We start from the raw sequence: 121,896 nt of genomic DNA, 5'->3' as shown, positions 1-121,896 counted from the left end.
GAAGTAATTGGTCTCCTCTGCGCCTCAGTCACAAAGACCCGTGTCCCTTGGTGCTGTCTTAAAGGATCCCTGCAGGTCACTCAACCAGCACAAAAAAGGCATCCCTTTCCTGCTGCCTCTGCCCACCCAAGTGCATGCCGTTAAATCACAGGCCCTACAGCAGGTCGAGATCATGCTCCACAGCTAAGCAGTAAGTAACTAAAGCTTCAAGTGTCCTGCTAACAGAGCGTCACCCAAGCATAATCCGGGCCCTGACTCAAATTGACAAGGACAGGTTGGCCTCTGAAATAATCTCTTTAAATAGCAGCAGCCATCTCTCTCGGAGGCAATTCCCTCCCCCAGCCAGCGCTGGAGTGCTGCTTTCAGCACGTCGCCCACTATTTCCCACCCAGGCATTGCAGGGCTGTCATTTCTCACAGGCAAGTGTGTCCCCTGCCCGCAGCCTCCCAGCTTTGCTTTGCACCAGGAATTACAATGAATTTTGCAGCACAGTTTCTCTACTCCAGGGTGTTAAAAAACAGAAGTCCCAGGGAACACTCCAGAGAAGATGAAGACTACGATCCTTTCTGGCAAAGGTTGGAGAATATTGCTGTCTGACTTAGAGCTAGAGTGCTCCTTTCTCCCCTGCAGGGGTCATGGTCAGCCCTCGGGGTCGGCCCAGGGCCAGGCCTACGGACATGACAACCCCTGGACCCCTCCTGCCTCCTTACAGTGTCGTAGTTGGAGTTTTGCTTCACCTCGTTGTTTATTTAGTCGCTGTGCTGTATAGGTAATGCTTTCTTTTTCCTTTCCTTACTTTCTGAAAAAAAAAAAAAAAATTGTTTGTAATTTTTCAACATCCCCCAGGGTTCTGTGGTTATGAGTTACATCTTGGAGTCGTCCACTAGAAGCAATGGAGATTTGAATACTTTAAGCCTCTGGAGGTCAGCTTTTTTATTTCTTCATGAGTATGGTATTAGAAATAACCCTAAGCATGCCAGTGGACTGCTGAAAATTTATCTTGGGATAGCCTGTATCAAATCCTGTTATTACAGGTGTTCTGTGGTTGTCTTTGTTATGGTGCTTACGGTTGTCTTGAATTCCTGTTTTAAGACTTGGATGGTGCAGGCAGAATTTAGGAGACATCTAGTACCTTGGCGTAGCACCAGCTGGGGGGTGTGCACCCATACAGATGGTTGTGTTTGCACAACCTCACTCTTAACCTTCTCCATAGTTGTTTTCTCCTCCAATTTTATTATCTGGACACTGCCAGCAAGAGCTGGAGTTGCCCGATGTAGTATAAACAAAGGGCAATTCTCGTTTCCTGCATCCTGCCAATAGTCACAAATGTTGGTAATATTTAAGACATAAATAGTTTCAGTGGGCTCAATGCTGTTAGTAAACCCTCATGGAACACCAAAGGGGAAGACAAGATCCCGGTTCTGCATTGAGAAATGGCTTGCCCAAAGTCAAACGTGATGTGACGTGTTCTGCAGTGAACTGACAATCTTAAACCATTCCTTTCATCACAGGAGCGCTCTTTCCTCTAGCTTGGGTTATGCTATTCATTCTTTATTACAAGTGAATTATGGACATATCTTAATCACCAGAGCATTTCTAAATGCAGAATACATTTGAATTAAAGAGGAAGAAAGTTTAGGTACTTGAAGAGTTTTAACCACCAAACTGTGTGCTGTGTTTGATAGTGATCATTTGACATTCCCAGCTGTGAATGTCCTGTAAGAAGTGCTTAGAGAGGTGGGTCTGTTTGAGGAACACTTGGAAGCTGTTGAAACAGTGGTAATGAAGAGGGGTGACCTTCCGAGTTCTTCTTGCTTTCAGATTACTTTTTCTCATGTTATCTATTTAGCAGTGGACACCTAGTTGTTATTCCCAGCAGTAAGCAGTGACATTTCAGTAGTGTGTCTGGAACGCTGGCAACGGATTATGACCACAGATGAAGTCAGATATAGTACTAGGCTCAGGCTCTGGTAAATCTGACTTACCAGAAGTAAGGAGATATTTTATCAGAAGTGGTAACGCAGCTTGGTTGTTCCCTGCATAAGCCTGAGCTTTCTTTGCACTTGCTGCTGGCGTAACATCACAGGGTTTTGTATGTGGTAAGTAGAGTTAAAAATGCCTGCTCGGTCTCTGGGATGGGTTGTTATGTACCTGTCTGTGCTGGATGGTCACAGTGCACACAGCCCCTATTATGTGTGCCATACAGGCTAGTAACTAAGCCCTGATCTCTTTGTCTTTAAGACACTCTGATAAGTAGCCCTGCTACGAACTTCCTGCGGGAGTCTTAGGCAAGTCACTCGATCTGTCTGTGCCCCAGTTTCTATCAATGAAGTGGAGCTAATATCTACTGAACGTGTCTTTCTGTTTAGGGGAAGATGTTGGCGATTCCAATGTGATTTAGGAACCATCACTTTACGTAGGGTTTGAGTATCTAAATGTCAGAGATGCATTTTAAATTTCCATCCTGTAACTGCCACTAATTGGAGTGATACAGTCTCAAACGGGTGTTTCTAAGTGCTAGTGTTATACTAAATAACGATAATTCAAGAAAGTAATGTTTGAGTGCCGTATTGTTTTTGATATGTTTTAACTGTACTGCCAAAGAGAGATCGAGTGTGTTCTTTCCCCATGCCTGGGGGAGTTTACTTGTCACCCTGTAGTCCTGTGGAGGACACTCAGACGCTACACAGTGCAGTAACCTGGAATTACTAGCAGTGAAGAGGACATCGGTTACGATGCTTCTTGCCATCTGTGTCTCAGCAAGCCTCAATTTTTCTATCATTTCTCTTTCATACAGACCCGCTTGCAGAGGCTGCTGAGGTGCTTTTAAGAATTGCTGCTAATGCAGCATTTGGATGTGCTTGGAGAGAGGGGCAAAAAAATGTAGAAGAGGAGTTGGGATGGAACAGGAATGTTTAGAAGCTATGGGAAAGGGGATTGCAAGAAACGGGAAAGGTACCAGAGGGGTGTGGAGGGCTCGGGCATCTGGAAGGATCAGAGGAGATGGCACTGGGGACATGGAATAAGAAGGATTAATGGAGCTGGGGAGGTTCTGGGTAAAAGAGGGATTTGGATGAGGGAAAGGGCCCTCTCTGTCATATCCTGGGATTACCTCTTTCTCACTCCTGTGAAGGAGATCCCAACCCTACTCACATCTCGGTCATAAGCCAAGCAGACCTGCAGTAGGCTGCACCCCCAGTCTCACCCCCCAGTACATGACCCATCTCTGCTCAACACTTCGAGGAATGAGGTCTTAAAAGTGTCACTTTTTGCTGTAATACCTGTTCTGAACTTGCAGGCATAAGATCTGAGACCATTTATCCAGAAAGCAGATGACAAGTATGTCTAAAACTGTATCTTACTCATGTCTGTTGCTTGGTGTGCTCCGGGAAGGTGTTCAGGGAGCCTGAGGATATAAGCAGCATATAAGTATGAGCTTAAGAAACGCATACCCGAAAACATTAAAAAAAATAAAAATAAAAAAATCCATATAGAGAGAACATGTGCGTATGTGTGTGCATGCGCTGATGAGCTAGTGAGAGGCTAGCCCCAGTGCATGGGGATGGTTTGAAGTGGTATAATGGTATTTGCACTGGTCAGTCCAAGTCAGGCAGTGGAGGGTGAAATTCTTGTCGTAGCATAGACCTAGAAGGATGCTAAAGTACTCTACAGAACTTGTACCATTCTGTCAGTCCCTCTTCGTAGTGAGTATGTATCACTGTGAACGCAGAGGATAAAAACCTGCTGTAGGAATGACAAAGAAATGCTGAGTTTTCGGTCTTATGCTAAAATTTCTTTGTTTCCTTTTGTGGCACTTGAATTTCTGCCTGCGAAGCAGCACAGTAACACGGCAATGTATGTCCATAATTCCGACTTCATTTCTGCCTCAAGATGCGTTGTTGTGACTCCTTTTGTAAGAGGTGTAAAAGCTGCCAAATGGGCCAAATGCTGGCATTGGGTACGTCTGCAAATCCAAATGGCAAAACTGGGTCAGGCCAAAGAGCAGTCTGCCCCTGTGTCTTCTCTGTAGTGGTGGCCAGTAACAGGAGCTTGGAGAAAAATAAAAGCCACCTAAGATGCTTTCTCTCATATGCTTTTGTGGAGCCTGCCAAGTAAGTGCTGAGGGGCTCCCTGAATCACAGATTGCTTCTTGAATGATGTGTTTATTGGTTGCTACTAAACCTTCTTCCACATAGTTGCACAATATTTTTTAGGAATCCATTTATACCATTGTCCTTCATAGCATCCTGTGGCAATGAGTTCTGCGAGCTAATTGTTTTCTGTAAGAAGGGAACTTTTAAGTTTTCTGTCTCATACTTTCATATGATCTCCCCCTAACGTTTATACTGGGAGAAACAGGGACTAATCCTTCCCAGTTTGCTATTTCCTGGACATCCGTGACTTTATGGATTTTTTTGTTCCTTCAGTTTTAGAAGCTAAAGAGATCCAGTAGATCAGTTCAATCTGTTTAGTCCATTTCGTGGATACTGAGGAGGGCAATCTGCCTGTGCTTCATCTGACAGGGACATGTAATTATCCTATCGTTGCAGGATAACTGTGCGGGCATTTCTTTCTCCTTGTAGTGAAGGCAACAGTTGTGGTCTGTAGGTGTAGTGTGTGCTACTACAGTATTTTATCTTCCCAAAATTATTTTTCTTGTTTTTATTAATTTCTTAGTTTATTAATATTACTATTTTTCCAAACTCATTTTCCCCAGTGCTATTTAACTTGGTGAAAATTATCAGTATAAACAAATCGGAAACAGAAAAATTATTCATTACAAGTTGTTTTTTATCATTCCAGAAGTACATTTCAGCACACGCTGTCTTTGCATTGGCTTTGAGACTTTAAACTACGTAAAGTCTTAACAAATGATATTTTTTCCAGTTCCTTAATTATTTGTGGAATGTCTGCATACAGATCTTCTCTTTTATTTTTTGCAGTTATGCTGAGCAGCTGTTCTTGAAAAAGTAGGTTTATAAACTGTATTTTCATGTTTGCTTTTACTAATCACTTTAAAGGTAAAATGTTGTGATTTATAACCATGTAACAAAGCTCGCCTGCTGGATATGTGTTTTATTGCTGTAAACCAACAGACTTTTTAATGAAAACTTTCCTAGACAAAATCCAAAAAAGGAAAAGCGATCTGTTTGAAAGGAGCAATGTTTTATAATGCTGGGGTTTGTATTTATATTGGCTCAGATTTTCATCTGGTGGGCATGATCGCTAGAACAGGGGCCATGCTTTGGCACTGTGCATGAGAAGTCACGGGCCGTCTTTTTGTGAGCACTTGCATGCGTTGCTGCCTGCTTTGACTGTTCCTGAAAACAAAATTCATACTGAGGGGATCTACGCCAAGCATACGAACTGTGTTTGAGGAGAGAAATGCATCTGACCCAACCGGGTTATTAGTTGCCTCTTTGTGGTGGATTGTCGAACCTAAACCCACTGTTTACCTTGGGAGTCTGAGAGCTCTCAGTGGGTGTGTGGCACACCCAGGCAGGTTCAATAGGGAAAAATGTCATTCACTAATGTAAATGAAAAATATGTACATGGAAGGAGAATTTTCTTCTTCATGACCATTTTCTCCAATGGTCATGAGGTGTTGTCTCCATCATGGTCCTGCGCAGATATTCACTGTTCATGAGAGCGGTGCTGCGGATCAAGGGCTGAGAATCTCCTTTGTTCTGACAAAAACATTAAATCCAAGAGTGAGGCCAAAAATCAATATCCCATTTTGGTCTTTCTATTTGCAGATAAAAATATTTGATGGCACTAGTGTGGTGAGGCATTACCCTGTAGCTTGTACTTTCTAGCAGAATCCTAGTTCATCAATGGACTTCTTGTGGTCATCTTTGGCTGGTTTTTATTCTGGACTTTTTGTAGTTGATTGCAACAGATGCAGGGAAAAAGTGTGAATTTATCTCCTATCTCAAATGCCAGTCAGTAAAAAAAAAATCGACCTAGAAAAATCACACATTTTTGATCTACCTATATATTTTACCCCACATATACCCTTTTAACCAATTGCCAGTGTAAGAAATATCATTCATTGCTAATGCTTGCTAAACATTTTAGATAACGTGTTTAGAGATAAGATGTAGATGTTCTTTTCTTTTTGGAGTGGTTATGGGCTATTATGATATGAAAAATGGGAGTTTTTTTGGGGGGGAGGTAGGGAATGAACTCTTCACAGTGATGGGGCGTCTTAGATGATGATAACTGTTGTTGATGCCAGGGGCTGTGCTGTAACAAATGCATGGGGAGACAGTCTGATCTGATTCTCATCTTTGCGTTAAGCTAACTAATATGCGTGGGAACTAACAGTGGAAGCTTAACATTTTTATGAAGTGTTCCAACCCTCTACCCCCAAAGGAGCAGAAATGCAGAAAAGTATGGAATATAGCTACTTGATAAGCTATTTAATTTGAAGGCGGCAGAATGCCTGCTGTTTGTGTGTATTAGCTTTAAGATACAGTATTAGGAAAATATTTTAAATCACAAGTTTCAACATAAATATGTTGAAATATGTTATTTCTTTATCTTAGAAAATTAGTATTCATCTCATTAATTTCGGAGAGACAAGACCTTGCTACAAAAATTGTCCTCTTTTGTCTCCTGTGAAGACATAAAAAATGATTGATGCTGCTCCTATATTACTTGATTGAAATAACAAAACCTTTTATGTTGCCCATATTGTTATGTGAAGTCCTCGGTGGAACAATTGGAAGTGTAATAGGAAGCAGAGCTACTGGCACAGATTATTGGGACTACAAAGCAAATGGATGACAGTGCCAAAAGTGAGGCAATTGCTCAAAAAGCAGCTCTTTCTAAATATTTAATTCTTTTTGGAAATGATTACAATGCATATTCCAGTGCTGATCACTGCTGTAAAATTAGGGCAACATTTGCTTTAGCCAGCCCTGCTGATGAATAACTGCGTAACTTAAATCCAAATTATTTAGATTGTGAAAATGGTAAATATTTTTTCTGTCGGAGATGACGCTGAAATCTGACATAATTTAATCTATATATTTTTTAGAAAACCCTTTCTTCCAAGTAGATTAATATTGAGTCCTTCATGTAGAGGGGCTTATACCATCTGCGCAGTCGTAGCCACAGACCAGGGGTGGTGCTAGCTCTTTTCCAAATGACTGGTCTTCTGCTTAATGCTCCTTTTTGCCCACATTACTCTCCAAATTCCAAGAATTCCTAGAAGTTTTGCTTTTATTTGTTAGTAGGGCTGCACAAACCAACACTACACTATATTATCCCTTGTGAACTCTGGAACACTCTGGACCGTAGAATAAGGCAAATTTTTGCAGCAGTGTTGTCTCTCCAAAGTTCCTTGGGGAAGGAGGTTTGTGTGACATCACGGTGTCATCTTATCTGCAAGTGTTTTTATCTCTGAAGTGTTAACCTGCAGATCAGGAGACCTAGTTCTTTAGCTCTGTAGTAGGATATAATTGTTATCCCTTATCAAAATAATTTTCTTCCCGTCATGAGGTGGTTGACAACCATCAAGAGTATGCTCTGCAAGTATGCAAGAGCAGAGAAGCAGACCTCTTGTGTACAACGCAATGACATTTGTTACTGCTATTAATAGTATTAGGGAATGCTCTGCAGCAGCCATTTGCCTTTTTTGAAAAACACGGAGTTGCATACAGAAAACAGAATTCCAGTTATTCCAAAATTTCTGTAAGCACAGAGCTGGGATCATCGCTGATTGAGACTGAGTACTGAGGAAGGTTTGGCTGCCCAGACAACGTGGATTATATCTTCCCTATTTTCTTGGGTATGACAGTTTCCCAGTTTGTCCACGTGCCAGGTTATCTGTGGCTTTTCTAAAAATTTGCTGGTTACAGTAGCTTTCATTCCACCAACAAGATAAGGAAATATGACAGTAATAATTCAGTCTGCCTACTTGAGCCTTGCAAAGAGCAACCGAGATGTGCATCCTTCTTAAATGCTAAATGGCAAGCCTTTAATTATCCGAGCTATCCTAACAAGCTTCTTTTATCTGTTTTTAGGGACGACAATAAAATAAAGAAACAAGATGCCCCAGCACTTTGTGATCTTCACTGTTGTAAGGATGGGCCGATAAGAAATGGCCTCATTGGGCAGAAGTCACCCTCTATCAACCCTGAGAGACTGAAAGATTTTGGTGAGGAGGATTACCTGAACGGGGATGTGAAGACCTGGGAAATGAAGATAGTGAGCCGTAATGAGGAGTTACTTAGGGATGCCCTGTCCCGCATCCCTCAGTCAAGCAGTAGGACGAGCCTGTCAAGCTGTAACAAGCTGATTCGATTTGAAGATATCAGTGCAGCAGCTTTCAAAATCCAGTGCGGTGTTCAGAAAACCCCCTGCATGGTAGGCTGTTTATATGACTTTGCATTCTCTCGGTGTTTCTTTTATTTTCTTTATAAAAGTTGATCAGAAATGAATGAAGAGTATGCGTGAGTTGCAGCAGATAGATCTGTGTCAGATGACTCATGTTCATATTGGTTGCTGTTAACTGTCAATGAGCATTTTCTTCTTACCTGTTTAACCTAAATCCTCAAAGATTGCGTGACTTGTAAACAAAGGATAAACCACATTAGGTATAGACTTAATGCACTGTGGTATTACGCTCACGGTGAAAAACTCTTGCTACAATGAACTTAAGGTGGAGACAGCGGACTGTCAGTGTTTGGGCAAGCAGTCTTGTGGGAGGGTCTGGTTTGGAACCAGCCCTCGTATTTGGAGAGTTTGAAGGTACAGATTTTCATTCCTGGCCTGGCCAACCTGGCAAAGCCGGTTATGTTCTGTAACCGGGTCATTCTGCCATGTGCATCTTTGTCAACAAAATGAGGATATTAAGATATACACGTACAAACATACGCACCCATCGATCAGTCTGGGTATGAAAAAGACTGAGACAGTCCCATAAATATATATGCATTTGCTAAAGCGTAAGAGCAGTACAGTGTCAAGCTATTTAATTCATAGTGTACTTCTACTGTTGGGAGCTCTTCATGGAAGGCTACTGTAGGCACTCTGTGGCTAATCTCCGCTTTTCCCTCCAGTGGGTGAAAAAGACAGTCTTTGCCAAATGGCAATTCATAGGAGCAGCCCCAAATCACTCTCCTGATGAATCCCTCCCTGCTGCTGAGCCGGGGCACCCCGGCAGCCTTGCTGGCTGTGGGTTGTCTTTGTGGCCTGCACAGGGAAAGGACCTTGGTGTCAGAGCAACTGCTTGGCATTAACAGTCCCTGGAGCATAGCGGTTGGCTCTGCAAGGCACAGCAGTTCTCCTGGCTCCCAGATGGTGCCTGCTGATCCACAGACATCATAATTACTTCTGGTGGGGACTTTTTTTTTTAGCTTAGAGTTCACAAAATAAGGATAGTTGGGTGGTTTGTTGGTTGTTTTTTTTTTTGTAGCATACTACTGAAGAAGTATGTCTCGTGACAAAGGGCATGATACAAAACCATTTGGGGCTGTAAAGTGGCACAAAAAACTTGCAGAGTGGTGTTGGCTGGAGTGCACTGAGTCAAACTGGATGCATTTTGCATTCATATATTGCCTGTTCGGAGTGAGTCGGGAGCAAATCATCCCAACAGCTGTACCTGGATTTCCTTTCGGAGTGGAAAAGTCGGCTTGCTCGGGAAGGCAGCAGGGGAGTGAGCAAACACACACATGGTCGGGGTGCCAGGGCAACCGAGGGAGCGTACCAAACTCTGCACATTGCATCATTTGTCACCAAAACTCTCAGACTGTCATGCCTGAGAGCTCAGTCAGTGCTCTAGACAGAAGTGTCAATCTTCTTCTTTTGCGGAGAGACTGTCCCAGGAAGAGAAGATTGGCATTTGTATTGTGGCTAGTGAGCACTGGACTTCTCTGTAATTGACAAATCTGGTCATATTTGTTAGACGGGTTTAATCTTACTGTACAAAGGTAGGTCCATGGGCAGGGAGAGGGAGAGTGTCAGGGCTTAATTTGGAAAGCAGAACTAGCCGTACCCTTTGACTGCCTGGATCATCCCTTCCCTGCAGCTCATGGTATTGTGCACTTCTGCCAAACTAGTGAAGTCTATCTCACATCCCCTGAGCCGTGTCCTTGCTCTCAACACATCCTAATGCAGGAAAAGGCAAGACTGCACCATTGAGCCCATCTTCTGCTCCTGCAGGCATCCCTGTAACACGAAGCTTTTCATAAACCGATCGTGGTCCCGCTCACAAGTAGTTCAGCTCTCTTTGGCCGGTTCCCACCGTTTATTCTCAGGCAGTTTTGCCCCTCAACTTAAATAGTTCTTTTCTCTTGGGTGTCCCTGGCAGATTTATGCAATGTGGTTGTATCCCCTTTCTGCATTTACTGTGCAAAGCTAAACAGGCTAACTTTCTTTAGTCTGTTTTTTATAAACTATGCTTTTGTGATGATCAGAATAGTGGAAAACCTATATCCCCACTTATTTTAGTGTGAAAATAGCCCATGACCACTCCTATTCAAAGCAATGTTCCCGCAGAAGTCATTGGTATATGCTTCATGCACAGATTTAAAAGGGAAGTATTGAAAGCACCGCATGGTGTCAAGAAAAACACAGATAACCTTTATTTTAACTCATTGCTGAGAGGTAAGAGCCCCTTTCAGGGACATTTGTTTGGATTTAAAAAACAAGCATGACTATAACCCATTCAGTAAATTGAGTAGAGAAATGCTTTCCAGGGTGATTCCTAATCTGCAAGTAAAATCATGGATGGAGCATCCTGGATCCTTATGCAGGAGTTTGCCTGGAGCTGAGATACGGCATCATGAATGATTGTAACAGACTTTATAGAGGTAATGAGTATAGGAAAACAAGGAATTAGCATTGAATTGGACATTTGGTTTGGTTACTGATGGAGGAACTTTAAGGATTGTTTTGGGTTAGCTTTGTGGGTGCCAAATGGAGGCTGTGCTGTGTGTTGTACGTTAGACACGGTGTCTGTAGTCCTTAGATAAGATCATGGTGACAAAAGGGAAAACTTACAGGCTGGTTCAATGAGTCTTATGAGGTTACCCACCAGGTCAGCACAGCCAAAAATAGCACTGACACCTACTTTGTTAGAAGTAGTTGCTATATTTAGGCTACGCCGAAAAAGGCCTCAGTTAAAGGAAGCAGAAAAGGATAACCTAAAGAGTTAAAATATTGAGTATCAAAATAAAAGAAAAATAACAATAATCTGAAGTACACCACCTTTGTGGTAAAGAGTGACTTAATCACACATATTTTTTAAATGTAGGAGACTTAACAACTTTATAAAGTCACAGGATTCATCTCCTTAAATCCTTTTTCTCATTGTTCACTCTAGAATCCAAGATTCTCTGCAAAACCAAAAATTATAAAATTAGTATGGTATGTGAAGAACCAGTAAAGTAGTATTTCTTATCTAGTGTTCTTTTTCTGTTTTGCATAGGCATTCTCCACAGATTAGGCTGTTTAGGATAGAAACTATTATCCTATTAGTGTACTAAGCACTTTCCATTCTTTCAATTCCGCAGCCAGATTTGCAAACCAGCAGCAAGCGGTAGCTCCTATTGCAGGATTTCCAGACGCAAAATAGACAATCTGGCCCCACCTATGGGTGAGGAACTTAATATATGCTTGTAAATCCACTGAAAAGCCTTAAAATATTCATCTGAAATATTTAGTTTAAGTGTATACCTTAAAGAAAGTATCTGTTTCAGATTTATTTACTTTATATAAATTCACTTTGAAAGTCCCACAGTCTGAAAAATATGTCGGTACATATTACTATGTACACTATACATGATATGCATGACGTTGCCAGATACTTTTTGAGATAAATATTTGAAATATATTGTCACGCTGTCTTTTAATCTATTTCTCTTTGTGATTTGTAATAAATGAGAGCTTGATCCCCTAAATCCGCTGGTCCTCATTTGCTTTGGCAGGCAATGGAGGAAATAGAGCCAATTACGAAATAGAGACACAGTAAGATGAGGGAACTGGAACCCAAACACTTATTGCAGCTCTGTTTCATAAGTTATCTTGTTTAAAACTCTTGTTTTAGATAATAAAGTAATAGGGAATTAAAATGATGATGCATGCTGTATCTTACTATAAAAAAATGATTAAGGTTTGCCATTAAAAAAAAAATAATAAAAAAGTCATTCACTTGGATCCTGCGTCACATGCACCGTGCTTGCTAATTCCTCTCATCTCAGGGATCCTTTCTGTTCCAAACACTGAGCATTTTCAAACAGCTGCTGCTTACACGTGCACTCCTGGGAAATACCTTTTTTATTGTTATTTCCGTCATTCTTCAAATAAGAAATGTCTTTACTAATGTCGTACTGGCCTTAGGATGCAAAATGAGCAATACTCAGTGGCGATTCAGTGGCAGAAACCATAGCAGAGTCATAACGGGACTCGAGGAGCAATTTTCTAACTGCTTTTGTATCTATTAGGAGATGACATTATTTTTGGGGTATTCAGTACCCAGTTCTGGTAAGTGCTGAAATATCAGACTGTAGGACGGTTTTTCAAATAATTGAAAATACTTATTTCAATATCTGTATTTGAACAGTAAGAGCAAAATGAGTGCTCTTTTCAGAATTCCTAATGGCATGGAATACATATTTCACTGCTCCGTGTTTGAAAATTACTTCCATAAACCAGAGTAACCTGGTAGGTAACAACACACTGTCACATATTTCTAAAGAAACAGATTATGGCATTTACTTTTTGGAGCTCATACATGGTAGATGAATGTATGCCTCACCAGGGAGCTGAACGGGTGTGGAAGATTTTTCTTAATTTTTAGATACGTCCCCATAATAATATTTCTATACTCCAGTATTCTAGGCTATCCAAGCAGTATGGAATGGACATCTACCTAAAGAAAGAGTTCCTCCAGTACACAGGATCTGTGAAGGAACGAGGTGTACTTTACCTTCTGACATCATTACCTCAGGTATAACAAAATTTCAAAGTTCAAAAAGAAATAGATTAGTTCTGCTTCACGGAAATGGAGCAGAATTAAAGATAATTTTACCCGTAATGTCCATGGAATCGCAGTGTTTCTTGTCTTTTCATCCATTGTGCTGAACAACGTATATAAACAAAGTATATGAATGTGAAATACTTTACCACTTTATTTACACTTGGCCTATCTGCTGGTGAAATCCTTAAAAATATTTGAAAGAAAAGCTTGCAAAATGTAAGCATCAGCATTTTCCTGTGACATTTAGATGAAAGTGTTTTTATGTGCACTACGGTTCTGGCATGTTGAAACCACCAAATTTGAAGTGATGATGAAATTGAGTTACAATGGGTGATGAGAAGGACCTAGATCACCAGCTGATTTTGTAATGAATTTCAGAATCATTACATAAATAGCTTGTTTATCATTTATCGTAGGAGGTTACTGAGTCTCTGCAGCAATAGTAATTATCATCGGCATGATACAGCAGGCCAGAAACAGTGGTTATTCTTGCACTTTTGTAATAATATGAATAAATCTTTCTATTAAAGGGAAACCTGAAATGAAATAATTTCACATAGGCAGGGGAGAGGGACCAGATATTGGGTCTGAGGGGCCAGATGTCGGGTCTCCTGGGATCGGCTGGAATTTTGCATCTAATTCCAATGGAACAAGAATTGAAACCAGAGGAGTGCAAGAACAGGGATTGGTCTTGTGCTGTCTTAGCTCTGCATCTAAGTCCTGAGATCACACCAAACATGCATATATTGTATCCTAATATGATCAGCTAGCAGAGGAAAAGAAGGAATTCAGACCATTAGAATGATGTAGGATCACATGGGACATCTTTGTGATACTATATAACATGCAATAAGCAACCCTATTTTTCAGGATCAGCAAAGAAAAGGGGTGATCGTGGCTTCGGACAGTAACTTTTCCATGGCTGTTGCTTACCACGCCTCAGAGCTCCGTATTCCAGTGTTTGTCATCATGTCAACCAGCACATCCCCGGCCAGAGTGAAAATGTGCCGTGAGTATGGTGCCATGGTTATATCCTATGGCACTACAGCTAAGGATTCGCAGACGCATGCAAGAAGGCTGGCGCAGGAGAATGGATACCTCTACCTCGAAGAGTAAGTGGGAAGTGAGGCTGATTAGAAAGATTAAATTAGGTACCTGTGCAGCTCTGCAAAAACAATTAGTTTCATTAAAATTTGATCACAGGTCGTCAGAATGTTCCCATTACCTGGGGTGTGGACAGTTACATATTCCCGGGCACAAATCATGAATCTTTCTGTGAGAGCTGAGGATGGAAACCAAAATGAAACACGCTTCCTCCAGATGAGGCAAACTTCCTGATTAGGAATTATATGGGCTAGTATGATAAAGGGATATATGTTAACTGTCTATGAACCTTGTCACAAAGCCTTAACGCTAGCATTCATTTTTGGTCTCTCCGTTTGGAGTAAGGTGGGTAAAAGCTAATCTTTAATGCAAAGGCTTCAGTGGCATAGTGTCAAGCAAGAGGAGGTTAATGCTGTAAAATTTTCGCATGTCTGATGTGACTGACAAAATTGTGATTGTGCCTTGAAAAAAGACTATTGAGAGGCTACTTCACATATATATTTAAAGTAGCTAAGAATGAGTATAAATTTGTTTGAACTATTTGAGGTCATTGAACAAGCCTGATCTAATAAAAACATGATTAGAATAAGGTAAGACAGGCAAAAATATTGAGAAATGATCCTTTTTTCCTTTTTTCCTTTTCTCTCTTCAATCTCTTCTTATGCTTTTCCCTTCCTTTTTTTTTTTCCTTACCTTTTTTTGAGGAAGATTACCAAAAGTGCAGAGGTGTGAATCATTAGCATGAGGTAGCCAGCAGTGTCTCTGATACCCTGAGCTGGAATGTTATTCTCCCTCCCCATCACTCCTCTGTGCAGGCCTTATCCACCACTTGGTTGTTGAATGGTGCCCACTGCAGTGAGTGCCTGTTCCCCTTTGGCTCCTAGGCTCTACTGCATTAAACATAGTAATAATGAGTAACGTTGCTTGGAAAGAGGATCCCAGGATGAGCAGAATGGAGAAAGCCCTCACTTCTTTCCCAGTTGGTTGGTTGGGAAGGCAATATTAAAAACTGTACTCTTAGCTCTGCTGACAGCAAGTGACCTATAGGGCTGGTTGCCGTGCCTTGTCTGTCACCACAGGCACAACCTTTTCCCAGACTGAGACTTTCAAAGAAACCCAACAGAATGAGGTGCCTGAGATCTCACTGAATTTTAAACCCATTTAGGCTCTCTTTGAAAACCACAGCTTTCCATAACCTTGTGATTTCCAAATTTCTGTCAGCCATTTTTGAATCGATGTGTTAACTCCCAGCTGGCTTGCATCAGCTATCACCTTTGCACGTAAGAACTAAGTCATTTTACTGTAATTTCATGTTTAATCTTCCCCTCCTCCCCAGATAATTATTTATGTTACTTAAGGTAGGTATTCTCCAAGTTCATGAAGCTTCAGGGACAACGCATGGAAGGACTTCAGCACCTAGCATTGAGGAACTTTAAATGTACACCTTACCATTAATAACATCAAAGCACTCTAATTTATTTCAGGTTTCAGATTACAAGAAACAGAGTTATTCAATCTGTTGCTAGGTTTAATTAAAAACTCACAGATGTAGTTTTTCACACTTTGGAGTAAAAAAAAAAAATAGAAAAAAACCCACTGCAATTGTGGGCCTTTTCATAATGGGATGATTGAAACCTATTTTGTTGGGAGAGCTTTCCCAGAGAGATGTATGCATATATGGATAGCCAGTCGTCTTCAGTGTGTGTCTGACACAGGTTCATCATCTCTTGCCAAAACTGTCTGTAAAACACCAGCTGATCTCCTGCCCTTTAGAATGTAACTTCTGAAATGTCATTTTATTTCAGTTTAATTCTAGCTCGCATAAAACCTCTGTCAATTTGGTCTCTGGATCTCCTTAACCAACATTTCATTCTTTCCTTCCTGAAGTAGACATTACGTGACTGTCTTTGGTTTTACCTGCACGGGTTATGTCCTGCAGTTGGGTGTGTCAATGTCAGTTCTTCCCATTTCTTGTGTGCAATTAAAATACCATGTTATGAAAATGATCACGCAAGGGTTCCATTAGAGGAAGAAAACTCTTTAACCAACTGCAACTTCCTGTGAAATTCCAGGAAGGAAATGTGATTTTTCAAGATGGAATTCAGTCATGAAGTCTATGTGATTGCTGCTTAGGTAACATGGGATTTTTTTAATAACTATAGATGTCCAGGACCTCATTATAAATGCAATGTGAAGGTTGCCAGTAAGTAACACAATACCTCTGGGATTATGTGAGAAAGATTGATTTGTGAATCAGAGAGGTAAGAGTGCCACAGATTGAATTACATGCCTGCCTGCCTTCCTTGAGAGCCCATTTTTTTCTTGTGTAACTCCGTATTGAAATACTGATCAGACCTGAACTTCGTCCATTTGTGGTATGGTTGGTCTGCTACTCTAGGAAGGACAGCTGATAGCTTTCGAGCCTTTTATTTGGAGAACAGGGGAACGAGCCTGCTAGCTGCTGTGCCAAAATGTCATTGGGGAGCTGAAGCCTGACAGCCCATCTTTGGTTGCTGATGTATCGCACGTTTCAGAATGGACGAATTTCTAGCTCTGGCTCAAAGATGCTTATTTAAATCCACAGTTTTTAGATTTAGCTGCCCTTTTCCTTGATTTTCCTCCAATGGCATATGATAATGAGAGATGTATTTGCTTTCAGAAAGCAAAAATAATCAGTCACAGTGCAAATAAAATAACCCATTTTATTATAAAAAGCTGAAGGCTAATCAGTGAACTAATGTTCTAACTAGACGTTAGCAAGGAAGACATGATTATCTGAAACATTTATGCAAACTGCTAATAAATCTCTATGCCCAGAGCAGTCTCCTTGGATAGAATTTTCAGTTGTTAGAGAAGTTCTACTCGCAAATTGGATATCCCAGGTCTTCATTCATTCTTGCAGGTCCCTGTGATTGCCCGGGTAACCATGGCAGGGATAACTCTGCAAATTCAGTTCTGAAACTTGTTTGCAGATAAGGCTCCAGAAAATTGTTCAGGGGACCGGTGATATGTTTTGTCACATATAAGAAGGAGGAGAGAGCTCCTTCAGTATCTTGATAAAGACAATAAATTCAAGGGTTCAGTTATCCACCCCACTATGATTTCTTGCCTTCATCTTTAGCTGAGCTACAGGAGTGAAAGTTCGTTACTCCCATATTTTCTCGTGTAGCTATATAGATGCTCGCCCTGAGGAATTTGCTGTGTTTTGCTGTATATGTGAGGTAACCTCTCAAGAAGGCCTTGGCCTCCACCTTGCAGGAGTTCTGTGCTGCTGTGCTGAGCCTCTCTGTGCGTGTCTAACAGTAATAAAAGCATAGCTTCCTCGTACCCAAACATCCTGGCTCAAGTAAATCAAGTGAAGTCATTGGATCTATAATTCTGTCTGCTTAGCCATTTGCCAGAAAAAGCAGAACAAACAGGCATAGAGAGTTATCATATTTTTTGTTCATATATCATTCTACATTTACATCTTTCTATTTAAAATACAAAACAGCTTTTAGAAATAGATCCAAGTTGATCATGTAACTGTACAGTGGACTTTTCTTCAGTCTTTTGACTCTGTTTGTCCCTATTCTTCTCGTTATATTACCTTTGCCTGAAAGTGTTTTACCAGCGAGTATTTTGGCACAACTGAATGTTTCTCTTACCCTTCCAGAGTACTGTGAAGGTATCAGGGTATCAGATATTGGCCCTGCGTTGTGGAAAGACTTAACTCTGTAGCAATCTGTTTGGTATTTTTGAGGTTGAACTCAGTGCTTAAATGTCATGAAAATCCACATTTGTCACAAACACTAAATTCCACTGTTAAATAAAGAGAAGGAGAACTCCTTTCGAGACTGCTTTTAGTTTGGACTGCAACATTTAAAATTTATGAAGGAAGCGATGGCAATGGAAACATGACTTCTGTCTTGCCAGCTCCATAAACACCTGATACTGGTAACAACAGAGATACGTGCTCTTCAGCACGAAGGCTACTTGAGGGGTTTGTTAATGGCACAAGTTTTCTAAAGTAGGTAACAGCACACGATGGTCTGTCTGATGGCAGCGTCTCCTGTTGTATCACCTCCTCCCCTCATTGTGCTGGTGCTTTACTCTCACATATATCCTTTTTCTGCTGAACAATGTCTTTAAAGTGGTAGATTGAACTATTATTGTGTTGACAATGCTGAGCCCTGCTGAGCTGTGCCCTTCCTTCCCGCAGGGAGGACAGTGCTGTCTACCTGTCAGGGCTGGGAACCGTGGGGCTGGAGGTCTACGAGCAGGTGCCAAAGCTGGACGCAGTGATTTTCCCTGCAGGAGGCCACTGTGGCTTGCTGGCAGGGTCGGCTGCTGCACTAAAACACCTCAACCCGCATATTTCTGTAATTGTAAGTTTCCTTTCACCTATAAAGTGTTGTGTTTTGGCAGCTTTCACCACAGGTGTTTTCAAAAGGCAGTGGTATCTAGTGATACACCGGCAGAGACTGCATATGCTGGGGACAGGGACTGTCTGATCCTGTGGGCTTTACCTAGGAGAAGAGCCTCTGAGAGACTGGGAAGCCTCCTCTCCCTTGGCTGCTTGGCTGAATTTAAGAAAAAAACATGGGAAGACCTTCCAAAGTAAATGAAATCCAGTTCTGTGTTTTGAAATAATTTCTTACAGGAAAAGTTTGACCCTAGATAAGAGACAGGATAAGTTTAGTGATAGCACAGTTATTATGCCGTTTGAAATTATCTGTTAATTAGAAGAGGAAACTTTGGGTAGCTTTTTTGGTGTCCACTTTGGTGGTGACTTCTGTTATAACTGGATCAATAAACAAGTGACAACATTTGTCTTCCCCAGGGGGTTGAATCTGAGAATTTCCCTGTATTGCAACAGTCCTTAAAGGCTGGCCACCCAACTGAAGACCAGGCTTGCAGCAATCATCACTTTTATGGAGGTAAGAAAATGCACTATTCTTTTGGAGGTAAAATAAAGGTTGCAATTGATTTCTCCAACCCTATGATTTTCTCGCTAATTCAGGTCAGACATATTTTAAAGGAAATCTCTGAAGAGTCAGAATTCAATTCAAGCTGTAGGAGCAACTTCTGCCACATTTCCCCCCCCCACACCTCCCAGGGTGCAATTCTATTTCCAGTGCACTTGAAATGTTCAGGTCAATACTTAGAAATATGAGAGCATTTATCTGACAATTGTGCTCACATAAAGCAGTGTCTTAACCAGTGAAGTCAATGGTAAAACTCTCATGTAAAATATTAATTTGTGAAAAGGCAGGAAAATGCAGTGCTTAAATATTTAGACTCACAAAACTGTTTTCGGAACAGCAGCGTTTACAAATGATACAGTTGTTTCCACAGCTCAGCTGTTAAGCAATTTAAGAATATCTTGTTTACCTGATGTTCAAATCTCTGGAAGCTTTGGATTAAATGGGAGGTTTACAAACAAACAACTCTCTTTCTCTGGACTCCTTTGCTAACTGTCCTGCTGTAACTGACAAATCCAGTGCCATGCTTGGTTCTTCTCTCATTCAAGCTTCATTGAAGAGCGAAAAATGCTGGGCTGCAGTGTCACTCTTCCAGTGCAAATAAGCCAGTGAAGAATCATAACTTTCTTAAAGGGATCCAAAATGTCAAAATCTTCCTGGTCTTTTGTTACCAAATGCATTTTTGTCATATAAAAAAAATCAAACAACTTAAGATCATATAACAGCACTCATGTTGCACTCATTAAGGGCACAAAACAGTCAAGACTCAAAAATATTGAACTTGTCTAAAGCAGACAGCTTCATATTTTTGTCTTTTGAAATCTGCAGATGTGAGCGGACTTTGCTTTGGCAGCAATTCTTTGCAACTGACTGGGAAACTTGTGGATAAAGTTGTTGCTGTGAGGTAGGTGAAAAAAAAGAGTGAAATGGATAATACTGGGTGAACATTGTTCTATGTGAAAAATGTGCTGTACCACCAGGGTATGGAGGCTCTTCATATACAGTGGAGAGCAGGTCGGCAGGAGTTGCCATCATGCACACCCTGTGAGAGCATGGTGGTGGTGGGCTGCCTTTCCTTCCAAGAGGGGCACTGGAGACACTGAACCCAATCCCACATATCATAGAATTGTCGAGTATCCCAAGTTGGAAAACTCCCATGAAGGATCATGGAGTCCAACTCCATGCTCCTCACAAGAGTACCTAAAACTAAATCATATGACTAAGAGCGTCGTCCAGACCAACCCCTTTGGCCAAAACTTCCCCTGCTGCTAGTACCTGGACATGCTCTGGATGTAAAACTTGTCCTTGTTGAGTTCTACAATACCTGAAGGCAGCCTTTGACAAAACTCTTCTAAACCTTCGCAGAAAGCCTAAGTTGGTAGAACATGCCATCCTGTCTTTCAGTGAATAACAAGACTAAGATGTGCATTCACCCCCAGCAGCACAGCTTTCTATAACACCACCTTGGGGTCGTATGTACCTGGGAGGATGGAAGGAATTCAGTTATACACAAATGCATTGTCTTCTGATTTTGGTAGCTTGTTTTGTTTTGTTTTGACACAACTCTTTTGCCTTCAGGGAGGAGGACATCCTCATTTCAATGCTGAGATTGCTGGAGTATGAGCGAGCCACGGTTGATGCAGAAGGGGCCATTGGACTTGCAGCATTAGTTGCAGGGAAGCTGCCTGAATTGAAGGGTAAAAGGTACGTCAGCTATTGCAAACGGGGAACTCTGGCAAAAACATGGGGTTGGGTGCCTTGGTCCCAGGAAATGGGGAGAAGCTACTTGTTTTATGACTGACGATGCAGTTCCTGCCCCTGAACTGGCAACAGGCTTATCTGTGGCATCTACTTCAGGCTGAAGAGACTGCTCACAAGTCAAAAGATCTTGTTGAACAAGACAAAATGTCAGCCAGGAAACGTGACAAATCTTGTTGTTTCCCTATATTTTCAAATGGTTGGCAGAAAGGCAGTTACACACAACTCCGGGAGGCATGGTCACATGTGCCGGGCGAGCATCCTGCTTGCGTCAGCCTGTTGCCTTCTCTCATCCCACTTGTGGAAATCAGCCCTGTCTGTGGTGGGATGGGAGCTAGGCTGTCTTCTGCAGTCACTCAGTGACACCTGCCTCCCAGCACCGAGAACTCCTCCTCAGAAACTCAGTGGGATTACCCTTGTGCTTACTGTTAAAGGTGTGGGTAAGTGCCTTCTTGCATCTGGGCTTGAGCACACGGTACTTAAGTGGATTGAGCCTTGGCTCAGGACATAGTCCAGAATGTATTTAAACACACACACACTCAAGACAAAATAAATTTTCCAATGCACAGCATTGTAGGATAAAATACCGCTGAGGCAATTCTTCAGAAGAGGCTGACAGAGTACATACAGAGCAGCAACAAATTTCAGTTCAGGACAGATAAAAAGGAAAACACAAAGGTTTGGGTTTAAAGAGGTCAGGTTTGACTCTGCAGAGAGAGATTATCACGGGCTAACCATGTGGCTCTTCACTTGCTCTTCAGACATTTCTGCACTCATGTTGCAATGTTGAGATGGATTTAATTAATGGTTACAGAAAGCCTTGAACTTATGTGTTATCTAACCATTAAGAGGCGACACTCAGAAATTCCAGGGAAAAATGATGACACACTTTTAAAATTTGAAACAGATCTAGAATTCTCCAGATAGTTATCCCTAACAAAATTAAAATCTCCAGGAAATGCAAAATGAAAACAAAGTTTCAGACCAACAAATGCAACCAGCTTCTAGGCTCCCACTGCCTGCCCACAATTGATGCTGAGAGCCAGGAGCCCCTCTGACACTTAACACATATTTCTTCGAGGGCAGTCCTCGCAGATGTGAAGCTGATATTGAATACAGTGTCTGTGATTTATGGTTCCTTTGCAGAGAAAAGTGCTAATCAAAAATCCTGTTTTTCTCTCTCAGAGTGGCAATTGTTATATGCAGTGGAAACTTGGAGTTACATTTGCTGCAACAGTGCATAGCTCGGGCCCTGACCCTCGATAACAGAGTGTGCAGATTTTCCCTTGTGCTTTCTGACTGCCCAGGAGACATTTCAAAGCTCCTGGAGATTTTGGCTCGGGAAGAAGCAAGGTAAGTCAGGCTAATAGTAGGGAAATATAGTCACAGAATAGCACAAAGATTATCAAAGATTTGAACATGTTTCAAAACGTTCTCTGAAGGCAAGTCTGTAACTAACTAATTAATCAAACGAGTTTTTATTGTTATATTTCATAAAAAAAATTTATTTCCTTCATTTTTATTCCAAAGTGAAAGCACCTTTGCAGCACAGAATAAGTGTCTAATACAGAAAGCAGCAAAGGTAGCTACTGTCTGAACACTTACAGTAACTGCTTTACAATGACAATGGATTCTTACGATCTCTAATTTATCCCTTATTTGATCTAGAGTTTTGGATATCAGACAGGAACGCACGTTTGTGACATCTGAGCTCTTCACTGTTGAGGTAAGATGAGATGCAATTTCACTAGTAGTACTGGCCTCCCTTAATTTATTCTGTTTTCCTATACCTCTATATGACTATGTTGAAGAAGTCCAATAGAGTGTGCATGGTGAATCGGGGAGCTGTGTGATAGATAATTTCTTCTGTGTTCTACAGCAGCTTGCCTCACCAAATGCTTGTCAGGCATGTAAATAATACAGGACCTGTTTTACCTGCTGTTGCGACAGTGTGGGTGAAATACGCCAGCTGTTACTATTGCAAACCTTCCTTACGTGTGTGGTGGTGTGCCGGAGGTGGTGAGCAAGCTGCAGCATCCGTCCAGAACTTGAAGAGCCAGCTGTGTAGGCTGGCTGTAATTATCCGAGATCAATTTGCCTTAGAGCAATGTGGAGAACACCCTTACTCTCAAGGAATCCTCATTTTTAACCAGGGACTCAGTTTTGCACCTTATCCACAGAGAGCACAGAGCAAAATCGTTATTCCTTTGTTGAGCATTTGATACAGTGACAGTGAGGAGGCGTTATCAGTTAAAGGCATCTCAAAAGGATCATTTGTCTCATGGCATATCTCTCATTTCAACTGGTTTGGCAAAGGTGTGGTTCCACTGATTTCATGCTACTGCTGTCTGAGTCCAACCTGGCTTTGTGAAATCACAGGTGGAAGTCAAATTAGGGATCTTTGCAGAACAGGCTCATAACTGGAATTCAGTAATGCTATTGAGTAAGCAAGTTATTCCATTTTGGCATTTAAATCTAATTTCCCACCTGCATATAAAAACCTGTTCAGTATTTTCCCTTGTGGATATAAAGAATAGGTTAGATTAAAGATGGCTTTAGCAAAGGACGACAATGAAGTTCACAAATGTCTTTCAGAACACGATATTATCAGTTTTCACAAGTGTCTAGGGTTAAAACTATATTGTTCCTCAGTGTACCGTAACAATAAGCTGATAACTTGAATATAACGTGCCACTACACGGGGTAGAAAAGTATCTCTGATTCAGTGACTAATTTAACTCTGAAAAAAATTTTTACTGAAGGCTAGATTTAACAATCACTGTAACTCTTCTAAAGTTTTCAATGTGATTTTTATGAAGTAAGGCTTGTAATGTTTATTAATGCTACTAAGTAAATTAAACAAAATCCACTCTCTTAGTTTTTGGTTGAGAGTTGGTTGAGAGAACAATTTTCCACTGCTCTTGCAACCTCTTCCAACGGGGCAATTTTATCGGAATCTGTAGTAAATACAGTCCCTGAATGAAGTGCCATGTGCTATTGTCTGTACTTTAAACACACTGTATTTTCACTGACTGTCCACTTGAAGAATCCGACACTGTTGTACCACAAGAGGATTGAAGGGAGGAATTTGCACCCATGAATAATTTAATTGGATGTTGGATTTGCATGATGGCTTTTAATCAGCCTGGGAGAGGCTATCGGATAATTAGATGTGAAGTACAAAGTAGCGATCCAGATTTATAGACCTCTGTGACTTTGGAGGCAGCTCTATCTGGTAACACCTAGTGAATCGTGAAGCTTTTCTTTGAAAACTAAAACAAGGGTACCCAAAAAGGGTAGAACATTGAATTTATCTTTAAGCGTCAAAATGAATTTGCTCGAGACGGATATAGAGAAATGTACATAACTTCATCGTAAAGCTAATACACGTGGGGGAGGTTTTGCTTTTTGCTTTGTTGCTGATAAGGGCCAAAGCCCTGTGTCAGCAAAGAATTTTAAGCATTTGCTACTACAGCAGACCTGCGAAGAACTTTGCATCATTTTCATCAGTGTAAATCACAGCACATTAAATTAAGCATGCACTTTAAATCTGGATCAAGAACCAAAATTATCGTGTGTTGAACGGGTGGTAATAATCATAGAACAGTTTGCATCGGAAGGGACCTTAGAAGGTCATCTAGTCCAACCCCCTGCAATGAGCAGGGACATCTTCAACTAGATCATGACCTTGAATGTTTCCAGGGATGGGGCATCTACCATGTCTCTGGACAACCTGTGCCAGTGTTTCTCCACCCCCATCGTAAAAAAATTCTTCCTTCTATCTAGTCTAAAGCTTCCCTCTTTTAGTTTAAAGCCATTACCCCTTGTCCTATCGCAATAGGCCCTGCTGAAACGTCTGTCCCCATCTTTCCTGTAGGCCCCCTTTAAGTACTGCAAGGCCACATCAAAGTCTCCCCAGAGCCTTCTCTTCTCCAGGCTGAACAACACCAACTCTCCCAATAATAAGAAAGGCATTACAGCTATATCCACTCCACTCTAATACATACTTTCGACTGTGGATATAGATGATGTTTGACAGAACAGAGCAGTAAGTAAGTGTAGCGACTTATTTGAAGCATTAAATCAGTCCTGTCAAGATTGTCATCTCGGTATTTACTCATCCTTTTAGATTTACCCCTTCATTTCCAAAGGAGAGAAACTTGGCTTCTAGTCACTGCTTATCAGGAAGATAGAGATATATTTCTTTCCCCCTCTGGTGAAATGCCTTGCTGGGTTAGTGTTTATTCATCTGGTGCACACTTGGAACACTCTGTGGGAAGATCCTTGCTGATAGTCTGATTGCATGGAGTAGTACAGACTTTCTAAAAGGAAGATTTATGTCCAAATTACACTTCTGGAAAAATAACTTTTGGAACATTTTACTGGCAAAAATAAGAGATCTTTTTAAATTAAAAAAAAAATAAAAAAAGGATTATGGCTACATTAGATTCAGATGATTCTTCATGAATTGCCTTGAGCAGTGGGATCAGCTGGTCACGTTAAACCTCCAGTTTAGATTTTCTTTCCTTGTGGCTCATACTGGATTTCTGTTTTGCAGAGGACTACACCCTAATTCACTCTTATCTGAGCAGTTCAGAAATGGCTTCCAAAGTCCCACTATTGAAACAGATAACTCTTAGCAAATCATACAAATAACCATTCTAGTAGGCTTCACATTTTACAGCTATTGAAGCAGGTTAGATGACCATGAAAATCTAGACAGAAATAAAGATCAGAGCTAAGGAAAAAATCATTTGGTATCACCAGCTAACTGGATACTGAGATCTAAAGGATTAGCCAGTTTGTGGGAGGAAGCTGCAATTTGCTTCTGTGAACTTGCCCTATCCTTTATCAGACTCTATGTGGGACAATTTATCACTTAAATTGCTTCCATCTGTAAATGTCTTTATAACTATTTAAATCCCTTTAATTTCATAATATTATTGACTCAGAGAGAAGTCAATGAGCAAAATCAATAAGCAACTTAATAAGGTAGAACTATCTTTGCTATGAAGCCATGCAAGACTCTGCTGTAGAACAGCAACTTGCCTGCCTACTGGGTGTCTTGTGTTTGGACTCAAGCAACTCAGCTGAAAAAAAATGTCTTTGAACTCATCAGGTTTCTAGAAAAGTCTTCTCCTCACCGCTGAAACTCCAGCATAATCAGACTGGAACAGGGTCCTGGAACAGATCAGCGAGGGCCTGCAAGGTCTTGAGGTTCTCCAGCAGCTTTGCAGAGAAGCAGCTGCGGTGGCAGTTTTCCCGCTGACCTTGGTCTTGTTTGATGTTATGGGGTCGTCTGGTCTGTTCACTTCCAGCCTCTCGGGAGCTTAACTCTGCTGTGGTTTTACATAGCTTGAAAGACACCAATTGTGACAAGAACTTCGCATTACTTCCCCCTCTGACTGTGCAACAAAAATACTAATTCATAAATCAACTGTTGCTTTTTCTTTACGATAAGATTACACACTGTCCCAGCAGTGCTGGGTATCCTGGCTCACTCTGTGTGGTGTATACCTGCTTTTTCCATACAGTTTATTCACCTCAGGCCAGAACTCATTAATTTATTTTAGTCTGCTCTGGTCAATTTGAGTACATTCTTTTGGGTCGACTTGTATTTTGTAAAAGGCCAGAGGAGAATATTTTGGATTAGAGTCCCCAGTTGCCAACATATTCCATATTATTGTCCTGTGAAGGGAATATAGGGGAGCACGCAGCTGCCTGGTTACGAGAAGGATGGTATCATTCCTAAAGCACTTCCTGCATGATGTGGGCAGGGCACTGTTTCCATGCTTCTGTTCCCCAGCTGCAAAATGGAGATGTTTGGAGTGGGAAGTTCAACAATACATTTCTTCTGAGGCTCTCCAAAATAATTTGGTTGTTTTCTTTAATGCCATTCGTCCCACAGCAGACTCAGCTGGTACAGAACAGCCTGCCCCAGTTGTAGAAATAAGAACCTGACTGCGGGGAGGCTAAGAGTAGACCTGTTGGATTATTATCTGACTTAGGTAATGCAGCGGTAACTTGTTCGTGCTTGTGTTCACCGACCTGAATGCAAGAGTATGCCAAAAGATAAGGGCTCAGGTTGCACAACCAAGTGCCATCTGTGGCAGCTGTTGCGCTCTTTCTCAAGTATTGCATTGCGCTGACCTTGGGGACTATCTGGCACCTGATCCCCAAACCATAAACTGAAGTGCTGTGACCAAATAATCTGTAATGTGCAGTAAACTACACTGTGTGTTTACTGCATAATTCAGAAAATTGCCCAGTTGTTGATTATTTTTTTTCTAATAGAAATGGAAAGTTTTGCTTTAGTCGTAGGACTGAAACCAGTGTATTTAAATAAAGCTTTCGTTTCTAACTCCAGTGATCTTCATGCAAGCAAACCTGTACTGTTGCTGAGCATGGTATATTGTGAATATTAAGTTCTGAGAATCCTCCAAGACCAACAGCTGAGAAGGCGAATATGGTTTCTAGGATTAAAGAAGTGGGATACAAAGGTTCAATGGACTTGTCAGAGACAAAGGGAATTGCACTACCTGGTTATGATCTATCTTTACATGGAGCCTGGAAAAGCACAAAAGACTGAAATCTTTTGGTTGAGCAATGCTACTGCCATTTCCTCAGCTCTCTAGCCCTGGCTCAGCGTGCCCACCCAGTATCTTCACTGGCACACACAGCATACAGACATGAGGCATCAGGGAGCTGAGAGTCACAGCAAACTAACTTTTAATATACAGGGGAAATACGATCTAAAAGGCTAAGTGCCCACATGTGACACTTGCAGTTAAAGGGGAGCAGAGGTGCCCACCCCATTGCCCAAATTATTCAGCCCAGAACTTTGCAAATTTCCTCCTTTTGTGAAGTTATGAACTTTCCTTTCTTTGAAATGGAATTAATTCCTATGAATATTTTAATTTATGCATCTGGATTTTGGTGTTGCATAGGGTAATAACTTGTGATCGATTTTTTTCCTTTATCTCTCTTTCCAGTTTTTGTCCTTCTCCCTCAATTATTTCTAGTTATTAAATAAAACCCACAAGACATCAATAGTCAGTGAAGACTGCTCTGTCTTCCATTACTTACAGGAATGCTATTAAAAAAACCCAACAGGCTAACTAAACCCTAGGCAGAACTCTAAATGCAGTAAAAGATTCATCTGGCTGGTTATTTTAACAGTCTTACAGGACCAGATAATTATTTTATAATTATAATTTTTTAATCCAGCAAGGATATAATATGCAGGAGACAAATGCATTAAGATGTGCTTGGGTTTTGCTGTTGTTGGTTTTTTGTGGGTTTTTTTGATACATGGAAAAGGAAGGTCTGCTCTGCAAACATGGTCCTGCAGTCAGTGAGAGCTCTGCTGAATCAAAAAGCCTATGTCTAATACCAAGGTCTTATGGGTTTGGAATAAATTTAAAGTTTTTTGTAGTTGTTGTGGGTTATCTTCTCCAGAGTGTAAGAAACATCAGGCAATAGGTTTTGTCATTTGTTCTTAAATAAGACCAGTTTGGAGTCCTAACTCTTAGTTCATCAGTAGGTATGCCACCTCCTGTAGGTTAGTAGTACCTAGGAGACCCTTCATCCTAGATAAATACAATCCTCACGCACCTCCCCATGAATAGGAGGATTGCCCCATTGGAGACTCATGTAAATCAGACTTCCCAGGTGAACCAAAGGGAGAGAGCAGTTCTGTGACGGTAAAACTGCAGTGTAAATTGGCTTAAGCTGAGCAAGAAAGCAAATTCTTGCCTTCCTCGCTGTTTAGACCTGTAGCTGCTCTGAAATGTGGAGTGAGAGACTCCCTGTTCGCTCCTGCTGTCAGCAAATATTCTCTTCCTCTATTTGACAAGTGTAAAAAAAAAAAAAAAAAAATCAGGTAAATTTCTGGAATTATTTGTTATTTCTGCTGTTGTTATTACTTTTACAATACAGTGCAGCATACTAATGGATATATCATGTGTTGAATGCTGTGCGTGCGCAGAACAAAAAGACAGTATTTATCTGAACTGTTTACAAGCTCTCTGGCTCCAATCTATCCAAGTCTATCTGGCTTCAATCATTCGCAGAAAGAAAAGGGCAGAGGGGAGGACAGTCAGCTCAGTAAATCAAAATGCTTTCCCATGCGTGCTCCCAGGGCAGAGCAACGACGTGCTGCCAAACATCCAAAGCTGAACCTGGCAAGTCCGGGCTGGTTCCAAGCGCAGCAATTGATTTGCTTAGGACAAAGCAGGCGGGATTGCAGTGGATGGGGAAAAAGGTGGTTTTTATTAATTACAGACTCCGTGGGAGATGAGTGCGTGCTCTTGAAGATATGACTGCAAAGCTTTAGGGATTTTATATGAGCCAGGGAACGGATAATGGCTGCCTGGTACTTTGGTGCCTAGATATCCTTTAGATACTTTTCCTAATCTTTGTGTTCTCTCCTCTTCCCTCATTATTAATGGTTTTCGGTGACTGTCCTTCTCTTGAAGCTAAATCCCACTTTTTCAGAGGAGAAAAAAATTAGCATCTAATTTGTGTTACAAAGAACCAAATGAGAACAGAACTATGCTCCAGATTAAGAGGTGAAGAACTAGGAAAACAGATCAGAAACGTGGCTTATTTCATGATGGATATCTAAGAAGCTATAGCCAGTTTTATAATGAAGTGAGCTCATGGCTGTTTACAGAATCACAAAATCACAGAATGTGTTGGGTTGGAAGGGACCTTTAAAGGTCATCTAGTCCAACCCCTCTGCAGTAAGCAGGGACATCTTTAACTGGATCAGAATAACCTGGATTTAGTGTTTTATCTTCTCATCCAACAGTTTTGCTAAAGGTTTATTGTTACTTTAAGCTCATTCCAGGAAACTATGAATTCACGTAGTTTGTATTTAGAAATGTCCTCATAAACATATTTGCATAGAGACAATTTTATTTTTTGCCTTGTTGCTTTCTGTAAAGGCTGCGGCTCTGGTAGGAACATTTTACCGAGGCATCTGTCTCTAGTAGTCCACCTTAAGGTTACCATGACCAGTTTTTTCTCTGTTCTCTGTAGATTTGCCTATTACAATAAACTGTCTGTTGTTGCGTCGTGACTCATCTTGGATCCTTTCCTCGCTAGATTTCCGTGTTTCAGTGAGGTCTTTTTTCCACGTGGCACTTTCAACATTAGAGATAATTCCAGCAGGGTCAGTGGCGTCAGAACTTAGTGGTCTAAAATTGTAAAGTATAATTTTCCTTCTGCACCTTCACATTGCTGCCTTACCTTCAGTAGCACCCAGATTTTCAAATGATGCAGTAGAGATACAAGTATGTAGAAGAGAAGGATTAAAGAAGAATTGAAAAAATGACATTGAAGTTATTGTCTTCAGTGACTGCGTATGAAGGCAAGCAAAGAATAAAAAGAAAATTATCAAGATTAGGTTTGCCTGGGTTTACTTTGATTTAGCAACAGAGCAACCCTAACAGATAACTAGAAGTGATGCAATGAGCAAACAAAAGAATCAGAATAAAACAAGGTGTGTGAGTAGAGGAAACCAGCCAAAATACTGCAGAGATTATAAAGGACTGGGGGACAACTCCATGAGAGGGAAGAGGAGGAGAATATAAAAAGCTGTGGGGGGTTGACCCTGGCTGGACCCCAGCTCTGACTCCTCAGCTAGACAGGGGGAGAGAAAATATAATGAAAGGCTCATGGGTTGAGATAAGGACAAGATCACTCAGCAATTACTGTCACAGACAAAACAGACTCGACTTGGGGAAAAAAAATTAATTTCATGTATTACAAGTCAAATCAGAGTAGGACAAAGAGAAATAAAACCAGATCCCACCTTCCCCCCACCCTTCCGTTCTTCCCAGGCTCGGTTTCACTCCCCATTTCTCCACCTGCCCCTACTCCGAGCAGCGCAGGGGGACAGGGAATGGGAGTTGTGGTCAGTTCATGACACGTTGTCTCTGCTGCTCCTTCCTCCTCAGGGGGAGGGCTCCTCACACTCTTTCCTTGCTCCAGTGTGCGGGTCTGTCCCACAGGAGACAGCTCTCCATTAACTTCTCCAACGTGAGTCCTTCCCATGGGCTGCAGTTCTTCACAAACTGCTCTGGTGTGGGTCTCTTCCATGGGGTGCAGTCCTTCAGGAACAGACTGCTCCAGCATGGGTCCCCCACGGGGTCATAAGTCCTGCCAGCAAACCTCCTCCAGTGTGGGCTCCTCTCTCCATGGGTCCAGAGGTCCTGCCAGGAGCCTGCTCCAGCGCAGGGTCTCCATGGGTTCACAACCTCCTTCGGGCATCCATCTGCTCCAGTGTGGGGTCCTCCACAGGCTGCAGGTGGATATCTGCTCCACCATGAACCTCTGTGGGCTGCAGGGGAATCTCTGCTCCGGCGCTTGGAGCACCTCCTCCCCTCCTTCTTCGCTGACCTGGGTGTTGGCAGGGTTGTTGCTTTCACATATTCTTACTCCTCTGTCTGGGTGCAATTGCTGGGTTGCTTCCCCTCCCTCCCCCCCTTCTTAAATATGTTACCCCCAAAGTGCTACCACCATTGCTGATGGTCTAAGCCTTGGCCAGTGGTGGGTCTGTCTTGGAGCTGGCTGGCATTGGCTCTGGCAGACATAGCAGAAGCTTCTAGCAGTTTCTCGCAGAAGCCACCCCTGTAAGCCCCCCTGCTACCAAAACCTTGCCATGAAAACCAATACAAAAGCTTGAAGGATGGAACAAACACTGCCCAGAAACATGGGAAATGGGGTGAGGTGACAGCCACACCACGTACATACCCCAAGAAACGGAAAAGAGAAGCTGCTAATGGATGGATGACTTCAGGGAGGCCAACAACAGACAAGTACTTGCCCAGGAGCCAGCAAAGGATCAGCCTATCTTCTTCAAACTTTGAAGGCAATAAAGTTGGGCTGTTGGAAGGTTTTTAGACCATGCAGAAGGGCTGGAAGAGCCCCAGATGTCTGCAATGTCAGTTTTACCTACATAGAGAGGGGACATGTGGTCCAGAGTTTTCACGTTGAACTGATCATTTTGCTTTTACGAGCGTATTTTAGGATTGAGTTGGAAATGCCTTTGTCTGAGATCGCTGCCATGCCTTCAGGAATGTTCCTAATTCTTTTCCCAGGTCACTTGCACCGTGGAGACCAGAGACAAGATCCATGCAGCCCAGCTGAGGAACGCGCTCTTGGAACGCTACCCCACAGCTGCCTGGACCGAGCGGTGATGGGCACAGCACAAGGGAAAGGGCCGAGGTCCTCTCACAAGTATTTCACAGAGCCCTAATCTTGAGGCATTCAGAACAAATATTGGTTTTCAAAGCTGAACAGTTAGCGAATAGTTTCAAGATATTTATTTCCTGCTCAAAAAGTAGTGAATGTCCTTCGGAATAAAGTTAAACTCCAAACTTTAGCTTAGCTAAGGGAAACTTCTACTCTCTGCTGGTGTTGGAATTCAATAATTCATTGTCAGCTGGCTGTCTGGATTTTGGCTAGTATGTAGGATCCAATGGCATTCAATAAATAAACACAGAGAAGGCATATAGACCTCTCAAAGGTCTTTTGATTTTGATGCCCTAGTTAAAGTAATGCAGCTTCTTCTGCTGGACTTTGCGATACTACTAACAGAGTAATTTTTCATTTCCAAGCCAGAAGCAGTTCTCCATTTGCTGAATCTGCTTCAAGAGATATATAAACGTGTGTGGGTGTGGGTCTGAGCACACTTCTCTTCTGATCTTTGTTATCATGTGTGGGAAAAATTATGCTGATAAAATGCAATTTAAACACAAAAAAAACCCTTGGAAGATAAAAGCCAATATTGTACTTCCCCCCCAACCCACCCCCCCCCAAGGGAAAATGATGCTATTTATAAAGTAAAGTTCCAAAAGATGTTGTGGCAATTAAAAAAAAAAAAAAACAAAAAAAAACCGAACATATTCTGAATATAATTAGACCTCATATGCAGAATACAAATGTAACTCTTCCCTCAGTATAAAAAGTAGCATATAAAATGGCTCGTGTTTCGTTATAAAAAGGGGTCTCTCCACCCGTCCGAATTTTGTAATTAGCGCTCCACTGATCATCTTAGTCTGCCTGAAACAGACTCTATCCATCTCACCTGACAGATTAAGTTCACTGTTAAGAGTGAAATATATTTAAAGACCACACGTTAATAGCCAAAGGCAGTGCTGGGAGAAGAGGAAGCCTAAGTCTTAGGCACGTGGCTAATGCAATTAAGAAAGAACACATTGACCTAAATACCATTTTCATCACTACAGGCAGAGACCAACTGATACAGTAACAGAGTGGGATGGCAAAAAATGTAAGAGAAATTTAGGCCCACTTCTGACTGTGCATACAACAGTTGCCTTTCCACTTGGGCAAAGTTCAATTTAAGGCCAGCTGCAACAGAGCTAATATATGCCATTCCACTTGGCTAAATTTAATCAGGCTTGATCCGAATTTTGGGTGTAGGTATTTTAATGAGAGGTCTTAATCCTGCCTCTAGCATATCAAGTTAATAATCAAGTATGTAAAACAAATATGACATATTCTGCAGTGCCCCAGCAGAGCCCAAATGAAAACACAGCAAGGTCAGAGTGAGCATCTCCAGGGGCTGCGTGGGACCAAATCATTCCAGTTCCCACGTGCAGAGCTGGGTGAGGTGTTGCTAGGTGTCCATGAAAACCAACTTCTACTATAGCTTTTTGGGGAGAAAGATGCTGCAAGCCCATAGTGATGCTCCTTTGTTGTCAAATTGTGATTTATAAATTGAGCTTCCATCTTTAGTCCTCCCCTGCAGTTCGGAATGTGCTTGCTAGTACATTTCCTTTCCTGGTTCTTCAGTGGGAAACTTGTCTCTAAAGCACAACCAAGAAGTCACGTGTGGAAGGACAGATGGCCTGGGGTAGGTGAAAGCTTTCTCTGCCCTCTCTTAACCCTAGTCCGTCAGTAAGCTGGGAAGGGCATCATCCGGAGCGTTAGAGCAAGGTCCCTATGGACTGAAAAGAATTAACCGCATATCAAATCTTACGCAGATCTCATCTATTTTGTATCTACTACTTATGGATATCCAGCTGTATCTATAATTTGTGCCTGCAAGGTGGGACAAAGAGGGCAGCATTCTGGCTATCTCTGCAGTATTTTTTTCTGGGAAAGAGTCTGTTGATTCCTCCTTCTTGTGGCTGATGAAGGAGCAGGAGTAGAGAAGAGACTCTCACAAATAGTGGACAAATAATAGAAGTTCACTGATTTGGTCTATTTTTGGAAGGACTGTGTTGGTTTGCACGTGGAACCAAAAACTATTGATGCCCCAATGGTTAGTTTCTTTCCCTTCTTGCCATCCGGAACGATGGACACAGGCCCTGGTCTCCAGAATGCATCCTGTAAATCACAGCCTGTCAGACACAACTCCTTTCTTCATGGTCAGAAGAGTTGAAGAAATCCGTACAGAAATATGTGATGACAGACTACATATTGTGTACGTGCTACTTCCATTGAAACATGCAAGGGATCACATCATGAAGAGCAGATTTGGGGACATAAAATCACTATAAATAAGGGTCTAATTATCCTCTCATTTCTCTTGGCAAAAGTCTCACGAAATTTTGAGGATGTCTCAGAAGAAAATGGGACTTTATAACCAAAGTTCTCAGTAGTGGCCAACAGCTTCTGCTGTCTGAGTCCTTGGGTTATCACCCTGCATTACCCTGGACTTTATTTTTTTAGAAGCTCAGAGCATTAACAGCTTCTTTTCTAATCAGTGGGAACTGCGTTTAGCAAGTCTTCACAAAACTGGGGCAAGAGAGGTAGCAGACAGGGCAACCAAAATTCAATGCACTCAAAAACACTCTATGATTTTTGAAAATGTGTTTTAAGGAAAAAAAAAAGGAAAGCGATGTCTAGAAGTTACTTAAAATGTCAAACATGATATATGCAGTTTAATTCTATTTTTATTTTGTTAAGTATAAACATAAATTGTAAATCACTCTTCGGTGGTGAACACTTTACATATGAATATAATGATACCAGAGTTGACTTCCATTCTATATGGCTTTTATGCAAGTCCACTGGCTTTAAAGACAGGATGAAATACTTTGAAAGGAAAAGAAAAATCAAAATTAAACATTTAAATGAATGTATGCAATTGTAAAGAATACTGAAAACTCTGTGCTGCTAACCTTTTTGCATTACAAAATATAATAGGACTATGGCATTTCAAAGATCTAATAATGTGTTTTTAAATGTTTCATTTAAAGATGTATTTTTATATAGAGTGTTCTTATGTACCTTGAAAAAAAATAACTTTAATGATCATGTAAAAATTTCACAAACTCTTAAATCAGCAAAATGTAAATCTAAGCATTGTATTTATTCAAAAAATAATTAAAATTATGCTATGCCGCCTCAGCAATGAAAAATTTGTCATTCTCTCACATGGTACTGTTAGCAGCCTTGCATTATAAATTCAGAGTTTGTTTTTTTTTCTTTCTCTGTCGTTGATGTCGACACGAAATCCATGTCATCCGGGCTGCCGGGGAGGTGAGCCCAGCGGGGCAGGACTGCTGCTCTGCCCTGCGGAGTGGGACGGGAGCCTGCCAGACTGCAGACTGCTGGCCAGCGCGGCCGGGTAAGTGTCTCTCCTTTCTGGCTTGGAAAGAGAGTTTCCCGTGCTGGGCCAGGTGGGAATACCACCTTGCCTGTACCTGGCTGCGTTCCTGGGCAGTGTGTAGAGTCTGGGTGCAGAGGTATCCTGGGCTGGGCTTGTGTGGGTCTATTAAGTTTGTGTTATCTGGTGAATCGCATCTCAGAGGTGCACACCAGAAATATTGTGAAATTGGGTAAACCAGTCCTTAAATTTCAGGGTGCAGCAGACTCCACCAGCTAAAATCCATATTCATGTCTCCAGTGGAAGAGGATGCCTTGTCCCACACATTTCCACCAGAGCTAAGCTACTCAGCTTCGGGAGCAGCCCTATGAACCCAAGGTTTGTCAGGGACACGGCACAACTTTTTCCAAGGACTGATGCAAACAAGGCATATCTTTAATTGAAACAAAACCACTTCCCACATTGATGCCTGAATTTCTTCAGCCAGGTCCCGTTAGCTGTGGATTAACATCTAAAGCTCTGCCAGTATGTGTTTACCTAGCATCAGAAGTTCATCTCCCCGTGCAGGTGGCGTGTCCTTACAAGTAGCACCTCACCATTAAGCCTACTTCTTTGGGAAGATTTAGAAACGTGTGTTCCTTCTTCCCAGCCCAAAATGCAGTAAGTGTGTTTGACATGCTGTATCAAAGTTTTGCTAGATCCAGACCTACACGTGTGCTTTAGTGATGGGAAAAGGAACCGGCAAGACTCCGGGGTTGGACAATAATTCCTGTCAGTCATTTATTTGATGGCTTTGGTACTGCTGACACCTTCTTTGCTGTTTGTTTAATTGTGAGTAGTCTGCCATTTGTAGGATGTTGAAGTTTGCAGAGTTTCTGTCTATTACAGACCTTTGCTTCCATGTACTCCCAACTTTTTGCTATATCCCAATGGAGGGGGAATCCCGCTGAATGCCGTGCCCTCCTGAGCTGATGAATTTCCCATTGTTCAAAAGCACGTTATTTATTTATTTTATATAAAGCTGCTGCGCAAATTGGTGGCTGTGCTTGGAAAACACTGTAATAAAACGTGAATGCTTGGAAGTAATACGATAACATTCGTACACAACAACAGCGACCCTGAACCCATATAGCTTATTTCTCTGAAGAAAGGAAGAGTCCTCAGAGACTTCCAAGGAAGAAAGGAAGCGTCCTTAAGGGACAGAGCCAGATCAGCCACACCTGAGTGCATCCACAGAGAGGATATGAGGGGCTCGCCCTGCCCTGAGGGGAAGGTTGGTGAGGGGGCTCAGCTCTGCTGTTGCCTGAAAGATCTAAATGCAGGTACTCTTACTTGTCTTTATTTATTTATTTATGCATCTATGAACTTTTAAATCTTTTGTGCTTCTGAAATTTGTGGAGAAGGGTGTCATTTGCATGTGGTTTTTCTTTTGATAAGGAGTCTGGAGTGTCTTTAGAAGGACACTTTAACTTGTGTGGTTTCTAGACTCGGTAAATTGGTCTCCCTGTCTGTTCCCTCAAGGGGCACCAAAGAGGCTTTTCTTTGAGAGAACGGTCTCGAAGAATGCTGGTACGTGATACGGTGGTGTTCTTCGTACCTCTCTCCCCTTCCCAATCACACACGTGCTGTAGCTCTGCTTGGAGCGGCAGGGCCTGGGTAAGGTCTAGTACGGTACATGGATTGCACTACTTGTGTGTCCTCTGAAGAGTGAAAGTGAAGGAAACATTGAGGGAGTTTTTGTTTCTTGTGCTTTCCACAAACCACGGCAACTTCTTGAGCCGTTCACGCAGGCTTTGCATACAGGCACCAGTCCAAATAAACGTGTTGCTGGCAAGATAAACTGAGTGTATAGGCTGTTGGCCATATGCCAAAAGTTTTAATTAAGTCCTCAAATGAGTCGAGTCATTAAAAAAAACCTCTATAAATGTCTCTTTACTTTGTATTTGGAGATCACCTGCTGGGGGGTAGGGCAATAAAAGTGTACAGGTTTGTAATTAACAAGCAAACAAGTAAAGGATTTTTTCAAACTGCGTAGCCTCGTAAATAGTGAAGTGGGACTGACAGCCTCATTAACCAGGGCTCCTATACAACAGCAATGTAATTACAAAATGTGAATTGTTGTTTTCCTCTCTTTATTCAAACATGAGGTATAAATACAGAAGGAACATATAATTCAGATTCTCTCATTCCTGGAAACATTACTGCATTAGTTACTTTTTTCTTTGCAACAGTTGTTTGCCTGGAAGCCTTCAACTCAGTGAGGTAACACTTGCTTTCCATAACATGGTCCTCTAAAACCTACTCTATTTCTGTAGAAGGTCTGTGATTTCTGCCACCCCACCCCAGAGATCGTGCCAGGGTGCCCACAAGCAGCAGACTGTAGGACTTTGCGGTAAGTTTGACCTCTATAAGCAAGGTCTTCAGACTCTACCCCAACGGCCAATGAGGCCATTCCCCCGGCGTCAGCTGGGCCCTGTTGCCATTCAGGGGAGCAGCTGCCCAGCCCCAGGACAAATTAAACGTTGTTAATGAACCAGCGCTTGGGTATTTATTTCCAAAGCCTGGCCCAGTTGACTCCTGATGCTGCATTTAGAAAGATCTAGGTCAGAATGGAAGAAAGGCAAAGCAAGACAATATCTTGTGATTCTGAGAGGGTTTTTTCATAACTCCCTTGCAAAAATGAGCGACTGCCCTTAAGGCTTTAGAAATAGTCCTTGGAAACAGATGGGAGACGTCTCATTGCTTCTCTTTGCGCTCAGCAAAACTTCTAAGCTAATGCTGCATTTCCTAACACAGCTTCTTGTCAACACAGCTCCACTTGAGCAGTGATTTGCCAAACACCCTGATCTGGAGATGATTCAACTTTAGGTATATTACTCTTATTTCCATATATTATGATTTAAAGGTGAAATAGATCAGCGTAGTTTCCATGTGTTTTCTCCTGCAAAAAATTTACCAAGTAATCACAGCACAAAAGCACTGTTTTAAGCGATGTGATTATTTGCAACTTGTATGAAGTGATTCCTTTTGATCACCAATGCAGGTCAAATACATAATGCCTTATTTTGGTACACGCTGAGAAAAAGCAGGCACCTTTGTTTAAAATTTTTTCAGCCTCTATTTTACATTATTAGCATAAAGCATACCTCGTTTTGCACATAGGCTTTCGTAGCAAGGGTGGGTTTTTTCTTATGGTTTCAATTTGAAATGGATGGTTAAACAGCACTTGTTTCTCTTCAGTACTGTCAGCAGCCTGGTTGGCAGAAATATCAACCTGAAAACCTTTCTCAGCTTTCTTCGTGATTTACCTTCTTACTTAGCGGAGTTTAATAGCAAAAGCCCTTCTCTAGATTTCGTTTGACCTTCCTTTTGGTGGGAAGTAACGTTTTAAACAGTGAAATATTAACATTTGCAAGTGTCCTCTTTCGGCAGGCGGGGCGGGTTGGGTGTTGGTGTGATGGTTGGACACTCAGGAACTTAAGGGTTCAGCTCTGTCGCCTTCCCTTTATGTTGTGGAAGGGGTACTTTGATTGCAGCGGAAAGAATTGCTCTACGTGATTAAGAGTAATCCTTTATTGTCGCTATTAGGATAGCCTGGAGAAATGCTTATGCCTGGTGTAACCAGTGCTTTTTCCAAAGAGCCTGTTACCAGCCATGAATTTATGTCTCTTCATGGGCTTACTGAGCTGCTGCCTTGGATTCAAGCTTAAGGTGTGTTTATCTTGCTGCATGCAATGTTAGGGACGCTATGAACAAATATTCAGAAACATTATCTCAAAATTATTTTGAATCTTGGCATTCTGCGGGTTTGTTTCTTTTCCTCAAGGCTATTTTGTACTAAAAGCTGGTCAGCATTGCTTATCCCACACTTCTTGGATTTTGAGTTTGGGATTGCATGGGCTTCAAAAACATTAAAAGACAGGCAGCAGTGCCTCTTGCAGCTCTGGGACAGCGGCTGAGAGAAAATACTTGTTAAAAAAAATTTAAAAATATGAATATATATATAGGTGGAAAAACCGAACTACTGCCAGTTCTACTTTTTTTTTTTCTATTTATAGCTTCCTTGGGCTGCATTGAGGAAGCTCTTACCATCGCCTCTCTGAAGGGAAGCCCTTCCAATTAAGTTGAGTCTAAGAGCAAGCTGTCAACTTCCCAGAGCTGTGATTTACCTATAGCTACTGCAGAGCCCTTGCTGAAGGGCTGCGACGGTGAGCACCACCTGTGCTTGGTTGCAGGAAAGGAAGGTAGCGTAGTGGTTCTGACCTTTTTCACAGCTTCACTGACGGAAAGCGAATAGTGGGAAATGAGAACCAGAAAAAATGCATATTCAGAGGTCTTTTACCACCTCTCCAAAGTGCTTAACTAGCCTTGGTGTTACTGTCGCACCTTCTCCTCTGTACAGAACATTATCAGGAAAATGTTGAGCCAAAGTTATTCCTTCTATCCCTTCACATTCTTAAGTTAATGCTTACTAAGCATTCCATTAGAATTCATCTTGAAACGCAAGGTATTACACCCATATGTGATTAGTGCCATGGAGAAATTTTTTTTTTTTTTGAGACAAGTCACATCTATACCTTGTCCCATTAGAAATTCTAGATGTCTGTGGGACTTGCTCTGGAACTTATACAGCCAGCTGATCCTATATGTGCCAAGTGTGAATACTGATAGCGGTGTAAAGATGATGTCTGTATATTTTGTACAGACATTTACTTTTAGGATAAATTAAAAAGCAAACCAACTTTTTCACTTTTTTTATATCTTTATTACAGGGTCACAGACTAAGATAAAAGGTTACACAGTAAAACATAGCTCAGGCTCTTGACACTTCTGCTGGATTTCTCACCATTAAATGAGTTTCTGCTTCTCCACAAAATGTTATCAGTTTGTCATTTAAAAAAGAAATAAAAATAAAACCACTGTTTCAAACCCTTCAGTTCTTCATGCTTTCCGTACCAACTGAAAAGCAAAAACTTTATGTACCCAGGCTTGAATAAGACTTCTCCATCAGAAGTGTTACAGTCTGTAGGTACTGCACAAGGTATAAGCTTATTTGTTCCTGCCTCGTGGAGGTCTTCGTTAGAGGAAGAGCAACCTTTTCTTGTCCTTTCTTCCAGAACAGTAGCACCAAAGGCGGCATGGTAAAACCTGCCCCCATGCTATAGCTAGTATTTTAAATAGGTATTACTTTTAAAAGTGCTAAAACAAGAAAGACTAAATTCTTGTTCAAATAATCAAAAGTAAAAGACAATATGATAAAAGGCTCACTACACATAGTATAGGAAGTACCCTGAGGGGTGCTTAAGATGGTCTCTCAAACATAGACTTCAGGACATCTGATGTATGTTTAATCACTACATCTAATTTCATTCACAAATATAAATTTTTCAGCTAGATTTTGGAATGCTAATTGATTTTTTTCCTTTTTCTTGGATTTTCTTGGATTATAAATTACTTTCAGAAAAGCTGCCCTCAAAGCTATAGGATTACTACTTTATGCTGTACTAACTCAAAGATTAAAATCTTCATTCAAAAGATGAGGTCACGCTGCATGAAATTTAAGGCACACGTATTTAACGAAGTTCAAGCGCTTCACGTATCTAAGCTCATCACTGTACCTCAACCTGAACTGAGACTTGGTCTTTTTAATGTGCCTGCAGCAATAAAGTGGTCTGTCCTTTGTGGAAGAAAATAAGCTGACAAAAGAAAGTACAAAGACCAGGCTCTAACAACAACAACAAGCCTGACCTGTAGAGAAAATATAGGTAAACTTAAGTCCTATCACCGAACAGGTGCAAGTTGCCTTGTGGCTGTAAGTAACTCTCCCTGTTGCAGCAGAAAATTCCTCCCCATGTAAAGGTAACCTATCAACCACGACCACCAGCTGTCAGGGACTTTTCAATGACAATCAGACTATACGGTCCGTGCCAAAAACTGGCTTCTGGCATAATAAATGGGATGACACTTTGGCAGTGCCAAGACTGACGAGCTGAATTTCTACTGAACTATCCACAGAGCCCCGTGAGTTATAATTGTCTTGTTTAGTAAAAGGAGAGTTACTTGGGTAGAAGGGCACTGCATCATGTAGCAGGAATGTAATTTAGCTAATTATAGCACCCGGACATGTAAGCGAGGATATTTTCTGAAAAATGAGGGTGAAGAATGTGAGAAGTGGCTTCTTTCACTGTCTTCTAGTACTGCTTCTTGGCTGAAGGTTTGTAAGACACCAGAAGACCAAAGGAAGCATACCCAAATAAAAGTGTCTGAATGAACCAATGAAACTGAACTGCCGGGTCAGTGATTCCTTTAGATCTGTAACATTAAAAAAGCATAAAATGTGTCAAAAATCGTATGGTCTTGCAGACTATACTATGATACTTACAAAGTAAGGTTAGATATTTCTACTCATTCTTAATATATCAGACTTGATTAGAACATTTGATCTCAGCATCATTAATTTCAATCCTCTGAGACTCATTTTCTGTACTAACTAAACATACGTATTCTTGTGACTTTAAGCTCTCTACGGGACAAAGGTTCTTTCAGAGATTTCATGCATGCAATTTCCTCAATAATATATAAATTGCAATCTCAGCCTATGTTATTTGAAATTACTTATCCTAGAAGTTCAGGTACAAAGAACCAAGAAATCAGAGTAGCTTAATACTAATCTTAATATGCAATCCTGTATGTAACTTCTTGTTGACTACAGTCACTGAAGGTAGACTATATGCTAGCAGGGCAATGAGGCCTGATGATTACTGTGCAATGAAGGGGGCAGGAGCACTGCTACCTGAATTTGTATCAGGGGCTGAAGACACCTGACTACAAAGCACAGACCTTCCTGTGTCAGTTAAGTTTTAACATAGCATATGTGATTTTTTCCTGTATATTACAGAAACTATCTTTTTTTTTTCTCCACTTCATTGTTGTTAGGTACTACTTAATTTTCAGAGAAAAGAACAAGTACAAGCATTGTAGCAAACCCAAGTGATTTCACATTTCCAGTTCACAACTATGTCAAGCCTAACTGTGCTCCAACTCATTAGTTTACGAGGGAGCTCCCCCTATTGACCTTTGCTAGAACAGTTCAGCTGTTAATTGTTCTGTATCATCTACACGTACAAAATGATTGTGTAGCAAGTGCTGATTAACACAACATTTCTTAATGTTTATTCTTAAATTGACTGACCAGCTGTGAAAAACTTCTTTTTGTAATCCCAGCTGCAGTGTTTCCAAATGAGTGCAGAAACTGGCAAACTAGAGCTTAAGAAATTTACCTGCTTATATAAAGCAAGCTTCCTTGAGGAGACCATGCGCAGAAATACAGGCCAACAGCCAATGACAGTACTACCACTGATGAACAAATTTGTATCTGCTTCCTCGCTAGTTCTTCCTCATGCCTCCTTTGTGATAGTAAGTAGACATCATTTTCATCACTAAAAAGTATATGGTGTTTGGTGCTCATAGCAAAGTAGCGGTTTACTGAAGTATGCCTGAAGTTATGATGGGCAGGCAATCTATGCTCTCTTTCTTAGGGGTTTTAACACTACTGTGTAAAACGTCATTACTTAACTTCATTATAATACACTCATTTGGTACATTCACTGGTAATCAAGTTCCCCCGTACTTAAAAATCACCTTAAGCCTGTGTACTTCTCTATCTACAGAATCAGATCAGTTTTAACTTCAAAGTTACATAATTTAAAACTGCAGCCTGGTAAGAAATTTGTTACTGAGTCCCATTCTGAAGGCAGAAAACGTTCATCCATATTCTATTATCTTGAGAACGACCTTGAATAGCTTTCCATGGAACAAAATCCCTTTGCCTCCACGGGGTGTTATCTGAGAGGCCTGTGACACGGCTGTGAACTGAACTAAATGAAAGTGGAAAACCATCATTTTTACAATGGCAAACAGACTGGCCATTATCTCTGTAGAGCATGAGAACCAATAGCGACATTATTCTGAATTATTACAAACGAAATTCAAATTAATAGATGGACTATATGTTTGGACAAAATACCTTTCCAAATAATTTGTTATCCTAACATAGAACTAAGCTGGCTTTACTTTTATAGTCTGATTAGTCAAAGTATTTTATCCCACAAACCTGCAGATACAAGTACGTCTTAAATAGCCCCAAATGGAAGTATCCAATTGTGTTCTCACAATATAGATACAATCACTTAAGCAGGTAATTAGCAATCTTAAAGTTGCAATGAGGTAAGATCTGATGAAGTTCTAACACCTGAAGTTATCAGATTACTTCTACACTATCTATTGTTCCCTCTGCTTCCTGAAGTGCAATGTTACCCAGTGAAGAGCGAGTTCAGAGACAGACAGACGGACAAGCTCTGGCAAACCTTGCTGCTCCCAGTTCTGCAAGTTGCCACCCCTTGCTTTTGCCACCCTGTACAACAGTAACCACTAGCAGAATTTGCAGTAACCTCTTGTGGAGGGTAGCAAACTATCACTGCAGCAAGAATTTTATGTGTCCTCTGAACTAATATTGCCACTGAGAACCACCCAAATCAGTCTGTAGCTTATGCCATTTGGATCACAAATCCTTTTCAGATAATCTATGTTGGGGTGAGGGGAGGGAACAACTTACTGGCATAACTTAACACCGTAGAAGGCTTCTACTACGTGAATCAACCAGGATACCCAGAACCTAATAAAAAGAAAACATGTTTTATTTTGTTGAAAATTAGGCAGAAGACACTTGTATCAGAGATGCATTGTGTAGAGAATCTAAAACTAGAAGCACAGAAGTAACATATCACTTTAACATAGGAAGTGAGGCTTGCTTCCTATCTTAGGGGAAAAAAAGGGAGAAGAAAAAAAAACCACACCAAAACCAAACATGCGTAGTCTTAAAAGAAACTAAAGTCCACTGAAAAAGATAGAGGAACTGTAACTCATGCAGTATACCTGGACCTGCCATCTCAAGTACCCACTGCACATTTCCAAAACTTTCAGCACTTAGATTAAGCCAAAAAAGCCAAATGCTTTGTGAAAGCAGTACGAATTAATCCTAGTTAAGTGTCCAGAATCTACCCTTTTACTCACACAAGTATTTTTAGTCGTCCTAATGAGTTACTGAAGTTTTTATAAGTTTAGTTCTACGAAAGCAATTGTGTGTACAGATTCAGAATATATAATATTACTTGATTAGTCAAACTTGGTCTACAAATTTTCAGGTAGAAGGTTTTTTAAAAATAAAAAAAGCTACACAGGGTATTCAGTTAGGATCAATTTCAATTCAATACCTTGCTAAAGCAAAATATGCTCTGAGCAGAGATGAAGGCTTATCTTCTACTTGATGCATTGTAAAATAAATGAGTCTTGCTGTCTCTCTGTCTTTACAGGCAGCCAGCAAGTGAGAGATCTGGTTACAGGGAAGTGTTTTCCAGCTCTTTTGTTAAAATAACAAAAACTATGTTGTGTAACCCAGCAAAACTTAGCACTATGCAGTTTTTTCAGCAGGTTATTTCTCATGTGGACAGGATCAGGGTGAGTTAGTAGCAGGGTAGAAAATGTTCTTTAACTGAAGCTGGAAAAAGAAGATTCCCAAAGAGAATTGTGCTACTTAAGTAGCAATTTGACAAAAGAACCACTTTTTAGGAAGTGTTACAAATCTAAGTTTACATATGGACTGACAAGTGTCTCCAGAAGTAATATCTTAGGTTTTTTTCTTTTCTCACTGTAATAACACAGATGCCAAATTCTAAGTTGAATTTTTAAGCTTTCATACTGGTTATAGCCTGTCTAGTCTTCTGTGTACTTATTACCCCACACCCTTAGTTGTAATGAGCTTGAAAGGAGAGCCCTTTAAATGTAATTAACAACTGGGTTACAGGAAAGCTTGTTAACACAGACTAAGCAGAAGAGTCAGAGAGAGGCAACAGGAGAGATGCAGTATAATTACACAGTCGAATATAACTTACCCATAGCATACCCATTTGTGGTGGTTTTTCACTAAATAATTAAGGAAGGTACCAAATATTCCCAAATAATTATAAGGTATAGTTGAAGGCCAAAGCGTTACCCACTTTAAAAAAAGAATAAATAAAAAAATTAGTTAGCTTAGTTCATGGTAGAGTTATTATTAACATAACCTTTAGATTAGCTTTCTTGTCGCTCCCCACCCCCCCGATGTCTGTCGAGCATGGTTTAGGGCTCATCTATACATAGTATTTAAATTCTTTCATTCAATTAACCTTGTCTAAGACCCATATTTTTCAACAAGACGACCACTAGCCTTCTAAAGCACGCTTACTTGAGAAGATTCAAACCTATGAAACTTCTTTTCCTTGACATACAAGATACCAAGGCGGTAAGTTTAAGGTTGCCACCTGTGTACCAAGAGTGCATCTGCACATTAAGTGGCATTTACGTTGTAAGCTCATTACCTATTACACACAGTAGCAGCAAAAAATACATTGTCTCTGTCCTGAAGAAGTTAATCTGGTGCAACTGACCTGAAGAATGCAAACAATGACTAGACTGAGGAGGAAGAATAACTACTCATCTATAACTAGGGGATCAGTCTTTCTTCCTTTGGTCCTTAAAAAAGAAAATGACAGATTTTGTCCTCTTTTGAACGGGGCACAGAAGATCACTGAGCACAAAGCCCAACACCAAAGACACATGCGGTGTTCAGGTATCCTTCCTGTCACCGAGTTGTCTGCAGTGCTTTTCACTGTCTACCTTTATTTTAAGAAGCTGTGGAGGAGAAGTGGGGAGCCAGTGAGCTGTGCATGCCAGAGTCCATCGGGGATGCAGGGCAAACACTGAGCTGGGACAAAGCTCACACTGGCTTATCTTTCCTCTGGTATCAACGCTGCAGTTTCTAACCGTGTAAACTGGGCTGTGCCGAGCGTGTGGCAAGATGGTGGATTTAACCAGGGAATCTGCTTAAAGCTCATTCCGGTTCTTGAAACAGTCCAAAAGCTGTTTTGTAAGCAGTTTGGCCTGCCTTGACCGCTGCTTTTTCAGTGGTGGTTCTTATGTGTAGCCAATCCGCGCAAATAGAAGAAAAACTACAACACGTGAAAGTCAATGGATGACCTTCATAAACTTGTCCGATATATCAAAACTGTCATTAATCCCCCCACCCCAGTAATCTGACCTATTTTTGCTGAAGTCCATTTTTAGAAATCAAGACTACACAGTGACTGAACTTGTCTGTTTTCACACAACGCTACTAGTTAATACCTGAAGCCATCACCTGTAAATGCACCTTACTTATCGCTATAACCGACAGCTGTCCTAGAGCGAGTTTTACTGATGCACCGCACGCTTCCAATTTTGTGCCTGTTGAGGGATGCGGGGCCACCGCCTTGGTTTCACTTTGCAACCCAATTCAAGTATTTAATTTGTTTTTTTTCCCCCCCCCCCCCTCAGAACTTCCTTCACGGATGCGTTCGGCCCCCTCACGGGCCGGCCTGCCCAAAGCCGCGCCGTCGGTTTCCTCCCCCCCGCGGTGTATTTCGGAACGTGGCCTGTATTTCATCACAGAAGCACGGCAAAACAGTATTTCAGCACAGAAATACAGCAAAACCGTATTTTGCCGGGGCACAGCAAACCCACGGGCGTCCCTATGGGCGCCGGCCCCGAGGGCGGTGGGGGGCCACCGCAGGCCCGCACCTCCCCGGCCGGGCCGCGCTCGCCCCCCTCCCCGCCGCTCCTTACGCCGAGGAGGATCATGCCGAAGGTGATGGCGATCATCCAGATGAGCCGGGAGCGCTGGAAGTGGCAGCTGCCATCGCGAAGCCGCTCCGCGCCCGTCGCCGCCGTCATCCTGCCGCTGCTCTGCGGGCCGGGCTCGGCCGCCGCCGCTAAGGCCGCCGCGGGGGGGGCGGAGCCGGTGACTCGGCGGGGCGGGCGGGCGGGGGGTGCGTGTGGCGCCCTCGAGGGCGGCCGCCGCCTGCAGCGCCCCGTCACTTCCTTCCGGTGGGCCCGCGGGGGGCCGCCGCTCCCCGCCGCGGTATGCGGGCGGGGGGAGGCCCGTGCGGGTCTCCGGTGGCGCCACCCCCGCCTGGTCTGGCCGGGGATGGCGCCGCGGGCGCGCTCTGGTGGCACAAGGGCTCAGCGGCGGCAGCGTGAGGGAAAGCAAGGCGTCGGGGCGACCCCCGAGGGGTGGCAGCGGCTGCCGGGGAGAGGGGCACAGGCCGGCTGCGGAGTGTAGGGCGGCGGCGGCGGCGCTTGCTGCTGGGCGGTGGGTGACATTCTGTTGGAGAGGGCCCAGAGGAGAGACACGGAGGTGGTGAGAGGGCTGGAGCACCTCTGCCTGAGGACAGGCTGGGAGGGCTGGGATTGTTCAGCCTGGAGAAGAGAAGGCTCCGGGGAGACCTTATAGCGGCCTACCAGTACCTAAAGGGGGCCTACGGGAAAGACAGAGGGAATTTTTACAAGGGCACGTAGAGATAGGATGAGGGGTAATGGCTTCAAACTGGAAGAGGGTAGGTTTAGGTTAGGTATCAGGAAGAAAATCTTTACTGTGAGGGTGGTGAGGCACTGTCACAGGTTGCCCAGAGAAGCTGTGGATGCCCCATCCCTGGAAGTGTTCAAGGCCAGGCTGGATGGAGCTTTGAGCAACCTGGTCTATCGGGAGGTGTCCCTGCCCAGGGCAGGGGGGGTCGGAACTAAATGATCTTCTAAGTTCCCTTCTAACCTAAACCATTCCATGATTCCTATCACTGAGCAGTTCAGTCTTTGTGAGGACAGGGAATCCAAAGCGCTGAGGAGCCCTGAGAAGGCTTCCTGGAGGTCTCAGCTGAGCTGGGGAAGCCCAAGCCTACACACATCATGCCCTTAAATCACTCACAACTTCAGGCAAAACTGAGAGGCACTAGAAGGGTCTAAGTTAATTTCTCCTGTGTTGATGAGATTTAACTGGTTATAAAGCATGTTGAGATCTATGCTTTCTTTTAAATAAATTATTTGAACTACTCCTAGTAAAAAATTCCTGTAAGTATGCACATGTGCAGTGCTATAATAGGTATGTGTATATATATATGTGAGAGACTCCTTGAATACTACATAACACCTTCCCTCTTGAAAACTGCCAATTCAAAGTGTATTAAATCCAGTGTTTTGTACTCTATGCCATATTGGGACTTTGGACTCAGTGATGAGGTTGCCCAAAGAAGTCAGCAGGGCCTTGGGGAAGGTGCCCAGAGACAGAAATGTTGAGGGGAGGTGTCTCATGTTTTCCTTAGAGCTTTGCTACCTGTTTGCTTGACAGTGACTTTGACAGGGTGGGGGATAAACAGTGATAAATGTTGCCTGTTCTCTCTCCTTGCCTGAAGGCTAAATACGGCTGCTCTTTTAACTATCTGTTAACGACGTGCCTGTAAAGCTGTTTTCTTCAACAACTAATGCAGCAAGTCCTGACATTTTCCCGGCATGAGCACTGTGTTTCGGAGAAGGTTCGCTATGGAAGGGATTGACTTTACATGTGTTTGGGTTAGTTTTGTTCTGTCCTGAGACTGTTTCCCTGCCCTGTAGTTCATTCCCAGCTATTCCTGCCCAGAGCACTGTGCTTTTTTTGCTGAGGTGTTGTGTGGAGATTACAGGAGAGTTTGGTAAGAAATTCCTGCGGTGGTTAAACCGTTGCTGGGAGGCCGTCTATAAAAACCACTGGGGTTGACTGCATGGAATTCCATCCGCATGATACACTCGCCTGGGTTGCTTTGCTGATGCAGGGGAGAAGTGTGTGTGGCTCCACCTGCAACGTCTCGGTATCTGGCAGAAATTTCTAAAATTCAACCTATTTTTTGTAGCCCATAGTTAATTCTTTGCTCTTTAGAACATTCTACGCAACTTGTTTCTGCCTGTACATCCACGTCCGAAGGTTGTGCTGAGATCCTGAGATGGCCCGAGCTTTGCGATAGAAGTGCCTCGGACTGCCCCACACAAGGAGCTCTGCCCACACACCAAGAAGCACTTCTGAGGGCACAATTAAAGCAGCTTTATTAGAAGGTAAACAAAACGCAACTGATGTAAAGGGATGGCTGTGCTGCTGCGCGGAGCTGACTGGAGAGGGCAGTCAAGTACACAGGAAAGAACCGGGCTGTCGCCAACCGGGCGCTGCTGCAGCAGGAGGGTGTTGGGAGGAGAAAGGTGTTGCTATCTCGGCCGTGGGGTGTGTGATCCGCAGCTGGGGACAGGGAGCCTAACCCTTCCCCTTCCTACTGCCCCTTGGAGGGGCACAGGCAGCTCTGCTGCCCACGATCTGTGACTGGAACAGGGTGCCCAGAGTAGATGTATAGATGCCCCATCCCTGGAAACATTCAAGGTCATGTTGGACGGGGCTCTGAGCAACCTGTTCTAGTTGAAGATGTCCCTGCTCATTGCAGGGGGAAGAACTAGATGACCTTTAAAGGTCCCTTCCAATGCAAACTACTCTATGATTCTATGACATTTGCTTTATTATACTGGCTTTGGTGGCCAAAAGCAGCCAGGTGAGGTCAGAGACGATGTCATCCTTTCTGCCACACTCCAGTGAAGACTGCCCACACTGTGTCACCTTGGGCAGAGGAGGGGTAGCTGGCTTACTCTTCTTTCTCTTTCACCAACAATAATTGATTTACCTTTTTATTAACATTAAATGATATTCTTCCTGGCCTGGATAGCCCATGGTCACAAAACCAGCTAGCCCAGCATGTGGCCCACCAGAAGGGGCCAGGCTTCATGTGTGACAGCAGCCCCCACTCTCTGCCAGCTTGTTGACATGGGTAGGGTGACACCAGCCCTGGGCATCTCCACAGCCTCAGACAAAATGAAGACAACTCAGACCCTTTGTGGGGATGGACTTTCAGCAGTTCCATTTCTAATCGAGGGCAGTGCCTTTGACCTGAGTTTTTAAAAAAGGCTGTTTCTCTTGACAGAGAGAGGAGTCTTTGGAGTATTTAAGGAGCTGAATATAGTTCCAGTTGTCATAATTTAAAGCCAAAAGTCCTGTAGCAGCATATTTTCTGGCCAGCACAGGCCATTAAATATTACCTTATTTCTCTGAATTGAGCTCAGTAACTTGCACTTACTTAAAGCATACTTTTCAAGGAGCATTTGATCTTACTTTGAAGACGTCAAAAGACAGAGAATCCACTGCTTTCAATGATTAGTCTTTCTTGTGTTTCTTAGGTGTTGTATGTACCTAACAACAAACTTTGAGGGAGTAATTTTCCAGAGTCTAGCTGAAAAGCTTGCTCTAACATATTTTGGAAAATGTTTGCATTTGTGCCTTCATACTTTGGACCAATAGGTTAGCTACCTTTGTGTTTTCAATACTGGACATGTTATTTGTCAGTGAATTGTATTTATTGACAAGTATAATCTAAATTAGAAACTACAAATCCCAAACAGTGTTATGTGAATTATTGAAAAAACACAGAACCAATTTACTTTGCCAAGTTTACAGGAAATACAACTATTTCTGCATGCTGTACTTTAACTTCTGAGATTTCTACGTTTTTTCCTTTGCTTTTCTCTTAATCAGTGCTAGAAAGTGACTGAATGAAGACCTGGTGTGCTGTTATGAGTTGGGGGCTCTCAATAGCACACTACACACCAAAATATGACCAAGGCTGAGTGCAGACAGCCAGCTCAGGCAGCTCTGGCCATGCTCACTAGAAGCCTGCTTTAGATTTATAGTTTGGAACACGAATCCCTGTTGTGGTGGAATTAACACAGCTCCATGGTCTTTCTCAGGCCTTTCCTGTGCTAGAGAACGTGCAGGTATTGGTAGCTAGCAATCGGCTCCGCTGCCATCACGATGACAGGGCTCTGTAAGCATTTGAAGAAGATGAGCTCATCTAGCTTTACCCTGCTTCAGGCTGCACAGATTGCTAAACCGAGTCTGGTTGTGTAGTAGTCAAGGCCATGGAAAAAGAGAGGGAAAGCGTAATCTTCAAACCAAGTTGGAAAGAAAAAAAAAAAAAGCATGTTCCCTCATAATTGCATACAAACATTTCTTTCTTTCACTTGCATCACTTGGTTTAGATTTCAAATTAGGTTGGTAATTAAAGCCACAAGTACTTCTTAAGAATCTAACACCGAAAGAGATGTTTGTTATGAGATCAACAGGTAAGGTTATTAACCATACAGTAACATGAAAATGGGACGTATGATCCTCTCTGACATTTCAAAGATAACTACACTAGTTGTTTGTTTTTTTTAAAATTTCACTGAAGTGTCCGAAGGGTGCTGAGGTCTCCATGGTGACTGGGTATGTAAACTGAGGTGGGTTAGTTCAGCTGAAAACAATAAAAAGGACCTGTGCATTCTTCCTGCCTAATCCCCGAGACATAGCTGGCTCGTTTCACACACTGAAGTCATTATACCAGCCTCTTAGATTTTTCAAATACTAAAGTTTCTGTTGTACCTAGTGGTGGAGAAAACTCGTTCCCCCCTTCAGTTTAGAAACATTTGCTATCTCTAACTTAGAGATATTGACTATCTCACTTTCATCGGGAAGTACAAAGGGTATTTGCCAGGTAGTCTGCCTCTTTTGTTTGGTGTTCTTGGTAGATGCCGGAGACTAGATAGAGACATCTTAGCTCTTCTGTGTCTTTTAAAATTCTTTTTTTTTTTTTTTTTTTAAAAAGGGGGGGTGGGGAGGGTTAGTCTAATTCAGACCAGCCTTTATGGTGTGAGTCATCCTACTGGAGTCGGTGATGTGACTTGTGTAAACAGCAACTTTCTGTATAAGTAAGGTTTAAGGGATTGGGCTTGTTTTAGGAAGTTACTTGGAAATGAGCTGCAACCAACTTTAAACTGGATTTGAAGCTGGTATAAAAGAGATGAGATGCATTCAGTGAAAGTTACCTAAGAAGATAGAATTATCAATAAAACATTTTTTAATCAGGGTGAAATGGCACAATGCTGTAATGAAACTACTGCAAGGAATGTCCAGTTCCTGTTTCTCTGACTGTTTCTCTGTCGTTCTTAATGTGGAGTTAAAAATTATTTCACCTTAATCTTTTAGTTCTAAGACTAGAGAAGCTAAGGAAAAGTACAGTCTTTAAAAATATTTTGTGTTGCAGGTTGACAAGCAGTACAGTTTTGAGGTTCTTGGTCGAGACTTTCAGCAGATCCTCATAAAAAAATTGAAAGGGTAATGAGGTGTGCATAAGAAGAAAAATGGGGTATAGTAATTCTGCTTGTTGTAATGAATATCCTTTGTGACTTGGAAATAAATAAACCTTTGTACATATGTCTGCTCTGTCCTTCTTATAGGTAAATGAATTCCTTGGATGTTTGATAAAACTAATTGTCTTCTATCACCTTTTTAACACAATTTGGAGAATAATTCAAGTCTTGTGAACTATCAGCTATAAAGGTCCCGGCTAAACATTTTATTCTTTGAAAAGATTTAAGTTTAATTTCTTGTTGATTTTACTACACATTCGGTTTGTGCATTTTAGAGATGAATTTACGTCAGAGTTCTATATGCTTATCCTAACACTGTCACTGTGGCTTTTTTTCTGTCATTAAAAAGGAACAGAAAGGTGAAGCAGACTTTTTTATCTTGATGTACCTCAGCCAACATTGCATTAATAAGCCCTTCTAAATAGACAGCCAAGGCTCACCAGGTTGAAGCCCAGGTCGCAACAGAGAGCTTCAGTTTTGATCACAGTTGTGCATTTTTTCAGTTCTGTATTTGTTTTTACTGATGTCTGCTGGAAGTCAATAACTTCAGTCCTTCTCAAAATATTTTGTGAACGTCTCTGATGGCTTTCTTTTATTGTGTGAGGTAGCTTTAAAAAATGAAACTAACAAGTAACATCCATTTGAAATCTCAGTTTATAAAGGTTGGATTTATGCTACAAGTATTTGGTGGAATTTTTAAAATTGGATATATGCTACAGGTGTTTGACAGGATTTTTTTTAAAGGTATGTGCGCAAAAAAATATTCTATGTCATTGAGGGAGGCTATTTAATAATACTGAACGTATCTTGCAAGGATAAATTACATATGAACAGACAGCCTTGTTCATGTTGGAAAAACCTGACTTATTTAGACTATTCAAAACTGTATTACATACAGACAAGGGGCCGTGCCTCTGCACACCAGCATCCTACAGGATTATAGACTGAGAGGTTAGAACAGGCCGAAGGAGTAAGTCTTGAGCAAACCATCAGCATTTCGATGCCTTGTTCTGTCCCTTAACCGCTTGATGACAGTGCATGTGTATTTTAATGCAGTATTTGGTATCTGATATCACTTCTTGTTTCCCTCTGAAGGAATTCCTCTTTATTTCTGCTTCCTGTTTTGAGAGACACTGCCATAGGTTGCCGTGTTCTTCAGATGCATGGTAGTAAACACAGGAGTGCAGTGTTGGGAAAAAGGAAAGCTTTCCAATTAGTTCATGTTCTTGAGGGTCTATTGGGACCAGCTAATGCATCTTTGTCATGTTTCTCAGTTAATGAACAAGTCATGTCAATTGACACAGTTTTCTAGCTCTGACTGGTTTTTTTTCCTACGTGTCTGGAATAGGAATATTGTGATGGAAAAGCTACCTGCAGTACAAAAAAATCCAGCGCAGATCTAGCAAGGAAATGGGGTCACTAGCAGATGGGTGGGAAGCACATTTCGTTACAGCCACATGGGTGGGGATGTTATTCGGGAGATGACAAGGAATAGGACTGACAAGGGAGGTTAGAGTGATAGTTCTTTGAACAGGGAGAAGACTCCAGACAACTTGTCTCCAGTCCCAGCTGCCTAGCCTTAAGGCCAAATTCACTCATCTTTAGGCGACTAGTTATCGTAATCAAGTTCAGCAGACTATGATGTTGCGATTTGTCCTATTTCTATAGTATCACGTGGGTGTGTTTGTATTCTGCCAGCACAAGAAAAAGATATAGTCCTTGTCCTAAAATATCTGCAGTTCAGAGGTCTGATCCTCTCAGGTGCTAAGAGTCCACAAGCGTTTCTGGAGCTGATCAGTCACAGGGCATCTGCCAGTGACACAGACAGCATGGGTGAGGACGATGACAAGAGACTTTCTTACAAAGGAAAGGAGACGGGGAAGGAGACAGCACGGAGTAAGAGGGAAAAGATTACCATGAAGTAATGCAGACTGTGAACCCGACCGTACTGGGTATAAAACACTGCTACATTTAAATGCAATTGTATTTATCGCGGCGGTGCTGGAGCAAGCGAGGGCTTGCCAGACTGAACTGCACTCAGTCATCCTCTGGAGGCCCAGGCTGGATTTCAGGAAGATATTTTATACATGTTTTTTTGATGTTTCTTGAGGTGGGATTTTAGTGAACACAGGTTTGCTACCACATGTGTTCCTGCGTGGCTTTTCTACTCGGCATTCCAAGGGGTCAAGAACACTGATGATCTATGCGTTAGGCTTATTAAAAGCAAAAAATCCTACTCCAGCCCATTCGTACGCTGGTGCAGACTGCTCTGCTGATTTGCCCTTCCCTATGGTCATCCTAACTCTTTACAGGCTCAGGCTCAGCTTGTCCAAACCCTAGATCAGTGTTCTCTGGGGCTGCCTGAGGCGGATCTGTCCCACAGAAGAGAGATGTCCCTACACCAGAGCAGGAGACATTGTATTGCCTGAGAGTGGGAACACTAATCGCTACCATCCCAGCAAGTCTATGCTATCCTACATCCATCTCCCATGGGTTTTTTTCTACTGCCCAGAAGAAAAATGAATGGTGTTGGGCACCATTCAATAAAATACACAAAGTTCACAAATACTTTGGCTTCAGTTTTACCCGGGGACTTATTTCCTTTAAAAATTAAGGCAGTATTCTCTTTTGAGAGGGATGACAATGTCTTTCAAGATTGTCACAGGACTCAAAAACTCGCCAGTAGGCAGCATAATGACAGTACAAGTAAGGAACCATTTTCAGGTTCAGACAGTAGCTTACCATTACAACTCAGAAATGAGATCCTGGAGTTTGATAGATAGTTCTATGAGAATGCAAGTCAAAAAAGCAAAGCAGATGCTAGGAGCTATTAGGAAAGCAATAGAGAAAAAGACATTATCATCATCATACTTAAACCACCGTAATTCCTCTACATCTTAAATTCTGAGAGTCATTCTAGTCTTCCTATCTCAGGAAGGATACAGTAGAACCAGAAAAAGTTCTGAAAAGGGTGACATGGATGGACAAAGGCATGGAGCAGTTACCATAAGTAATGTGGGATTCTTCAGTCTGGAAGAGAAGTGGCTGAAGGGGAAAAGTGATGGGGTTTGATGAAAAAATGGGCAGTGTGAACCGCTGGAACCAGCGAAGGTCATTCCACATTCTTGTGTGCAAGGCAGAGAGCGCCAAATGATTCTTGCAGGCAACATGTTAAGAAGCTGTAAAAGCAAGGGTTGTTTCATATAACACATGGTTAAGTTATGTGTTTGTCATGAGGCAGGAGGTGCTTTGGAAGCTAAAATTTTACCTAGGTTCAGAGAAAGACTGAGTAAATTAACAAAATAGAAACATATTGTGTTTTCTGTATACTTGGAAATTCATCCATGTCAGGATGTCTCTGGGCTGAAAATGACTGAGGTCAACATCATCATTACTAGGGGAAAGTACCAGTATGTCACTGACTGAGCTGGTTATAGATACCCACCTTCCCTAGACAGGTATACATTTCTGGCCATTGCTGAAGAGTTAAATATTGGGATAGACAGATATTTCGTCTTAGCTAGTAATGCCCTTTTTGTACAGTCACACTAGATTTCAGATAATTACAGTCAGTGCCATGAATTATTTTAAGGGTTAAAAATGTAAGAAAAACTTAGCGTGAGGTTATTCAGAAGTTATGTGAAACTGGCCTGATGCATTTTTCACATTGAAATCTATAGATTTTAGTGGGAACTGAGGTCAGAGCAAGACTGGTGTGTCTGAAAAGTGTGTGGTGTTTTCAGCAATATTGTTTTCCTCCACCTTCAAGTGTTAGAAACAACATTCATTTCAGGTAGGAAAAAAAGCTAGAGCAATGCTTCGGCATAATAAAAAGGTCTACTGTAAGGGAAAGCTCGGTGGTACAGGGTGACATTTCTCTCAAGAGCCAGTTCTGGAGTGGGAAATGAATGCCCTTAGAAAGCAAGGATTACCCTAAGTTTCACCCTCTTTTTGCTCAAGATGCAAAATGTATCTTCATCCTGCTTGCCCTGACATGTCAGGGAAGCATTCACATCCGGCCACTGAATTATTTCCAAAACAAGACAGGCTGCTTTCCCTGAAGAATGCTCCTTTCCCTGAAGAGCAGGTGAGAGCACGACTACCACTTCTTTGCTCCTGTTCTTTGGAGGGTTCCTGGGCTACCCCAGTACTGCACAGAGAGATCTTTGTGGAACAGAATCCGCGTGGTTTTGCTGAATTCCCCAGTTTTCCACTTGAACATGAAATCTCTTTGCAATTCTCCAGGGTTGTTTTGTAGCATTTTTATTTCAGTGATGTAAGAGCTGCCTTTTACTGCCAAGCCTATAATTAAAGCAGTGTTGACTGGTAAGTAATGGGCCGCAAAAGGTGTACCAAAAGATAATTAAAGATGCACTCCAGATAAGCAGGGCATGAGCATCCTTTTTATGAGGTGTTAATGTCTGAAGACCAACTAGTGAAATTGATCTTGCCTCCTTCAGGATGAAAGTTCTGCTTAAGCATCAATAGCATTGTACTGCCCTAGAAAATGTTTGATGTAGGGATTTCTAAAGGGCTGTGCTTGTCCCAAGGCTCCCCAGGCAGGCGCCTGGTGACGGAGCCCACGCTGCACTGAGTAATTCGGCATCCCATTCATGCTGGCATGGTTTTTGGGGTCGCCTTTACAACTCCTAACTCTAGGGCTGCTCTGGAGGGAGACAGGAGAGGAGCTTCCAATGCCCGATCTGGACTAGGAGAGATGCAAACCTTTTTGACAGCCATTTTAAAGAGCACTGAGGCTAGTCCTCGTCTAACAACTGTGTTGTCTCTCCTAAATGTCCTTTACATACATATCTTTCACTTTTGTTGTATTTTCAGCATATTCCACATGTGATTTGTATTCCTCTGTAGATGCGCTTATACTGCAACTCTGGCATAAAGGAACATTGGCAGAGGACACAGTGAGTTTCTGCACTTGGACTCTACTGAAACCTATAGCAAAATTCCATGGATCTTGGTGGGAGCCTGAAGACAATCTATGAAGCAAAGAGATGCTGGTTTTGTTAAGCATGCTGCTTTGGGTATTCCTACTTCTTTCTCCACACTCTCGCCAACCCCCTATTTGTGAAAAGAATAAAAAATACAGGGTGGGAATACTATTTTCCCAATACAGTTTAGAGAAGAGATGGGGGAGCTCACAAACAGTTGCCAAGGGAACATGGGCAGCAAGGGCTGGTCAGTGCTGTTGCCTGGACTAGTGTATGGTCAAACTGTAGCTGTAGCAAAAATAAGCTCTTACGTTAGGCCAAGTCCATATGTTTCAGCAGAAGAGGGGGAAGAGGAGGCGGAGGCAAAGATTGCCATCTTCTTTCCTGGAATCTCACTTAAAAACAGAACTCGCAATCTAAGTCTCTATCAATTAGCATTGCAAAGAATATCTCTGAAAATGAAGGGTGTAAAGAGGCTGCCTGGCGGAGTGCCTGAAACAATAACTCCGGGAAGTGTGAACTGCTCTCTCCGTAGCCAGAGGATGTTAACAAAAGCCTGGTCTATTTGACCTAGCTACCAGTGATGGACAGGCACTATTAGCAGGCAGTGCAAGTCGGTGCAAGCCTCTGCTGACTCCTCCTTATCTCCTCTGCACTGGCTGTGGCTATAAGGTGTATATGTGTGCGTTGGAGGGGGTGGTTCCCCCTCTCCTTTTGAGATCAATGTTGCAGGTTGCCTGCAGGGTCAGCTTTGTGTTGTAGTTATTCCTATGAGATGATGTTTTCTGCCATGAAAATTGGAAATCCATAAAGAAAAATGACGGCATTTGTTCTAGCCTTCCCTGTGGCCAGACTGAATAAGTAAGATCTCTTTGTACCCTACAAACATCCTTGGTATCCTTCATCCAGTTTATTACGCACCCCACGGACAGTTGTATTGGAATTGCAGAAAGATGGAAAAATGATATGCAATTCTGTACTTTCTTGTGCCAGTTTAAATTGGGGCTCCCCAGCTCTATTTTGCCCCCTGCTCCTACGCATCCCCATCCCATGCTGGTGCTTGAACTAAGGTCACCAAAAAAAAAGCAATCAGTTTTTTGGAAGGAGCAACTCTGTGAGCTTGCTCATTTGCTAGTCAAGTGTGCACTGGAGGTGGCCTGCACAGGACTGTGTGCGAAGCCATGTGGGGGCTTAAAGGCAGGTAGAATTGCACCCTGCATGCTTAAAATAAGAAGGAATAGCCGAAGCTGGATTTTCTGTAGATAAGACTGTCAATAAAGCTATGCTACCAAGCTTTATATGTTTGCTTATTGTGTCTGAGCCTTCACCCATCCTTCCCTACATAAGTATCTGAATATTAAAAGTGAATTAAAACCAAAGGACTAGCAGTACACCTTGACTGTACCTAGAATTGCTGAACCACTTGCCACCTGGCTGCTTTTTTCCCTTCTCCCACATGAAAATTTTTGCTTAAATACAAATTTTATTGTATACGTGGACAGGAAAAACTCTGAACTATGCTGGAGCTCTGGGGGAGAAAAGAAACCTTGTGGGATGTATCTGTGCTATGGCAATCCAGGCTTATGGGAATACTACAGTAGAAAAAAAGGGAGGAGTACTGAGAAAAAACAACAGCTTCAAGCTGTTGCTTCCAGATGTCTTGGGCTACATGCTGCTGTCATCCCTCAGAAATTCACACTGCCTTCCTATGTACTTCTGCTTGAAAACATTATTTAGGTAAAGTGGTTTCTGAGAGCATTTACCTTGCCTAATGGATAGAGCTGCTAAAGGAATCCAGTCTCTGGAGTACTGGACTCGCAGGGGCTGACTGACACCCCTGCCTGAAAGGACATTAATTTCTCTTGTGAACCACTGTGCTGGTGTGTGTAATGTTAGAACGCCCGCCCAGCTCAACCCAAAAGTGGATGGTGGACGTACTGGTCTCTGCAGAATGCAAATTGTGTGTAACAGCTGGCAGACTTTGTCCCTGTACCCTTCAGCTTCAGAGCAGGCTGGAGCGGGTGCCAAATCTGAAAAATGAATGGGGACACGTTGAGGTGAAAAACACATGAAGTAATGATGCTGGTGTTCTTGAGCACCTTTAGTGATATCCATTAATGGCCTCATTTGACAAATTATTACATTGACTAATTGATTTGTTGCTGTTCTACTCCTGTTCTAACATTTAGTCCTTTTCAGCATTGCAACTGTTGCTCCCTGTAAGTCCTTATGTCACTCTTGGCTCTCTTAGTATTTCCAGCCTCCCTTTTGTATTAATAGGTTGGTCATGATTTCACCTTGGGCTGAAAGCACAGACCTTGCTTGTTTTGTACATGACTTGGATGAGTAGAGCTGTCTGGAGGGGGAAAAAAGCAGCCGTAGGAAAGGCAGAGCTTGTGCTGAGCTCTCCAGGACGCACTGGGAGGGAGGCTGCTCCTTCTCCCCCGGTGACCGCAGTGTGCTGGCAGAGCCTTCGTCCTTCACTGTCAACGCTGGGTTTTGACCCAATGTCTAGTAAAGCCACCAGCGTTTTATTTACTGCAGTTAAGTTGATGAGAAACGTCCCATGGATGGGAATGGGAGTAGGGCTGCTAAACGGGGAAGACAAGGGCTTGTCACCAGGCTGCGGTAGGAGATGGGATGGTTTCCCTCTGGGAGAAGGGCGGTGTGGAGGCCTCCCCGCATCCGAGGGAGCCCCAGGCCTGCGGTGTGAAGAGAAGGGGACAAACCGAAGGCGAAGGTGTAAGATAACTTCATTAAATTATCCACTCCCCATTTGAATTAAAGAAAGGTGGATGGGTTTGTGGCGGCAGCGGGGGCTTCGCCAGGAGACGCTTTGGCTCCTTCGGTGGGGCGAGACCTCATTATGTGTATTTTGATGATGGGATGACAATGGAGGTGTGGGAGACGGCTCTGAGTCACCCTCGGCGGCCCCGGCCCCATTGGCGGGGCCGGCCCGGGCGGGTGGGGGTCGCCAAGGCCCGGGGCGGAGGGCTCATAAGGCGGGGAGCGGCCTGTGCCGCCCCGCAGACCTCGGCCCGCATGGAGCTCGCCAGCCTGACCGCCTGTCCCGGACCCGTCGAGCCCGCCCGCAGCCCGGGGAGGCTCGGCGGCGGGGCCGGGGCAGGGGGAGCCCGGCCGGGCGCCGACCGCCGCTCCCCGCTCGCCGCCGGCCAGGCCCGGGCGCGTCCCGCTGGCGCCGGGCGGGAGGGCGGCCGGCGGAAGCGGACCACCTTCAGCAAGGCCCAGCTGGAGCTGCTGGTCCGCGCCTTCGAGAAGGAGCCCTACCCCGGCATCGCCCTGCGGGAGCAGCTCTCCGGCCTCACCGACATCCCCGAGTCCAGGATCCAGGTGAGAGGGGCGGGAGGGAGGAAGAGCCGGAGGGCGGGCAGCGGGGCCGCCTCCCTCGGCCGGGCGGGCGGTCTCTCAGTGTCTGCTGGCCTCCTCGCAGGTGTGGTTCCAGAACAGGAGAGCCCGGCAGCTCAACCACAAGAAGAGCGAAGCCGCCGCCGCCTACCCCAAGCCGGCTTGTGGCAAGCAGAAGCCGGCCCGCTGCGTCCCCGGCTCCCGGACGACGGCGCAGGGTCTCGGGCCAGAGCAGAGCCTCCTCCACCCGCAGCCCGGCCTGCCAGGAGGGCACCAGGGTTATGCCGGTCAGCCGAACGCCAGGCTGGATACTCATTTCAGGAGCTTGGATAACACCTTTGGAGCCCCGGGTCAGACCTGGGGGCAGACCCCAGCTCACGGGGGTCTGGACTGCCTGGGAAGAGGGGCGCCGCTGGGTGTGGGGAGCGTGGGGTGTGCCCCCCAGCTCTCGCTGCCACCGCAGCAGGCGCAGGAGTATCCCTACCTGAAGACATCTTTCCCTGAAAGCTACTACTCAGACGCAGATGTGTTCCAGTCTTGTATAGAAGATCACCAGTACCTGGCAGCGAAAGAGAACATGTATAGGAGGCCTGTCTTAAACTACTTAGGTGCCAGCCAGGGCCTGGGTGATGAGAACTGTTTGTATATCAAGTCAAATCCTTCTCCCTTTGGGAAGGGCTCCAGTTACGGTGAAGGGGAATCTAAGCTTGAGCTCGAGCAGATAAGGCACAGTCCACCTCTGGTCGCAGCTAGTCACGGTAGTCCTCCTTTGGTACTTCCAAAACATGAAGGGGGGTATCAAGGGACGCTTGCCGCTCCAGGCCCATCGTATGGGCAGCAGCTGCTGGAGACAGTAAATGACTACGACCCTCACTGGCTGGGCATGAGAAATGAAATTTTGGGAACTGGGTTAGATTTGCTGTTTGAGAATGAGCAAAATGGGGAGCAAGGTAGGCCAAAAAGTTACCTTTTTGCTTGTGGTGGCCAGAGTTCAACCTGTCATGTGGGTCACACATGAAACTGACAGCGGGTCTGCTTGCCCGATGAAAAATTAATGTGGTGTTTTTTTTTTTGTTCGATTGGCAGCATTGTCCAAAGTGGCTAGAGGTTTTGCAGGTCTAAGTGTGGAGCGCTTGCTCTGAGTTCTGCGCGCTGTCTGGAAGGGGAAGGAAGATAAGCGAAGTTAGCGAGGGCCACAGGAGAAGAACCTGGCGAACGTGTGCTGCCTCCCGACCCCATCCAGCAGGAGCTGTCGCCAAGCTGCTTGCAGTATTCCTGCCTGCCTTTGGTTATTGGCAGCCTCGCATTAACTTGCATGTATAGACTGATCTTCTTCACAAATACATTGGTACTGAAGATGTACTCTTTCTGTGTTCAGTCTGTGCTGGACTAATTCTGCCAGGAGGCTTGGGACATTGCTTTTGTGGCCTTACTGCACTGTGTTTTATTTCTATACTGGTCGGAATTCACTTACTTTAACTTAAGAAATCTGTAGAAAACAGACTTATTTATAGCTTTTAATGGAGAAAGCGTTAACGTGAGAGGGGAACAAGCATGGGAAAAGCAGCCTTGGTGGTGGCAGGGGACGGCTCACTGGGTGTGTTTGCATTTTAGGTGTGCTCCTGATAAAGAACACTGCTGGTCTTTTCCTAGATACTTAATGTTACCATTTTAAGATGACCACGTGTGTAGCCTTTTAAAAGGCAATATTTTTGCAATTTCCTTTTGTATATTTTTTTTCAAATTGTCATATTTTTTAAATTGTAGTTTTCTATTTGCCAAATGAAGGTTTTTCTACCTGGGTGATAATGAACTTGTAGAACTGCACTCACAGAAAAAAATAAATTGTGTTCCATCTTTGCATTTGCACATTGAGCCTGTTTTTAGACTCCTCGGGATCCATGGCCATCTGGAAGACCACTGTAATCATGGAAGTGTTTTTCGCGTGTATCTCTGCAGAGCTGCCATGGTTGTGCATTAAAGCAATATCAGGCCGAGGATGCTGAAAACTGTATGTGCAAACCCTTTCTTATGCTTAAATTGTGGCTCTGGAATATTTAAGTATGCCTAGATTTTAACATGTGTGTTATTAACTTAATTATAGAACAAAAGAAACAGAATAAAACAGAATAAAAATAAAACTTAAACGCAGACCATTATTTTATTAATATAGTTGATATCTCTGTGAAGAAGCTGTCTATTAAGATGTGTACACAAGAAGTCCAGAAAATTAGTCCTGACTTTTGTCAGGAATTTTTAGCTGTGGTTGTGAAGAAGCCATTTAAATTTGCTGCCTTGACCTCAAGAATTGGAATGCACTCATGTATCACGGAAGAACCATAGCGGCAAGGCACTTTGAACACAAAAAGTTCTATCTGAGAGCTAAGTACAAGGTGATGATTGTATTTATGATTGTATATATGACTCCTTTAGTAAACTTTTTTAAAACTGCATTAGGACTTACTTCTTTATTTACATATACTCCTCTCCCTCATAAGACTGACTTAATGAGAAGTGAGATTTGTTCCCAGGCACAGACAGAGACTGGTGTTCAAAAGTGTAGCAAAACAGCCTTGTTTCATAAAGAAAGAGTGAGTCAAAGAGAAAAAAGGACATCTGAAAGAACAGCATGCTCCACTAAACCAAGAAGGATGTGGGCTTTTGGTTCCTCCCTGGAGGAAGCAGCGTGTCTTGCCATGGTATCCTCCCTGCTGGTCTTGATGCATGGTAACCAGCACCTCTTATCTCATAGGGGTCTGAGGTAAATAATTGGAGGGTCACTTACAGATTCTCCTAAGTGAGCCTGGTCTCTGTAGCGCATCCAGCTCTTTTCCCTCTCTCTCTCTCTCTCTGCAGACATACTATTCTGTCAAAGCTCCCACAACCACACCAAGGCAGCTGTGTCAGGCGCTGAGCATTGAGCTGTCACTCCTGGCTGCTCTAATAATATTGGGCATTACAAGCTCTTCATCTGGTGTAGGGAACAGTCTTCCCTTATTAGCAAACCCATGTTTCCAACACTGAAGTGGAATACAGTCTGAATAGTTCTCAAGAGCAAGTGCAAGAAAAAATAAATCATTCTCCTATCACAGCGCTACCTACTGCTCAGGGCAGAGCTTTCCTGTAAGTTGCTGGCATTCTTTATTTTGTTACAAGTTGCTTTTCACAGACCTACCAAGCATGTATTTCACAAATAAGAAAAATCTGTGCAGAGCAGTCAGATGCGACGCTCACTTGGGATCTTTCTGTAAACTTTCACTCCTTGCTATGAGGTAGAGAATGACAGAACACAAATTACATGCTTATTCAACACCTAGGAGGAAGTACTTTCACAGCAATGGTGTTAGTAGCTTCCCCTGGACTTGCGTGCCAAAAGCATCCCTTTTCATATGAGTAGATGACGCTGAGGAAGAGGTAGGGCAGGAATTCAGTATTGGACCACCCTTCTGCTGCCTGTAAAATGCTCCTCTTTACAGAAGAAAGGAGGAATTTTGAAAACTTATTTTTCTTCCATATGACTTTTCAAAGAGAGATAGTGAGGAGGCAGAGTTACTAATGTGGTTCATAGTCAGACTGGGCCTACCACACTGCCAGGCGTCTCCAGTTACTCCCTTTGTGGGAGCTTTCGAAGTGCTGTCCTCTCTCCTCAGCCACCTCCTGCAGCCGCAGGACTGGGGTGACAGCCACGGTCCCCCCTCGCTGGAAGCCGCCCGCTGGGAGGCAGGATCTGGCCATCGCAGCAGGGACACCACGACCTGGACACCTCTTTAACAGCTCTGCTCCTCCCTGTTTCTTGGTATAAGGCAAATTACCCGGGAGAGGGCTCTTCACTTAATTAAGCAGGGCCTGTAGGCGCATGCCTGAGATGACAACTGCTCACGCCTCGCCTGGAGCACCCCGGCTCCTGTGGGCCGTTACGTCCTTACGGGGTGCTGGGCTCCCTGTCTGAAAAAAACCACACCGAAGTACATTCCGTCCGAGTTCATAGCACTGGAAAGCCCTTCATAGGTTTTTTTTCACCCTCTGACTTGTTTGCCCTCCTGTGGTCCTTAGTAAGAATCTTTTTTTTTTAATAAAAAGATCTTTTCCACACTGACTTCTGGGGCCACGGCGGAGCCCGCTCTCCCCCTCAGCGCGTTGCTGCGGGGACGACACTGCCGGGCGGCTTCACAGCACGGACCCTCACCGCTCTGCCGGCAAAGCCATTGGTTCACAACCGGGGCGCGGTCCCGGCCCGGGTCCCGGTGTCCCGCGGTCCCGGTGTCCCGCGGTCCCGGTGTCCCGCGGTCCCGGTGTCCCGCGGTCCCGTCCCGCCCAACCCCGCGGAGCCCGCCCCACCCTGTGGAGCCCGCCCCGTCGGGGCGCCGCCGTGTGTGCACCGGCAATAGGGCTCCGCCGCTTCCCCCGGAACTGCGGACGCAGCCGCTTGTTTCCGGGGGGCCTCCATTGCGGGCGCGTCGGTGCGGGCACACGCGGACCGGGCGGCGGGACAGCGCAAGGGTAGGTGGCGGTGGTGCCGGCGGCCCGCAGGGGACAGTGCAGTCGGCGTGACCCTCTCCTTCCTCTCCTCAGGGGGCTTGGGGACGGCCCGCCCGGCAGCTCCCTGCCGCCCTGGCCTTGGAAGTCGGCTTTGCCCGGAGTGAAGTAGCGGCCCCCCGCCCCGCCGGGAGCAGGCTGCCGGCCTGCCCGGAGACCTGCCTCCCGGCCTGGGCCCGGCCCCGGGGCCGTGGGGGCCGGCACAGGGCCTGGGGGTTGCCAGGAGAACTGCTTTACCCTCGAGAGCCTCGGTGCTTTCCGTGTGAGGCCAGCCAGGGCGTAAATTGGCTGGTTTTTGCCCGAGATGGTTAAGCCACGTTTGCACAGCGCGGCGGTTTTCTCACAGGTGTGCTGTGAGCTGTGTGTGCTAACTGTGTCTTCTTCCCATGTCAGCTGCGCTCTGTGTCACACAGAGGCAATCTGTGCCATACCGGTTGTGAAGAACTGTTGAAGGAGTGAGATGGAGGAAAAAGAAAAAAAGAAACATCGTGTGAAGCATAGCGGGCCAAAGGCAGAGAAGAAAAGGAAACGTTATCTCAATGAGCTAGGAATAGGAGACGAGGAGAATGCGCGGAAGAGAAACCCCAAAGCTTTTACGGTCCAGTCCGCTGTGCGGATGGCCAGGACTTTCCATAGGTAAGAAATGGGGGTTGGTTGTAGAGCATGCCAGGGTGGTTGGATGGAGAGGTGTTGGCTGGTGTTCCTTTGTGTAGAAATATGCGTAGTGTAATTTTTACTGGCGTCCTCACATAGCATTTGTCATTCACCAGGCTGTGTTGTAGTTTATGCATGTGTCAGAAGTGTGATGCTTTCTACATACGTGTTACTTGGTAGAGCTGTGTTAGTCTTAATGGAAAAAAAAATGCATATAGCGCCTTAGGCCTGGTGGGAGTTCCACATACATATTAGTATCTGAGCTCTTGGTGGACCTTTGTGTCCAAGCTTTTGCAAATACTGAAGACATTCAAAGAATAAACATTACTGGTTTTTAAGTTCTTCCGTTTATTTTTTGCAAATTTATTCTCAGAACTCAGGATTTGAAGACTAAAAAACATCACATTCCTGTGGTTGACCGTACTCCTTTGGAGCCACCTCCTGTGGTGGTGGTTGTAGTTGGCCCTCCCAAGGTTGGGAAGAGCACTGTAATAAAGTGTCTCATTAAGAACTTCACAAGGCAAAAACTGGTTGAAATCCGGGGTCCTGTTACAATTGTTTCAGGTGAGAACAAAGATATGAGAAATGGAAGTACTAATTTTGCATTCTTTATTTGTCCTGCTTTTAGAGCTGAGATGTGTTCGTGTTCTCATAATTTTTGGTCACATTGAAGAAAGTATTTGAATGTGTTACCAGGCATGCTTATTAACAGTAAAAGAGTGAGATTTAGGCTTTTGGGGAACTTGTCTCTCTAAACTTGCTTTCCACCCTGCTTGGATCCTAATTCTGGTGCGTTTTTTTCCTTTCTGGCTTTTTTTTTCTCCGGTTTCTTCCAAGCTTTTCCCAAATTTTCCTTCTCCACTGGGTTCTGTTTTCCCTTTTGGACTGTTTTTGTCTGGCTTCATCATAACTTCTGCATGCATTTCCCATTCTTTCAGATTCACTGTCCTATAGTCCTGTTTTTGTGTCCCTTCCTTTCATAAGGCAATAATTAATTTGTAAAGCCATTTCCAGTTACACTTCTGCACCTCACCCCCAGTCAGTTTCTCTTCCTTTTTGTTAAGTTTTCAGTCCCAATTTCCACCTGTGTTGGTCTGTTCCCTTCATACTGAATATTACCAGGGAGATCACTGAGGTTCTAGGGGGAGCACAGCCCACAGCAGCTCAAGGAACCAATTTGTGAGGGAGGTCTTTCTCGGACACAGACAACTGTATGTTTGCTGCAGGTAGACTTTTCAGAGACTTTTACTAATAAATCTCCTTTTTGCAAGGTGTAATTGACAAATATAGGAAAATTAATGAGTTAAATTGGATTTCCTAATTGGTCTACTGGGACTCAAGGGCTGAATTTTGCAATTGATAACCTGAAGAAAAAAACCCATGATACTCATTGTATATAGTTGTTTAAAGTTGTTATTCGTGTTGTCTAAAGTTCAGTTAGCTAACTCAAGTTAGTCAAGCAAGTTAACAGTAGGTACTTTTTTCTCATTTGGATGCATGTTAAGAAATTTTTTGATATGTAAATCTACTCCATTTTTTTAAAGGCTAGAACAGAGTGTATTTTTCCTAGTAATATCAAAAGAACAAAAATATGTGGTAAGTTAAAATCCACAGTATGAACTCTGGGGCAATAAAGATTAAAGAAGCAGAAGCTGTTTTTTTGTTTTTGTTTTTTTCCCAAAGCAAAAAAAAAAAAAACAAACAACATTTTTTTGCTATTAGCATTGTTTTTGGAAAAGACCGAACAACTCCTTTGAAAACATGTACTCAACCTCATAATTTTACACCAAAAGTTATAATTTAGCAGAATTGTAAACATTTGAAAACGGGCACTTCTACAGTAGTGCACGTTGGATGATCTATATGCTAGACAAGAATTTGAGTCCCAGATAGTCCTTAGGAACTTAAGGAATGTGACCTGGAAAGAAAACAGTGGACTAAGTAGTTTGCTCCCTCTGATTCGTTTTTTGATTCTTAATTCTGTTTTCAGGTAAAAAACGCAGGCTAACTATTATTGAATGTGGATGTGACATTAACACAATGATTGACCTGGCTAAAGTCGCTGATTTGGTAAGTTAACAGTGGCATGTGATTTCTACGGTAATTCGTGTTGAAAATACTACTTTTGACTGGACTACACCAACATCTGATTTCTCTACCTATTGCTATCGAAGGCAAAACTGTCTTTCGTTTCAGAGAGAACAGAACTAAGCTCGACAATAAACCTAATATTCTGGAATAACCCCTTGGGCTTTCCTTATCCTGGGGTTCGAGGGGAAATAAAAAATGTGTGTGTGATGGTGGGGAGAATGTAGAAGAAGGGAAATGCAACTGAACTTCATTGCTAATGCAGCTGGTAGACTTTTAATGGAAGATCTTATAACAAGCCAAGGTGATAAAGTGACCTTTCATTAAGGGATTTGGTCAAACCTTGTAAAATCTGAAAATGGTTTTTAGTCAAGAGGTTTTCAACTAAGAAAATAGAAATATGTATTAGTTTACTAGTTGGTTTTATTTAATGCGCTCTGATGTCTACATTTTTGAAGATCACTGTGCAGTAATACGATTGATTTCACTGCAGTGTGGTGGCCACTGTAATTTACTTATAAGTTTTGGTTCTGTGGATTATGCCACTGATCTTGGGAAGCCAATGCAGGATCCATTTGTCTATTTAGAATTTTACTTTACATGGGAATTGGAGTATATTATTCATAGCTGATTAGGGTTTGGGATCCTTATCTAAATATTAACTATCTAAATACATGCGGGCAGTAATCCAGATACTGTTCTACTTGAATGTTTTCTCCTTGAGGAAGGGGGATGTATTAAAAATACAAAAATTTTCCGTTAGTAGATGTGATGGATGTTTGAGATTCTGCATGCATGTAGTGATGCTGAGAATCTTTTTTGATTTTATTGTTAGGAGGCTGAGGTTGCATAATTGCTTGCAGATCTCTGTCATCAGTTCCCATGTGTTTTAAGTTCTTAATTGCTGAGGCCCTAATATGAATTTGCTTCTATTTTCTTGTGACTGTTGGGTGCTATGTTCCTGTGTCATTAGTGCATTTTAGTGATGCGTAACAGTAATTGCAATGTGTGAAGTTAAGTTTGTCTCATTTTATCAAAAGACTTGGCCTTAGAGTCATTAGTGCATGCAAGTCACAGATGTAAAAATTTTAATAATTTTCTCAGACATTCATGTAAATACTGGAAGATACTCAATTTTGCGTATTTTAAATTCACCAAGTAAACACCTCTTCCAACCTTGCTATGATACTATATGTTATTGCATTCATGGAGCAGCCTCATTCTTCGATAGTTTTCTCGGAAACAGCGAGGAAATCACGTCTATATAAGGGAGACTTGATTGACTGGAAGAAGAGATTTGATTTCCAAAGCCCCACTAACTTCTAAAGCAGCTAAGATCCATACTTAATTAAAAAGCCAAAGTTGATTTTCAGGTTATATGAAAATAAAGAACAAAACTTGTTGCAAGAATTTTGTTCCCAAGAAGCTTATGACTTTAAAGGTGTAGTCTTTGAAATGAGCTCATGTGGGCACTGTGGTATTGTTACAGTGAAATGCTGATGTTGTGTTTTCAGGTTCTGATGCTTATAGATGCCAGCTTTGGATTTGAGATGGAAACGTTTGAATTCCTGAATATTTGTCAGGTACATGGCTTTCCCAAAATTATGGGAGTTCTGACCCACTTGGATACATTCAAGAACAACAAACAATTGAAGAAGACTAAAAAGAAGTTAAAGCACAGATTCTGGACTGAAGTGTATCCGGTATGACGTTCAGCATTCATTTTTCCATATATTTTGCATTGTGGAAGTTAAGTTAAAAGTGAGGCAATACTTCAGTGTTTATTATGTTCTTACATCTTTTAAATAATACTATAAATGGGCAGTGCTGATGTTGCATGAGATTATGTAATCTTTCTTCTATTTGCTAAAATATTTGTGTAATTAGTCTCTATTGCAGTGTGACTAGCTACTACACATGTGATATTAGTAAAAAGGTCTGTTACACAGGTGCTATGCAAAGAGGATCTGCTTGTAGGTCTGAGAGACAAATTAACCTTTGTATGAGGTTTTCTCCGTGGGAATTGTTTTCCCCTAAGATTTAGGGGGCAAGTCTCATGTTGAAGTAAGCCAGGTAGTTTGATCTTTTGGAGCCAATTGTAACCTGCAACTTCCATTTATGACTTACGAATTAGAATCGCATTACCTTTTTTTAGTTTTGGACGTATTAAATTGATGTTTAATGTTTTTGTCTTTTGAATGTGTTTAGGGTGCTAAGCTGTTTTATCTGTCTGGGATGGTTCACGGAGAATATCAAAAGCAGGAAATTCACAATTTGGGGCGGTTTATCTCGGTTATGAAATTCCGACCTCTTACGTGGCAAACGTCTCACCCATATGTTCTTGCAGACAGGTGTGTGGTTTTTTCTCTCTGTTCTTCAATCTCTGCACAGACAGCAGCACCTTGCTATTTAAAAAAACTATAATATTAGAGCCAGCCAGCTCTAGGTGTGAATGGGTATTTAGTGTTATCTAGGTCGCCTTGGGAAAATGAAAGCATCCTCTTCAGGTTTGTGCCAGGAACTTTAGCACAATGCAATTTTCACTTGCATCGGATCGCAAAGGTAGGCCTTTTATACATTGTAAATACTTTTGAAACACAGGAAAAAAAATCCTGCTTGTTGATGATTATATTGAATTTCTGTGGAAAAGAAACAGCATTTTAGCAACAGCTGGTGAATTAGTCTTTTGAGTTCCCTGGAACATCCCTTCTGCAGCATCTCCACCTGTAGCATTTGATTCACAACCTCTTTAGAACACGAAAGTAATCTTGATGATGGCTGTGCCTACCTGAGAAATTGCCTCACCTTTCATATTTTATTGCCAGGATGCTTACAGTTATGACTAAACTCCCACAAGAATCAAAGGCGCTTAGAACAAGTCTCTTTCAAAACTCTTTGATTTGAAAAAATTCTTTGGAAAAAATTGTCAGAGAAGTAGATAAGCATTGTGCAAAGTCCTGCACAGTACAGAAAAAATATTCTGTAGTCTTTTAGTGACGTTGTTTTAGGTTGCTACAACTGTTATTTTGGTTGTCGGGTCAGTTTTAAGCTGATCTGCAGCCAGAGTGTGTGTCCCATCCTCTTTCTTGGCTGTGTGTTTGTGTTGCCTCCCTTGTGCAGTGTAGAAAGGAGCTCTGGAAGGAGCTTCTCCTCATCTGCCTGAAGACAGCCAATCTTTCCCTCTCCCCTTTCCTGTGGTAGTTTTTTGTGTTGCTCATTGCCATTATCAGGGAAAAGAAGGTACCGTGTGGCTACAGGGAATCCATCTTTCACCTATCTTAGAGTGGTTATTCTGTTCTCCCTCTAATCGTGAAATTTATTTGAGGAGGGTTGTGTATGGAAAGCATATAAACAGTAATTAAAATTTGCTAAAAAAGCAGTACATGTTTAGTGAAATGTCAATAAGTCATCTGAAAATACATCGTTTTACATGATTATACAAGTTTTAACATATTTTTGAAAGATCTTTTATCTTTATTTCCATGGATTTTTTTCGTATGATCATTCTATTTTGATTATTAGAGTCTGCAGAGCGCGCAGTGGCAGCAGCACAATTCTCCTTCCTTAAATTACCTTTTTTCAAAAGTTACTATCAGGACTGCTGGATATTCTAACTTTTTTTCTTTTGAATGTTGGGTAGAATGGAAGAGTTGACAAACCCAGAAGATGTTCGAATCAATCCCAAATGTGACAGGAAGATATCACTTTATGGATACTTGAGAGGAGCACACCTTAAGAACAAAAGTCAAATTCATATGCCAGGTAACTTATAAGATTCTTAAAACTGTTTTTGTAATGTTCTATGAATAACAACGTAGCTGTTTTTATTTTTGTTGGGGAATGATTTGTATCTTTAAACTGTACACTGTAAAATAGATTTTTAGCCTTTCTAAATACCTGTTATGCTTTTGGAAATTATATTTCATAAAAATAGTTTTGCTTTTAATTGTGTAGGTTTGTTGCAATATTGGCAGCGTCTGAAGCTTTTCAAAGGTGTTTCACTTTAAAAGATGCTTGAAGTGCAAAACAGTCCTAGTAGTGAAAAGTAAATCTGGCTTATGTAAAATTTCTCCTATTCATTGAATACATTTAGTATTTTAAGTGAATGATTTAAATGCTTAAATTCAGAAATATTTTAATAATAAATTTACAGACCTACTCAGAAAACTGAGTTACTAGTTTTCTCATTTAGAAACAATCAAACAAACCCAAAGCTTTGCAGCGTTCTGGTGAACTTACACGTGTTTCTCTAAGTTCAGTGGTAAGGCAGAAAAGTTGGATGTTTGATACAGAGCTGGCTGTTGATGGACTGCTGAATGCTACAATGTTTTAGTTGGGTTTTTTCTTTAATCTTTTCAAATTTCAGAATCAAAACTCTGTGAAAACCTTATTGCTTCCCTTGTCTCTCACCCCAGGTGTAGGAGACTTTACTGTGAGTGACGTGAGTTTCCTACCAGACCCCTGTGCTCTGCCTGAACAGCAGAAGAAGCGTTCTTTAAATGAGAAAGAGAAACTGGTTTATGCCCCTCTTTCAGGAGTTGGGGGCATTGTATATGATAAAGATGCCGTTTATATTGACCTTGGTGGAAGCCATGCTCATGAAAAAGAAGAGGTAAAGAAATGCTGTTGGTGATTTAAATTCTCTTTGCAAAACTTGTTTTTCATCCTTAGAGTCAAAATAAGTGTTTAAAAACCAAGCTTCTTTAAAATCATCAATCCTTACATATCTGTAGCGGGTAATTTCTTTTTCTCCTCTGTTGATTTCAGAGGAGGGATATTTTTATTATCCCTGTGTAAAATATTGTGCAAAACATTTGAGGGATCATAATAAGTACCTAAATATGGCTTCATAAACTTTCCAAACATTGACTTAAGATTTATAAAAATTCCTGGTACTGGGGTATTATCCCTTGTATTTTGTAGGGCAGGATGATTGTGGGAGAACATTTACAAAATTTGACTGGTCCAAGGGAGAGGTGGAAAACATTTGTGTACAAACAGATTGAATTCAGCTGTTTTCCCCTGTATTGTGCTAAATGTTAAATACGTTTGGGTCAACGATAATGTCTGCTTGCTGATACTTACTGTAGTGGTTGCATACTCTGAAGCAGGCCCTCTTTAATTTTTCTTGGATTAACATTGTATGCATTCTTGAAATGTGAAGAGGGGAAGGAAGACCTTGCTATTCTGAGGAAACATTTATTTAAAATGCTTTGGAACTTCTTGCATATGTATATGTTTCTACTGTTTTAGGGAGAGTAATGACTCTGTTAGCTGTTCATTAGACTTTTTTTTTATTCATTTTAATTGAAAAGTGAAAAATCTTGGCTTTCCAGGAGGAAGTGAGACCAAATCACGAACTAGTTCAGAGCCTCATCTCCACGCATTCAGCCATTGATGTTAAGATGGCGTCAAGCAAAGTCTCTCTCTTCATGGATTCTAGACCCTTAGGTTCAGAAGATGTAGGACAAGAGTAAGTTTTGAATGCTGAGCTGTGTTTGAGCATGAATGAATGCCTAATTTCAGGCACTAATTTAGCAAAAATTCTCAATAGAGCACAGTTAGTAGAATGGCTTATTGCCTAATTCTTCTTCTGAGACTATTCATATGACACATCTGTTTTCTGAGATAGGAATAATTGATATTAGAAAAGTTTTGCAAGCAGGATAGTCCTGTCTTCCAGGAATTCCTTCCTGATATAGCCGGAAGTAACATATTTCTGTTTTTCTTCAGAGTTTTGGAGAATGGCAGCCATAATCTTCAGTAAAATTCATTGTGTAACTTATTTTCATTCCATGGAAAATGAAGAAATTGGGATTTTTTATGGCTATAACATAGGATGTATTCTTGAATTAAAAGGCGTTCTGTACTTAAAGAACTCCATTGCCTTTCTAATGTTCTCCATAACCTCGCTTTGTTTTTTTTTTTAAAAAAAAAAGTACATTTAAATATTAACACAAAGCTTCATTGTTTCATTAAAATTACCTTCTACTTTATCGTCTTACCCCAAATGTGATCTTTGGGAAAACAGGTTTGTGATGCCAAAAGAAGAGAGACAGATTGATTTGAAGACTGGAAGAGTACGTCGTAAGGCATTATTTGAAGAAGAGGAGAAGGAAAATGATGATGTGGTAAGTGATGACGAAGAAGAAGCAGCAGCAATGTCCGAGGATGGAAGTGATGGTGATGATGAAGACGATGCTGAGGAAGAAAGTGACAGAGAGCTGTTAGGGGAAAAGGTGGCTGTTGGGAGAGCCAAACGTCTGAAAACAGAGCTGGTTAAAGAAGAACCTGTGAATGAGCTGCCAGCATTTGCAGACAGTGATGATGATCTTGAGATGAGTTCTGAAGGAGAAGAAGGAAAAACTGCCCCCGAAGAGAATGAGATGGAGGAAGATGATGATGAGGAGGAGGAGGAAGAGGAGGAGGAAGAGGATGAGCAAAGGACTTACGAAAATGAAAGCTCAGATAGTGAATTAGAGGCTGCAAGCAAAAGAGTAGCTGAATCTAAGCAGTATGAAATAAATAGTGAAGATACAGAAATGAGACCACGAATCTCCGATCACAGACTGAAAAGAAAAGTGGTGCTCGCTACAGATTCTGGAAACTGCACAGCAGAAGAGGCATCAGAATCTGATGTTGAAAACTTTTCCCTCAATGAGGGTGATGATGAAGAAGGATCACATGATGAATTAGAAGTTGAAGAGTCAAGCAGGAAGGGATTTCCATGCACTCAAGCAAAGAAAGCTGATGGCATTAGCCAGGCTAAACTTAAAGCTATAGAAGATGAGGATGATGATGTGGAGAATCTACTGAAAGAGGAAGAGGAGTATGAAGAAAAAATAGATTTTTCTGCTGACACGACAGGTAGACTATAAATGTTAAAAACTTTTACTCTCCATTTTTAATTGGGTGCATTGTTAAAGGCTATTATAATTAGTATATACTATATAATGTTGCTCCTCCATATATAGTTGTTAAGTGGCAAGCTTCAAGTTAGGAAACCTGGGATTATCTGCTATTAAGCCTTTGATTTGCAATGTAGTGTGCAGGTTTCGGGTTTCCTTTCTCTAAAATGGAGGTGATTCATTTTATAAACTTCGTCAATTTGCATACATTTCTCTTTAATCTTTTTGGCTATGTGTGTAAAGCAAATTATGGTGCTCTATTACATTTAGGAAGAGTAAAACATTATTGGGGGAACATTACTAAAAAGTATTAACTACTCACTGAGCATGGGAACAGGTTGCCCAGAGAAGTTGTGGAATCTCCATCCCTGGGAGATTTTCAAATGCCGTTCGGGCATGGTGTTGGGCAACATGCCCTAGGTGACACTGCTTGAGCAGTGGAGCTGGACCACATGACCTCCAGAATTCCCTTCCAACCTCAACCATTCTGCCAGTTCGTGAAGGATACGTCTATCAGCATGAAAATAATAAAATCTGTTACTAGCACTAATAATCTGTTAAAAATTTGTCCTAAAACTAGGACTCATCAGCAAAAAAAACCCCAGTTATCAAATTTGTTTGCCACAATTGATGTTTCTGTGTATCTAAGGAGTATGAAAAAAAGAAACCGTGGGTTGTGTCTGCACTTAAGCCTGTTGTTGTCATGTCCTTTTTTAGAGTATTTGTGTAGCTCCTAATTCTGGTTGTTTTTTGGAGGCAGAATACAATTTTTCCTCCTTTTCAGGTGCACTTAAGTGGAAAGAGGACCTTACACAGAAGGCGGCTCAGGCCTTTCTAAGACAGCAACGTTCAACCCCCAATCTTCGTAAACTCGTATATGGAACAGGTACAAATCTGTTTAGAAACTTGTACTGTCTTAATCTATGGTAGCTTTTTATCTGTTACCGAGCTTGCAAGTCTGAATGTTTGAGCACTGTCTTTTGGTGGGGGGCTTGAGGAGAGTTAATTGACTCTTTTAACTGCCGATACTCATTTTCACTAATAATTGTAATAAAGACAGTTTTTACTTTTCTAATAAAAAGCATTTTGAGCTCATTCTCCAGACTGTTCAGTTGTTACTCATGTTTTCTGGTACAACTGTTTCCCCCCAGACAGTTAAAGTTCGGTCATTTATGTAATTATCTGGTAGATATTATGCAAATCCATTGTGGTAATTGAGGTGTTTCATAAAGGGATGTCGTTTGTTGGCTGTTTTCAGGAATTTCTGCCTCACAGTGACTGAGAGTTGAATATTCTTAGATGTGACTCAGTATTATCATGTCTGTAATAAGCGTGTTTGACAAGGGGAAAAAAAGCAAGCTTGCTGGCTTAAAAGGAAAATTGCTGTTTATGTAATTTGTCCAGTTTAATTCACAACTTTTCCAGTAGTAGTCTGAGTGTACAAACCTCATCATGCAGGACCTCTGCAGAACACAATGAGAATTTGGCTTTTGTAAAACTTTCACTGTGCAGGAGCAGGAAGATTTGCTGACAGATTCTGAAGTCTGCTATTCTTGATTTACCTACTAGCTTAATTTGTTTCTATTCACAGATTGTTTTGGTATTGTTCCTACTTACGATATTGAATGAACATCCTGTGTTCACTTATTGGACAGTATTTTTTCAGATTATCCCAGTTATGCGAATAGAACCAGGTTTCAGGTTGCTCAAAGAAATTTGAACTATGTGGAATTTGTGAAATGAATTACATGTTTGCATATAGAATAACTGTACAGCTGAAGTTCACAATGGTCACAGTATATAGTATCTCCCTGGTTGCTGCTCACCTTCTTTTGCCCTTGTGAGGGTATTAATTTAACGCTTACACTGGATCATTATACCTTTTTCTTCAGTCTTTTTTTATTTAAAACTATTTTTAGTTTGCATCTTTTTTTTTTCCCCTCAAACTCCTGCAGGTTTTGTGAAATATAAGAGGTTGTTATTGAATGTAATCCGCATACCGTGGGGGAAGTAATCACAGTTTGTATGTTTCATTTAGCTGCTGAGGATGAGGACCGTGAGAGTGAGGATGCAGGTGACGAACTTGGAGGTTTGTTTCGTGTCAGCCGTCCAGACAAAGCATCCAAACAGAAGGCTAATGCTCTTGACTGCTCCAAATTTCTGATAGAAAAACCTCAAGATTGGAATTTAGAAGAGGTAATACCATTGGATAATTGCTTCTGTGTATCCTATACTGGTCGTGTCCTGGCTGTGTCTCATGAAGTGCTTCAGAGTCATTGAAACAGACCTATGGGATCTACGACCGGAGTGTGTCTTATCTTCTGCTACTTGCTGTCATTAGAAGTATTTACTAGCTAACAAATTCCAAGGTCTGTTCTTACAGGAATGGAAAGTTAGAATAAGTTACTTTAGTGCTTGGCTCTATTTGGTGGATCATAGTTTGCTACTTGTTTACTGAAAAGTAAAAAGTAGGGGAATTGCAAATGAAAATATGATGTAGGGTAGAGACTTTGGTAGCGTAAAGACCTTTGGACAAGAGTTGAGTTCATTTCACATTCCTGTTTTTGCTAAGGCATTGTGTAGTTTTGGTAATCATGTCTTGATGTGGAGCTGTGTGTGAGAATATCAGATTATTTCTGAGGTGGTATCTCTGATGGAGGAGTGGGGAAAATACTGGAGAATGTTTCTGTTGATGACAAGCTGTGACTGTACAAGGCAACGACACTATTATTTTGCAGGTTATGAGCAGTATTCGAGACTGCTTTGTCACTGGAAAGTGGGAAGATGATAAAGATGCAGCAAAGCTGTTGGAGGAAGATGGTATGTGTAAGGCTTGTAAAAATGATTACTATATACAGGATTTTTAAGAAAACTACGACTTCGTAGTTATGATGTAGAATGTTTTGCATTAGTGATATATTTTTTCAAACTATTACATAAAGTGTTATACAGATACTAATACAATTAAACATTAGTGTAAATTTCTGTATAAACAGTAGGCAAGTAGCATGTTCTGAAAATTTACTTTCTGAAAAATAGGGTATATAATTTAAATTAGGAAATTGAGTCCTTGGTCAATGCATGGCCATGCCAGCTTTTGAGTTCTGTATCCAAGTTTAGCTATTCATCCTCTATGTATGGTTTATTCTTTTGGATACTCTAGCTAGAAATAAGCAGACATTCTTTTTTAATGGGAAGACAAACTGGTCATTCACATTTTACTGAAAAATGAGATCTATTTTCAGATGTTCTGGAGGTGTTGTTAATTAGGAAATATTTAGAAAACTTTAATAATATGGTTGTATCTTATAGGCAGAATGGTTGTGGTTTGACAGACTTCTATAAGCATTTTTTAACTTAAAAAATGTCTGCTATATTTAAATTTATTAATTTTTTTTTTTAAATTAAAGATAGGAGCTTGATTGCTCTGCTGGTGTCTTGTGTCGTTAGAGTGCTAACTAATGTGCTGTGTGATCCTTTGGAATGATGTAAGCTTTATTTACATTTCTGAAATCATAAAGGTATTGAAAGGAAAAAGGAGCCACTGGAGTTCAGTTAAGAATTTTCAGCTGAAACTCCAGAGAGGGCAGAACAGACTAAGAAAAGTGTTGATGGGAAGAAAAAATATTTGGGCTGAAACTAATCTACAAAGCAGTACTGAGAAATACACAATACTGAGAATATGAGAGATTGTATGGAACAATACAACTGCAATATAACAGAACGGTTAACTGTCAGATATCTTGTGTGCTTATTGTTGCAGAAGAACTGTATGGAGATTTTGAAGATCTTGAAACCGGTGTTGTGCACAAAGGAAAGCGTGCTGCTGAAGGAGATGAGGTCTGACCTGAATTTTTATGTTCTTTAGCAACATACGTGTATATGAGTTTCTGATCAAGTGATAGGCCTCCTATGTAATACATTTAGTTTTCATGAATCAATAGAAAGAAATCGATGGGAACAAGGAAGAAAAGGTGTATGTATTACGTACTTTGGAACCTATAAACATCTAGAATGGCATGGTTTTAGTCCCAAACTGAATTGTCGTGTAAAGCTAATTATGTAGGAGAAGTCGCCTCACTTATTTAACAGTAGGTATCCAGCTTAATCAAGAGCTGGAGGATCTGGAGGTATGAGAGAAATATTTTAAAATCAAATGTGATCATAATTGTTTGTACTATGTCATTTCATCTGATGCGGAAGACTATTGAGCTGTGTTTAAACACAACAAATTGTGGAAACTGTTTCCTCGTTATTCCTCATATCTGCATAAAAGAGGCTGGTGGAAGCAATTTTATGCTGTGGCTTGGATATCTTGCCAAGAACAGAGCTGTAGTTGTCTGTAACAATACAGATTGAAAAATCAATTTTTTTTCGGACTGAGCAACTTGGTTGCTTTGCATTTCATTATAAAATCGAGGGTAACGGCATCATTTTGGCAGTTTTCAAATGGCCTGTGAACAAACTTCTTCCTCTCTGGCCTCTTAGAGTGCTGCCTTCCAGCACAGTATTACTCAATGCTATCAACAATTACTTTTCTTTTTCCCCTCTTTTACGTGTGCTTATTTTAGCTGTAGAAAAACAGATAGGTCAGTTCTAGGGTTTGTTCCCTGACATTAAAATAAATGTTAAGTCAAGAAGTTTTCTCAGTGAAAAGGGATGTGATTAGATCATGAAATGTTTTGGTTATTACTGAAGTTACATCTTGCACAAATAACTTACTAATTTCTATCTAAAATTGAAATATTTTTAAAGTGCCTAATAATTTGCGTTATGACAAAATATTAGTTAATAATATATATTAAACTGTTAATCAGATGGCCTTTTTTTTCAATGAACCATTTTGCATGTTTGATAACTTACTGTTGATTAGTCTGGAAGTGAAGAGGAGGAGGAAGAAGATGGAAAAATGTCCAAACCAGCACCTGAGGAGGAGGAAAAAGAAACAGGAGCGCTTGGACAAGAAACGCAAACTGAAAGAAATGTTTGATGCAGAGTATGATGAAGGGGATGCCACGTACTTCGATGATCTTAAAGAAGAAATGCATAAACAAGCACAGGTACAAGCTGTTAACTTGGCAATTTTTCTGGCTGTATGTCTTCAAAAATACCCCACAGAGTTCGTTCGAAGGTTTTTTTCCTGGAGACACACATGACATTCAGGAGCTACTTCAGAAACTACACACAAAGAAATACATGCTTGCTATTTTTTTTAAACGATTGAACTTTTTGATTGCATTATCTGTAAAGAAAAACAAGAAAACAAGCCAAACAACCGAAAGCTTCATTTAAATTAACTTAAATGGTTAACTGAGTAAGTCAGGATGTGACATCTAAACTTCATGTAACGAAAAAGTTTTAACATTATCTATTTGTCCCTTAGCAGTGGAATAGCATGACAGGTCTCAAAAAACCCTAAAACATAATTGAGAAGGTTTTCCTCCAGGAAGAGGAGGTGGGGGAAAAACCAAAAACAAGCAACCTTCTATGTGTAGGAAGGTGGAAAATCTTTCTCATGCTAATTTGTGTCAGATATTTTCCCAGTATTATTTTTAGTGTGATTTTTGTAATGTTATTAACAGATAAGTTAGTTCTGTGTGGTAGTATTTTTTGTCAAACTCTCAAGTTATTTTGAGAAAAAAAATAATTGATGACTCTGTACGTGTGGTTGGTACTTCAGGGTAACTGTATCCAGAATTGGAGGGCCTTGTTTTTTTTGGTTAAAATCTCTTAAACTTAAAAGTCGGTTCTTTCTTGGTGACTTGGAAGAACATTGCCTTACATTGCTAATAACTTCACTGTCTTCTCTTCTGACAAAATCTTGCCCTAAATAGCCGCGAAATAAATCATTACTTCCTTGCATTAGGCTCTGTCTTAAGTAATCATATGAGCTCTGGTATGCTGATTTACTTACTACAAGCACTTAAAGCGTAAAGAAGGACATTCCAGGAAAAGAATACAAGACAATTTACAACCGTTTCACTTGAGGTCTGTTACAGAAATAAGTATCAGCAATACGCCCTCTGCAGGATGGAAGTGCAAGGATCTCAAACTGGGGATGTGTGAAGGCTTCTAGAAAAATAAACTTGGACCAGAAGATTTGTGCCATATCTCAGTACCTTGAGAAATGAAATTAATAATTAGTTTACTTAAACATGGCATCTTGTAGGTAGCTGAGTGTCAGGAGCTAGAATGTGGGGGTGAGGCTTCTGTTATTCACAAGGATATCTTGTTAAATATTTACACAATATCTACATTTGTATGGTACAGAAAAGATGTAAAAGACCCTTTTGACAATATACAGTGTGAGGATGCACAGAAATATTTTTAAGCTGCAGAGTAAGCCCAGCCTCTTCATCAAGTGACACCTTAAAGATCAGGATGTTAACTTTAAAAGGTACTTGGGCTCCTAAATCAAAAATGTGCTTTTGACAGTTGTGTCTTTAAAATCCAAAGTCACCATCATGAAAGGTACATCAGAAGGCAGTCAGTCATTTGCTTCTCTTGGGTACTGTCTTTCAAGTAGACTAACAGGCCCACTTGGGATTTCAAATTGGAAGGAATTCATGGTGGCAGAGAACTTGCTCTGAATAAAAAGTCACAAAACCTATCAGATCTTTTCCGAAAGATTTATATAAATGTTAGCATGTTTTAAATAGAACTGGCACCTCATGAACAAGTTGTTAATACTTGAATTTTGTAAAATACGTGGTGACTTTCTCTTTGTCACATAGCTTAATCGAGCGGAATTTGAAGATCAAGATGATGAGACCAGAGTACAGTATGAGGGCTTCCGGCCTGGAATGTATGTTCGAATTGAGATTGAGAATGTCCCATGTGAATTTGTCCTGAATTTTGACCCTCATTATCCTATTATCCTGGGTGGCTTAGGCAACAGTGAAGGAAACGTCGGATATGTCCAGGTATGTAGCCAGAGCTATGAGCGTGCTTTATATTGGTACAGGTGGGCTTCAGAGCATCTGGAGTTAAAATTTATTTTCTGTTTATTAAAGATACAGTGAACACAGAGAGAAACCTTCATCTGAATAGGGCATTTTGTTTTGACAGAATGAACTTCACAGTAGCAGATGCTGGACTTTTACAGGCTTAATTGGATAACTGGAAGAAGTTATTGTTTCATGTTCATCTGCAGAGATGTCTCGGGACTAAATTGCTAACATAAATTGCACTCTGAGGTTCATGGTCTATGGACAAGTGGCTATAGAAAAGTTACTAGCAAATATATGTATTTTATTTTTTTAATATAATGCTTGTATGCATACAATAATGACTTCAGAGTGAGTGAAATACCGATTAGCTTTATTTTTCCCATCAGCCTAGTGTTAATGAGAATGTTCGAAGATATACAGCTTACTGAATAAAAAATTCTGGTGTAGATGGAAGTTGCTTTCAATCATTCCTGAAAATTAAGGCTTGAATTTCATAATTAATGTTATTATCCTGTAATAGCATTGTTCATCTTTTCTTTTAATTAGTTGCGCCTGAAGAAGCACCGATGGTATAAGAAGATACTTAAGACACGTGATCCTTTAATCCTCTCATTAGGGTGGAGGAGATTTCAGACTATCCCCATGTTCTACATTGAAGATCACAATGGGCGTCATAGGCTTCTGAAGTACACACCACAACATATGCATTGTGGAGCAACTTTTTGGGGTGAGAGCATTCTGGAGTTACTATCCTGTATCTCTTAATCATTATAAAATTCTGGAGCTTTACAGGATGTATCAGGAAATATGTTTTGGAATGAGAAGTCTTTAAAAAAAGTTGTGTTCTCCACGGAATATAAAATAACACCAAATAGTACGGGGAAAATAGGAAATTGCCTATTATTTGTGAATTACTTGGTTTTTAATCAGATTCTAAGCATTCTGCTAAGTCATATCATATCAAAGAGGAACCTGATTTGTTGGCTGTGTGCAGGGAGACGCTTGCACATGTTATGGGCCCAGCCCTGCAAATGCTTCTGTATATGAATAACTTCTTGTTAACCATTCCTTTAACTTTCGTGGTGCTATATACGTGAGTAATGGGTTGAATGCTTTAAAGTTTTCTTTCATTTTACTTATGGAGAATATTTAACACCTATTTCTAAGTTTTCTGACTTTAAATAGAGGCTAGATGTTGTGTAGTAAAGCTCTTAATAATTTTTTAAATTTAATTTTCTTGTAGGGCCCATCACTCCTCAGGGTACAGGTTTTTTGGCAGTTCAGTCTGTCAGTGGCACAACGGTAGGTTTGTTATCACAAAATGTTGATTACTGCTTTCCATTGGTCTTTAGATAAAATACATAGATCTAGGGAAGAAGGTTTGCATGTGGCAAAGCAGTGATGTTGTAGGAACTGAGAAAGTAGGTGGACTCAAGCTTTTGAAAGGTGTATTGTGATGATATAGGAAGCTGGATGGAGCTGCTTTTTTATTTAAACAATTTTCACCTGCTACACTAAAAATGACAAATATTGCTTTGTTATTTTTTGTGGAAGAATTTATACCTGCTTGATTTTCAGTTACTAAGTATTTAGATAATTTTAAAAACCTTTTTATAGGATGAGATAGTGATGTTCCTGTTGAAAAGGTTTGCCCTCAATGTGATTTCTCCACACCTTGTTAGAAAGTTTATGGGTATCCGAATTATTTAAATAGTGTTAAAGCAGTATTTATCAAATATGATCTTTGTTGTTTATATAGACCAAAGGTAGATTTATATTTATATACAAAGTATAATGAAAGCTTTGCATGGCATTTTAATGAGCATGATGGTAATCAGAGTGGTGATTATTATCTCCTTCCTAAAATACGCCTTAAGTCCTATTGCACATGTATTAAAAAGCTATTTTCATCATGTGTCCCTAGCATAATAAAGTGACTTAGAGCAGTGCACAAAGCACTTCTCCTTTGAGACTTTCTGTCCGAGTAAGATTCTCTTTCATAAAGAGAACACAGCGAGGTAGATAACAAGGACTCTTAGATTGCTTCCAAGGTAATTAGAATGGCAGTTCTGAAAACCTCATTAGTGAATGGTAGGAATGTTAATGTCAGCAGCACCTCAACTAGTCAGTACGAAGTCAATTTGCATTTGTCATGCTGCTGTGCTCCTGTAAAGGTTATAAATTTTAAAATCAAACTCTAAAAAGCAGTCAGTTTGTATGAGTGAAATGGTTTATTCACTGTTTGGTAAACATACATTCAGCAGTGTCTTTCGTCTCTCTATGTTTCAGCCTGATTTCCGGATTGCTGCGACAGGAGTTGTGCTTGATTTAGATAAATCCATAACTATTGTAAAGAAATTAAAGCTAACTGGTTTTCCATTCAAAATTTTTAAGAACACTTGTTTTATTAAGGTAGGTATGTAGGTATATATACTGTAAAACCACATGTACCAATGTTAGGAAGGAATGCAACCTGGGACTCCATCTGTCTTTCCTGAGGCAGAAGTTCCCTATAATTGTTGCATAGTGTTCTGCATCTCAGTAGCTGCTTGAGGTTTTTTTGAGCTCTCTTCAGTGTGGTCTCTAAATATACTGATCATTAGCCAATGAATATGAATTATTGTTAACCAGACAAAAATTCTGGAACAGTCCCCTGGCTCACATTTCAGTGTTTTCCCCCTGCCATGTCCTTCCTCAAACCCACTGATGATTAGCTTCCCACAGTGGCAGACACTTCTGGAGAATGTGAACCTGTTCCTGACGTCATTCAGGCAGTTCAATCCCACTGAATTTCCGCTCTGGGATCAAAAATGACTTCTGGCAGTGCTTAGGGCTTCACAATTACCGTTACAAAGGTGCTTGGGGCATGAAGTGTTGCAGAAGTGAAGTTTCACTGACCTTCCAGCTGTCCTTTGTTGGACTTTCAGGCTCAGGAACAGGTTAGGTTATTCTGCATTTTGGGTAGTAAGCAACTAAGCACCGATCCCAATAGCAAAGCGCTCAGGTATTGTCACTAAGCATACACAGAACTTTTCCTGACTTCCTTGTGATTTACAAAAGGAGCACTAACCTTGAAGAGTTATATTATTATTAGAGTCTCACAGCTAACAAGGCAGCTTGCTTGCTTTTAAGGTATGCGGTGTTCCAGCAAATGACTTTAAAAGAGATCTGGACAGATCTTCCTAACTATGTTCTGTTTTAGAATTTTAAATGTATATATTTAATGCTAAGAAGCCGTGCCTGTGGGATATGACTGCAAGTAGATTCCTTTTAGTGGTTTACCTTAAAGTCAGTTCGGTAGGTTTTTGGTATAATCAGCACCCTTAGTATAAATACAATGTTAGGTTCTTCCTGTTTCTTTGTAAGATATGCTTGTGGGAATTATTTGTGGGTTTGTGGCCTACATAGGTCACAGAGAGAGACTTGGCATCTTGAGTGATGGTGGGTAATTCACACTTTCAGGGAATGTTTAACTCTCAGTTGGAAGTGGCTAAATTTGAAGGTGCAGCGATTCGTACTGTGAGTGGTATCCGAGGACAGATCAAAAAGGCCCTTCGAGCTCCAGTAGGTGCTTTCAGAGCAACATTTGAAGACAAGTTGCTGATGAGTGGTAAGTTGCACTTCCCATGTAAGTTATCACTTAACTTTCATCCTGCTTCACAGATTGAAAAGCCACATCTCAGAATCTCTGCAATCTGATAATTGAGATGTGAATTCAAAGAGCATGAAATATCTGGTGAGGTGCAGAGTGAAATTTAAAAAAAGTGCATTTTATGTTGGATTTCTTTCAGTTATACTCAGAAGTCATATAGTATGCAGATGAAAAGGTTTGTCTTGGACACCTATTTCTCTGAGTGTTTTAAAGTGTTTTACACAGCATGGTATGCTTTTCTCCTTGAACGTGAAGATGAGTTGTATTTAGTAGTACGGGGCTAGAAGGACATCTTTCTGAGAAATCCAAAGAGTGGCATTGTAACTCTACTTAACTTTTTTTCCTAACCTTTTGGGAAAATTATGCAGGGGACAGGGGTAAGTGATCTTGTGTGTTTGCTGAGTGTCACCGTCATATTGAGAACATGAGTTTATGCTTATTTGGGTTTTCCAAAACCAAACCCCTGTCTTCCTAAACCCGTTGAAATTAAAGATAGTGCAAAATAAAAGCAAGTTAGTTCTTTTATGAAAATAGGGAAAAGAAAAGCAATTTGTTTTTGTCAGTAATAGTAGAAGCACAAATACATGTATGAACTCTGTTGCTAGTTCTTTAAATGAGTATGAATAATGAGTAGGGTGACATTCAGCTGACTGCTCTTCAGGAATTGTGTACTGTTCATGACTTTATGGGGTTTTGCAGAATCCAAGTGTAGAAATAATTACATTGCTTTTGCCTAACATTTAAGAAATTTAGTATATATGCCAAACACAATATTAGCATGTGGTCTAGATATTAGTTGTCTATTCTGTTTGGGCAGTCTTTGCTTAGAGTGTGGATGTGATGAACTGTGGTGTTACAGCACCAAGTAACATTTCCTTTACTTTCAGATATCGTCTTTGTGAGGACTTGGTATCCTGTTTCTATCCCAACATTTTATAACCCAGTAACATCCTTGCTGAAGCCAGCAGGTGAGAAAGATAGTTGGAGTGGAATGAAGACAACAGGCCAGCTGAGGCATGAGCGAGGCATCAAACTGAAACAAAACAAAGATTCTCTCTATAAGGTATATTTTATATGTCTTTTTATTTTCTTTTTTTTTTAAACCAGTGATCACAGTCAAATTTGCACTCTGCCTCAGACCTGTGCAAATGGAGAGCAGTGTAAATACACGTTCATACATACGCATGTGTGACTTCATATTTTTATTCACAAGGCACAGTCTTTCCTGGCATGAGATGGGAATAAAGCAGTAGAAAGGAGATTGCTGTTGGCCAGTGAAGGTTTATAAAGTAATCTGCAGGGTAGAAGTCTTCTCCAAAAGCTTACTGAGACTTCTGTCACCATAAAATTGGGGTGAACGTACTATTCACAGTTCAGTGTGAGGATGTCAGAGAACGTTTTTTGCATTTTGTTGGCGCAGGGGATGGTTTGGTTGTTTGGGCTTTTTGGTTTGTGCTGTTTTGTTTTTTCCCCTGAAAGATGGAAAAGAAAAGCTTTTTAAGATTGTAAATCTTACATTCTATATCCATTCTTATAGCCTATTGTGAGGGAGAAAAGGCATTTCAACAAGCTCCACATTCCCAAAGCACTGCAGAAGGCACTGCCTTTTAAGAACAAGCCTAAGAATCTTGAGAAGAAAGGCAAGACTCCAAAAGACCAGTGGAGACCAGCTGTTATCAGGGAGCCTCATGAAAAGAAGGTAATTATCACTTATTCTGAAACAAGGACTCCTGAAGGGTAAATGTGCTGCTTAGACCATTTCTAACTATTGTTTTAGAACTTTAATCTACTGACAGTGATAAAGATTTATATGATCCTAGTGAAAAAATATCACCTGCAGTTTTTTTCTGTTTGGCACATAGTATGTATATGAAACTGTCACTGAGTGTCCATTGTCTATTCTTTGAACTGGTAGGTCACCTGAAGCCTAAATACGACTTTTGTCTTTGGCACAGCACTTGCAAGGTATTTCAGTTGGATGTAGTGCTCTCACTTTATGGGTGACTTAAATTGGCAGCTGCAGTCTTTTGACTTGTCATTGCTATGCATTATTAACACAGACAGGACTTGGAGCAAATACTCTGCTTCAAAAATTGAGAATTACAAAGTGCTTGCAAAGGCAAGATGATCCGATCTGCAGTTTTAAGTTTTCTATAGTAGCAATTAGACATAGCCTTTGAAATACTATCTAGCCAAATCGGAGTTCACAAAAATTACACCTTTGATTAACTTCATAACAAGATAAATAATTAAACCATTTTAGAAATTGGGTAACAGGTGCAGAAATAATTTGGAATTTGCCTTGAATCTCTGATTCATTATATGGCGCTCTGCTGAGGTTAAACTGTTTCTTCCTCACCAAAACTGAACTGTTTGTATATTATTCTCTACTTTCTGTTTTAGATATCGGCCCTACTCAGTGCTCTGAGTACAGTGAATAACTACAAGATAAGGAAAGCCAAAGTAAAACATCGGGAACAGCTTAAAGAATATCTCAAAGTTAAGCAGAAGGAGGATGAGCAGAAATTCAAGAGGCAAAAGGAAGCTAAGAAAAAAATCTATCGTATACTGGGACAGAGGGAGAAAAAGAGGCAGATGTCAAGCTTGAAAGGATCTAGCAAGGGAGAGAAGAGTATGTAAAACTTCATCAGGTTTCAGGCCACATGAGGAAATAGGGTAGCTGTGCAATTTTCTGTTCAAGAAACAAAAAGGCCTTGGACTACACTAGATGTGCTTTCAAGAGAAGAAAAAAATGCAAACATGACCTTATTCATGCTCTTGAATACATTTGGTGCTGTATATAAATAAGATGTAGAAGTACGGATTATGGTTTTTCTACATGATATTCTGGAGGACTTTGTATTTCAATATATTTCTATCCATACTGCACATTCTCTCTAGCTAATAAAGTATTTTAACGTCAGTTACAGAATATTGTTTGGTTTTAAGTGTTTTGTCTTAGTACTAGTGGACTTCTGTGGGACGGAACTCCTCTGGATGCCTCCGAATTACTTCCTATGTTGGCAGTAGTTTGAGCCATTGTCTAAATTTTGCCCTTGGCAAATCTTCCAGTAAAAGGTGTGAAGATTTACTGGGTAGGAGTTTTGGATTGTCTAGCTTTGATGCGCTAGCAGATGCGACCAGAGCGGCTCGCTTCTGTGCTTAGAGATCATCTGGTCCTGCGTGAAAGTATCGCAGTTTTTTCCACTTCTCACTAGATATTAAGCAAATCTTCAAAATAGTGTTCCATCCAGATTTTCTGTTACTTGTCCAGTTTTGGCACACTGAGACTATCAGTAGATTCCTTGGTGACTGCAGCTTTCTGGGCAGGCAGTATCAGACTCTTCCCAAAAGTGTGGAACTACCTGGTGATTTTCTGTGAGGTAAGCAGAGATGAAGTAACTTGCTTCCTTTGGGAACATCTTCCTATGTCCAACCAGCATGGTTTGATGATAACGGTGTTAGATTTTCTTAAGATGAATGGAGAGGAGAGGTAGTAGATGGTTTCAATCCTGTTAAATTAACTGAGAGTTGAAGTCTTTCTCTGCATGACAAGAGGCTTTGAACAATCATTCTCTTGGAAGAACAGATTAATTTTTTTTATGCCATATATGGCATCAAATTGTTACTGTGATATATGTATTTTTAATACTTCATCCTCAAACAGGCAGTGGGTCAGATAACATCAATAATTTCTGTGTCTCCTTCCTGAATGAGTTCAGTCTTTATCGTCAAGACAAAATTCATTATTATTATTACACTGTAGTAATATTTGCTATCATCTCAGATGGGAGAATCCTGTGTGGGATCAGGCCACCTCACACAAAAGCTTTCTGCTGAATGGGTTTGTAGACTTTTTTGTGAATGTTTAGCATTTCAGTATTTTCTTAATTAAATCTCATAATGTTCTGTGTACTGATATTGAAATTCTAATGCATCCATCTTTGCCTATATGATATTAGACTGAAGCCTGACTCAAATTAATTTGTCAGTAATTTTTTTCTCTGTGAGACTCAGCTGAGGTCACGTGAATATGAAAACATGATTTATGCTTAAATGATTGAAGATTCTCTGCTGAATAGACAACCGCTGCCTTCAGATATTTACAACAAAGCTGTTGGCTTTTTTTGTACCACAGAGTGGCGCAAGGTGGTCCACTGTGACTTTGTTCTGCAGCGTTGTTTCCTCTTCTGTCATACTGTGCTAAGCCAGGTCTAATGTAAACCATCAAGGAAGCGTTTCCTATTAATCCCATTTTTATGCTGTTGTGAGAAACTTACATCTTATGTGCTGTTGTTTGCATCTTCCATGTATTCACGTGTGACAAGTAGTTGTCGGGTTTTTTGAGTGCCTGAGAAGTTACCACTGCAACACTTGACTTACGGTTTCACATCTGCTACTTATATGTAATGAAAAATTTGATCTAGTTTGTTTATAATAGCTCTGTCAAATATGAAAATGGGGAAATGGGGCAGGCTTCAGTCTTGCTTTCATTCCAGAGACAACCACTCAGAGCGCCACCTGAGCGTGAAAATATTTGACCTGCGAAGACTATACAAGATACTTGTCTTGGATTTTATATTTTTGAGGGTTTTTTTTCCTATTTAGGTAGCCCTTTTCAAAGGGAGAGAACATTTTGCAAATTTAACTGATTTTTTTTTTAATTGGAAAAAAAAAAACTTAATATGCAGTGGTTTGTAGATAGGAGCCAGTGTGTGTTATGATCCCTGCTAAAAGAAAGGCAGAGGTCTTGCAATCTCTGGTGGTGCTGACTTTATTTTGGAAACTGATGAGAGGTAACCTCTGCTTTGGACCTGGGGAAGCCTGGTGCTGCCTTGTGCTTTCTCATCATCTTGGTGACTGAGAGCCTCTCCAGGGCCCTTACATTTGCTAATTGTCCCCGGTCGGAGATGTACAGGGCTGTGGAGAAGGCCGCTGCGAACTGCCTGCTCCAGCCTGAGGGGAGGGCTGCACCGTGTGTCCGGCTTTGAGCAACACGGCATTAATTTCTCTTTTGGTAATTTTACTTTTCAGTAAGGTCTCTTCTAAAGCTTGGGAAAACTGCTTTTTTAGAAGACTCCAGTGTCTGAATTTGTGAAAATATTTACTTCATAGTCAGCTATGGTATGTGGGTTTCAAGGTCTCAGTGGTTTTGAGCCTAGCCAGGTGTGGGGATGAGGTGGAGTGGGACCTGGACACTTGACCCAAGCTGGCCAACAGGATTACTTCATACCATGAATGTCAAGTTCCATATAAATGAGAAAGTTTGCTGAGGAGTTTCTCTCTCCTATGATGGTGGTGATCCAGAGAACTCCTTGCTCTGGTGCCGGACCCCTGAGCCCTTCCCTTCCTCCCGAAGCCGCAGCCCTTGCAGTGTCCGACATTTGCTGCCCACTGCTGGGAGCGCACAGCTTCCTGCTGAGAGAATGGGCTGAGTATAATCCTTTTATGTTTTATATTGATATTGGGATCAATACTGGTTCTTTACTATTTTTAATATTAATTATTTAGTATTATTCTATTAAATCTGTTTATATTTCAAGCCTCGGGTTTCCTTGTTTTTTCCCGATTCCCCTTCCCAGGTGGGGAGGGGTCATCAGATGAGAGAATAATTATCTAAATGACAATAAATTGTCGTGGTTTCCTCAAGCCATAGCAACATAGAGGTTGAAAAAGCTGCTGGCTTTGGAGAAAGCGAGGGCCTCGTGCTGTGTGAAGTAGCCCCCGCAGTGACTGAGCCCCCCATGCCCCTGCCCTCAGAAACCTGGCTGCCCCTGCTGGGCTGAGGGGGCTGCGAGGAGGCCGAGGCCTGCCCCACAGGCCCTGCCCCCGACCGCGGCCACCAAGTAAAACTGGCCCCTAGGAAAACAAAACCAATATTTAGTCCTCCCTGTCAGCTGAAAAAAAAAATTAAATAGAAAAGCCTGAGTTATCGGAGAGAATTGCTGGCAACAGTCTTGCGCTGGCAGGTGGGGAACAAGGGGCTGAACTGTTCTTATCTTGGATAAACCTAGTCAGCGCGGCAGGAGGTACAAATAATTAGCAGTCTCGTTTGTGATTAAGCCCTAGGCAAACATGAAAACCTGTAACAAAAGCAAAGTCTTTTGTACAATGATTTCCATGTTAAAGGAAAAAAAAAAAGTAGCCTGCTGGTAGAAGGCACCATACAAGTCTTCCAGGTGGGGTAATGCAAAATGAACTGTATCCCAAAGTATTTCACCTGGAAGAGGAAGTTAATTGCCCATGAGCAAGGGGATTTCTACGGCAATGGTTCAGCCTATGAGGGGACAGAAATGTATAACTTGGGAGAGAAACCGAAAGTGCAAAGGAACAGGCCGCATGTGGTTTTGAATTAGAATTACAAATAGGTGAGATGTGAGGGGGCAGTGGGGTGCAGTCAAGAGGGCAGTCGTGCTGCTGATGGGGGTCTGTCACCCACTGCGCTGTCTGTGCAAATGATTAGCGAAAGCTAATGGCAGGTGAAGAGCAGCTGGGAGCTGGCTTTTTAAATAAGACCTTTCCTAGGAAGCATAAAGCTAGATGAATAATATTTTCCATTTTGTGTTAACTACCTGCATTCATTTTATAAGGATTAGATGCCATTCCTCCTAACTCTTGGTGTTGCTTCAGTATGATTTCAAGCTGGAATTGGTGATACACATACTGGAGCAGATGCAGTTTCATGCCCTGTCCCAGAGGATGGGTTGTGGAGTGGGTACGTGTCAAATACCGACTCTGGCAGTTGCAAAGTGTCTGTCGGGGTGTCCCCATCTCCTGGCTCCAGTTGTTCATTGTGTGTTTGAGACCTCTACGCATACATCGTCAGGTCACCTTGTTCTTAACTTGTGGTGGAAAACTGCTCTCTGGATGACTTAAGAGGTGGTATAAAATACATGTGAAGGCAGCTGGCTGTATAGCTATGGGAGGAGGCAGGAATCATACCAGGGCTAACTAGCTTTGAGAGAATTATTTTCTAGCATTTGCTATTTTAAAATGGAATTACATCTTTGTAATGGTTTGCAAATAAAACCTCCATTCACATTGTATTTCAAACCAAGTTAATGTGATATTGCGGTACAGTTATTGGATTCAATTGATATAATTAAAATAACTATGTTAGACTGTCAGAATACTTTTGTGCTGTGTGTAATGGTCAATGTTGCTTGCATATACAAAGCTAAGGCCAGTCTTGACTTCATCGCTCGAACAAGGTCTTTGCTAGGTGATGCAGCTAAATACAGAGGTCCTGTTTTTTTCACAACTGCTACGGACCCACAGCTCTACGTGGATTCCTTGACATCTGCACATGTCCATTGCTGCTTCACATCAGGACTGTAATTTTTTCCTGGCCACCAACAAACTGTTTGCAGAGAGTCTCAGGGTGTTGTAGCATTGACACAAACTAATGCAATTAGACATATTAGACACCAGTTCCTCTGCAACCAATTTTAAACAGCATCCTTGCTGTTGCTTTAAAGGTCACTGTTGATGGAACCTCACATTTCCAAACACCAAGCTTAATTTGTTGTCTATTTTAATGTATTGTCCTGAAGTTATTGGGTTTTGAGAACACAGAATCTATTAAGAAGCTTAATAGAGCAGCTCATTCCAATTATAAGAAATGTATTGGTGGAGAAAATGGAAATGCATGGAAGATCAATGTATTAAGCAGTTGCCTGAATGGAGGAAACAGAGGAAATAGATTAAAATTAAGTTTCTTTACAAAAAAGATATTTGCTCCTATGTAGTACTAAAAATGTTGAGTTGCTTATATTGTAGGTGATGATAAAGCATTTCTATGCCGAATGCATAAAAATCAGATAAAGAGCCATCCACAACTTTTTTCTTCATCTGTTTCTTTTCCCCCTGATATTGCTGAGTACAGTTGGATTTGTTTTGTCTTTATATTATTTTTTTTTCCTTTGGATTTTGTTTTCCTGTTTTGGAGGTTCTTAAATCCTACATTGGGAGACTGTTGTACTGCAAATTTACCTGGCAGCAAGATAAGTTAGCTATGAACCCGAGACAGGTCGTCTGTGAAGATGCGGTCTGGAGCAACTGGCTCTTTGGCTTTGAACTTCTGTTGCTAAATGCCAGGTTTTCTGGGTGCAAAATCAGAAGTTTCAGACTATGGTCTGAGGACATGGGCATTTGGGTACTAATCCCAAGTGAATGCTGCTAATTTCCTTCATCAGTGGTGTCTAAAGGGAAAAACAGCGGAGGTACTTTTGACTCAGATCAATTCTCTGCTCCAGTTTGCCGTGTGGCACAACTCAGTGTGTCGTCTGCTTTGGCAAAAACTCATGGAGAGGCAGAGAAGGGGGCAAATTAATTGAGACAGTTCTAGCTTTTACTACCTCATTAAACCGTGGCTGCAGCCCCTCATGCTCAGTGTAATCGCTATTCAAACACAGATGTTTGAAGAAGGCTATTGTAATTATTTTTTACTTACTATTAAGGGCAGGTTTCATAGGAACTATGAGACAAACTTATGCATCGATATTAAATATTAAAAGCTAGTTGAATTATTTACAGTATCATCCATTTACTAATTTCACCTTTTGTGGTATAAACAGGTTGCCATTTAAGTCTCATTTTAAATTATCTCTGGATAATATCTGTGAAGGAGCCCCAGGATTTTTTCACGTAGAAGAAGATTATAGCCTGAGTGTGAACAAAACAAGGTAAAGGCTGGCTAACTCAAAAACAAATTGCATCTTTGCAGTAGGTTTTTACTTTGAATTGTCTGAACAAATATTTTTCTTGTTTCTCTGTGAGAAGAGCAGCCGGTAGGACATCTAGACAGAAGTCCCACCACCATGTAGGAAAGCGCTAAAAGAGTGATCATGAACTCCTTAGTCTGCCTTGCTGAAACTCCTTCCATATGGATGGGGGAAGGGTTAAATCCACTGTGCCAGAGATGAAGCATGCTAGTAAGGGGATATATTATAGCTAGGACTCAACTGCAACATGCAAGTATTTTCCCTCTGGGATTTGCACCAAACCTGGCATTTCAGTGCACGAGGAAGAACATGGCTTTTGTGCAACAACAGGGTTAAGTGTTACAAAGACAGGTTAAAATAACATTATCTGTAGCTGAAAATCAATTAAGTCTCATGATGCCTGCTAAGATTGTCTCAGGGCTCCTCTTTCTCTGGTTTGGCTGTAAGTTCTTAAGTTCCTCGCTTCGTTTTTGGTTGGCTTTTTTCCTTCTTTTTTTTTTTTTAAATAAATAATATATATCTGATGCCAGACAAAACCAGAACTATGTTATAAGAATTCTTCTTTGTGCATAAGTTTCTCAGCATGTCTTTGTAGTGTTGTATACTCTTTCAAAAATTAACGAAAAAGGCTGCAAATCTTACAAGGCTGCAGAATGCTAAAGATTCAGAGGTCTTTGGATCATGCCTAGTTTCTAGGGCACATTGTTCATTACAGACAGTAATCAGCACAGGGAAGGAGATGGATTATTGAGAATCTTGATAGATGATTCTGTGATCTGACACTGGTCATAGCTTGAAAAGAAAGATTGAGATCTTTATTCCTGAAAATATTAAAACCCTGACGTTGATGGGATTGCTTCTATGATTTAAATTAAAAACACTTTTTTGGAAGAGAATTAATATCCAGCCTACTGGAATGTGTGTATTTTTAAATTATTTTATACAAATTTTCCTGCTTGTTCACCTGTTTTCAACATTCATTTTTTAAGTAATTTAAAAAAATCTAATTGTCAATAAGTTGTTTATCCCAGTGCTATATAAAGCAATTTAATTCACTTGGATTTACAAAAAGGCTTTTTACAAAGTTCATTACAAAAGGCTCTTCAGGAAACAAACAGATCGTGACTTCAGTCCTCCTCCCTCCATGATGCTCCATCTGTCTAGACTATATCTATTCTAGACACATAATAACCTTTGCTCACATCCAGGAAGGAACAGACTTCCAACAATTACTCCCAGAGTTGAGCTGCATATGTTTTTGGGTAGTTTTATATTCTATAAGGTGTCCTTTCTGGCAATAATGTGGTGAAAACATATGTAGACGTGTTAGGAAGATTCCCGTAACAATTTTGTTTTGCAGAATCCATTTACAAAAGTTGGACGTTGTGCTACTATTGACCTTACTTGTATTGCAGCTTTTGGCTAATGGGGGCTGGTCCCTGAGGACAGGGTACCCACCGCATGCGTTTTGAGAGCCATAATGTCTGCTAGGTCTTTCCTGTCTCTTGAGAGCTGATCTCTGCAAACTCCACAAAAATTAGAGCCTGGCTTAAAAAGCATCTTTCCAGAATGCAAAACTGACCTGTACAGCTTTAGCATTAGCATTTAGGGAGGAACAGCAAACTACTGAGACTTCCAACAATGAGTTTTGTCTTACCCAGATTGGGAGAGAGTAAAAGCGTTCCCACCTGCTGGCTATTTGGCTGCCCAGTAGAGGAGAGCCCCACTCCCACCTGCTCTGCAGAGGTGGTGGTTGGCACCAGTGTCCTTACAGACAGGCAAGAACAAGGTTTGATGAGACCATAACTGACCTGAAGCCTCCCAAAGCCTCATCCCTGCTCTGACTTCTCTGCTTTGTCTTGTACTTGGGCAGTTATGAACGAGCATAAACCTGAGGGCTGTAAAGGAGGTGCTGCAAGAGCCCTGGGCGTGCCAGAGGCTTCACCATGTGCAACCGCAATTCTGACTGCTAGTCTCATAGGGCTGGAATTCAAAGATGGAAAAATATGGGATGTGCTCATTGTGCTGTACGAAAAGTTGAGGTGGGTTTTGTTTTTTTTTTAATCCTTGTGTTGGATTAAGCGAAGCTTTGCTCTTGCTGTTTATACTAGCAGCATGATTTCTTTTCAATTCTGGCTGTTTCCAAAATATGGTCAGTAACTCTGTGAAAGTAGGTGTAGAGTCTTTATTTTAACAGAAAGTGATCACTCTGTGCATAGCAATGCCATCTTTCTAAGCTTGCTGTATGGTATGATGAAAAAAATGTATTTTGCAGTGTAGATTTAACTAAATGTTAGCAGCTGTAATGAAAAGCAAGGAGTAAAACCAGATATATGTCTCAACAATCACAGATTTCAGAGGAGAGTTGCTGTAAAATAGTGTGTCTGAGTAAACATATTTTTGAAACTTTCTTGTAACACTGATTAAGGCAACTCCTGTGGTTTTCTGAGAACCACTTGAGTCTGGGTGCTGTTGTGTCCTTGGCAGTGAATGGTATCAGATCCCCCAGCTCTCCTTCCTGCTGGAAATGCCCTGATGGCAGGTGCCTGTCTTATGCAAAGAGCCTACCTTCTGCTCTGTTTTGCCTGTATTTTAACAAAATTATTCCAGGACGCATTTTGTATAAGTGAAGAAGAACAAGGACACACAGGAGATTTAGGACATTAATATACAAAAATACTTATGACTGCATGGTTTAATTTATAGTGCACTTGCTTATGCTAATTCTTTTCAAAGAAGGAAAGAGGTAACAGACAGAAACCCTTTGGTTTTTAGAGAGGAATAGGAGACACCTTGTCTCTTAACAGGCCTCTCCTATATTAAAAAACCCCACACAGACACACATAAAAATCCTATATGACCCGTTAGTTTCTCTGCAAAATAATATTTTATAGCATAATTATCACAGGCAGAACTATTAACAAGGATCAGAAATGATGGTCTGAGACAGGCACCTGCAGACTTCTGCTTGTGCAGGTGGAGAAGCAATTAATTTGCTGCTGAACTCTTTATTCAAAGCCCACAGAGGGAAACTGCAGTATTACACAGGGGAAAGCCTTGATTTAGGACTTGTGGCCATGTATGAGGGGAAAAAAACTGAGAAGGACTAAAGGTCAGACCTCAGAGAATCATTGCTGCTTTTGGAGAGAAAACCAAAGGAGCCACTGTTCTCCTGAAAGTCAGGTTTTAATCCTGCCATTCACGTCTTTGCTGGTGGTTCAGTTTTCCTTTCTGTAAGCCTGATGTTGGTGCATATCTGCGTGCACAAATCTGCATTGTTATGGCTCTGCCTTGCCTTGCTTACACTCTCGCAACACGGGGCTGCAGGCGGGAGGTGCCGTTCAGCTCTGTCACTGCAGGCAGATGGTCACAAGGATGAGGCACTGATATGCACTGTGGTACTTGCCTGCCTCCACATTTGTTGTGAAGCTTCATGCATTTTTGCAAAGTGTTTTAGGAGCTGTGGACAAGAGCCAGTCACTGTTGGAGGGACAGCGTGAAGTAAGGCCATCATTGACCCACAAGTCACATTGACAAACTGTAACAGCAGTCACAGAAAGCATAAATCCTTGGGCAGTGCAGGCAAGTCTTGTCCTAAGCTGAAGCAATTCTAAGTTCAGATATTTGGAAGGTCCCATAGTGCTTTATAAAACCGGTATGGCACTCCACAAAATCTGGAAGCTCTGTCTCCTCTTGCTTTGAAGCCAAGAATACTTAGAGCTAATTCTCTCTTCTTTGCCCTTGCCATTGACCTCATTTACAGAGATGAAAGAAGTAAAAACAATTAGCTCACCGGGAAATTCTATTATGTGGAAGGGAGGTGGACATTTGATCAATACTCAGGGGTTATGGTCTCAGCTGGAAGGGCAGATTTTTGTCTCCTAGATGGAGTGATGCCTGTTAGTCCCAGAAGCTTTGCAGGTGGGAAAGATAGTGATCCAGCCTTTCACTTCTGGAAAACTAAAAGATGTCATTTTAATCTTCTCAGGTAGTTAACTGGAATATGTATTGGACATAATTCATCCTGTTGTTATAGGGCTAAAAGGGCTTATTAGGGAAATGTGCCCTTCATTTAACTATGCCTAATTGTGTGAAGCAGAACCCACCTCAGCCTCTTGCTCCCCCAGCCCAGAAGCGGTTTCTCTGACTGTTTCACAGTATCATTTAACTTACTCCATTCAGACTCATAACACGTTCTCTGAGAGCCTTCCTTGCTCCTTCACCTCGCTGACATAAACGAGGCCCCTGAATACACATCATGCCATGGGCTGGAGCGTACACTGGCCACGCGTGCCCAGCGTGTCCTGCTGAAGGCAGCCTCTGTGACTGGGGAGTCACCTGTGACTCCAGAACAGCCTTTCTGGTAAATTGGAGCAGGTGAAGCAGATCTGTCTGCTCTTGAATTTTAATGTTCTTGTTGAAGCAAATGAGCATATATTAGGAGAGGCAAGGATAAGTGGACTTTTGCCTTTGAAGCTACAGTTGCATGATTTGAATCAGTGTTTTTTCCTAACCACTACAGAAAAGTATTAGTTTATCTCATTTAAGGTTTGTTATTATGAAATGGCAGAGATGCCAATATTTTAGGGTTCAAGGTTTAATTTCTAGTGAGAGAAGTGCTGATAAGCTTTAGGAAGGTATGGCTAATTTGCTGTAAACTTAAAAGCATAAACTAGCACTGTTAATAGTATAGAATTCTTGCACCTCTGCTAATGCCTTCTAACATTGACTTACTATTTTCATGCCACTGGTTGCCTTTTGGAATGGATAATTTGCCATACTGAGTAAAGCAATTAGTATACTGAGCCTCCTATTTTCCTTCCAGCCATAGCTAATGTGGAGAGTTAATATATTTTGCACTTTTATTCTACCTTCACTCTAAGAGCCTTGACATTTTTTTACTCATGTTAGTGTAAGAAGCATCTAAGATACTCTCATAGCAGAGAGATCATAAATTATCTCCTTTTGCTGAGGTGGGAAACGGAGCAATGGCATGACAATGTGCTTTAGTGTTCCTGGTACTGGATTTAGAACATCATGGTCACGAGACACAAAGCAGTAATTCCATATATCTTTATCCTATTGGTTAAAATGTGTGTATTCTAAAAAAAAAAAAAAACAAACAAAAAAACCCATAATGACTTAACTTCATTTTGTCAGGTTTTATTCCAGTTCATGTATCTTTTTTGTTTTCTAGTATACAACCAGACCTTCCACCAATGTTTTCGCAAGTCATTTCTTGCTCTCTTGTGCTTATTTTGGCTGAGGACCTCAGCTGGTGTGCCAGCACCACACCTCATGCAGGTAGGCAGGCTCCATGTGTCCCTGGCAGTCCCTTGGCCACCTCCCCGCCACCATATTCTAGCTAGACCCTAGAAAATTTGCTAGGGCTCTGTGGTCTAAGAGATGAGACACAGGCTTTTCTGATTAAGGTGAGTGATAACTGATTTTCTACACCTTGTTTTGCAGGTGTTCAGCATCAAAGCTGTTCAGTGTCGGGTGGCTGAAGCTGGTCTATATAAAGGTTAAGCATGGTCATGGAGGCTGCTGCACTTGGAGGATGGTGACAAAACCAGGTAAGTGAGAAGGCTCCTTTGTCCTATTGAGTCCCTAGTGTTGCTGGAAGTCTCCTTAGGAGCTGGCTCATGTAAGAAAAAGGCTTTTGAAGCCGAAGTGTGTTGCTGTTACAGATTTTTGTATCAGTCCTGTTACTTGCTATGTGTAGTGTCAGGGGATGGATGGGCTGGGCTGGGCTGATTTTGTAGATGGTGCTGCTTGCTGAGCCTTGTGTTGTAGTGTGGAGTCCAGCTGGCTGCATGTTCCTGGGGGGTTGTGAGAGCTGGTGCACCAGGCACTGTGTGCTGTGTCCCTGTGAGTGCTCCTGGAGGAGCACTTGCAGCCTTGGGAAGCTGAGCTGCACCCTTGCATGATTGCTCTCTGCCCATCAACATGGATCAGTCATCCAACTTTTTCTGCTATGCAATTCATCATTTCTTTATTGTTTGGACTTACAAAATTATCTGTAGCTAAATATAGCAACAGACCTTCCCCAGGGTAATTTCTAGGGTAGCAAGTTTGTCTGCTTGCATTTGAGAAGTTCTGTTTCTTGGTCAGATGATACAGCACAAGCTGCCCTCAACTCAGCAAACAGCAAGGCTTGCTAAGGTGTCCGCTGAGCATGATCTGGGTATGCTTCAGTTCACAGTATGGTCCCAAGTGTGACCAGGGAAGAGGGATGAGCTGTTGTGCAAACTGGCTCAACAGGGGAGAAAGCAGATGGTCCATAATAGTTATTTGTCTGTTGAGCTGTGAGGGCACAATGATCACCTTCACTTCTTTTTGAGTGGAGAATTGATGTTTGATGCTGTATGCGGTGAAGTTATGACAGCACTGAAGCAGCAAGAAGCTAATTTTGGCAGAAGTGTGCGTGCTGTTTTGGAGTGGGGGGTGTTTGCTGTGGATTGTGTCCAGGAGGGGTATAGCAGGCATGAGAAAGTAGTCCTGGTCATGAGAATGAGCACAGTGTTGGGAGCACTGGTCAGTCCGTAGGCTAAAATGGTGTACAGTTCTTGCAATGCTGAGATGCAAATAAAGGTCTGATCCAGCCAAGCAGCCTTTCTGCAAGGCTGATTCTTGGAAATGTGTGTGACCTTGGAAACAGAAGGGCTTTCCCTCCAAGAGGGCTGCTCAGAAAGCCTTGCAGAAGAGGCATTTTGAAATGCACCAGGTGGTGGGGATCAGCCCAGGCTGGGATCAGTGCAATCTGGAATACCAGGTGGCATGCTGAAGCCTGGTGCCAGCACAGACTTGCTATCATTCTCATCATATAATTCGTTGGTGATCTTGCTAATTTGAAATCCGATTTGTGTTTTGTATTGGCTTAAATATGTTCTGCCAAATAAGTGGTAGTGTGAAAATCTAGCATTAATTGTTTGTCAAGACACAGTTGAAACCACAGTCAAAGTGAGTATGACTCACTTTCAAAGAAGTCTTTTTCACCTTTATTTCCCCTTCTCCTCCCTCCCTGCTCACCCCATCACCCTTATCTTGGTAGAGTGACGCTTTAGGTAAGCACTAAGACTTTGGCATTGAGAACTGTGCAAAAGTACTGTTCAGGCTGCTGGACATGCTGAAATACTCTGAACACGTTTTCTATCGCATTTCTGGTGCTCCAGATATTTTCCTGGATGTATAAAGTGGCACTTCACAGCAGGGCCAGGTTCAGTGACCTTTTGATGGGTCATCAGCGTGTAGTTTAGTCTCACTTTTCACACAGATGTGAAGCGAACGCTGCTGGCACAGTCTGCAGGTAAGACTGCACTGCAGACGAATATGATGCGAATGGGACTGCTGCAGTCTGGAAGGATACATGTATGGCAATCTCTAAAACCAGGTAACTTCTCCAGCCTGGTTTGTGATATGGCAAAACAAGGTGAGATATTTTTGGGCGCTTAGTTTAAATAGGTGGAGAATTGTGCCTTCTCCTTGCTATGCTCTTTTGTATCTATTGGAGGGAAAATAAATAGCTCTAAAAATGTGGGTGTATCTATGGCAGAAGTAACGCTGAATAGAAACAGCGTGAAGAAAACAGTAGTGTTTGCAAGCTGTCAGAGAAGCTTGCCTCCTTATTGATCCTCCGGGTTAACTGAATGTGACAACCTATAGCAACAAAAGTGAACAAGCACGGAAGAATATACAAGGTCTGATTAAAAATTTATTAAGTTGAACTCCAAAACCTCAGAAGGATATTTGTGTTGGGATTTTTTTTTCTCCTTAGCAGTGTTTCTAAACAATCTGGAGTGAATTAGGTCCCTACAATTGGAAATTTAATTTGGGGTCATCTTTAAATGAACTCTAAAAGCATTAGACTCTGCTTGGCCAGGATCTCTGCTTTGGGTCTAAGCCCAGCATGTCATCTCCAAATCAATTCCAAGGTCCCTTTCCAGCCCAAGCTACTATTGATTTTTTTTTTTTTTTTTTTCCCTTTTAACAAAAAGTCATCTCTATGGTGATCACATTATGTATCTTCGTCAGTAAATCAGTAAAGCTGATGTCAGACTGAAGGAACCTGCCACATGAGGAAGCGCTGCGGCTTGTATTTGGCAGCAGTGCAGCAGCTGCTGTGCATGCCCAGGTTGACCAGTGTCCTCCCGGCAAGGCCACATCTTGGGCTCACAAGGCTGCAGCTGCTCATAAATCATGCAAAAAGAGGCATGTATCTTGGGCATCTTGGGTACACGCTTTCCCAATCTCGAGTCTTGGAGACAGGCTGTTTTACCTCTTGATTCACTTTGGTAGTGGATTATGATCCTGGAGAAAGGGCGCTGCAATTCAGTGTGTTTTGCTTCTGATGAGCTGGTGCATATCAGAGGCACTGGGGTGCGTGTTTTGTCACCACTGTAGTGACAGGCTGTGACACAAACAGCAGGAGGTCTCATTCTTGACTCAGCTGTGGTTGTTTCTATGTTCTATTTTGATAGAAGTCTTGCGTGATTCACTCGCGAGTGGTTTTTGTCAGAACGGGTAAATGTGAGATGACAAAGAGCGTTTTAAGACCATGCCGAAGGCAGTAGTGCACACAAAGTACTCCCTCTTGAGAACTGCCGTTCATAATCAAGAAGTTCATACAAAGCAACACGTGGAGTTGTTTTGGGTTTTTAATCACATTTTAAGTCCGTCTTACTAAACTCATAGTTTTGTGCATGGATCATATCTTAAATTGTTATTTAATAGAATACTGTTCATTTCTTTCCACACTTTGAATGGATAAGTGGGTCCTACATGTATTATTTTAATTAAATTAAGGTCATTAAACTGGTGCTACCCTGCATGCAGGTGATCTCAGTGCTTTTGTTAAAGGGCTGAGGTTTAGCAAGCACATTGCATCATGGCGTAATTGCATGTATATTATACTCTCAGTAACATTGTGCCTTTCTCTCCAGTAAACTATTCTCCTTTACAAATATCAAGGTAGTACTAGTGCAGCGTTTTTTCCATCAGTGTCTTGACATAATGTTTAAGATGGAGAATGCAGAATGGTACTATGATAAGGCTGGAAGACTTGGAAGCTGCTATGACAATGTTGGAAGGTATTTGTGTTTGCAGTACTAGCTTTTATAGGCCTAATTAAAACTTGTAAAGCAACAGATTTTTTTTTTCCCTTTTTTTTTTCCCCCAGGTGAAAAAATGCTCCTTTTAAGTGTAAATTGTCATGGGAGTCCAATGGAAAATAACTGTAAATAAGTGACTGATGTTAATATAGTTTGGGCCAAGGCATATGAAATAAGTCTCTTAAAATAAAGGCCAGGTGGCAATACAAGCCAGAGCAATGATGCCCTGTGCGCTAGTAACTTAGTTAGTGCGGTTACCAATAATTACCACATCCTTAAATGACCATATTGTATTCAGTAGTCAGTAAGGTCAATTCACAGTCATAGGATAAAAGGGGACACTCCAATAGCTCTTAATGTGCATCAAAATGAGAAGATTGATATTGACAAGGTGACCTCAGCTCCGAAGGGGCAGTTTGTTTTGAATGCCTGTAGTTTTTCTTGGTTATGATTGACAAACTCAGTGGTAGAACTATTTTCTTCCTTTCTGTGGGTTTGTTTTTTTTCTCCTAAAGGAGTACCACAGTTCATGCTAGCTATTTCAAATAACATAGCAATAGTGCAAGTAAGTAAAGACTAGTGATATTTTCTGTAGAAAGTTGCTGCACCCCAGTGCCCAATGTCCCCCAAGTGCCCTTTGATCGTTCTCTGAATGACCCCGGCTCTGTCAATGTCTGGCATGCAGTTCCGCAATTAAAATGTGTGGCCTGACATCAGTTCCGAATTTGTCTTTCCTTCAATTTTTCATGTCTACCCAATTCATTCTTTTGTCCTCTTAACCTTCTCTCTGTCAGATAACTGTGTGTTTTATTCTTCAGTTACCATCAGTGGAAAGTTTGCATGCAATTTACTTTTTCAATTCTGTTCTTATTTTGCATTGAGTTTTGTACTGAAAAGGATTTTAATTGATAATCTGTAAAATTTGGAACGATTCACGCTCCTCTACTCTGTAACTTATTTTTTCTCTTTTTCCCTAAGTAAAGTGGTTGGAATCATATGTGCTGTAAAATTTTTGGAGGAAGATCTGCATCATCTTCTCTGCCTGAAGAACACCTAAGCGCGCGCAAATTTGTAAGCGTAGTTAACTAAGTGTAGACCTTGAAGACTATTTTCTGATTGTATTGGGTGGTTAAGAGTTCAGGCTTAGTGAGCACTGTTACTGTCAGCAGAAGGGGAAAGCATTTTAAATAAAACCAGTGAATCCAGGATTTGACTGTTTGACAGTATTAGCTATGGAGGGAAGTTATGATGTTATGGCTTGAATAATCAATGCAACTGTTCTGATTCATACAGAGGAGAAAGGAAAGTTCTGAAGTGCAGTAAACTTGTGAGAAAACACAGGTTTCAGTAGAGGGCTCTTTAACCTAAGCTTTCTTGGAGGTTAAGGATACTTATACTGCATTTCTTCCTGCAGAATATGGTGCTGCAACTGTAGAAAATGCGCGCTGGATAAAATGAATTTTACAAACAGAATGTCCCTCTCTCCTATCTTTCTAAGCCTGTTGGTTTGGTATAATACAATGTGAAAAATACATTGTAAGAGCTAAGGATGAGTATTTCTGAGGAGGCCAAGTTGTTTGTCATCAGAGGTTTATTTCCTCCCCCCCCCAGGTTTGTTTTACAAGTATAACGCAGCTCTGAAGCAATTTCTGGTGCAGAAGTCTCTGTGTTTGCCTTAGGTAAATGGATGGCAAAAGGATGCTTGTTAGGAGGAAAATCTAGAAATATGGCTGCAGGAGCAGTAACTGCTCAGAGATGGGAAACGTGAGGAGGTGTCTTGGCACCAGACTTGGAGCTGGGAAAGCAGGAAGACAGACCTCAGCTCTGCAGGTCCTCCTCCTCTTTCTCTGGTGAGGCTCCCTTCTCCACACCAAACCTTTGGTGATCCCTGAGCAGCAGCACAGGGTGGCTGGTGCCTCTTGCCTGAGTGTTGAGTAAGGAACAACACCTGATGTTGCATGTAAGGTAGTAAGGCAAAAAACGTGGCTTATGTCTATTCCTCCATCGGTACCCATGTTGCACCTTCAGCTGTGTGCCTAGTCCATGAAAACCTGGAATAAATATCGTAACTAGTAAATAGCAGGCAAAAGTAACTCTTGTCTTGCTATATAATAATACTGTTAGGGTTTTGTTTTTTTTCGCAATATTCAAGAAATACTTTGCCTTACTAAAGCTTTTACTTCAGGAAGAAGGAAGTGCTTTTTTAACTAACTTATACTGTCTTCTCTGATTTCCTGTTAGTCAAATCACTGGCATGTTTGTGGTGAAAAAAAACAAAAAAAAACTTAACTAAGAAAAAAAAAAACCCTGAATCTTTGACCAACTTCTAAAAATAAGTTCATAAACCATGCATTTGTAATGAGTTTACATTGGGTTTTTTCTTAGATATTAATATTTATTCTCCCTAGAGTGTAATAAATCTGAGGTGGAAACAGGCCAGCGTACACTCATCCGTTGCCTCTTGGGAAATGGCATTTGCAGAGTGATGGCTGGCCTGGAGACTTGCACCATCAGCCTGAGCCTCTCCTTCAGAAAAAGTTTAAGGTTTAATTGTAATGGCTACATTTATGGTCTTTGGACCAGTAAACTCATCTGGCATTTTGTTGAGGTTCATCCCTATTTGGCAGGAGATGGTGTAGTACTTATGAAGCCGCACATCCTGCTTGACAAGAAGTATGCGTATGTATGTATGTATACTTGTCTCGCTGTGACCAGGGTGTGCAGCCAAACAGCTCCAGAGCGGGTTGAGAAGCGTGGATGAAATTGGGTCAGGAACTCCAGCATGAGCTGCCTGCTCAGCAGAGTGGAAGAGAGGTGTTTTTGTCAAATAGTTTGAGAAGTGGCTCTGACTTTAGGGATGGGTTTTGGCTGAGTGGGTTGATATTGCTGAGCCCAGTCATGCTACATGCTATCCCTGTTTGAAAGATCATCTTTTTGTATTTACCTGGGCAATATAAGTTTGCTAAAAGATTTCTTTTAACTGACTTCTGTTAAAAAGCATTGTTTTAACCTCATTGTCTCTATTGCAGCCGTTTAATTTGGACATTGAAGCACTTTGTTTCCATATGTCCCAGGCTTCAGCGAACTCCCGTTCTGCTCTCTGGCCTTTGAGCAAAGCTCTGGGTAAGCACCTGCTGTGCTTGCCTGGGAAGACTGTTTCTGTGTAACAAGCTGAAAGCCTCAATCCATTTTACACGTTCCTTAAGAGCTCCAGAGCTGGATTGCAGCTGGTTTATTACTGATTGTTGTTTTGCTAGGTTTTTGTGGAAACTGTTTTAAATCCTCTTTATCTTCCTAAATTATTTCCATTACAAATGTTACCACAAATACATGTGATACAACTAAAATCCATGGCTCATTACAGGACACAGTATTGGGCATTGTCTATGATATTCAGTCATGCTGGTGATAATACATAGTTTCTGTTAAAGGTGTTTACCCTTAGCAGTATTTCATCAAATAAAAGAAATGAAGAAGTTAGGTCTTCTGTTAGGAAGTCTCTTCTGTTGGAGGCACAGAAGGGCCACAAGAGGCAAAGGGTCCATATTTTTCAGAGCAGCAGTGAAGTACTTGCTACAGTCTTACTGTAATCCCAGGCTGCTTTCTTAAACTGTGATCTGAGGGCAGAGAAGAGGAGTGCTATGACAAGGAAAGTGTGCTGCCTCAGTTAAGTCCCTTTCTCCCTTGTGTGTTAAGAAAGGGGGAAATCTTGTTAATATATTTCAATTTTTCGACTTTGTCTTGAATTGGTAGCTGAAGTCCAAAATATCTGTTCCCCTGCTACCCTACAAGTGGGAGCAGTAGGCTGGTTGGTCACTGCGTGCGCACACAGTAAGTGGCACTGTTTCGCTTGCTACTGTACCAAACCTCTAACCTCCTGTCAGGACAACAACAAGGACCCAGCTTGAATTTTAGGGGTCGCTATCAAACACTGGTTTAAGCTCCTACCCAGAAAAGCTTAAGCTAATTGTCATTGCATTGAACAAGCTACTCTTTGTCAAGCAACATAATAGAGCAGTGCCTTATTGAAGGGAAGGAAATCAGGTTTGTACTGTGTGTGTGCTGTCACAGTGCTGAGACATCCAGCTTTGAGTTGTGCTCTCTGAGTCCTAGCTCATCCACTGGGGACAGGGTGTATGCCTCTGTTATCTCATGACAGGACATTTCACCTTTTTCTGCATAGCAAAGTTGTAGCTGAAAAATGTTGCGTGGGGTTTTTGTTTTGTTTTGCCTTTTTATTTTCACTATGGCGAACTGGTGGAGTTCACGCTGGTGAACTGTGGTAAACACCTGCTAATTCAGCTGGGTGTCAGCTACAACAGGGGATGCTGGCATTGGGTAATTCTTCTGATGAAAATTTATGCTGTAATAAACTTTTTGATTATTGTGTTCTTTAGTCCCATAAATATATGTAGAAGGGGGAAAGAGAGAGCAAACGTTGTATGTCATACACCAGTATGACAACTTGCAGACCGATAGGAAAGAGAAAATTCTATTCAACTGCATTCTCCGGGACAGAGGTTATTGCAAATATCTATGTTCCTTACTCTGTACAACCTGGTTTTCTGATGCAGCACAGTAGGAACCTGTTCATAGGTTTCTTTTGCCCTTTTTTTTTTTTCCATTTGCAGCAAATGAGGTTAATGTATCCTAATACTTAGAGGCAGCTTTCAGAAAAATATTAGATACAATAATTTTTGAGTTGTAATTATAGGTACTAAAATTGTAATTATATTATTGTATATTAATATTGAATTATGTAATTATATTCTTGAATATTAATATCATAATTATATCATTGAATTGTAATTGCAGATACTAAAAATTAACTACAAATACTAAAAATTATAGTAATTGTCTAAAGTTCACAGCTGGGATATTTTCCTTCCATTTTCAAAAGACACCTGAGATTTCCTCTTTGACCTTATGTTTCAAAACTGATAAAACTCAGAGGGCTTTTTCTTATTGCAGTATTAATTTCATTTATGAAGAAAGCCAACATATCAAATATTGACCTGACCTAGAGAAAATATTGACATTAGAACTAGAAACTTCAGTGGTTAAGGTGCAGGATGAGAACAGAAGTCTCTTACCCAGGGTACGCTGAGACTTTTGAGGCAGCTCAAGGCTAATGCAAAAAGACAGGTTGTCTGGGTTAATACCAGCTGGGCAAAGACTCTGCAAAACCAGAAGGGAAGAGGATGCAGAATGTCTTTGTAAATTTTGTTTGGCTTTGGGAATCTAGTCTCTGTTTTATAACATACAGCAAAGTGATTGGTAGTCTTGTAATAAGAGAGTATTACAGAGGATTAATAATCCTCCCCCACTTCCAAACTTTAAGCCATCCATGTTGCTTTCAGAAGGCAAGAAATGACCTGTTGCATGTACAATTTGTTATACTTCACTAGTTTCCTTAAATATGCTTGACATTGTGATCAGCAAAGTCCCAGACAATTCTGTGGCTTTATTTGTTGGATTTATGGTGTTAAAATGGTTGATGATTTCTAGGTAATTTTTATTTTTTTATTTTTTAAAAAAGTCACTATTCCAGTCTCTTTTGCAGACTGACTACTGGATACTTTATGTTGCTTTGATTTGATCTTAAAAAGGATGTAAGAGCCACCTCAGGTCTTCTGAAAACGCTAAACAGAAGGAGGTGGTAGTTGCTGCTTGTCGTTATTCTTTGTAAAGGATTAAACAGAAAGCAAACAACCTCGGGCATCAACCACAAGGCCACTGTAACAGCACCAGGTTGAAGAAGGCTTCATATCCCAGTGAAAGGGGAAATGCCTGGAAATACAATGAACTGGATGCTACTCCTTACTTGGTTAGTATGGCTAGGGCAATCCTGCTTCTTGGATTTCTCTCTCACTTGCTGTCTGCCTGTGCGCTTTTTGCTCCTCACTGTGCACACTTGTGGTACCCAGAGAACCAGGTCCTGAGTTTTGTCTTCTCTTTCCACTTTATCTTTTCAGAAGGGCTGAGACATCTGTGTCATTTGCTACTAAACTGAAAGCAATGTAAAATGGCACACAGTACTGTGTGAGTATTGCATTATGAGATCTTTTTGGCTAACAATTACTTGTAGTTCAGTAATTATTAAGTAAAACTGATCTGCCTGAGGTCACAAAGCCAGGAATAGAGCACATCTCTCCTGACTCCTGGTCCAGTGACGCAGCTGTTAATTCACGCAATTTCTGCTTGAGTTCATTAAAAATCTTCTCCCACAGCTCTGCCTCCCTCAGCAGCCAAAAATTCTCCTTTTAATAGAAGAAAGGAGCTTCCTTTGGGACCATAATTCCCCCCACAGTGAAAGAACTTATCCAGCTGAGCTTATGCGCTATCTTTTGAAGTACTGTTAGCCCTTTCTGACCTGAGAAATGAGAGGGGAACTGAACTCTTGTATCTAAGCTTGGAAAGCGCATCTAATACAGTCAGGGCATGTGTGCTAGACACTTTTCTTTTCATGTCTGAATGCTGCAGATAATGTGTTTTAAAAGTTCTCCGAGATGAAAACTTGATTTATCATAATAAGGAAGATGCTCACTCCCCCTCCTAAGCCAACTAAACTGTTAAATAGAACTACAGAATGGGAAAATGAGTCAGGTGTGGTGTGTGTGGCTTTGGTAGTATTTTTATTTTGTTTGTATCTTGGTTTTATGGTGTGGTGTGGTTTGTTTTTTTGGGTTGTGGGGTTTTGGTTTTGTGGGGTTTTGTGTGGGTTTTTTTTGTTTGTTTTTTGTTTTTTTTTTTTTTTTTAGGACAGCAGGGATCATTGTGGTGTAATCTGCTGTAGAAGTCAGTGTTACAGAATTTCATCCTGCTATTTCTTCATTAAGCTTATAATGTGTGTTTGAGCATATTTTTTTAGGTAGATATCTGTTCGTGATCTATTTAAATTAGTCCCGTATGAGGACTAACTCACCTTTTCCCATGCCAAGTTGTTCCAACTCTTAAATACTAGTTTTAATGTTAATGGCTAAGAAATGGAGATGTAGCTCTACCTTCAGAAGAGACCAAATATACTTCACTACAACCAGGATACTCAGAACATGAGCTAGCATGCGATTTGGTAACAAACTGGATTATACTTATATCTTGCTTCAGATGATGCATCGGTTCAGAATTATTTAAGTTAAGAGTTCCACGATATTTATTTACTTCCATGCTTGCAATGCTTCAAAAAAATAATTTTGGGGGAGAGGTGGGGCTCTCTAGGAGTTGTTTCAGCATACATAATTATTCACAAAAGATGAATCCTGTTTGTTTCTTGATGAAATCCTACATGTGTCTTAAAAATAGTGGTTTAAGACATCTTTCTAGTGTAACATATTAGCTATACAACTACAGAAAATACTTTAGTTTAGTGTTTTCAATTACATATAACAAACCCTATAATGGAAATTGGTGTTAGATATATTCACATATTTGGCTTGACTCTGGATCATCTTAAACCACTTTGGAAACATGACTTAGGTTTTATATTCTGTAGTCTTATCCAAAGCTTTAGTTTCAACGGTGAAAAATGGCCAGTTACATGTAATAAAATCTTATGCAGGTGCTTTTTTTACTCCTTGGGATCAAATAGGTTGGCTTTTTCTTTATTTTAAAAAGGTCTTTGAATGTTCTATTTTCTATGAGTTCTCAGTATAATGCTTTGAAAAGCTGTTACGGAAACTTAGTGTTATGAGCGAAAACTAAATAAATAAGTGGGGCTTTCTGCTGTCAGATTTAAATCAATATTGCAGTGTGGCATATACACAAACATCACAAGTGCTTGTAGTTGAAAGTGGCCAAGAAGTGCGAGAAAAGAAAGGGGAAAGAGTAAATCCCCTCATTATTCCTGCAGATGTTCGAGCTATTGTGGACAATAGTACTTTAACAGACTGTTCTTCCCCTCTGTTCCAGGAGCAATGCCAGCGCTTGCAGGAACAGGAAACTTGGCACTCCCAGACCTCTGTCTTTATTAGTGCGCTGTGTCTCTTAAACTTTGTCTCACCTACCTCAGAGAGCGGCAGAATGGTGGGGGAGTTTCTCAGGACTGTGGGGCTCCGAGTGCCCTAGAAATTGGATTGAGTTAAAGCGATGTGTATTTGTGTGTTTTGATGCTGCTCCTCCTTAAGACATTCCCCATTATACGATAGAAAATGTCAATGGTTAGTGATGACTAACTAAAGGTAACTATGAAAATCTTAAACCCTGTCTTTTCCAGGCACCTTTAGCTCAGAGACTGTGAAATGCGCAGAAAATGGCATACAATTGCTGGTGATACTCATGTTGGTTCCACTTGCCCCTGCCTCGCTGCAGTGTGCCCTTGCTAGTGACAGGTGTGGGTTTTTTTATTTAAATTATAATTTCAAATCTCATACCCAATTTTTAAGGGGGTAACAGAGGTCACAGTATGTGATTGGCTGCGCACAGAACCTGTAAAAATCCAGGCCAGATCAGGATCAAGCAAAATTCATATTTCCCTCTGGTAGTTATTTAAACTGCTTAGATGAAGCACACAAACCCATGTTTAACTTCAAGTATAGGATTTAAAATAAGCATATGCCTTGTGCATATGTTGAACTGGAATCCTACAAGGATGGTGCCAGAGTAATTTCTGTTGAGCACCTGTATGTATAAATGTATATACACTACAAAACTGTCAGCTTATTGATGATTGCACCATAACATGAGGATAGCATGCCGCCTTCCTGGAACAGTGTTAGTCAAAGGAATCAACAAGGGAAAGGATATGCATGTAGAACACTCGTCGTATTGTTGCACTGACTGTAACTTCAGATGATGGACAAATTTCCTTTTCTTGAGCATCCTATCTGTACTTTTACCAACTTATTTTAAGATGGCAATAATCAAATTTCACAGTGATATTACCTGGTGAATGGGAAGCCCTGCTCTGGACTGTGGACACGTATTTTTCTCTGTATGTGTATATATCCCGTGTGTGTGTGAATATATACGTGTGTGTGTATATATCAGAACATTTTATATATATGTTTTTATTTTTATATTAACTCAATACTGATTCACTCTTTTGCCTTTAAAATTTGTCTTATGAAGCAGAATGGCATTTTGATTTTACAAAAGGATATTCCTTTAAAAGGTCATCTCATGTAGGCTGCCAAGACACGTATTGCTGCCGCATTTTGATTGTGTTTTTTATATAATTACATAGATACAAAATCAAAGAATATCTATATAACTACTTGCAAAGAGCGCATGAGATTTATATAGCGATGTATCATAGATCTTGTCAGTGAAAAGGAGCAAGTGAGATGATCCTGCCTTCAACCATGGCTCTAAACTTTTCATGAAGGGAACTGTTCCTCACTCTTTGATTCCTCCTGTCTAATTGTATCGAAGAGTTTGTATCCCGTTTAATTTCTGGAAATGAACGAATGAAAACTGTTAGTTTTTTCTATAAATTCATATGAATTAAAAAAAGAAACAGGCTGACTTGCGAGGATTCGTTTCTGCTTTTCTTCTTATTCTTCCCTCAAATGTTGAGACACCCCTATCGAACTGTATTCTGAGGTATTAAATATTGGATATCAGCAAATACAGAACACACTAAGCCTCAAAATACAATAACCGTATGGACAATGTAATTGTTCTTATTTTATAGATAAGAAAGCTGTAGCTGAAGGACTATGAATTTACCTGTGGTTGTAAGTGAATCCTGACAGAGTTGGGAACTAAATGCAATTCTTGTGTGTCCTGTTCTAATGTCTTTAAGAAACCACACTTACTTTAACTCACTGTTCACCTGCAGGTACAATATATTGGTGTTCAAGTAAGATTTGTTTGTGTGTGTGCATCATTTTTAACACTCTATGGTAATTGGTTGGGAAAGGCACATCAGAAAAAATGCATGTAGAGGTGAGGAAGAAGAGAGGCGCCTCCGTCTGTTGCAATGATACAGCATCTAGGATGATGTGCATTACGTGGAAAAAGAATCCATTAAGAGCAGCAAGCTTGAGAGCCAAAACAAATGACAGGATATGTGAAGGCTTAGTTGAATGGAGCATCTGTTATTAATACTGAACAGTGCTTTTTGAAAACGAATGTGAAGCATTAGCACGGTGGTGCGAATTAATTTTAATGCTTTTCCATGAAAGAGGGTACGAATGAGATTCATGCTTTTCTTTATTTAGAAGTAATGTTTTCATTTCTTGCTTTATCTGAAGTCTGAACACAAATTCAATTCTGAGTGGAGAAGTGATGCCTGGAATGCCGGCTCCTTCTGATTCCCTAGAGGAAAGCACGTCTGGTGCGGCATAGCAGATTACTTCTGTTAGGGGGAGTTAACTACGTGCTTGATCAAGGAAAGTCAGGCTGGCTAATGCTCATCTATTGAGTGGTAAGCAATGGAAAATTAGCAAGAAACCGTGGCACATTTTGAGGGCTTTATTGATCCGATTTCCCTGCAGAACTGATTTCTCCATGAAAGCAATCTACCTGCTCTCAGGACCCCAAGGCATATACACTGAAGTTTAATTGAGTCTGGCCATTGTGATAAATACAGATTATTCTCAGGAGTCTTTCTCAGGGTGGCACCAAAGAACAAATGCATTATAATCTCCTGCTTGCTCTACCCTCCCCCCCCTTTTTACTTTTTTTTTAATTATTTTTTGGCTGTTACTGCTTTTCTGTAGCAGACTGGGATTTGAAGGATTTATAGAGTAATTTTCTTCAAAATCTGCCATAATGATTCATTCTTTTTTGTTAGGACTTATTTGACAGTTGTGAATGTCGCAGTTTAGAACTGTAGTGAACATTAAAGGTTGAGTACATTTTATACTGAGGTCTGCGCAGTTTTCCCTCAACTACAAACACTAGTTTACTAACACAGATCATGTACAGAGAGGTTCGAGCTCAGCTAGACATGACAGAGATGTTAGTTGCTACAACCTATACTCAGATGAAGTTTTTTGCAACTTTATAACAGCAGCTTTCATGGAGGGATCATAGACCACAATGATTAAGCATATTTTATAAGTATACTTGAGTATACGTATTATTTATAAATACAGACTATACTATATATTGAATACACTGCAATACCTTTAGCCTTTATATCTGCTTTGGACACGCAGTAAGGATGAAAGGATGCATCTCGGCAGGAACCCTAGAGATTGGCTTCCCTTTCTTATTGTGTCCAGAAGCTTGTGTGCCTCTCTTCCTCAGCTCTGTTTAGACTGTAAGCTGGCGTTAAGGGGGAAAGATAACTTTCTGTGAGCTGATTCAGAGCAAGGAGCGACAGGGATTTATCTGGATTACAACGTAAGACTTCTCTGCTAAAAAGATGACTATTAAAAAAGCATTTTCCTGATTGACTTTATACCTTGCATTATTGAAATGCACTTGCAGATCACACATTTTGCTCAAGTCTGTCCTTCTGTGAAGTGAGCAGCAATTCTAACCTGTTAACTTGCAAGTGGAAAGGTCACTTCTCTATATCTGATTAGATGGCAGGTAAATGGGAAGGAGGCATTGATGTGCGACGGGGAAGACCAAGTAGCAAGTCTTAGCTACCTGTAGGCAGGCAGTTGCATGTGCGGAGCTACAGGCTAGATTGCCTGGGTTTAGGCATATTGCTTCCAATTCTTGCAACATGGCAAATTCTTAGTTGCATTGAAGTCCCCGGCAATATGAACCTAAATGAATTTAAGTTTTTACTTAAGAAAAAGAATTCAAATATTTTTAAGACATATTAGTATGAATAACTACATGGGAAATATAATGTTCTTTTCTTCATGATATAAAAATTCTTATCTGAATACAGAAAATGCAAGCCCTAAAGGACTAAATTTAAAGGGTTGTAATCAACTTCTGAGGTTCTGTCTTTCCAATACTTCATTCCAACCAGTATCTGGCAATAGTTCTGCTAATCGAAACTCCAGCAGACAAATTACTTAGCAAAAATATATCATTCATATTGATGTTTTCATTTCCAGGAAGAGTAAGGATGGAAGAACAGTGGGTTCTGTACATTTGAATTGGTTAGTTTGTATGTCTAGATGTTGGATGGAAAATTGCTTGCTTGTGCTGTCTGATTTTCTGTTGATCCCTAACCAATTTCAGGCTACGTAATGTAGCACTAGTAGGCCAGAGTACAGGAACAAGCTACATTTTCAAATAAAGTAAAGCTGAAATGGGATGAGCTGGAAATTCTTCTCTGACATTAATTATTGGGCTTTAATATGAGCCATGTTAGAAAGTATTCCCCTCCCCCCCCCCCCCCCCCCCCAAAAAAAAAAGTATCTTAGCTTCAATTATAAAATAATAGTGGAATATGTGCAATGATTTTTGATCTTAAAGCTACAGAATATTCATCCATGAGACATCTGTAGTAATTTCTGAAAAAATGGGATAGCTGTGGGGTAATCTCAGGCAGCATTCTGCCTTGCTGCTCCTGGGCTCTCTGGTGTGGCGTGTGCCAGCAGGGGCCACCATCCTCCTCTACAAGCAGAACCGAGTGGGAGGGGGGGTCCATCAGTGGTGGGAGAAGCACTTGCTTCCTCGGGTTTCCTGAGTGCACTTCGGAGGACAGTCCCCGGGGGGCTGGGCTTTCCTCTCCAGGGCGTGGAGGGTGAAGAGCAGAGGGGCAGGAATGTGTTTCTTACAGTTTTTCATAGTCACTGGCTTGTCTTGGGATAAGGTGGCAGTGCTCAGGCTACCCTGGTCCCTGAGGTCCTGAGTTAGGCTTTTGATAAACCTTGCCCAGAAGCTAAAGAATGTTTTGGGTTTTTTTAAGAATTGATTCTAAGAAAACAACCTCCTTTTCTCTCGTTTGGTATACATGTGCACTAAACTTCCCCCCAAAACCATAGGTGAGATTTAGGAGGTTTTGATTGGGAATAGAGTTTTACCTTCATATGAAACCATCAATGCCTAGAGACAATATTTGCTCATCTGTAGCAGCGCTATAGACTCTGCCTGGGGATGCTCTCCCTTCTGGCAGCTCTGTGTTCCTGACATCAGGATCGCCCCACACAATCCTCGGGCGGCCTCTCTGATCTACCCAGCCACAAATTCAGCAACAAGTGGCCGTGCAGCCAGGCATCCACTGCATTTGCACACTTTGTTCACACGGCCTTGTAGTCTCTGCAAGTCCTAACACAGCTAGATTAATGGGTTGGAGGTTAATGGATTGATAATTGTATAGTTTCTTATGTGCATAATTTGGGGATATTACTTGATAGACTTTATATGGAAGTATGTACGAATGCTCTATTAGTTAAAACCCTCTTGGCTCAAGTCTAGATATGTGTATTGCACCTACAAATAGATTTTCTTCAGTAAAAGCGCTAATGTTTTCTGGTGTTCTGTAGAGTAGAGGAACATGCAGTAGAAGAAAATTAGAAACTGTTTTCTAGCATGATTGTGTTAGAGTTGGACATTTTTGAAGGGGACACAGTATAACTAATCTTCTAAAATGAAAGTCATCACTGATGTTTTCCTAATGTCCCATTTTTGTCCCTCCCACTCTTGGGTTGTTTGGGTTTTTTGACTCTGTTTACAGGGCTTGTTCCTGTAAATCCTCATGCTTCTTCTGACTTCACTAAGGTACTCTGTATGGGAACTTCGCAGAATTGCACCCTTTGTGTCTGTTGAATTATAAATGACGCAAATTGAAAATAGCATTCTTGCTTTTAAGCATTTCTCACACGCTAATTTTTCCCTTTGGCTACTTCTTGTGGTTAATTCTGCCACCAATTAAGAAATAAATCCAGGCAGCTACTATCAGATCACATGTACAAAGAGGGATGTAAAAGCTGATTATTTCAGGATACATAAAACAATTCAGCGAAAACTCTTGTTGTTTCATATTACAATGACTAGAACAAAGTTATTATAAAGATATGTAAGGGATAGACTAACTTCCTATCTCAAAGAACTCTCTATGTAAGGGTATGTGTGTTACTTTCCTAACTTCTCCATGTTGTTCTGTCACCCAGCGTTTATTATCTTGAAATTTTAGGAAACGCTTTCTGTGAATTCAACTTTTCCTCTTTCCGAATATGTTTTAATAAATTGGGTTTATCTGCACCTCAGCTTTTGATACATGGGCTTTACAGCCCACATAGATTAGGCAAAATATTTTTAGCACTGCATCAGTTGTGATTGACTGTTGAAGGAGTAAGGATTTGTTACTTGTTAGGTGAATAAGTATTTTGAATCAGCAGGACAAAGTACATTTTGAATTAATCTAAGCCAATTTACTATTCCCTAACTTATCATTTTCAAGCAAAAAACTAAAAGCTTCTTTTTAAGTAACACATGGAGAAAGCAGTTAAGTGTGCTTATGCAAGATTTTTGTGAGGCAAACCCACTACTTTCCCAGCTGGGATCTGCTTTCAAAATATAAATTTATCAGAGAGACACAAAAAAGCATTTCTCATTTGACAGCAGTAGCAAGCAGGGGGTCTCAGACCATTTGCTGGTGAACAAGATTACATATCATAAAGCTGTCATGAGTTGGCACTAATTTGACAGTTTGTTGGCTCAAGAGACTCCAGCACTGTGAATGCAGGGGATAGAAATGTCTCTGTGATGCCATGAGGTTCATGGGGAGGGCATTGATGAATGGCAGACAAATTGGATTCTTAAGTAAAGTTGTCTTGTGCTGCGGGTGGGGGGAGCATGTTAAACCAGACAAATTTTGGATGTAAAATGTGTAATGGAAGACAATGGGAGACTGGAGATTCCTTAAAAGTTGACTTATCTGGATTTTTGTTATGCTGTGTCTCTTTGGTGGGCCATTTTTGAATATCTCCCACTTCACAGAACTGTTTCCCTTGGAGTCTTTTATACCAGTCAGAACTTATTATCTATAAGCTAATAGTCTTTGGGCAATATACAGGCTACTTTTTGTGTCTCGGAACAAATGGGGAGAGAGACTGTGTCTGGGAAAGAAAGTACATGAATAGAGGTTGAGGAGACTATTCTGGGGAAAAAGTGAGTGGGTAGACAACAAGGGGGACAAATGGGTGTCAGGGTAAGAAATGCTCATAGACAAACCTTTAATAAACAAACCTTTTTTTGTTAGAACCATGTTTTCAAGGAACATCAATAGAATATTTTAAAAGCCATTTTACCATGTTTTCCTGCTCATTAGTGAAATTATTGCTAAAACATTGGCTAATGTATTTGTTGTGCTTTACCTCAAAATGCCTCATTCACGTTACTCTTGGACTTATTCTCAGCCTTGCTTACTAATACGTAGGGAATACCAGGAACATTCAATGAGATTTTTCTCAATTTTTTTCAGGTGCATGCAGAACTGGAGTTTATTTTTGAAAACAAAAAACCCAAACTAGCTCAAAACTATTCTCTAGCTTCTGTGTACCTTAACTGAAGTAATTCAGATGCTATTTTCACAGAGGAAATTTTCTTTGAGTTCCACACACTTGAAATTGGATGTAATATAAGTTTAGCATAGCTGAAGAAACATTTATCAGGCAGTGGGGATATGTCACAGTTTGGTCATTTTTCTTTGCATGTATTGAAATATTTTTTGTTTGTTAGTTGTTCAGCCAGACAAGCAAGAAGTGAAACTATCTGTTTTTAAAGAGCTGATATTTGTTGGTTGGTTGGTTTTGGGTTTTTTTCCCCTTGTTGTCCTCTGTGCTGTGCTCTTTTGTGCAAAATTTGCCTACAACTATTGGCCAAATAATCAGTCTGCTCTGCATTGTCGTCTGCTTTAAATTAAATATTGACTAGATGTGCTGTTAAACCAGCACAAACTTCCTCTGAGAACAAGAGAAACTCATTTGTACACCAAAACTCACTCTCATATAGATTAAGGCACCTGTACAAAATGTAATAACATAATGGATTTATTTTAGGCACAAGTCCTCCATGTACACCCTAAGCAAAGTTTGGCATGCAACGTAATTCTTGGTGAAGACATATGCTTAGTTATCTGAGTTGTTCTAGTGACCATAACTTGAGAGAATATTTATTTTCATCTCTTAAAGAATTAGATAGAATTATATTGCTGAGATATTTCAAGGTCAATGATTGTGCTCACTTTCAAACGCAGTCAGTGTGAGCAACTGAATTTCTATAGTAAATCCATATGTTATTGCAAGAGTGGTTATATAACTGAAGCAAATGGAAAAATTGCTGAGTGACTGGAAAGGTCTAATGCAGATTCAGGGAAAATTCACCTCCACTGAAGCTGCTGGAATGTTCTCTCCTAGCAGCCTGAGATTGCACATAAAATCCGGACCGTGAGGCTTGTAATCCAGAAAAGGCAGAGGAAAATAAAAATGTATTTAAACAGGTTTACCATCGAAGTAAATTGCCCAGTTCTATCTGCCCATATCTATACATAATAAAACAGAGGCTACCTAGGCTAGTCTAAGGAAATCAAGCCTTGGGCATAGTTGGGACCTCTCTATCATTAGTTTCTGTTAGGAAGATGGCTTTTCAGTGTTGCGGAGCTACATGTCTCTACATAGCTGAAAGTCTCAGCCTGACACTTGGATCGGAAGGAAACCTTCAGTCCAGGCACATGCATGGGGATTGCCTGCGTTCAGCAGGAAAGTTATATGCAGTTGTTATTGATTTCTCTATTGCTTAGAGTGTCTGATGTGCTGCAGTGAGGAACAGAAAAAAGGCAATCGTTTGTGCCTGTTCAGTGCCTGAGAAAATCTGCACAGAAAGGTGCATCAAGTTGCTACCAAGATTAAGAAATAATGGAAGTTAAAAATCAATATTTTGCTTAAATTGTCCCCAAGTTCCTCTGAACCACTGAAGTGAATGAAGGGACTGCTCTTTCACCAGGAGTTGCTGCTCTCTTTAACTTTTCTCATCAGTCTTTGCTGGGTGCTTGGCTTAGATTCCCATGATGATTAGCAGTTACATCTATTTAGTAATGCCATAGGTCTTAATTTATGATTTGACTTGGGTAATTAATAGAAAAAGGCTAAAATGTAACCTATATTTTGAGACATTTACAGTCCTCCTGGAGTAAAGGAACAACGCAAAATGAGAACTGACTCTATTTCCATTCTCACTAGAGACAGACATGCCGAATCTTAAAAATAATCTTGGTTCAGGTGTCTCTGGGTTTAAACCTGAACAGCAAAACCTCAAGCCTATAATAATAATAAAACAGTTCATGACTATGGTTTCCAAAAGAAAGGACAAAAAAGTTTGATAATGCTTTCCAAGAGAGTCCTGAAAAAAAATTGAATACTGATTTTCAGTCACGCTGCAGGATGTCTTGGGCCAAAATTTTGTCAATAGCAAAAATCACTGGTTATGGGAAGTGAAACAATAGGTGTAAAGGAAGCCTGATGCTTATTCGCCGACATTCTTGTATCTCATTGTTTGTGTATGTTGTAATATAATTTAGCTCCAAATGGAAAAATGCAGTAGTTTCTAGGTGACAGCTTAAGTAAACGTGTCCACATGCTGACTATTGGTCACTTGGTAGTAATAAGATATGAATTGACACCCTGTGGAAAATGCCCTATTATTGAGTTAGTTAAATGTCGTGAGCTATAAAAAATAAAAGGCAGAAGAATCTATTGTAGACAATGCATGGGGAGTGACCTTACTTCCTTTGGAAACAATTAGAGGATAAAAATCCTCTTTACTCCTGAAAGGTGCAGAGCTGGGATCAGGGGCGTTTGTCACCTTCCTAAGCCTGGCTATGGGCTCTAACTGCAGATCTGCAACCAGACACTGAAACTGCTTCTGGGTAGAGGCAGTTGTTTTAACACCGTGTTTGGACAAGTATCTGGATCAGGAGCTGAAGTAGTACAGTTGAGTATGGTGAACTGGTTCTCAAACTGGTAGCAGACTCTTGCCTGGACAGTCCAGCTGAATACACTTAACTGGGACAAAATGTACAAGAACCTACCAAAGAAGGAGCACAACACTAGTACTCTGAGGAAATGCCTGAAAGTCAGTATGTCAGTATACAAGCTTGAATATCCAGTTTTGAAAGCTGTCCCTGTCTCTGAGGTGGAAGTACGTGTCAGGCCCAGTGCCTTTGTGAGAGGAGATACGCAAGTTACCAAAAACAAACGAGAGATGGGGATTCAATAACACATTGCTTTGGCCCTTCTTTTCCTACAGGGAAAATTTATAGTCCTAACCTTTCTGTGCAAACTTAGAGAAGAGACCTCGGTTTCTCAGCAAGACACTCAAAATTCAACAGATGGAGATGGGTACCAACCGAGCTATTCTATGAAGGGAGTTGGTAAGCCAGACAAGCTGCACAAGTGTATGCTAAAATTGATTGCCATCCCAGAAGCTGCCCAACCCATTTGGATTTTGTAACTCAGAATACTTTTGCCAATACTGCAGTGATTTTTTTTATTATTTTTATTTTTTTTTAAATTCTAGAAACAAAGCACTAAATTATTTAACGCCTTTCTTTTG

At 41.2% G+C, this 121,896-nt stretch overlaps 4 protein-coding genes and 1 long non-coding RNA gene across 6 annotated transcripts; 4 read left to right on the top strand and 1 right to left on the bottom strand.

The window, feature by feature from the left end:
* Positions 1-415: 415 nt before the first annotated feature.
* LOC141744426 (L-threonine ammonia-lyase-like) lies at positions 416-32,717 on the top strand. 2 transcript variants are annotated; one of them, XM_074590307.1, is made up of 12 exons: positions 416-769; positions 4,944-4,970; positions 8,031-8,373; positions 12,842-12,958; positions 13,859-14,100; positions 18,294-18,459; positions 18,915-19,011; positions 19,885-19,960; positions 20,635-20,760; positions 22,000-22,167; positions 22,483-22,540; positions 31,920-32,717. In XM_074590307.1, exons 1-12 carry the CDS (start codon positions 636-638, stop codon positions 32,016-32,018), a joined length of 1,653 nt encoding a protein of 550 aa, XP_074446408.1. In that variant the 5' UTR covers positions 416-635; the 3' UTR covers positions 32,019-32,717. The 2 variants fall into 2 exon arrangements, with proteins under 2 accessions (XP_074446408.1, XP_074446409.1); XM_074590308.1 differs by lacking the exon at positions 416-769 and adding an exon at positions 1,869-2,099.
* A 1,600-nt stretch (positions 32,718-34,317) lies between these two features.
* On the top strand, positions 34,318-36,435 carry LOC141744428 (uncharacterized). The gene is made up of 2 exons (XR_012587445.1): positions 34,318-35,419; positions 35,654-36,435. It is a non-coding gene; the product is annotated as an uncharacterized LOC141744428 (long non-coding RNA).
* A 3,705-nt stretch (positions 36,436-40,140) lies between these two features.
* Positions 40,141-47,358, bottom strand: TMEM254 (transmembrane protein 254). Its single transcript, XM_074590309.1, has 4 exons — positions 47,096-47,358; positions 45,349-45,452; positions 44,013-44,072; positions 40,141-41,710 (listed from the first exon to the last, which is right to left on the bottom strand). The coding sequence occupies exons 1-4, from the start codon at positions 47,201-47,203 to the stop codon at positions 41,590-41,592; spliced, it is 393 nt and encodes a 130-aa protein (XP_074446410.1). The 5' UTR covers positions 47,204-47,358; the 3' UTR covers positions 40,141-41,589.
* A 13,185-nt stretch (positions 47,359-60,543) lies between these two features.
* Positions 60,544-62,292, top strand: LOC141745368 (uncharacterized). The gene is made up of 2 exons (XM_074593045.1): positions 60,544-60,852; positions 60,953-62,292. The coding sequence occupies exons 1-2, from the start codon at positions 60,544-60,546 to the stop codon at positions 61,883-61,885; spliced, it is 1,242 nt and encodes a 413-aa protein (XP_074449146.1). The 3' UTR covers positions 61,886-62,292.
* A 2,987-nt stretch (positions 62,293-65,279) lies between these two features.
* BMS1 (BMS1 ribosome biogenesis factor) lies at positions 65,280-88,578 on the top strand. The gene is given in 24 exon segments (XM_074591702.1): positions 65,280-65,367; positions 65,797-66,039; positions 66,431-66,621; positions 68,048-68,127; positions 69,660-69,848; positions 70,354-70,496; positions 71,786-71,907; positions 72,561-72,757; positions 73,482-73,618; positions 74,177-75,012; positions 75,838-75,939; positions 77,092-77,249; positions 77,792-77,873; positions 78,817-78,893; positions 79,927-79,992; positions 79,994-80,113; positions 81,788-81,976; positions 82,550-82,730; positions 83,247-83,305; positions 84,293-84,415; positions 85,466-85,613; positions 86,543-86,718; positions 87,193-87,354; positions 88,059-88,578. Coding segments are annotated over 23 exon segments (3,951 nt in total). The 5' UTR covers positions 65,280-65,367; positions 65,797-65,863; the 3' UTR covers positions 88,296-88,578.
* The last annotated feature ends 33,318 nt before the right edge of the window (positions 88,579-121,896 follow it).

This window comes from Larus michahellis, chromosome 6, assembly GCF_964199755.1.
Source record: "Larus michahellis chromosome 6, bLarMic1.1, whole genome shotgun sequence".
NCBI classification, from domain to species: Eukaryota; Metazoa; Chordata; class Aves; order Charadriiformes; family Laridae; genus Larus; species Larus michahellis.
Note: the sequence above shows the minus strand (reverse complement) of the source record. Positions and strands in the feature narration are given on the sequence as shown.

Bases quoted from the DNA above. Each gene is read 5' to 3' on its own strand.
- LOC141744426 (XM_074590307.1), top strand. From the start codon at position 636: ATGGTCAGCCCTCGGGGTCGGCCCAGGGCCAGGCCTACGGACATGACA. The intron at 20,761-21,999 runs GTACGTCAGCTA...TTTCTCTCTCAG, and splicing joins CCTGAATTGAAGGGTAAAAG to AGTGGCAATTGTTATATGCA. The intron at 22,541-31,919 runs GTAAGATGAGAT...TTCTTTTCCCAG, and splicing joins CTGAGCTCTTCACTGTTGAG to GTCACTTGCACCGTGGAGAC.
- TMEM254 (XM_074590309.1), bottom strand. From the start codon at position 47,203: ATGACGGCGGCGACGGGCGCGGAGCGGCTTCGCGATGGCAGCTGCCAC. The intron at 45,453-47,095 runs GTAAGGAGCGGC...CTTTTTTTAAAG, and splicing joins TCGGCATGATCCTCCTCGGC to TGGGTAACGCTTTGGCCTTC. The intron at 44,073-45,348 runs GTAAGTTATATT...TCTTTTTATTAG, and splicing joins CACAAATGGGTATGCTATGG to GTTCTGGGTATCCTGGTTGA.
- LOC141745368 (XM_074593045.1), top strand. From the start codon at position 60,544: ATGGAGCTCGCCAGCCTGACCGCCTGTCCCGGACCCGTCGAGCCCGCC. The intron at 60,853-60,952 runs GTGAGAGGGGCG...GCCTCCTCGCAG, and splicing joins TCCCCGAGTCCAGGATCCAG to GTGTGGTTCCAGAACAGGAG.